At 38.5% G+C, this 144179-nt stretch overlaps 5 protein-coding genes across 8 annotated transcripts in view; 3 read left to right on the top strand and 2 right to left on the bottom strand.

The window, feature by feature from the left end:
- The first annotated feature begins 39570 nt into the window (after positions 1–39570).
- Positions 39571–41484, top strand: cfd (complement factor D (adipsin)). The gene is made up of 5 exons (XM_038304663.1): positions 39571–39723; positions 39834–39993; positions 40158–40299; positions 40718–41008; positions 41131–41484. The coding sequence occupies exons 1-5, from the start codon at positions 39588–39590 to the stop codon at positions 41308–41310; spliced, it is 909 nt and encodes a 302-aa protein (XP_038160591.1). The 5' UTR covers positions 39571–39587; the 3' UTR covers positions 41311–41484.
- A 1818-nt stretch (positions 41485–43302) lies between these two features.
- LOC119796211 lies at positions 43303–50191 on the bottom strand. Its single transcript, XM_038304660.1, has 3 exons — positions 50129–50191; positions 49139–49978; positions 43303–44654 (listed from the first exon to the last, which is right to left on the bottom strand). Exons 1-3 carry the CDS (start codon positions 50136–50138, stop codon positions 43954–43956), a joined length of 1551 nt encoding a protein of 516 aa, XP_038160588.1. The 5' UTR covers positions 50139–50191; the 3' UTR covers positions 43303–43953.
- Positions 50192–51974: 1783 nt separating this feature from the next.
- Positions 51975–104011, top strand: cunh20orf194 (chromosome unknown C20orf194 homolog). 3 transcript variants are annotated; one of them, XM_038304651.1, is made up of 37 exons: positions 51975–52122; positions 53584–53663; positions 53778–53903; positions 53985–54109; positions 57148–57244; positions 68022–68128; positions 68227–68304; positions 68561–68662; positions 75201–75256; positions 75376–75511; positions 75981–76062; positions 77640–77676; positions 78544–78628; positions 78705–78781; positions 78865–78909; positions 79774–79819; positions 79997–80108; positions 80355–80425; positions 80531–80581; positions 80692–80779; positions 80895–80998; positions 82383–82526; positions 82809–82894; positions 82991–83092; positions 84441–84558; positions 84708–84796; positions 84891–85007; positions 85171–85296; positions 90222–90259; positions 90565–90700; positions 92065–92151; positions 92810–92916; positions 93165–93239; positions 95101–95288; positions 95360–95425; positions 97051–97144; positions 97408–104011. In XM_038304651.1, the coding sequence occupies exons 1-37, from the start codon at positions 52067–52069 to the stop codon at positions 97518–97520; spliced, it is 3447 nt and encodes a 1148-aa protein (XP_038160579.1). In that variant the 5' UTR covers positions 51975–52066; the 3' UTR covers positions 97521–104011. The 3 variants fall into 3 exon arrangements, with proteins under 3 accessions (XP_038160579.1, XP_038160578.1, XP_038160577.1); XM_038304650.1 differs by having other exon boundaries at positions 80689–80779; positions 95363–95425; XM_038304649.1 differs by having other exon boundaries at positions 80689–80779.
- A 2324-nt stretch (positions 104012–106335) lies between these two features.
- ky (kyphoscoliosis peptidase) lies at positions 106336–115278 on the bottom strand. The gene is made up of 7 exons (XM_038304659.1): positions 115131–115278; positions 113087–113685; positions 112790–112904; positions 112532–112649; positions 108300–108491; positions 107938–108128; positions 106336–107738 (listed from the first exon to the last, which is right to left on the bottom strand). The coding sequence occupies exons 2-7, from the start codon at positions 113663–113665 to the stop codon at positions 106402–106404; spliced, it is 2532 nt and encodes an 843-aa protein (XP_038160587.1). The 5' UTR covers positions 113666–113685; positions 115131–115278; the 3' UTR covers positions 106336–106401.
- Positions 115279–130469: 15191 nt separating this feature from the next.
- slc4a11 (solute carrier family 4 member 11) overlaps positions 130470–144179 on the top strand; it is a 212185-nt gene continuing 198475 nt past the window's right edge. The window contains exon 1 of one of the 2 annotated variants that reach the window (XM_038304653.1): positions 130470–130748. In XM_038304653.1, coding sequence (XP_038160581.1) covers positions 130685–130748 — 64 coding nt within the window. In that variant the 5' untranslated portion in view covers positions 130470–130684. The remainder of the gene's footprint in view (positions 130749–144179) is intronic. The other variant, XM_038304656.1, reaches the window with a different exon arrangement.

Genomic DNA, 144179 nt, shown 5'->3' with positions numbered 1-144179 from the left:
CTTCAAACTTTTTTAATAAACCTTATTTCATTTTATTTTATTTTTTTAATTATTTGTTTTAGTAGACAAGGGCATGGAATAATTCACTTTGGTGCAGTAAAATCTTAGACATTTCATGAGAAAAATTAATTAAACAGAAAATGATTTCCATAAAACAATTTCTAGTTGGAAATTGTGAAAACAATACACACAAACTAAGACCAAAAGCAAACGGCTACGCTCCTAATCTGTAGCTTTATGCACAAGCATCAGAATAAAATTCAGACATGACAATAATGGCGCAATTTCAACTCCTTTGCTTTATTTAAACTAATGTAACTCTAAACCAAAATCTGGGGGAGTTTCTTTTTTCTTAACAATAGTCTTATATGTATTTAGATCAATACATAAATAAAGCACATTGAAAACAATTTTTACGATAGCATTTTTGACTTTTCATGTTGCAATTTACTCTATCTAAGTGGAAAAAATAGAGCACAGATTCTATGAGAGTCTAGGACATAGAGGGGAGAACAGCGCCCTCCGTAACTACAGGAGGGACCAAACCTTCCATTAGTGCTTATGAACAGGGTGGGTGCCCAGCACTGGCAGAAAGTTAAGACGGTTAAATCTTTATGTCAGAGTTGACGAAAAAGGACAATGTGTTCATTAAAAGTTGTTAGCATTGTTGCTAGTTGCATTTTATGAGGTAAATTGAGGAAAACCTAACAGAAGACAAGTTTGAAGATTTGCTAAATACAGCTATTATTTGAAATTTGTTACAATACATAGCAGGACAACTTCAATTTCATTTTTATTTTTTTCTTAATAAGAAATGCATTTTGTGTTTCCAAAGCCATAATTAAATGTTTTCTTAATGTGTCTTTTTGAAGAAACACAACAGCTTTACATAACATTGGAAAGTTATTTATACAATGGTTTACCAAATCTTGATACTTTGCATCCAATCTTATCTTTAACTACTCCCAAGGCATCGGGGATGATTTTGTTGTTCAACCTCTCTTATTTACGTTAAACTAGTGAGCATGCCGGCACATAGTACACAGGAACCAGGGATAACAGGGGAGTGGAGTCCACTGATAAAAAGGAAAAATCAGGCTGATCAGGCAGGCAAAGGGGCCCTTGGAGTAAAACCAAGCGAAAAACTCAGGCATCGGAGCGGCCACAAGTTTAGCATGCCGGCAGTGGGAGAACCAGGAACCGACGGAAAGCCCTGTCTGGAGGTCCAGCTGAAGACTTTATTCCACAAAGAAAGCGTAAAGAATTGAGACCATTGGGGATTCCTGACTTGAAGTTATGTTTTAAATGTGTCATCAGATGGAAATCTGACTTTTTCAAGTTTAAATGTGTGTTGGTGTTGGGCCCTAGTTAAAACATGCTGGACAATCCGGAGTTTCCAGCTATATTTTTACATAAATCCTTATATATTTAAAATGTAACGGGCCATAAAACTAATGGCCCTCCATTATTAAATTCAAGTAGGTCCACGTTGACCGGTTGAGCAATCCTTGAAACAGACTTTTCCAGCAGTGTCATCAGAACCAATTTTCTAGTTTACTCCTTAAAGTGGAGACGGCAAAAAACTCTTATCATTTTGTTATTTAACAATCAAATTTTACCCTTGTGTAAAAGAGGTGAAATTCTTTAAGTGACTTATCTGTATTTCTTATAGAACCATTAATCAAAAGCTTACAAATGTGCAAAACAATGAAACTTGTGTACAAAATAAAAAATCACTTCAATTAAAATCAGCACAGCAAACACTAAAAAAGAACTGGACTATACAACAGCAACATCCAATTATTGTAACAAGACTGACAATGGTGTGTGTCCACATCTTAACTGAATATTATTAGCAACTGTGTTACTTGAACAGTAACTGTAAATACTGAGGAATATGTGTATCTACTGATGACGTTTAAAAATCATAATCAAACTATCAGAAAAGGAGAACCAGACAGCTACTAATCTGTTACCGCTTGACAGCAGTAAGAGAAAAAAAGCTTCCTTTACCTTCCCTGGCTCACAAACAACTTCCCATTAATATTAAGTGCTATGAGTCATTGTGGGCTTCAGTCTACACACTGTCAGTTATTCAGTCATGACTTGGGCTGAGAAGATGGTGTGTGGCATAGTTTCCAGTAGCTGAAGCCAAAAATCTGTCAATTCACTTTACACTTCATAATAAACCTCTTGTCTGTTTTTGTCTTTATGGATAAAGAATACTGAAAAATATAGTTGGAATTTCACACATTTGAAATTTGTGCTCTGTCAAGTTAAAAAAAAAAAAAAAAAAAGAAAAAGAACTTTTATCTCCCTAGATATTTTATCATCTTTATTATACAGGACATACATGTTTGGATTATTTCACCATGTGATCGTAATTAGTGTAAACATGCCAATATGAAACCATATAAAATTTTGGGAATGTGATGTTTACTTTATTTGTAAAATGAGATGGAAGATGGCACATTAAATGACACTGGAACATTTTCACATGTGTGATGTGTGCTTGGAAAAGGTCAAGCCACATGTTTGGAGTTTAATTTCCAATTAAAGGTAAGCTGTTTACTTGCAACAATAAGGGAAGTAAAATTAACTCCATACATATGTGGAAGATATAGCAAAACTGTTTTAACATTATTAGTTGTACAGCAAGTTAAAGCATGTAAAAAGACATTACATAATAGGCATGATAATGGTTTAACAGCTGACAAAAAGCAGATTGTGTTATATAACTTGGCAAACATGTTTCTCTTTTGAAAATAACTGTTTTTGAAGGCAACAACTGGCATAAAGCAAATCAATTTAAAGCAGGATTTTTGCCATTTTCATCTGGCCATTCCACATAAAATTACTAAAGGATAATCAGTCCGGTCACCAGTGAGGCTTCTGTTTACAAGCCATAGCAAAATGGTTGCAATGACTTGTGACTGTTGCATCAAACATATATTGCAATAAAGTACATATAATTCAAGATGCTAGGTTAGTGTGTGATTTATCACTCAAAGTCCCAAAGTGCAGACTTTAGGCCCCGTCCACACGAAGACGAACCCTGGCCTAAACGCACAAATTTTTCACCAAACCAACCTCTCATCCACACGAAGCCGGCGTTTCGGGGGTCTGTAAACGATCTTCTTTTTATTCAGCCTTCAGAGTGGGAAGATTTCGAAACGCCGTTTTCGCGTTTCCATCTTTAAGCTCTAACCTCATATTTTTTTTACACGCATGCGTCATAGCGTCGCCTCTAAACACGCATGCGCGACCAGTATCACAACAACAATGGCGCCGTTGCTGCTAATGCTACTCACCCTGCTGTCGGGCTTACAACAGAATCTTCTTCTTCTCGAATATCTCCAGGAAGAACAGAGCAATACCGACGACATAGTTCAGCACCTGAATTTGACTTAACCACGAAAATGGACCCGCAGGGCAACCATGTATAAATATTAGTGCGCATGCCCAACATTTCGTCGCTTATTTTTGCTTTGGCACCACAGCGCCACTTACAGGCCTGGCATACATTTTGCAGCGTTTTCATGCATTCGTGTGGACGCTCACATTTATTTTACGTCTCCGTCTTTACGGCAAACGTTTTGGAAAATATCAGCGTTTCGTGTTCGTTTTGACTTCGTGTGGACGGGGCCTTAGTCTGCACCTAGTTTGTATCGATTATCCCCCCAAAGGTGTTAACGGCTCTCCTCTGGTGGAGTGTGCGCCATTTACAAATCAAATGCAAATGTAAGAATGTGGTTTGGTGACTTCAGCTGTGTGCTGGGGTTTCCTTGTTTGAGCTGCCTCCCTTTGTGTTGTAAAGGAGCTTTTTCAAGGAGTTGAGTAATTTACAGAATTTCTGTGGGGATAAATAGAGCAGGCACAGCACACAGACTCAGAATTCACCCGGAATTCACCATGGCACAACCAAGGCGACCAAGAAGGATGAATGCTCAGGAGGCTTTAGCCATGCTTCAGAGCATGTCAGACTATGAATCTGATGGTGGATCTGTTGAAAACTTAGCATTTCAGAATGAAAACAGCGCAACCGATTCTTCAAGTGAAGAGGATGATTCTGATGAGAATGCGACTGCTTTTGCACCAGCAAATCCTCCCCTCCAAAGACGCACCAGGGGCCGAGTGGTCAATTATATGATGGAGCGGGACAGTCCAAACACAGAGGCTACATCAGATGAAGAGGAAGACACAGTGCGCGGGGGGTGGGGGCAGAAATCATATTTGTAATAAAATATAACTAGGTCTATGTCATCAGTGTCGTCAACGGTGGAATGATTTCACACAGCGGGGCCACCAGCGCAGTGATCAGACTATAACTGATCTGTACAATGAAAATATCTCCATCAGCTGACAAGAATATTTATACAACAATGACCATCTGCCCTATTTACTAGACGGCAAACAAGCAAACACCATCCGCTCTCGATTTCCAGCGGAAAGCCGGTTTTGCGCTGGAAACCTGTTTCTAGCCCAAATTCCAATCTGGCGGCAAAGGGGAAATGTAAAGGTTGTGGGTGGGAAGTCTAGCTCCCAGAATAAATAGGCCCAACAGATCGACTCAGGGTTATTGAGATTTCAAGCTTGGCTTGGCTTGGCGTACAAGCTTGGCTGCAACAGACGAGCATGTGTTGTACAAGCCGTGCACAGGGACCAAAGAGAGTCCACCAAAGTTAATTTTGCTACTTGCAAATGAACTTTTTTATGCAAGAAAAGGCAATAAAGGAAGAACACATGAGACAGCATTGTGAGATGAAGAGACTAGGGCTGTTCCTTGTGTGACATAAATGTTACTCCAATACTAAAGGCATACTGTTTGTCATTCTCTAAGATTAAATTTTGAATGACATAAAAAGGCGAGACAAGACAAAATACAATATGAATTGCAATATGAATCAGTCTGTTGGTGAATGGACATTAGAAATAGGCTCTGCCTTGCCTTGTTGGAAAAGCATGGTTATGACTTGTTCTCAGCTCAGGAACTAGGACCTCTATGATATCTGGTTGTTCAATAGGTTTGCCTACTGTAAATAAAAGATTTAGATATGACTTATAAATATATTCCTGCAAAAAGGTATGATGTTGCAGGGCCAGGTACTGAAAAGTGCTTGGAACATGGTCTTGATGCCAGTTTGTTTCAGCCTTTATCCAGTCTCATGTAGAAGGGCTGGTCATATCACAGGTCACTTGCATTACAATAGGGACAGTTAGCAAGGTAGAGTGAATACACAAACTTGCAGAGGGGAGGGGGGCTTGCAGAAAAACTGAAAATCTCTGGGACTTCTAGTGTTATTTGCTTAATTTTTGCAATATGTATTTTAAAATATGCAGCTAGAAATGATCAAGTAATTAATTTAGATTTTGCATACATCATGACATAGGTCATATATGTAATAAGTGACTCACAGTGAGCGTCCCAATATCTACACTTTAAAGCAATCATTTAGACTTAGAACTAAGGTTCTGTGAAGAGATTATCCAGAATAGCTCAATTACTAGTGGATGAGGATTAACCCAGAAAATTTGTAGAAAGGTTTGGAAACACTTAGAGCCATAAGGTTGCTGTTTAAGTAGATTTTTACTTCTTACAGGCTAAATCTATTTATAGTTATATTACAAAAATACATACATACTTTTTTTTTTTGCTGCCAAATGGATACATTTTTCAATAAATATTGTTATATTAGCATAGCATAGCATAATTTACGTTCAAACAACGTCTACATTTGGTTGAAGTAAAAGGTGAAAAGCCATAATTCTCAGATTGGTGAAAATACAATGGAAACTGGGTATGAACAAAAAAATCAGAACTTCCAAACACAGTCCAATTTTCATGAAGGATTTTTGGACTAAATTAAGACTTTGACGGACAAACCAGATTTAGCCTAAAAGCCAACATCTAAATGAAGGCTGGTATTTGGGGGAAAGAGGTTTAGACAGTAGTAGGCAGTGAGCTACAGTATATAATGGGTCTGTTAATTATGCATCAACAGGCATTAAATACAGATCAACTTGGCTGTTTGGTGATTTGAGCAGAGTCCATGAAGATAGTTCAAAAATTTTATCGGTTTTACTTGGCATATTTACATAGAATTATATTGCAGTAATGTGTACTGTTCTTATCAAATAAATAAACTGATAAGATGAATTTCTACATTTGTGCATTAGGCTATAAAGGTTATTACTAGAAAGAAAACTTTGATCAATTTGACTGTATGATCTGGTGAACTGTAAAGTGCCTTGAGATGACATGTGTTGTGAATTTGGCGCTATATAAATAAACTGAATTGAATTGAATTGAATAGTGTTGCGCCGAAGCCATTTTTTGGCCCCGATACGATATCTGTTATCTGGCTAAACAGTATTGGCCGATACCAAAACCATCTGTTTGAAATTGATGGGTGTGTGTATATATGAAGAACTGCATACTACTTGGATGTAAAATAATTGCCATCATGGCTTTATCAAGCTGCTGCCTACCTTTGTAAAGAAGGAAAAAGACTAAAACAAAGTGAATACAGTAGAAATTTGTATTGCCTACCTGGAATCTGTGACAAAAGTTGAATAAACTTTTGGCTCTCAAGATGGTATCGGTGCACTATTTATTGGTACTCACTGATATCGATACCACTATTTCAGTGCAGTATCGGGGCCCTGCCCGATACTGTTATCGGTATTGGTGTAACACTAGTTATTATCCACAGCTAAACAACATCCATGTTACTATACAAAGCTGTAATATTTCCACCACATTTTATGTACATCATGCCTCTTTCCCCGTAACTCCTGAATCCACTCATCGATGATGAAGTTGTCGCAAAGATGGGATTTTACAGTAAACTGTCATTTGTAAAAAAAAAAATAAAAATAAAAAATACCTAAAAACAGAACATTCCAGGTATTTTGGATGGTTAGAACTTATCCTGGTAAATTTAAACATAGTTGATATTGCAGCAGGGCCAACCAATTTTTTAACATGGAAGGTTCCAGGCTGAGATCCCCCCTCAAAAAAAACAACAAGCAAAGTTTAAACGTTAAATATATTATAATTGAGCATTTTGATCCGAGTGTTTTTAGATAGTTATTTTTAGTTGTTTTAGAGTTCATTAAAACAGATTTTGTTTGATAGCCTGATTAGCTGTTAGCCAAACCAGTATTGCACTAATCTGTCATGATCTTGGCACTGATGGTTTGGTTTTTTTCCTTTGCTCCTTGTCTCCCCTGTCTAATTGGTTCTGCGGCTGATTCTCGGCGATCATTTCCACCTGGTTCCTCTACTATTTAAGTTGTGAGTTTGCCTCCCATCAGCGCCCGGTTATTCGTGTGTTTTTCTGATACATTCCCTAGCAATCTGTAGTCTGCCTGTTTTCCTGATATTGACCAGTTTCTGCCCTGAGGATTTCGAGTTTTTGCCTTGCCCCTGTCTGCTTTGTTTGTCCTGTCTGATCCTGGATCCTACCGGCTTCTGAACCTGGAACTGTCTTCTGACTTCGGCCTTGGATTTCCCTTCTGGACTCTGTTGCTGCTCAGCGTCTGCTGCTCGCTCTCTCTGGGGGCGTTGCCCGCCGCAACTGCGGTCAAAGCTCCGCGAACGGACTGAACTTTGAATCAGGTCAGTGACTTTGCTCCAAGTCGTGTTAAGCTCCATATCCAGTCACTGACCTGTATTCTCCCATTTCTGTAGAGATCCTCCCCGCAGCAGACGAGCAGCCCCGCGCACCAGTTTTGTTTAATAAACGCTTTGAACTTTCCCACTGCCTGTCTCGCCTCGAATTCTGGGTCCTACATTCTGAGATCATTACACTAATCAACAAATTTCATGTTTTTGCAAGCTTATGGCAAGATTATGATGTTTTGCTATAATATGGGAATATATAATTTGAAATAACCTTGAAGAACTTAACTTAACATAATCAAACAATTCTTTGGATGATATGCTAGAACAAATTAAATGCTATGATCTCCTGTTCAGCTTTCTCAAGTATCGGAATTTGACTTTCTTAAACTATACTTAAAAATACTGAGATAAAGAAAAAAAAAATGCTGTATTCTTCCAAGCACCTAAGTAATCATATGATATCCGTTTGGCTTTAATTTGAAAAAAGTAATTTAGGAAACCCATGATCAGTGCCTGTTTGAGTCTTTAAGTGTTTCAAGTTATTCATCAGCTCATTTGTGTCTAGAGTTCTCAGAAACAGGTGAGTGACACTTTTTGTCTGCCCTAGAGGGGAAGTGATGCAACATCAAGCCTGGAGAGTTAAAAACAACCCTGAGCTGAAAATCAAAGAGCCCAACTGTTCAGTCAACCAAGTGTCGAGCCCTGCCGACAGACGAGCAGAGTGCTTCACTTTTCAAATCCACCTAACTTTGCTGCCATCTTGTTCCTAGTTCCAACACCCACTAGCTTGAATTTATACATATTACCAAATTGCTAAGGTGTTGATATATTTGTGTTTTGAGGCCAAATGTTCTGGGCAAACGTTAACATGTTTCCAGTTGCTTGCCTGCGTAAGTGTCTGTGTGGGGTGGATTTCCATTTAATGACTCAAACATAAATTATAAATAAAGATGACAAAACACCACTTCATTCAGAGAAACTCTGCAAAAAACACGTGTTCCCGCAGATAAACACAAAATGTCAAGTGTTCGAACAAAAGCACAAGAATATTTTAGCTTGGAGGAGGCCTGTTGTTGTCCCCCAGCTGGGACAAGACAGCTGGGCCCTGTTCTCTGCCATTACATCGGATCCCCTTATTACAGAGAATCCCAGCAGTAATGGAAATAACCTGTTGTCGTGAGCCAGGTAGCTCGACAAGCCCATTAATCAAACCTGTGCTTGGGAAGGGCGGGGGTGGGGGATGGGGGGAAGTAGCATTTCAGGGGATCGAAGAGAAAAAGTACAGTGAAGACAGGATGGGAGGAGGTTCCTGTGCTTGTTGACAAGCTCAAACGAAGCTTGAGCAAACAGGCTCCTCAAGGTGTGAGGACTTGAAGTTAGATATCTGAGGTAGTCTATCAGTATGTAAACAGCCACATAATTTGCCTGCTGCAGAACATTAGCTGTTTACTTGCTGGTAGTCCAAAATTATTACTGCGGGGGGCTCTGTTTTTAAAAGAGTGATTGATAACAATTATTTTACCATTGTTATTGCTTGACAAAATAACAATATCAACTGATCATTCCTACATATGACATGACATCACCTGACAATGGCTTACAAAATGATGCATACCCCTTACCAACATTCAACTGTTTATAACACAATGCAGTGCAGTCATCAAAGTTCTACAAGATTTCATTTGATTTTTTTTTACAGATCAATCAATAAAGTTTTTATCTGTCTGTCTGTCTGTAACAGCTTTACATACAAAAACATTACACTCTGCAAAATATTACTGCAGCTGTTTTTACACCTCCTGTAATTATTTAGACAACATTTAGGATGACTGCTGATGCACATCTGCTTTGGCTTTAGTCTCCTCAATAATTTACATTATTCAAAAGCAGCCAATGGTCTAACAAGCTTCCTTCTAACTGGTTATCTTCTCACTTGTATTAAGACACAGTGTCTCCTGTGATGTCACATTGCAGGAGACACTGTGCCCTCCGGGTTCGATAGGCAAAACACACCGGTCTTCAGCCGACCCAAATTGTGTGGCCACCCCCTTCAGAGAAGAGTGTGCTAACTGGTAAACAGACTGCATTATGCTGAGAGAGCCGAACGTAGTGTCTTTCAACGCGATCCCATCGGCTTTAAAGTAGATGAGAAAAAAAAAATTGTTGTTTTTTTTGCCTTTCTTTCTGCTGCCTCCAAATCTGGGCTGACCAACATCAGTGGAGACAGCCTGAACTGCCATAAGTTTTCAAATTAAAGCCCTGCAGAGTTTTGCATTGGCTCAATTCAAGTCACTCCGAGAACTTACCTTTGGACAGGTGAACTGGGTCTCTGAACCGAATCAGAAATCATCCCCTACAGTTATCTGAAAGAAGCTTTTTCATTTCAACTGCTGATGGTTTATATATACATTAGGCGTCCATCTTAGTAAAAAGTTTTATGTTTCTTTCTCCGCACTCGGGGGCTGCTCATGGGTGAGTAGCACTGCTGCCTTGCAGCAAGAAGGTCCCGGGTTCCATTCTCATCTCGGGGTCTTTCTTAGATGGAGTTTACATATGTGGGTTCTCTACCTGTACCCTGGCTTCCTCCCACAGTTCAAAAACATGACTGTTAGGTTAATTGGCTCCTCTAAATTCTCCTTAGGTGTGAGTGTGTGAGGTGTGAGTGTGTGTGTGAATTGTCGTTTGTCCTGTTTTTTATCTGTGTTGCCCTGTGATGAACTGGCCACCTGTACAGGGTGTACCCGGCCTTTCACCCATAGACAGCTGAAGATGGGCACTAGCAACTCTGGCGACCCCAGCAGGGATTGGATGGATGGATGGATGGATGGATGGATGGATGGATGGATGGATGGATGGATGGATGGATGGATGGATGTCCGTCCTCACTCGGTTTTGCCTTGTAGCTGTTAAGGCTCAGAACAGGGGACCCAGTATTCAAGACAGACAGTCAGATAATTCAAATGCGTTTATTTAAAAACAATGGATCTGCAGTAAGAGCAATAACATCTAAGGCAGGAACCTCTGCAAGGGGAAAACAGGATTGTGATTATGTGTGATTATGAATGTGTGAGTCACTAACCTGGTTTTATAGCTCACTTCATGCCCAGAGGAAGGATCTAGCCGGTGGGATGCCAACAAGACGTGGCGGACGCCGCCCAGAACGCCCCAGATGCCACAGCCCCTGAGGACGAAGACCAAGCAGGAGACCAGATCCTTGCAGATGAAGGAAGGCAGGACAATCCAGAAGATGAAGCCAAAGCCGGGGTCCATGAGGTGCTCAGGATTCAGAACCAGGAAATCAGAAGTACAAAGAGGTTCCAGAGGGAACTCCAGGTTGGTGACAGGAAGCAGTTTCACGTTCAGTTAACAGGCAGAATCCAGCAGGACTCCATAAACAGGTCAGGTAAACAGATCAGACAGGAACAGGCAGGCTCAATGGTTGAGAAGCAGAACAGGTCAGGATCAGGTTATCAGAAACACTAAGGTAACGCTGAATCAAGCGCCAAGATCATGACAGTAGCCTGGCTTCCTATTGTTCCAACTCATTTTGATCCAGTGCGGCCATATTTGAATGCATTTCTGAGTCATTGTTCATTATTCACTGTAAAACTGAATGAAGCTTCACTGTTTTGGTTTCATTTAAGATATCTGCACCAGTTTGTTATTTATGACTTTGCAGTCATTGGGTGCATCAAAGATGGACAAAGAGTTGAGTACAGAGAGAGAGAGAGATTGTTTGAAGGATGACACATAGAAATGATCGGTTTTCCTATTACATGCATACATAATTTCTTACCTTTGTGGTTTCCTTTGAAATAATTTGTCAAATAAAGTCTTGTGGCATAATAATCAGGAGCCAACATTGGATTTGGTTTTCTTAGTTGGGATTCCTGTAATTTGTCTCCACAAGAGGGTTCAAAGACTTCTGACGCTGTTTCTGAACAAGGGTGGTAGTGTTCACCATCCTTTGTTATGACTGATTGAGTGCCTAATTATGATCCTGTAAACAATAAAGGGGGCTGGAAAGTGTGATCCAAAGGCTCAACTTGATCTGTTGTCCTAAGCATTGCTTTTCCGCTGTTTTAATTATAGTCTCAACAGTACAGTATTCTAATGCTGGGATAGAAGGAATACCTTCCTCATTATACAGTCACTTTCAAAGAGTCACTATAAAAGAAGACAGTCTGGTGCTTTTATTACATTTTCTTACTATGAACTGCTTAGAGTACCAAACAGGTGACATTTATTATTATTTAGTACAACAGTTATCATACATGTAGTCACAAAACGGGTTACCCTTAAATATTAGAATTACCTTGTATAAATAAAGATAATGTTTAACTTTCAATTTTTTCACTTTTTTACACCATTTTTCTCAAAGTGGGATGCAAAGTGAAACCATTCCTTCTGGCTCAATAGTAGAAAAAAGTATCTTTTTGTAACAGCGGTTTTGTCAGATTATCTGTGCATAGCTCCAGCTCAGCCAAAAAGGAAAGGGAGTGACTATGAAGAACAAGTTCTAAGTCCTACCACATATTCTAGTTTTAATTTAGGTCTGAGCTTAGATTGGCTTGACATGACATAACGCCTTGTAGTTGTGCAGCCTGTTTACAGTTGTCCTGCTGGAAGATGGGTCTCCGCCCCAGTTTGGATTTTTTTTTTTCAAACGGGTTTTCCTGGAAGGCTGCCTTGCCGTTAGCTTCATCCACTCTTCTTTCAACCCTTATCCAATATATTTGAAAAGATCAAATGTTTATGAAAATTTTTTGGAAGGAACTGCTGGCTCCTTTTGCAAAGTGACAACTTCAAGGGATTACTTTATAACACTTAATAAAGTAGGTACAGAGAGATGAAAATAAACAAGTCACAGGGGGCTATACAAAGCCCGTGTAGCTATTTAATAAATATTTACCAAGGTAATTTGGAGTTTTTCAGAGCAGCAGAGCTTTAGGCTTGCCTGGTTGCAAGGCTGTGCCCACTCCAGAGAAAGAACGCCCATCAAATACATGCAAGAGCATGCATGAGCCCATTTCTCCTCATGCATACTCTATTTAAAAGTTGCTGTTTGCATCGCTCATACATGCTTACTTTCCAAAAGAAGACTTTCAATTTATCCACTATGTCAGACTCACAACCGGTAAGTGAAGTGAGGACGAGCGCGCAAGCCTTATGTAAACATATCACCAGAATGAATGACAATTAGGAGTACCACTTATTTATATGATCCACCTGGAAAAAGAACATCACCACCATACCTTTAAGCTAACCAGCTGATAGCACGGAGATTCCTCATTTATTATGTCAAGTCATTGTTGACTCCACTGTATACAACTATAAGTTAATATACATATTTCCTTATAATTAGGTAGCCAAGTTAAAGTGGAAATCAAACGGTCAATCAAACTAACTCAATTTACGAGACAGAGATCTAAACCCCATCCCTTATGCTTTTGAGCCTATTTGGCGTATGACTGGAGCTGTGGGAGAAGAGGCAGTTTGGAAGCCATTTTCTGCCCTATCTTGTGCTAATGCACAGACTGATAGCACATCAATGGTTACAGATATATGATGCTAGCTGGATGTGCTACTGTAGGAAAATCTGTCACGGGTACATGTCTTTAAGGCAGAGCAGGTCGACAGCACTACCTGGTGCAGGTCTCGCTGCTGTTCAGGAATGCCCAAGGTCATGGAGTCTGTCTGCTGTCAAGAGGCTGACGTGGACAACATATTGTATGGTTAGTTGTCGATTACCAATGTTTGCACATTTAGACTGCTGTGCTTAAAAGTGGACATTTTGGGGATGGCCATGCTGTCTCTGAAGGAGCTACAAATGGAGACATTGGTGCAACCAGTAAAAGTATTTAAAGAATAAAGCCTGTAGAATGGTGAGGGAGAGCATAGAACTTAGGATAACCTGACTGCCTGCCTGGGAAATGGGGATTCACGGTAAGAAATAGACATTTTCTTTGGAGGTTTGGACCTACTGCAGCGACTTCTGGCTAAGAGATTCTGTGCTGAACAATGTTTGTCCTGACTGCTACTATTTGAGCTATAAAAAAGTGGATTTAATAAGGGGCTCAAATAGTGATAATGTCGGTGAACTAAGTTCCAGTGATAGATGTCTGTTTTGGAGTTAAGGGCATAGTTGATGACTTAGTACCAACCATCCTAAATCTGCCTGCCTCTGCTCCCCCTGTTTAGCTCACACCCTGTCATTATGTCAGGTTGATGCCCCCGACCCTCCATCAGAGTTTGTGGTCGGTCAGTAGAACTCAGCTTATAGGCCAAAGCCTGATGTTAAACTCAGAGTAACTTCAGGCTTTGTTCAGTTCGTGCGATGGACCACTACCTTGCCAGACTCAAAAGTCTTCTACTCTACCTAATCTCCTCAACCAGCCCTACAACTGCCTTTTTTCATCCTTTTCACGGCATGACTTACATGCTGAATGGGCTCAAAAGTATAAGCAATGGGATTTAGACACTTTAATGTCCTTTCAACTTCTTCTTCTATTATACCAAATTTCTTGGTATTACCAATGTATTCAAGTAGGCTTATTTGAGCAGTGAAAGCTGTTATTTTTCACTACCAATCACATACACAATGCATATCAATAATGTTTTAAAGATATTTCCAGTCCCTATGGTCCCTGTATGCATCAGCTGGGAATCTGTTGTTGAGCTGCTTTGTTGAGCTGTCCACACTCTTTTGAGTTCGAATTCAACGGCTATTGAATCAGATATATGGCGGATAATGTTTGGTTTATTGAAAGGTTTTATCTGTCCCTTTGCAAATGGGATTGGCTGACATTTGACCACATAGCCCAATATCTCTGCAGTGTGGGGACTATAAATATGATATTTTCGATGACGGTAATGTTGCTGAAGATCCTCGAAAATGTTATTAGCACCCAGAACAGTAGTGAGAAATTTGGTATCCATTCTTTGCATGCTTTGTGTTTCAACTGTCTCGTTTGCTAAGTGACAGAGCTTACTGGCAGGACCTGTTTGAGTCCATGGCCAAAATTCTTCCAGCTTTCTTATTTTTATGGACCTCGAAGGACCCAGTCCAGGTAGACCAGGTCCATGGAATATGCAGCCTCTGAAATCAAACACACCCTCTGTGTGGGGCTTCATCTGAAGCACCGCCCTTCAAAAGTTCAAAAAAATCAGCAAACATGTAAAAATCTGCAAATGCAAATAAAAAAAACTTGAATGTTAAAATTGCTTTAGAATTTTATTTGTTGTTGTTATTTTGATTTTTTTTTTTCAGTTGCAAAACCTTTTCCATTTTTTTTTTTTTTTTTTTTTGATCAAACTTATTTTTTTCAGATGATTTTTTTCTGGTTCAAACTTTGTTGCCCCAATTTAGAATAAGGATTTTTTTTACAATGCCTAAGGCACAAAATTAAAGCTAAATATAGCTCAGAAAAAGCACTGGAGCACAGTTTAGCTTCATGAGAGGATGAGTCTACTGGCACTGAACATGACTTGGGTGAAAAGGATCTTTTGGTCTCGATAAAAAAGGAGCTTTTTTATCGAGCTTTTTGGTCTTTTATCGAGACCAAAAAGTCGATAATATTTAGGATCTCAATAACATTTAGGATCAGTGAGTAATAATGACCAATAAATGAAATATTTTATCACAGTTGTAACTGTCATGATTAGTGGATAATTCTTGAGATGTATTGCCAAATTTTATGAAAACCTAAATATACAGAAGCTATAATCCAGAACCAAGTAACTCAGGAACCAAAAATGGGAGTGTTGACCTAGTGATCAGAGCAATGCATTTGTGCTCTGAGAGGGTTGCAAGTACCCGGTTTGATCCCCACAGCCTCCACTCTGTGTCCCTGAGCAAGACCCTTAACCCAACACTGATCCCTCGGTGCCACACAATGGCTGCCCACTGCTCCCCAAGAGGATGGGTTAAATGCAGAGGTAAATTTATATATATTTATTTAAAAAATTTGAAATTCTGTAAAATAAAATAAACATAATTATTAATTTATATAGGTATATATTTTACTAATCCACAATAGCAAACAGCAATTGACAATTATTACACTTATTATAATGACATCTAGTCTTTATTTATAATTATGCCTTTTTTAGATCTCCATCATTTGCATAGCATGTAAATAGGAAATGAGGGATTACGCTCTGTCATGCCCCATATTGAAGTGTTCTCTAGACATGCACCTTTTTGTTTGCTTAGCAGAGGTTCCTGCCTACATTTCAACACAGTGCATTTGATTTTGTGCTAATTACACAGCAGGCAAAGGCAGATGGGCATTGTTTCTTCCATAGCTCTGTGGGTGTCTATTATTGTCAATCGGGCTGTCTAGCCATAATACGCCAGAGGCAAAGGAATAAACCAATTCCAAAATAAACACTGCAAGTACAAGAACTTCTAATGTGGCATATATCACCTTGACAACTGTTACTATGTTGAACAAATCAGTCTAGGAGTCAATGGGTATGAATATCTCTTCTGAATAAATAAAAAATAATATTTTTTTGTTGCTTTTCACAGTTCAGATTCAGAGTCTTGTTTTTGATGCTGTGGTTATAAGTGAGGATAGAGGATAACCTCCACTTTAAGAAGCCACTCTAAATATCCACTTCTGATGTCTGTGAGTTGTGTTCAAGACTTCTAGAAAAAAAACAGGATCAAAGATCAACGGTTTTAGTCTGTATCTTCCCCTGTTGAGTGATTCTCAATCTTGTGTGAAAATGGTTGGAGGGGTCAGCAGCAGTCTGTGACCCACAACCATCTATTCACTTCTTTAATTGTCTGTCTCTCTCCAAATCTGACTTCAAAGTGTCACATCATCCACATCAAAGTAAAGCCCTCTTGGCATCTTTGTTAGTGGTACTGTACAAACAAGCAAAAATAAATAAAAATGTTTTATGTATTTGTCTGAGATGTTGCAATAGCCAAAATGTATGACAAACTTATCAGCTAAATTGTTTTACCACATATAAAACTGATTTGTGTTATATCAGCTCAATAAAAGCATGTTGACATGAGTTGCACTTTCACCAAAAAGCCACAAAGAATGCACCTTACTAATTAGGTTAATTTTTTTTGTTAGTGGAATTAAAATCTAGAGTGTCTACAGGGAATATAATACAGTACCTTTCAAAAGTATAAATGTGTATTAACATTTTCTGAAGAATCCAAATGTGTCTGCTGGTGTAATTTCTGGTTTTCTACATCTCATTTTTGGTGTTTTGCATTTTGTATAATTTGCTGGGAATTCATGCATGCATACACTGCTCGGCCTTGTACTACAGTGTCCTATTTCCTTAGATAGAAAACTTTGAACCAATCTGGCTTGAGTGCCTTGAGATTGCATGTGTTGTGACCTGGCACCATATAAATAACCTGAATTGGATGTAATTTCCCTGAAATACTTATTTGTAAAGAAAAAGGACCAGGAATTTAAGGCTGTATTTGCAATTCTCAAACAGACACATCACAACACAATGTGCAGATATAACTGCTTGAAAAATGACTTTTTAATTTAATCAGAGGGCCTGAGTGGGAATACTCAGGCCCTGGGATATGACTTGCATATATTTCTTAAAAAGAATGCTCATTGTTCTTCCACTTCACATTTGTCTTCTACTTTTTATCTATGAAATGATATTAAAAACACATTAAAGGCTTTAGTATTATCAAAAAAATGACAGGTAATTTCTTTGTAGAGATATACAACAGAAACACTCTTATTCTGTAATCTGTATCCTCTATTTTTGTTCTTCTTTTCTTAATGGACCAGCGCAAAGTTGAATAAAACTATTTTGGTAGCAAAACGATAAAGGCTCTTTAAAATTGTTCATTTCAAATCCAGCTCCTTCATTTGCATTGAGGTGCCTTTATCCAATCCAATCCACTTTATTTATATAGCACGATTTAAATAAACACAAGGTTTCCAAAGTGCTGCACAAAAAAGATAAAATAACTAAAATAAATAAAAGTAAATAAAATAAAATAAAATAAAAGCACTGCCCGCACAGGATAAAAATATGCATGTGTATTTACCATGATATTCTACTGCAAAAAAAAGTATTCAAGTTTGTAAGGACCAGTTCCAAGATCCTTAAATTAATCAAATAAAAGCAAATCATTTTTTTTTTTATCTCTTTTTTGTACTTTACAAAAAGAGCCTAGGATACATACGCTCTGGAGAGAAAAAACTGTCCAGAAACTCATGAAAGAATCAGACACTTGATCCAGGTAATTATAACACTAACAGTTTATACTTTTAATTAATCTTCCTTAATGCTGACAGCTGCAAAAAAAAAAACTTGAGAACAGCTCCAGGCTGAGAAGCACACGTGTACACCCCAACACACTATAAATGTCAGGCTGTCGCACAAGCTCTTGGGGCTCCCACTGTCCTCAGATCTCATCCTATTGGAAGAATTGTTCTTGCGCTTAGTTCTCATGAGGTTAAAAGTGTCTCACATGAACTGAAGTGCAGGTGGTCCAATATTGTGCCAAAGTGCTGTGAATCTATGTAAATTACAGCGTCTGAAAACCTCACTTTCGCAACATGTTCAGGCGAGGCTCACTTTCATAGATCAGTCTCTCTCTTTCTTTATCTCTCTGTTTTTTCAAGCTCTTTTTTTGCTTCCCGTGTTCTGATATTTTAAAAATTTTAGGATTTTTTTTTTTATAATGTTTTGTTTTTTTTTTACTGTAAATACTTACTACATTAGAGTACCAACAGAAGATTGACAATATTTTCTGCTAACTTTTAACAGCATGAACAGAAAACATGGGTGTAACAAGACTTTGTATCACAAGATCATATGAGATTAAAAACCTATGACGTTTATACCCAAAATGATCTCCCCTGAAGAGAAAATTGCTGGTTAGCTTCATATAGTAAGCAATATTCTCCGGGTATGAAGTGGTGGGCTTTAAGTTTGACACCCTATACCTACCTGAGACTCTTTTTTTTGAATTAAGAAGTAAATAGTTCTGGAATGAGTCTGTTGTGTTGATTGATTTGCTTAATGATTTGTTACAATGCAAGCTGAAAGCACTAGGAAAATGGTAGAAGACATTTTAAATTAATTTCTTGGGAGAATTTTGGCTACCTAAACAAAATAAACTGAGACTGGGACAGAAAGATTTTAAAATTTTTTAAACCCTGCAACAATAACATGATTGCCCAATTCTGCCGTATATCTTCCCATAGGGACAAAACTGAAGGCTGTTTTTAGGGTTGTTTGAGCCCCAAAGATTGTGCACAGTAATGTGTTTTATTGTTTAAAAGAATGAGTTGATGTACAGTATAGTTTTCTGTAGTTTTAGAGTTAATTTGGGAAAGCTAACAATAACAATCTGATAAGACCCTGATTTGAGCATTAATAAGAAGCTCTACAGCTATTCTAACTAACTATATTAGTATTTATACCAATTTATGTTAATGCTTACAAACAATTGATTTAAAAGCAGTAAAGGATCTGCTCCTTTCTAAGTTTTGTGAAGAATTAGTTTAGGTTTTATCAAGTGATAATCTTAGACCTAACTGGTAATAGTTTCATCCCTGATGGGAAAAAAAATCATATCACATATTAGTAAAAGCGCTCAAAGTGGTTTTGTGCCATGTATAAAGCTTATTTCCGATACCTTTTAGCTGACATTAGGAATTTAAAACACCTCAAACTGAGAATATGTATGTCAGCAGATTCTATTAATCTACAATCATATGACATTGTCCTCTGAAACCTCACTTGTAAAAAAAAACCCTAGCTTGTCTGTCAACAAAACAATGCTACCTAAGACACATAAAGAGTACATTGTAAAAATACCAAGCTTAGCTCTCCGTTGGTTGCAGACAAATCTAAAGGCTGCTTTGGCTTAAATTAGACAATAAACCAGGGGTCAACGTTTTCCAGGCCTACAGTAGGACCCCCAAACCGATGGCGAGACATTTTAGATATATTGTATGAAACTGTGTTATATCAAAATGGTTTTAGAGTCACTCTATTACAGATGGTGTAATGTAACGAAAGTAATTTGGCCCTGGGATTATTAAAGTATTTGTGATTCCGATTCCTCGTTGGTGGGACAGGTGTTGTAAATGAAACGGTGCCCAGTTTGAAAGAGCTCCTGTGTGTTCCTGAATGTGTGCATTGATGACTGAAAGACATCTTCTGCCTCCATTTATCTGTTTACTGCACTGTCTTGAATTCATGTTAATGTGGATTTAAAGACATTTCAATTAGAGGAAAAAATTGCAGGGGGAAATATAAAAAAGAGCCTAATCAACTAAAACTTTTGCGACCCTCATACAGTACCTCTGTGGACCTCCTAGGGGTTGCGGACACCCCTGTTGAAGACCTCCACAATAAACTAAAGTGCTTATTTGTAATATTTAAAATCAGTTTATTTATAAAGCGCTGATTCACAACACATGTCATTGCAAGGAACTATATAGAGACACCACAGTCAGATTGTTTAAAGGTTTATATCAAGGAAAGCCAGTTGATTGCATCAAGTCATTGGCTGTGTCCAAACATCCGCTCTAATCCCTATATAGGGAAATATAAAGAGGTTACCTGTCTGACTGCCTAGTGGATGATGAAGTTATGGACTCAAAATGAGCAGTAGTGTGCATCCATGTTCACTAGATGAGCACATATATCCCAAAATGTTTAGCAAGAGCTCTCCTCACAAACCATCATTGGATTTTTTTGGGGGGGCAAGAGAGAACAAAGATGGTGGAGGTGTGAGGAGCAAAAAATAGTGGTCATTTGCCCAAAAAGTCCGTTAACTGAGTTCACTGTTGTCCACTATGTAGTCCCTGCTCCATATACAGGTGCTGGTCATAAAATTAGAATATCATGAAAAAGTAGATTGATTTCAGTAATTCCATTTAAAAAGTGAAACTTGTATATTATATTCATACATTACATACAAACTCATATATTTCAGATGTTTATTTTGTTTAATTTTGATGATTACAAATGACAACAAATGAAAATCTCAAATTCATCATATCAGAAAATTAGAATATTACTGAAGACCAATAAAAACAAAGGATTTATAGAAATGTTGGCCAACTGAAAAGTATGAACATGAAAAGTATGAGCATGTACAGCACTCAGTATTTAGTTGGGCCTCCTTTGGCCTGTATTACTGCAGCAATGCGGCGTGGCATGGAGTCGATCAGTCTGTGGCACTGCTCAGGTGTTATGATAGCCCAGGTTGCTCTAATAGTGGCTTTTAGCTCTTCTGAATTGTTGGGTCTGGTGTATTGCATCTTCTTCTTCACAATACCCCATAGATTTTCTATGGGGTTAAGGTCAGGAGAGTTTGCTGGCCAATTAAGAACAGGGATACCATGGTCCTTCAACCAGGTACTGGTAGCTTTGGCACTGTGTGCAGGTGCCAAGTCCTGTTGGAAAATGAAATCTGCATCTCCAAAAAGTTGGTCAGCTGCAGGAAGCATGAAGTGCTCTAAAACTTCCTGGTATGTGGCTGCGTTGACCCTGGACCTCAGAAAACACAATGGACCAACACCAGCAGATGACATGGCACCCCAAACCATCACTGACTGTGGAAACTTTACACTGGACTTCAAGCAACGTGGATGAAGTGCCTCTCTTCTTTTCCTCCAGACTCTGGGACCTTGATTTCCAAAGGAAATGCAAAATTTACTTTAATCAGAGAACATGACTTTGGACCACTCACCAGCAGTCCAGTCCTGTTTCTCTTTAGCCCAGGCAAGACGCTTCTGACGCTGTCTGTGGTTCAAGAGTGGCTTGACACAAGGAATGCGACAGCAGAAACCCATGTCTTTCATACGTCTGTGTGTGGTGGTTCTTGAAGCACTCACTCCAGCTGCAGTCCACTCTTTGTGAATCTCCCCCACATTTTTGAAGGGGTTTTGTTTCACAATCCTCTCCAGGGTGCGGTTATCTCTCTTGCTTGTACACTTTTTTCGACCACATCTTTTCCTTCCCTTCGCCTCTCTATTAATGTGCTTGGACACTGAGCTCTGTGAACAGCCAGCCTCTTTAGCGATGACCTTTTGTGTCTTGCCCTCCTTGTGCAAGGTGTCGATGGTCGTCTTTTGGACAACTGTCAAGTCAGCAGTCTTCCCCATGATTGTGTAGCCTATAGAACTAGACTGAAAGACCATTTAAAGGCTTTTGCAGGTGGTTTGAGTTAATTAGCTGATTAGAGTGTGGCACCAGGGGCCATCAATTTTGAACCTTTTCACAATATTCTAATTTTCTGATATGATGAATTTGAGATTTTCATTTGTTGTCATTTGTAATCATCAAAATTAAACAAAATAAACATCTGAAATATATGAGTTTGTATGTAATGTATGAATATAATATACAAGTTTCACTTTTTAAATGGAATTACTGAAATCAATCTACTTTTTCATGATATTCTAATTTTATGACCAGCACCTGTAGTGATTGAGGGTTTAGGGCAGACATTACGACACAGCCGCTGACATACATGATATGCTCCTCCTGGATGAGCTGCAGCAACGATGTTTGCATGCATGTTGTTGTTAACTCTTCCGCACTCCCTCACACCAAGAAAACCTGCCGTGACTGTGGAAAGGATAGACAACCTTTTAACAGAAATAAACCTCCAGCAGAACCAGGCTCAGTGTGGGTAGCATTCTGCCGGGGCCGCCTGGGGTTCAAGGAGATGGAAGCAGACATTCAGAAAGAAGCAGATATACAAAAGGTAACTGTTAATTAGCAGCCACAGATGGCCCTGTCCACAAAGTTCAAAATCTAAAACTCTTTTCTTAGTGTTATGGAGTGAATTTTTGTTTATCATTTTATGAAAATTTGGGTAAACATTGAAAAGAGTCTTAGTAAACTGAAAAAAAGTTTAAGAGTAACTTTGCTGCATCTCAAACTACCTTTTTTTCCCCATTCCATCAGGGTCATGATAGGCTGGTGCCTATCTCTAGCACAAAGGCAGGTACACTCTGGACATGCTGCCAGTCCTTCGCAGGACAACACAGAAAATAAAAACAGTCATGCACACACATACACTAATGCTTTAGGACAATTTAGAGACACAACTTAACCTACACATCAGGATGTTGGACTGAAGGAGGAAGCAGCACCTTGCTTGCACGGGGAGAACATGCAAACTTCATGCAGAAAGATGGGCCGAGAATCGAACAGAGGCAACAGTGCTAAAATCTGCACTATTGCATAGCCCCCCCACCCCCTTTTAAATATTTTTTTTTGTATAAAACTTGTTGCCATGGAGACTAGCAGAAATTAATCTTCGCTCCTCCCTCTAGAGGAAAGCCTGCCAAACAGATGTAAAGAGAAGATGATCTATAAAATACAATTTTTTTTATTCTAAAACGAATGTAAAAACTTTACCTGAAAAATAACATTTGAAAATATAAAATCTGTAAAACAAAACATTACAAAATCCATTGAAAAAATAGATTCTTAGACAGCAGCAGACTTACTCTCAAAACCTTCTTTTTAATTAAGAAATTTCAAAGTTTCAGGCTGGATCACTGTGTTTTTTTTTTTTTTTTTTTTTTATTATTTGTTTTTTTTTTTTTGCTTTATACAACAGTGGCAGAAAATTCACTCCTCACTGGTTAGACCTGAAATGTACAGTAGCATTCTGAATAGAAATTATTTTCTAAGCCAAAACATTTTTAGGGAAGAAAATAACTGTCAATAAAAATGTATGAAAAGTTATTTGAATTTTTAAATGTTGATACTTGGAAATAAATTTAAGATTTGTTTTTGTTGTTAACTCATTCCCATATGACTTCAGATATTTGATTTATTTATAAATGAAATTAATTAAAAAGATGCAACTCTGCAAAGCAAGTACAAATAGAAAATGTATGTCTACAAATCACAAATTGACTACAAATTGACTACAAATCACAAAGGTACAAGTCAGAAATTCATGAATTAGAATTTTCCAAAATACGAATCAAACATAGATGGGTCGCAAATTTACGAGAACAAAGCAAGAAACTCAAATTAGCCTGTTAAACTCCTTACTAGTTGGTTCTGATTGCTGTTCACCAACCGCTATTAAAAGATGAAAAGTAAACCATAGATTGAACATTATGTCTGTGCTGAAACGTTGTGTTTAAAGGGGTCATAAAATGATTATAAAGCGTATTTGGTGCTGGTCCTTAAGGTCTCTGAATAGGGTGTGTAACACTGGTTGGGCTGAAAATGGCATATTTGCTGTTCTATGAGCCCTAATGCAAGCCTGGGTAGAAGCCCTAGAATGAAACGACAGGTTTTCTTCTTTCATAGAATTCTCATGTACTGTATATTTAGATGAGCTGTGCGCTGATTGGTTGGTTTACAACGAGCGAAGCTGCTGAGCAAAGACGCATCATAGCAAAAAGCACTCATTCACTGCAGCATCAAAATTGTTGATATGGTAGGGTGACCTCTTTGTCCTACTTTTCATATCTAAAAAAATGTCCGAGGGGAATTTCAAAATTGTCTGGGATTTTGGTTGACTACAGCACGGACTCGAAACACACACCGGGCATCGAACCGAGCAGTCAGCTCCAGGGCTGGTCCAGGAACCCAGACAAAAAGGGGCAGGGATCCAGCAGAGGACGGAGCAACCAAACCCAACCCGTTGATGGTAGCCTGAACAACGGCGGCCCCTTGCTTCCTCCCACCTGCCTTACCGGCTCCCAGCCCCCCTCCCCCGGCTTAGGACAGGCGGCTCCTGGCTCTCTGCTGACGTCCGGTCCAGCCAGCGGCCCAGCAGTCCCCCCACCCCCTAGGTCGTGACAAAAGTACAGGCAAGAACCAAATAAGGCAACATCCTCGAGTTTATGTCAACTCGGGGCTTCTTTTGGATTTCCCAGTTTTATGGTGGAAGTTTAGAATTGTCAGATATGCAGAGATGTTGATGGGGTTCTAACTTTTCTGTATGTCCATTTCACCCACTGAGTTATCGTTATAAATCTATGACAATGTGAACTTGGTTTTGCTTTCTATGACCCCTTTAATGCAGGGGTCTTCAACATTTTCAAAGCCAAGGACCCCCAAACTGATTGCGAGATGGAGCGGGGCCCCCCTAATTATATATATTGTATGAAATTGTGTTATATCAAACTGGTCCTATAGTCACTCTATTACATATGGAGTCATGTAACGAAAGTAGTTTTCCCTGGGATTATTAATGTATTTCTGAATCTGATTCCTGGTTGATGGGACAGGTGTTGTGAATGAAACGGTGCCCAGGTTTGAAAGAGCTCCTGTGTGTCGCTGAATGTGTGCATTGATGACTGAAAGACATCTTCTGCTTTCATTTATCTGTTTACTACAGTGTGTTGAATTCATGTTAATGTGTATTTAAAGACATTTTAATTAGTGCAAAAAATTGCAGGAGGGAATATAAAAAAAATTATTAAACAAAGACTTTCGCGACCCCCATGCAGTACCTCTGTGGACCTCCTAGGGGTTGCGGACACCCCTGTTGAAGACCTCTGCTTTAATGCATACAGAGTATAACGTTCTATTACTTTTTTTGTGGTCTTCTTCCTTTTCTTTTTGTTGAGGAAAAAGAAACTGTAAATTTGTGATTTGTACTTGTACATTTTTTTATTTGTTGACTCCTTTTAGTTTTGAAAAGTTTGAACTTCGTAAAACTTAGATTACAAAGATGTCATGATTCTGTCATTTGTGGATTTTTTGGTTCTGTTTAAGTTTCTTTTTTACTTTTCAGTTGCTTTGTTGGACATACTGTAAGTTTATTTTCCATTTTGCGTAATTCTAGTTATTTTTTATTCAGTTTTGTGTTTTTTTAGTTACTCTCTGTTGCCCCCTTGTGCTTGTCTCCTTTCCCCTAGCTCCCTTCTAGTTACTTCTATCCACACCTGCTCCATATTAGCCCATTCTTTGTTCTGTCCACCATATATACACCTCCTGTACAGTTCCTCATTGCTGGATTCTCTTCATTACTTCACTACTTATTTATGTTTCTCCCTAGTGTCTCCTACTTTTGGTTACCTTTTTATTATTCCTGGATATTCCTAAATTAAATCTGCAAGAAATCATTTCTGCCTCATCATCTCTGCATTTGGGTCCTAAACTAACTTCCACCAAACCTGACAATAGATTAAAAATCTGATGTCACATAAATGGATAAGTTCAAAACAAAGGATAAAAACTAATGTTAAATTTTTATAAGTTTATTGACTTGTATTTACAAATTCAAACATCTATGCCTACATTTTATTAACAGTTATCTATCCCTATAGATTTCATCCTTTCTTTTGTCTTGTTTTTTTATTAAGATAACCAAATTTTTATAAAGTAGAATGACTGTAATAGGCTGGTCAGACCAGCTTGGTTATTCTGGAATAATTAAATGTTCTTTAAAAAGCAGTTTCATTAAAGTTTAATCAAATAAAAGAAGGGCACAAAAGTTGTTTTTAAAAAGCAGGGATATTAGGACTCTTAATTTCTGAAACCACTGATCAACTATCATCTTGTTCTCTAAAACTTTATGCCTTCTTTAGTCTGGTCTTCTGGTGTAAGTATTGTCACCTAATTAACATATAATATGTTTGGCTTTACGTCCACAATGCAAAAAAGGTAGCAAATCTGACAGCTAATTGTTAATTTAAAATAACAAAGTTACAGCAATAACTAATGAGAGTGAATGTGAAACAGCAGAAGGGATTTAGAGCAAAAAATAACACCTTATAGGATAACAAAGAAGAAATTCTCATCAATAATCAAATGTCCCCTTCTGAATATGATTCTTATAACTCATGATTCAAAGTAATTTAATAAAGTTGATATCATTACATATATTGTCAAATAAATCTTTTATTGTATGACAAAGCCAATTAAAGGTTATTCTAAAAAATTATAATCAACATAATATGAGAAAAACACTTCAGCGAATGAGTTGTAAAACTAACTCTGTACAAGAGAAATACTAAAAACCACATTTGAACAAACCTCATTACGTTTAACCAAACATATGATTTTAGCAAATGCTGATCATAGGATTTCACAGATATGTATTCCCAGTTATTTTCTAGGGTAAAATGCTTACTAAGGGATTAATATTAAGTTCTTCAAGGAAATTACACATGTATCTTGTTCTTCTTCAAAGTCTTCTGAGACATGTTTTCTTTCATTGTGGGAATACCAGAATCCTGATTTCCATTTTGCAGCCCATTCTCACCACGTTCGTCTAGATGTTCAAACAAACTGAGGGCTGTGCACAAAGGTAGGCTTATGGGAGAGGCGAGGAGGAGTCAGGTGGATCAAGGAGCAATGTGGGAAAGGTGGAATCTCCCACTGATCCTCCTGGGACCAACACCAGGAATAGTGATGCCAAGATTTGCAGGATTCAGGGTTCTCCTGGGAAAAACGGCACTTTTGACGCACTCACAGATAGTGTAGAGCTTTACTTTCACACACAATTGGACTGAGAAAATGTGATTGTTGATCGAAGGCAAATAACCTCCATACAGTTTACCCTTCCTGAGAAAACAAGCTGGTGGGCTTCACACGTACTACCAGGCATATTGAAACATGTTGGTTCCAACTCGTGGAAGATTTGACCGCTATATGAGCTGCTGTCTGATGGTTTTCTTGGCACAGTAAGAAACACGATTAGACAACCGTATTTATCTAAACATGAAAAATTAGATATGAACACATACTAATGTAATGTAATACTATTACAATACTAATGTAATGTTTATAAAGATGCCTGTTTAAGGCTTCCTGAAAAGCACTCATCAACTTAACCATAATTAGTTGCAGAAATAGACCATATGAGAAAAAATGTATTTTCAATTTAAATGCAGCATGACAAAAATACTGTAAGCTGTTTAGTTTTATTCAATTTAATAACACAGTCACATGGATGTAGCCATATTGTTTACACCACAATGCCTTCTGGGTAAATGACATATGCTAAGTTCTGTAGCGTTTGTCACTACCCGATCCGTCCCTGAAGCACGATAGGTTCTGCACATGCATGAACAGATATACATATGGTTGTCCATAAATAATGTAATATGCTACTAAAACTGCTTATCTCTATTCTTTACTCACTGAAGAATGCTAATACACATCTTTAAAAAATGTTTTATGAGTTCTGCTTCTCTGACGTCATTATTGGATATTCTCAGAGCAGTCCGGCAAAATATGATTAAACTATGTTTAACTGTAATTTAGGGGTTTCCTTCTATAGATTACACACTATATAGCATAAGACTAAAATGAAATCAATACATAAAACTCAAAAAGACTAGTTTTATGTTTAAATCCAAAGCCGAAAAAGTTAGCCACCGGAAGTAGCGTAGTATTGGGCAGAGACGAGTGATAAAACAGAAAAGCATTTAATTTCTCAGGAAATACATTGTTAACCTTTAACACTTATTTTAGTACCTTCACGATCTTTGGGGAGAGAAAATGTAATTTAGATATTTTTAACAAAATAAAATCGGAAACAACCCAGATGTATATCTGGATGCACATGTCCATATGAGCTGATAGCGCATTTGGTTTCAATTTCATGATACTTTCTCCTAATGGCCTTCGTAGGATCCAGATAGAACTAACCGCATCATCAATCCAGCATGCATTGCAAAGGTTAAAAAAAATAGCGAGCTTTATGGGTGAAAAATATACCAAAAGGTTAATAGTTTTGAAATAATCATTTTTCTTCATATTATTTTTTAAAAGTTATTAGGAAATTTTCAACATATGTAGGCAAACTACTCGTGGATCGCTTTAAGCTTGGTTTCCTTTGGTCAAATGATACCATAAACTTAAATGTATATAATTTTTGATTTAAAAAAAATTGAAGTCTTAAGTTTAAGATAAAAAAATGGAATGTGAAATCAGTGGTTTATAGCATGCACAAGTCGAGGATGTGTGCAAATGTGTAATTTGCTACCAAAACAACTTAAAAGAGGGTGTTTTTCCCACTCAGAGTTTATCAGATCATCTGGTTTCTCATATCAGTTATCGGTGTTGCATATGGTTAATGCCAAACCTGACGACAAAGGTCCTTCAGATGGTGTCCTAATACGGAGAACCAGACCATTATCTGGTAACTGGTATGACTTTTCTATTAAACCCCATTAGGAGACCTCCCATGATATGTCGGTTAGGAATGAATGTTTATTTAAGAAAGATTGTAAGTGATCGTCCTTATTTAACTGTATCTATAGGATTACTGATCTTAATAAAAAGAGCAACTTTAAAAATTCAAAATAAAATGTTAGGTGCCGAGCAAGTCTTGTAGCACCAAGCTGCAAAGCGTGACAAGGGAACATCTGTGGGACCCCGGCCTGCAGTAAGTAAAGGGCTTATAGAGATTACAGCTAAAGAGCATCTCATCCTGTGGAGCCTCTTCTAAACACCAGCTCCCATCAAATAGGCCTATGCTGATGGAGGAAACAGTCAAGATTATACCTGTTCAGCAGTAATCCTCTTGTTCTGGAGCTGTGCCAAGAGAGAGTAGAAGACCACCACTCAACCGGAGAGCAACAGAATAACAATTTACAACCATAAAAAAAAAAACAATAGAATTTATGATGACATTTATTTCAATGGTGGTTGAGATGCTAAGTCAGACCATTTTTGGTAAATAATAACGTTAAAAAGGTATAATATTTTTTGTTTTCTTAATCCTTCAATTTATATGATTTTCTTCAATTTGTGATGTGTTTTCCACAATTGGGAAATATCCAGAGATGTGTGATTATTTAATTTTTTTGTGTGTTTTCACTTTTAGTTAATTTATTGTACATTATTTTTATTTAGCAAGGAAAAATGTCAATGTGTCATAAATCCGTTATAAAACAAAGCCTTAGAGTAATAATGTGACTAAAAACCGCCAATGGATATTTGCTGTATCTAATTTAGGATTTATTTTTTACATAGAATAACTTGCTGCAACCAACAATAAACATATAATTAACTAACAGATTATAAACAATCTAACATGAAGGAACACAAGAGGTACCTTTACTCAGGACAAAATCAATCATCTCCTACTAATGTTTGGTTGTAGTACCCCCAACACTGTATAGTTTAATAAAGAAATCTATACCTTATTTATCCCCTGCCCTGTGTAAGACGGCATTTAACACCCTTACACAAGATAGTGCATAATGTTATTTTGATCACTAGCAAGCATCATTTTCCTAAAATTCTTACACATTTTGGAAGACAATTCCAGGTCAGATATTAAATTATACACAGATAGAGTCTATGTAGGTGATCTATGAAGGCTGTTGCAGGGTTTTTGATTAAGTGTAAGGATGTATTGCTGCTGAGGTGGAACCAAAATGAGGTGAACCGTCAGAAGTAGAGTGGTGTATAACATGAAATTAGGGTAAACAGAACCAGCAGTGTAAAAACCAAGAGGTTAAACACAGCGGAGAAATGATTAATGGTGTGGAAACCAGGTGAATTCAATCAGCTGTTTGCACTGGGCAGGGAACCAAAGGAAAGTGACTCAGACTTAAAAAGGGAAACTGAAGCGAAATACAAAAAGGGAAAAGGACGCCTAAAATATACAGAGAATTCAGTAAAAAAAAAAAATAGGAAACAACACAAAAGACTGAATACCACTGAGGTGTCAAAAATAGCAACATGCTGTATTTAAAAGTGCAGTTAGTTGTGTATAAAAAGGCTTGTAAAAGTACAAATTGAACTCATTTACTAAAGTTAAAGGGCAGGTTCTTCACTGTAGTTAAGTACAAAAGTAAAATTAAGTTTTTGCTGGTTGGATAGGGCCCCTGGTACCTGAGGGCCCCGTAAAACTCCTCATGCGCATGTAGACAATACAGTTATTACTTATTTGGCTCATTAATTACAATTTTTAGTAACATCCTTTCTTTATAATGCCATCACAATTTTTATTGTATTATGTGTGTCTTGGGACCAATCCCCTTCAGTCTTATTGTGCAAACAGACAGCAGCGAAAATAAATAGCTAGAAGAGGAGAGAAAAGAAAAAGAACTTTAAAAAAGTTACCCCATCAGAGCTAAAAAGAAGATACAAATGGATAAAATACATAGACAATAGGGAAAAGGGACAAACGAAAAGAAAAGAGAAAACAAGGGCAAGAAGATGTGGAAAAGGGACAGAGGAAGAAGAAGAAAAAAGACAAGGACCAAAGAGAGAGAAATATTTCTGTTTGCATATTGTCTGTAAATATGTGATCAACCTGTTGCTTTGTGTGTTAGTTTTGTATTTTTAGATGACCCTTTGCTTGCCTTTACCCTGCGCTCCAAAATTCTTAAATCTGCCACTAGACAGGATAATACAGATTGAACTGAACAGAAGTCCTGCATAAGTAATGAAATACTTTTAAGTTCTGGTATTCACAGTTGCAAATAGCATTCAAGTTGAAATAGAAACACAAACAAGTAAATTTAAAATCTAATAAACGAATGTTGTCTCTCAGAATCTGATCCATTATCTGCAATGTTTAATTAAGACCTAACAGAGATTCTTGTTGGGATCTGGAGCGGTACCATCCATCTCCAGCAGAGTGCGCCGTGGATCCTCCTGAAGCTGAGCCTCCAACACACCTGAGGCGCATCTCGTCATCAGGAGGACCTGCAGTATATAACCGGCCTTCAGACCTTGCCTCAATGCCGCAGTGTTGATCCAGTTTGGTTAGCACCTAAGCCTAGAACCTCCTGAGAATCTCTAAGTGATCTCCCTAGTGATCAATCAATCTTCTAACCTTCGTTGTCTATGCTTCACAGGAAACCTGTTCCCTTGGAAACTCTGGATGAGCTTAACCTGCCGAGCCTGCCCTCAGAGCCAAACCTGAAGACTCTCCTCTGGATTCCTCTGCAGCTCTTGGCTAAGAGCTGGAAATCAAAACCCAAGGTCTGCATTCAAGTCAGAAGTAAGACGCTGAAGCAGTTATTGAACTCTGCTGAGCAAATCAGTCTCTGGACCCAACAGTTCCTTCCTCAAAGAGAAACCCGGACTCCTCAAGGTAATCTTCTGAAACTTCCCAACGCTAACTCCTCAGTGCCAATGCTAACTAAACTGTCATCCTCACAGACTCCAGTGAACCTGTCCCCGGCCAGAACCAGTTCCTGTTCACATATTCATGTGCTTGTGTTTTAATAAACATTGTAAAACTTTCCATCTGTTTCTGTGGTGTTCTGCATATTGGGCTTCTCTGAGAACCAATCATGACAATTCTTAGTTGAATTTAGGTTTGGACAAACTAAGGTCATTCAAAAACATCATATGTTCTGATAAAGACCTATTCTTCTCTATAGAAAATTAAATGCTTAATCCAGGTTCTTTACACATCTGTGCCCTCAATGTGTCTCTTAACTAACTTCTTAGCCCCTGTTTTGGTGTCTGATATACATCTTCAGTTATGTGATTCAGGTTTGTTGGACCAAAGACAAATCTTAAAAGGATCCATCCATCCATTTTCTTACACGCTTATCTCAAGTGGGGTCGCGAGGGGTGCTGGTGCCTATCTCCAGCAGTCAATGGGCAAGAGGTGAGGTACACCCTGGACAGGTCGTCAGTCCATCGCAGGGCAACACAGAGACAAACAACCGTTCACGCACACAATCCCACCTAAGGGGACTTCTCTAAAGTCCCCTTAGGTGGACTTCTCTAAGGGGACTTCTCTAAAGTCCCCGTAGACTTAGACTTCTCTAAAGTCCCCTTAGAAGAGTACCTGGAGAGAACCCACGCATGCTCAGGGAGAATATGTAAACTCCATGCAGAAAGACCCTGGGCCAGGAATTGAACCCAGAACCTTCTTGCTGCAAGGCAACTGTGCTACCCACTGCTCTACTGAGCAACATAATTTTAAATGAGTCAATGAGTCGATTCAATAAACTGGTTTTCGTTAGAAAATTTTGAATAAATTTGACTGTATGATCTGGTGAACTGTAAAGTGCCTTGAGATGCCATGTGTTGTGAATTGGCGCTATATTAATAAAGTAAATTAAATTGAATTAAATTAGTGTCCAAACGTCTAGTAGATGAAAAAGTAGTGGACTTGAAATTTCCCACATTGAACTTTGAAAAGTATTGATCATCCATGGTCACTAGACGTGCAGATATATCCCAAAAGACTTTGCTAGGAGAGATGTCCTCGCAAAGCATCAAGGGATTTGTTGTCGCAGCGGCCCGCTGGTGCTACCCAAGAGCAGTGACAAATAATAAAGACAGTGCAGGCACTGTGCAGGGAGGCGGAGTCATCTGACCACTTTGGAGCAAAAAGTAGTGACCATCTATCAGAACGGTCAGTTAACTGAGTTCCCTATAAAGTCCACTATATAGTTCCCGCTCTATATAGTGATTGAGGGATTAGGGTGGGTGTTAGGACACAGCCCGGACCTGTCCTTCCAATCCGAACAGGCCACAGCACCGCACTATGACATAATCAGCTGACAAATCTGGCCTTCCAATGAGGCAGCCACCGGATCCGAACTCACCCATTTAGACAGCAGGAGCGGAAGAGGAGAGAATGACATTGTAAAATGAAAATGCAGTTATTTTATTTTATGTGAGATTTTTAACTCTGTCAGTTCAAAAATTGCACATGCATGTTTTATTTGCCATCTGTAGTGAAGTGAAAAGGTTGACTCTCTCTGCTGCAGTACAGATAGCCTGCTCTTTTTGACGACCGGGAAGAGTAAGATGGAGAGACAGGGAGGCGGGCTTAAATATCCACTCGCTGGACAGAGTTCGGTGCTTTTGTGTCACCAATGTCTCCATTAACACAGAAAAAAATAGCTGGATTTGGCGCTAGGCCTTCTTTTAAATAGAGGTGCCAGAGGGGTCTGAAAAGTTTATACAAAAGTGCTCAGTTGGCAACACAGAATGCAAAACAATAATAAACAGTTCTGGAAATAGCCCCATTTACACTACTCTCTGAAAACCAATCTGTGCCGAGCTTGGATCAGTTAACCGTGCCGAGCTTGGTTCCTTACAACTGTTTACACACAATGCCAGCATGGTTTCTTGCCTCCAAGTGGCGATCTATGGTACTACTGCTCTCTGGAGGTAGACAAGCAAATCAACGTTCAGGAAGTTTTCAGGCGAAGAAGGCAGCCTTTGGTGAATTTACTTGACAGAGTCGGCTTTTGGAAAGTGGATACGAGAAACTATAGACTAATCAGGGCTTACATATGCAGGAAACAACGACAGACGTTGAGGCTCATCACACTGCTAAGCAGAATCATCACTGGACTCATTTGTCAAAGTGGGGAAGCTAGTATTTTCATGAATATCTGAAATTTCATTTCGGAGGCTGACTGTAACGACTGCTCATGCGCTCTTTGTTATCTGGGAACCGTGCCAGGACTGAACCGCACTAACATGGTACTAGTTCAGTAGTAGGGCTCTGCGCGGTTTAGTTGTTTCTGGCATGGTCCAGTTCAGTTGTGCATGCCATTTACACTCAACAGTTATCTCGGTTACCATAGAAGTACCGATCTCGGCACGGTTTCAAAAAGGGTAGTGTAAATAGGTCTAATGTTAGCCTTGCTGTTTTTACACTATGGGTTCCAGTTCAGTGAGACCGAAAGGTGTCATAAACCCAGGTTTTTTATATATAACACAAGATTAAAAAAAAAAAATCTACAGTATGAACTAATGTTTCTTTATGTTTCACAGATGGCAAATTCTATGCAGGAAAATTGCAAAATAGGCCAACATGTTGAAGTAGGTTTGGGTCCCTTTAACTTTGCAGGATCATAGACGATTGGAGTTGCGCATTTTATTCAGGGTCTTAGAGTAACGCTTACTAAATGCATTTTTATATTTTATAAAAAAAAACAGTATAAATTAATACACTTCAAAACTATGCATAAAATGTATCTGTCAATGAAAGCAATTTATAGTCTTAGGTTGTAAACAAAAATATGCAAGTTACCGTAACCATGGCTAAGTGTGCCTTTATTCAGATATCACTTATTTTATTGTAGATGATGAAGCGCATGGAAATAAGTTTCTACATGATAAACAACAGTTTTAGACTTTTAAACGTTCAAGCTGTTTAAAGTCATTATCAAGGTAGACTTTTTTTGTCCCACTGGAAACATAAAAAGAAAACTATGTGTCTATGTTGTTTCCTTTTTTTTATTGTTTTCAGGATTTAGGATTTTTATAGTGCTCACGGTGTTCTGTTGAGTTTGAAACCAAACGAGAAGATACCACCGTCTGCTCCACTGAGCCAATAGCGAGGAGAGATCAAAGACGTAAATAGTGGAGCTGAATGAATGACTGACAGACAGAACGAAAAGCTGCCAGACACACTGACAGGCTGCTGACTCAGTGTCTGAGAATGAGAGGAAGAGGTGGTGGAACGAGCGAACAAGGGAGGAGAGAGAGAAAGGGAACGAAAGAGTAATGAAAGCTGCAGGGGGAAAAAAATAAGCAGAAAATGACTTTAACTCATCTCTGATAGCTGGTTCAGTTCCAGACCACACACAAGGATGATCAGATATGGATGTCTGCACAAACACACACGCACGCACAAATGTAACAGATGAACACGCACGCCTGGCTGGGTGGGCTTGGTTGCTCAGGGCTGTAGTTGTAGTTGTAATTCATCTCATGTTGACTACAATGATATTTACCTGACAATGGAAAGTCTAAGCAACGATGTTGCACTAAAGGCCAAGATTTAAAGTGGATGGATGCTTTAATCTAGATATTCTGAGTTTCCCAAAAAAAGAGCAAAACTTCTTGTTGAATATGACGTTTTTAGGTGGTCATCAAAATTGTCATTTGTCGTGCAGATGAGACACCTTTTCTAGATTACATGTAATGTAACATCGTCAGCATCAAGTTGGACCTCTGCAACATCAGGCAATGTAATATTGACTGAATATTTGTGAAACCCAAATTATTTCAAGATTCATGAGGTGTACAGTACATTGCCATAGTATCTAAAGCCTAAAATAAGGAGTTAGCCTTAGAGGTCACCTGTTTGGTTTTTTTCCTTCTATGCATCTAAATGTTCTGCAGTTTGTTACATGATATTACTGAGAAAAGGAGACCAAGAAAAACATCAAATGAGAGGCTGTAGAGAAGTTTACTGCAGGGTAGGTTATAAAATGACCTACCTATCTTTGATCTTCCTCTGGTGCACTGGTCAATAATCATCTGCTGAGGTGGACTGCATGACATCAGACCTCATATAACCAACCCCACTCTGAAGCATGATGGTTGCAGCATCATGCTGTGGGGATGTTTTTCTTCAGCTCTGAATTGATGAAGATATGGATTTGGCTAAAGCATTATCCATATAAAAAGAATCAAAACTAGAGAAGATGATCACTTTCAAAGAGGACCGCATTCCTAAAAGTAAAATTTGTAGCAGAATTCCAGTAGAATGGCTTATGTCAAACATGATGAGTTAGAATGGTCCAGTCAAAGTACAGACACAAGTTTAACTGAAAAATGGTGGCAATGCTCAAGAATTTATGTTAAGAGATGATGTTGAAATAAAATACACCAACAGGGCCTTTTCAGTCAGATGCTTTTCTGAGACTCGTTGGTATCTGCAAAAAAGAAAGTCTTTTTCACTTTGCATAAGCAAGAATATGTTGGTAACTTTCAACTATAAATTGTAAAAGGGATAGCCTATGTCTTACTTTTGCATAGACTGTTTTGGTCTCTGTCCTTAACTAAATGTTGCATGTAGTTTACTGAATTGATAATTGTTACATTTGTTTTGCTGACCAAAATAAAGATAAAGGAACAGAAATTAACTAAAATGCATATTAAGTGTTACAGTTTCATTCAGTTGCTCTTCATTAATTCTGAGTTAAGCTGCTATAGAGATCCACTGAAAGTTTAAACTGTAAACAGGGGTTAAATACAAATGTCTACCTTAGTTTCCAGATTGTTTTATTGAAAAGGTTTAAAAACTGTGTATTATTTTCCCTCCCTCTGTAGAATTTCCCTTGTCTTTGCTTGTCTATCACATAAAAGCTTAATAAAATACATGACTCGTTGCGGTTATAATGTAACATTTCAAACATTTATAGTGGTGTGAAAGCTTTATTAGGATTATTAGTTTTGTTTCAATATTGTAGTACTTCCTTATAACTTAAAATACATAGTAATAAAGATAAATGATACACAGAAACCTCTGAAAGCTTTTTCAATTAAACTATTTTCCACTTGTAGTCCTCCTTTGTACCTACAGAGGGCAGCAAGAGTTCAACAAAGGATAACTCTCTGGTTAAACCTTTCATTGGCTGTAAAAACATTACTGACTCTAGTTTTTGCAGATGTACTCTTTGCTGTTTCACCTGCCACAAACTATTGTATGGCACATTTTTTAATTATATATTCTGCATAATTTGAAAACATATATACAGAAAAATCATTTCGACATTAATTACACATAAAGCCTCTGTGGTTGCATTTTATAAAGCTGGCCAGCTCCCTGTCAACCTGGGTGTTGGGTTTGCATTGGATATGAAGGAAATTCATACTGCAGCTTTTTTTATGCTGCAGGGCATTATGTCCAGAAATAGCAACACAAGAGAGCCCTCTTTGCACATGCAGCTAGTGTTGTTCACACCAAGTGACTGACCCAGCAGTTCTAAGTCTGCACTAAAATGTTCAGTTCCTCATAACCACACGCTCATATTCTTATATTAGAGTTGAAGGGAATATATATTAAGGCCAAATAAAGGAAGACAACCTGTTAGAGTATGCAAAGGACTTGACACAGTGGCGGAGGTATTCCTTCCAGCAGAATAATTGAAAGGGTTAAAACAAATAATATGCATGTTTTAAAACCGCCCAGTCAACATCAAGAAGTAAAAACTTGGTTGAAAAACTGGTCGAAAACATTTCCATCTAATAAGACATCTAATCTGATAGAGTTTGACTTGTTTTGCAAAGAAAAACGGGCAAAAACATGTCAATAGAAATACAAAGCTGGTAGAAACGTACAGTAAAAGACTTGTTGTTATAGTAGGTGGTCCCGAAAAGCATTGAGTCCAGAGGCTGAACATTGTAATGTGACAAAATTTGTTAACAATCAAAGGGTGTGAATGATTTTGCAAGCCACTGTAACTTCTCTTTGTCCTGATTTATAGACATTGATAGCTGCAGCACTTTCATCTTTCTGTTTCTGTGTTTATTCTAATGGAAATCCTGTCCAACTAAAGAGTTGCACAGCTTTTCTAATTTAAATGGTATGGATGCTTCTTTCCCACAGCTTCAACAGTAGTTAGTGTTTTATGTCAAATCTCATTACCATCACCCCATATATCCTCTAGTTTCTCCAAGCGGGCACAGAAAACAGCTTTAGCCTTTTTAGAGTTGAAGATATACAGATATATTCACCAAGTTAGAATATTTCTGAAAATTCACAAAGTAAAACCCATGAAATATATTAGCTCTGTTATACTGATGTTTTGAAATGAAAACATGACATTTAGAATAAGATATTACATACATCAGATCCATAAAAAAATGTTTTTAATGCAGACATTTGAGCTGGCTCTGCTGGTCAATTGCATAACGTTTTAAACCCCTACTGGGTGGAAGGTGTCTCTGTATTCCTTAATTAAATACAGGTGATAACATCAATAGGCCAGCCATCCTTTTCTACCTCTACATTAGAACCATCCAAAAGACCAAACACTTGGGGGAGATTTTTCTGATTTAAAAGAAAATAACAATTGATGAATTAAATGTACATTTGCACTGCTGAAGAATAATATTTTGAAATAAGTAATATGGTGGTAATTTCACTGTGCTGAAAACGTCTTTAACAATAAGCTGATCGGTTTGCTATTCCTACTTGCAAGAAGAAAATCATTTATGGTTTATGAAGATGCTTTTTCTCCTCTAACAGATTTCCTTTATTTTTGCTTTTTTTGTTTTATCAAAATGTTGTAAATTATCAAACAATGTGGAAATAAAGTTTTCCAAGTCCCTTCCTCGTGAGATCCCACCCTGCTAAGGCCCTGTCCACACAGAGAAAAGGTGGTAGGTGTAACAACATAGATGTTTTGTGGTTTAAGCTGCCACCAAAGGGAGCCGCATGTTAACTACAGCATCATCTTTGGTGTTTTGTACGATCGTACAGATGCAACTTTTTTTTTTTGGACTGGGCCTTAGATGCATCCATTCTCGATGCCTTAACTAAATAAACAGTTCATCATCAGGATAATAAGACCATGAAGATGTTGATGTCATATATAACATGAGACTTTATGGGGCTGTGATGGATTGGCGACCTGTCCAGGGTGTACCCCGCCTCTCGCCCATTGACTAACCTGTCATGTCTACAGAGATTCCAGTCAACTAGTCCTAGCTTACGAGATCCAGATCTCAGAGCAATTAATAAAAACTTTTTATAATAACTTCAGTCTGTCTGCCTGAATTCTAGGTCCAACGTTTAGAGTCCTGACACTTACCTGCTGTTTTCTCAAACATGTGTTTGCTAATTTGCAACATTTAAATAAATAAGGAGAGCCAACATTACAGGAGTAAATAGTATTTCACAGAAAATGCTCTTAGATCTAATTACTGACTTCAATGGTGTATTTTTAAAGACATCAAAGAAGAATTTATTGGCAAAACAGAAAAAAAAAAGTTTGGTCCTGCTTTTTTTTCCTCCTGTATTAGGGAGGGTTAGGGAGATGTCAGAACAAAATTCTGTTTTTATTTATCGTTCAGCTTTATCGGTTTCAGAGCGGACCAAATCTAAACATTATGCAATTTCAAGATAACATAATTCTGTTTCTCTTTTCTGTCTCACTGGCAGGATTTATGCAACATTTGTATCTTACACACAAACTTCAATGTGTTCTTGCTGAGAAGAAGCAGGGCTTTTCTTCAGTGTTTTATGTTGTCCTGCCTTTGTTCCAAGAAAACAGAGACAAGAAGGAATTCTGCACCCCCACTTCTCTCTTGCACAACGTCTTCATGATTTATGTTCCCTCTCTTTGGGGAGGAAGGCTTTAAAAGAGACGTTTCTGTTTCGGGGGTTAGTTACAACACCACCATGATGTCGGAGAAACAAATGCTTCTAGGGACTACTGTTTTTTTTATTGCCCTCATTTCACATGGTGAGTCTTTTCAGATGCTTTTTCCTGCAGCATAGTAGGATTTGAGTTTGATTCATTTCATGCATTGAATCATTTTAAAGGGTGTAAAATGTAGCTGTGAATTCCTTCAGGTGAGGGTATAATCGGTGGCAGAGAGGCAGTGTCACACTCTCGACCCTATATGGCCTCCATTCAGGTACCACAGGAGGGAGGCAGGCTGAAGCATGAATGTGGAGGATTTGTAATTGCAGATCAGTGGGTGATGACTGCAGTCCACTGTATGCCAAACGGGTGAGGGAACATTCGTCTAACCTCCAGAGACATCACCCTGAGGGATTTTGTTTTCCACTTGCAAATGAATTTACTTCCCAACCATTGTGATTTTTTTTACAGAGCAGAACTTTTTATGATATCAGATTTTTTTTTCCTTTAATATTTTTGTACTTTTTCACCAGAGCAAATGGAAGAAAGGTAGTGCTGGGTCTCCATTCTTTGAGTGAAGCTGAAGATACGAAGCAAACATTTGACATTTTGGAGCTGCACAATCATCCTGACTTCAGCATAGACAATTATGATAATGACATTGCTCTGATCAAGGTAAGGGGAACATTATGGTCAGGATTGTCTGAAGTAGAGATCCACCAGTTGAGAATTACTGAAATTTCTTAAAAGTATTAAAACTTAGAAGCATGCAAGCATTTCTCTTGATGCACTTTTAGGTGTTCAATAAGATGAGTTGCTTTGCTTATCAAGTTTTTAAATATTACTATTTTAGTTTGATTTGGAACAGCTCTATTAGATAGCCTGCAGCCATATTCTTAAGTGTTATTGCCCTGAAAACTAAAATAATAATAATTTGTAATGCACCTATGAACAAGTCAGAAGATCAGCAAGGGAAGGTTTGCTCAGAATGCCGCTAGTTTCAAATGTTCAATCGATCAATTGGTTGGATTTGAATATATTAATTAGTTAATATAAATATCTACTTCTTGTATTTTGTGTGATCATTTTACAGTTGGATCGGCCATTTATTGCCTCTGACGCTGTTAGAGCTGTAGAATTCCTGCGAACAGGAGGAACAAACCCCGACCCGGGCACAGTGGTTGAAACCGCTGGTTGGGGTTCACTTGACAATCTGGGGTCAAGGCCAGATAAGCTCAATGAGGTGTCCATTGAGGTGATCAGCCCAGCAAAATGCAGGCGCACTGACTACTTTGGAAGAAAGTTTACCAATAACATGATATGTGCCCATAAAGTGTGCCGAGACAGCTGTGGTCACTCTCATGGAGTGGAAGACAGCTGCGATGTAAGTTGTGACCTCTATGTTATTTTTTTCCATAAATTATAAATATTCTTATGTTATAAAATATATTTCCAGTAAAAGTGCTCTTACAGTTCTGCTGTTTTTTGTTGTTCTTTTCCTTTTAGGGGGATTCTGGAGGTCCTCTGCTTTTTAATGGCACTGCTGTTGGTATTACCTCCAATGGAGGGAAAAAGTGTGGCCAACTAAAAAAGCCTGGCGTTTACACCATCATCTCCCACTACACTCAGTGGATAGATGAAACGATGGCCACTCAGACAACTGCAGCTCCAGAGCAAAGCAGTTAAAGGGGGGCTTCACATATATGAGCAAGTTACAGTATAAACAATAAATGTTTCCTTTTTTAATTCAGTCACACATTATAGCGCATGCTGCAAACTCATGTATGATCGGATAGATTTCACACCTGTATCTCACCTTCTTTTAAACCAAAGAATTAAATACCAGTTTTGTTATTATTCTTTCATGTTTCCCTTATTGAGTTCAGTCTCCTTTATCGTGCTTTGTAAATCTATGCCAGTCATTTTCAGTTTCTCTCAAATGTTGTCACATTTCAAACAAAATTTAATTCTGAGATAAAGAAATGTACAGTTTAGGTGCAGAAATCTGTCAACACTTCAGCTATTAGTTATGAGCTTTACAAATCCTGTTATTACAAAAACTACTTAGTTTTGGAAAAGTAGAAGGCAATCCTATATGCTTACATAAAAGACAACTGGACTTTCTTTTTATTTCTTAACGATATTTCACGATATTTATTATCTGCTTCTTTTGTCTAAAATAAGCAAACTGAAGAAAAGATGACAGGATTTGGTTGAGGTTTTGAGGACCCAAATGCAGAGGCAGGGAGGCAGAGGTGAGTTCTTGTAGTATTAATGGAGTGTTCATAGGTAACAGAGGCAGGAATCCAAAAATCCAACTTAAAAATGCAAGACAAACCAGAACCAAAGAGACATCAGGAAAGACATGCACGAGGAGCTGGGGAAATATGAAGAACCAGCACTGAGGAACTGCACAGGGAGAGTATTTATGGGAGACTGAACAAAGACAGGACTAACGAGCTGATCGGGAGCAGGTATGAACAGAGGCTTCTAGAAAGGAGCTAGGGAAAAGGGGACCAACACAAGAGGGCAACAGAGGACAACAAAGAAAAACCTAAGAATTCAAATACATCCAGAGAAAACAACAAAATATGAATTAAACAGATAGAACTAGAAAACAAAGAAAAACATGAATCAACGTGAAACTTAGAACTCAAAGAAAACTTAATAACAAACTTGGATATGTGTTAGGATGTCCTAGTCAAAGTCCAGTATTAAAGCTAATTTAGTTCAGACACTTACTGAGTTCAAGTTATTTTGCAATGAAGAATCAGCAAATATTTCAGGCAAGTGTGCCAAGTTGATAAAGACAAGATAGAAACAATTATATTATAAAAAAAAAAAAAAAAACACTCTTGGTGGCTAAATTCAAACAAATGCTTTCTATTGGTAAAAGAAACCATGCTCCTTTTCCCTCCATAATTATGAACAACCAGAGTTGTTTATATGGTAAACTTTAAATATCATAGGTAAAGTTTTTTCATCAAAACAATGATACACAGAATGTCTGGACTGGTGCACAATAAAAGCAGTAATTCAACAGAAAAATGTGTATGCTCTAAAAAAGAAAATGCTGCTCCAACTTAAATGAATTGCTTAATTTGGTAAAAAAGTAAATAAATCAAGTAAATCCAACTTAATTTATTAAGTTTATAAGTTACAACTTGAACTACTTAAATAAATTACATGGACCAACTTATTTCAATTACCTGTTATCAATTGAGGCTATTCATTTAGGTTGGAGGTGTAGTACGTTTTTTATTTTATTTGATTTTTTTTATCTTTACTGGTCCAAAATATGTAAATAAGGAAGCAAATGGGAAGTCATGCAGAGGTTACTGCTTTCCTTCTGGACAGGTAAGTTTGTTAGCAAATGATAACCACGGCTACCACTACCTCAGTGTTAGCTTTGGACAATCTAAAAAAAACAGCTGGTTAAAACAGTGGCATTAAAGGTTGGAAGGAGTGAAGGCGAGCCCAACGTACCAACTTCCAGCCGGAAGGAGAAAAACTTGTAGCTATCTCTTTTAAAATGAAACGGCACGTTGTAATGAGCCCCATTAAATTAAATAATGCTTAAAATGAAAAGACAAACACAAAAGATTCCCTAAGCCAGAGAAACAAGAATGATACCAGTTAGCTTTGACAAAGGGAAATATGTTAAGTCAAAAAACAGGGTTTGCATTTAAAATTATAACATTTTATTGTAATCTGTGCAGTTGATGGAAAAGCACATTAGGAAAAAAAACAATAAAGGTTACATCTAGCACTGTTTTTTTTAAGAATGTTTTTTAAGTAACAGTCGTATATGTCTCAGGCAACCCCTCAAAAACACAAACTAAGAAACAGGCAGGAAAACTCCATGAACACCAGAAGTAAATACAGAGCAGCTGTACTTCATCACTCTTTCTTGGCTCAGCAGACAAGCATACCGTTAATGTGATTCTGCAGCTTTTATCTGCTTAGGGAAAAAAAACTCTACCACCATAACATGTTTACAACATTCTTTTTACATTACCGAACATTTATTAAAAGTGCATGAAGTTCAGATTATCTTGCTTGGAGAACAAACTTCTCCTTAAAGCTGCAGAAAGCGGCTCTTACAGAGGACCTTCAGACTAGCAAAGGGAAACCTATTCTACACCACCCTATAAGCATAATAAAATAAAGAGATATCAAATAGCTGTGACTTAAGCAAACACCAAATATTAAACACATCTTAATCTAATATATGCATGTCTATCTATATAAGACCCTTTTTATGGAGGTTACTTTACCCTATATTGCTCATGCATGGTGTTTTTACACTTCACCAGTTAGAAAGGAAAATTAATTATCTCCTAATAAATATGCTCCCTCTTTTCTATCTGTCATGGCGTTATTTCTTTCCTGGAGCTCTTGTGAGGAAAATCTCTTCATCGAATAAGCTTGACCTCCATGTGAGGCCACCAGTTTGTCGATTCCCGAAAGCAGCTCCTTCACCTGGGGATAACTCAAACCGTTATGGGACTTCGTCACATTCAACATATAATATCTGCTCCCACACTTCCGAATAAAGTCCTGCAAGGCTGAGTGAGCTCCAGCCACATAGTCATTGATTTTCAGAGGCTTGTGTTGGTTGTTATCAAAATGGACAAACAAAATAATGGAGTGCTCTGCCACGTCTCTTCCAAAGATCCTCTGCACATGTCCAAGCATTTCACTCTCGCCTTGGGTGAAGCGTCCCACCTGGAGCACCAGCAGGAAGAAGTGGGGACCAGGTAGGGCTAAGGCAAGGCAGTCTTTCACCAGCTCTATGTTCTCCACCCCATCTTCATCCCACAGTTCAGGAGTGTCCACCAGGATGAGCCGCTTACTTCCAGTGAAAATCTCCCTTCTCTCACATGACATGGTTGGCAAGGCCTGGTCGTGACAGGAGCTATCAATCGAGTAAAGACTGCCTCCTCTGGTTAAGATCAGATTGAGAGCAGATGACTTCCCACTGCCAGTGAGGCCCAACAGAACACCAGAGATCTTCTTTGTTTCATCACCTTAAAGACCAAAAACAGAATAAAAAGAACTGTTAAAGTCAAAAGAAATACAAAAAAAGCTAAGAAGTGAGAAAAAATAACAGAATAAACGAGAAGAAAATTCTTCTAAAACGAAGTCAGTGGAAAAAGGCAGAAAAGTAATTTAAGTAGCAATGGGAAACCCACAGGAATAGTTTCAGTCATTTTTTATATGAGACCAAAGTTTCTACACTCTTTCCCATTATTAAGGTTTTTTTTTCCTGCTTTCTGTCTTAAAAAAGGAAAAACAAAGAATAAGCGGCTCTCTGGAGGCCTGAGAGATCATCAGCACCTCTAAAATGTCAACTGGACAACATAAAAGCCTAACAGAAAAGTAAAAAAAAAAAACACACACACACAAAACCCCAATTTGGGGTTTTTAGTGTTGGTTCCTCTTGGACCATTAGCATCAGCCTTAAAGTAGAATAATTTTTTAATTTATTATAAAAAAATATTTCTGGAAAATTAATTAGTGCAACTAAGATGCTGCTTATAAACTGATAACAAAGCCTTAAGTCTAAAACACCAATGTTCCATATTGAGGAGATTTAAAGAGATTTTTAAAAGCTGCCCCTTTACTCCATCACTCATGCACCATTCTGAATAGTTCCAGTTCAGCAAAAGATGCTTCTCAAAGTTGTATGAACTCCTTTCCACAAACTAGCAGAATTTAAGGCATTGGCATGAATTTTAATAATGTATTTTAATACAAGATGGATTTTAAGACACACAAGTCAGAAATTGGTCTTTCTAACCGCTCCAACACCTCCTTGCACGTCAGCTGAGCTCATTTCTTAGGTAAAAGGAAGTAATTTGTCTGGAATTCACATTACAGTATGTTTCCTGTTTCTCCTACATTTTTCGGTTCCTATCGAAGATTGTTGGCAAGGACACCCTGTAATTTAGAGTAGATCATTTTGATTAACCAGGCAAAGAAACCCAATATGAGCAACAGAATACAATTTTAAGCTCAAACACATAACCCAACATAAAACTTAGTAAAGTCAATGATACCCTCTTGTGGTTGGGTTATGCAACCTTGAAAAAACTCTAGGTTATTTGCCTGGATGCTCGTCTTAGGACATATTTACAACCTAATTCCTGAGTAGTAATTGCTTCTCTAACAACATGACTAATTTAAACCATTTCAGGATTCTCTCTGTCTGCAACAGATCTTGAGAAACGTATTAAAAAGCTTAAGCAGGTGTTGAAGCCCTTGGGGGGCTCATTGATAGTGTTTCCCAGAGGAGAAATTGTTGCAGGGAGAACAAAAGAGTTAAGCCTTTTGAAAACAAGACCAAAGCGACTACTTTCTGGTTCACGTGAGACTTCGAGAGCCCTGGGGGCTGACTGCTTTTGCAGCTTGGTGACACCGCAATCAAACAGGGAGTTTCCCAAGACAAAGGATTTTGCTTCATGACTTAACTTTTTTATTTCCTTATCTCGGTGTAGAGGACCAATGGAAAACAAGCAAATGTGATTTAGTTTATATCTTTGCCATTTAAACCATTCAAGCCCTGCAGTCTCAAGCTAGCACACATTAATAGTAAAATAGATGGAAAACATCACACTTAACCAGTGTCATTGGATTTAGTGACAATGATAGACTGTGTAGCTTTTAAACATTAAGCATTCAAGGTTTGCTAAATGTGTGTGGTATAAATGTTGCACTAGATCTTTTATAGTTTGTAATTATTAAAGCTGTAAGCTATAATACTTTGCATATCAGCTGAACTTAGTTCAGTATAACTTTAATATGCAGCTTGCTGCATTTCAGGATATCCAAAGTAAAGACTATCTGCTAAAAAGATGCAGATTCACTGAGGGGTGCTAGACTGTGTTTGTCTTGGGAACAAAAAACATCTGTATAACAAGGAAAGGGTTTTATGTAGGGTTTATGTGTGGCCAATTATATAAAATATATATTGATGATGTTGATGAATTCTGTTTCACAGCAAAATAAACCCGAACACTTAAAGCTATAGTGGAGGATTTTTTCGAATTTTTGACAAGACCTGCCCTCTCTACTTTAAAAAAAATGCACATGCGCAACCCTGTACCCCCTCCCAAGAGGGAACACCTATTCAACGTGTGTGAGAGCATGCACCAGCCTATTTCTCCTCGTGCACACTCTGTTTAAAAGTTGTTGTTTGCATTGCTCATACAAGCTTACTTTTCAAAAGAAGATGTGCAATTTTTCCAGTGTGTCAGACTACCACCGGTAAGTGAAAATGGTGGACAAGCATGTAGGATGGTCTAACATAAACACTAGAATGATTGACAATTAGGAGGACCCCTTATTTCTATGATCCACCCAGAAAAAGAACATCCTTCGTTATGCATTTAAAACAATCACACTTTAAAAGAGGCAAACTTGTGATTTAAAGGGAATTGTAGTTCATTTTATTGCAGTACGGTCTAATGCAGTTGACTGTTATTTGTTAAACTTTCAAAAAATTGTTGTAATGCAGGATGTGAAAATTTTCTTTTAAATCAAGGGGGAGCTATGAAGGACCCTAGAGAGTCACTGAAAAAGAAATCCAGACATTTCAAAGTTAACATTTAAATCATGAAATCTTAAAAAAAAATAAATTTTAAAGCGTTTTCTAATTGCACATTTTAATTTAAATTATTGAAGAGAATTTTTACATTAATTTTCAAATCCTATTTCTAAATGTTAATTTAAAAAACAAAATTCATAAATAAATACGTTTACTATTCCCACATTTTAAAAAGTTATTCCTTTTTCCATTTTCTTTTTCAACTTGCATTTTAAAATACTTTTTTTGAAAATGGATTTTATTTTTGCTTTATTTGCTCCTTTTAACATACAGTACAACCCTTCAATCATTACCCATTGAGACCAAACCAGCATTTTGATCTGGTTCTTAAAACTTCTCTCCCTCAGACAGTGGAAACATTCAGACCATGGTTAGAAATTGGCTTTGGTCAGAGACACATTGAGTGTTGCAAATTTGATATGTTTTCTGCAGCAGGAACAAACTTTTGTGCTTTTTCTACTTAAACTGGGATAATTTACAGTAGTCATGTTGGGAGGCTATTGATGCTGTCTGCTCTAGACTCTGCTGACAAGCTCGGGGCACAGGTCACTGTAAAATGGAGCTATATTTAAACAGATAGTTTTTTATACCACAAATAATGAGTAATAAATTCGAGAAATCCCATGCTCCAACAATTCAAGTCCTGTACTTACCAAGCTCTACAGTTGGTTCACCTATTTATGAAATGTATTAATGCAGCTAGACATTGTGAGGTTGAGCATGAAAATTAGTTTAAAAGGGAATTCATGAGACTTTGAACAACAGTTATATTTGTTGGACCCAGACAAGCTGGACACAGTTTCAGTTTATTAGAAACTTCTGGGATATTTATGAGCAACTATACAAAAAATAAATATATATATATATATATATATATATATATATATATATATATATATATATATATATATATATATATATATATATATATATATATATATATATATATATATATATATATATATATATATATATATATACACATAAATATGATACAGTGGGTTCTCTGTCCTCCATGTATTACTAATCTTCCCACCTCTCCTGACAGTATGAAGATGAGGAAGCAGCAGAGGAATTCAAAATCTCCAGCTTTGTGACAATGGTGCAGGATTGCCAGCGGATTGGAGTGGCTTACAGCTGCCAGGGTAGGCCTTTTCACATTTTATTCCCTCAGTAATTACACACAAGAAAGCGTTGGATGATGTCTGCAGATAGGCAGTTCGGATTTTTGATTAAAAAAGAGGCTTCTAATGATTAGCAGCTGAATGGATTAACATGCTTGGTTAAGTCAGAGGTAATAAAGAATGGGTAAAATAATTGAATAAATACAACAGTATCTTAAATAAAAGTACCCCTGTTGGCAGTCAGAGGTCAACACCATATGGCAGTCAACTGCAAATGACTAACCTTTTTGCTTCTTTCCCTTCGGCAATAGTGGACTCATTTTCTAACAGCTACTGTATATCCAGACAGAATAATGCACCATGTCACAAAAGCCAAATCCCCCTCAGCTGCTTTCTCTAAAAGGCAAAGTGATCTATTGCATCTAATCTACCTAATAAAGCAGCAGATACGGGCCAAGTCTGGGCTTCCATACCCAGTCTCAGTGACATTAAATTTCTACTATGATCACAAAGACCACAATGTTTTTTTTTAGTTTTCTTTTTTTGTTCTTTATGAAATAGTGACAGACACAAATTTTCAAAAACTGACTAAACTTTTAAGTTGTACCTTTTTTTTACTATTCATAGTTAACAGCTTAGCATTAAAGAAATCTCAATATTTTGAGGATAAAATAACAACTTTAGGGTGTTCTTCAGATTTAATTATGTATTAGTTATATTTTATTGCTTCGGTTTGTTTTTACAAAACAAAGAAAAACACCATCATAAACTAAAGACTTACCTTGGGGGGCTTTTGCATGGAGCTGTAGCATGGAGCTGTGGCTAATCACTGCCTCCTGGAGACTCTCTCTCTTTGTCTCATATTTCCTTTGCTCCTCAGCTTCCTTCTCTCTCTCCTTGGCATGCTTTGCCCTCAGCTCTTCCATTTCCTGGGTTCTTCTTTCCTCCTCTTTTTTCACCTTCTCCACAAAAACCCGCTCTTTCTCCTCAGCCTCTTGCACCTTTTGTTTAAGCATGTTCATGGCTGAGTCCTCCATGCACCTTCTCTTTGATTCATCCAGCATGGCTTTGGTGTAACCAGAATCACTGTTTTCAGTGAGCACATTATTCACCATCTCAAGCAATGCATGCAGCCCTCCACTTGCAGTGGACATTGTGATGCAACAATATCTCCCATCACATACATTTATCAAATCCAGGAGGGTGTCGTCAAGTGTATCTGTAACTTTTCCGTTTTCCACCGAAAGTATTACAAGGTATTTCAAAGCTTCAGCTCCAAAGTGGGATTGCAGGATCTCAACAATTCTTCTCTCCTTTTGTGTGTAAAAGCCACCTCTGATCAACAGAAGAAATGCACTGATTGCCCCTTTGCAAGACAGGAAGCAGCCCTCAATGTTGTTGCAAAAATCCTCATCTGACATATCTTCTTTTAAATCTGAATAGTGCAAGCTGATCGAATTCCCCTCCATTACCAGTTCACAGACTTGTTTTGATCCAATAGAACTAAAGGTTGTCTGGTACAATGTGTCTCCAGAGTTATTCTGGAACAGAGATGTCAAGGATGACCATTCCTCCGTCATGGCAATGACTGCCATCACATGTTTTGTGCTGCTTAGCCCGTCTGTCAAACGAAGCATAGAAACGGGTTTAGTTTGTGTAAATCTCTTTACTAGACAGCTACATTTTAAAGAGACTTTTTTTTCGTTTCTGAAGTTGGTAAAAAAAAAAAAAAAAAGATTACTAATGCACAAATCATTTAATATCAACTTACCGTGGGACATGTCTTCTGCAGATTGCTTGTCTAAGGTGACACCTGTAACCGAACACTCTGGCTCTGTGATTCCACCTACTTGTTCTGTCAGTATTAAGGAAGTGCATACCAAGCATGCAAACTCCACAGTCAAGGATTCTTCCTCATGCTTGTGAACACAAACAAGCTCCCATCTTAACAGGTTATTTTCCTTGATACATTTGCTCAATTATTCGTTGTGCTTTTATTCACTAATATAGAGCTTTATTGCAACCCCAGAATTCTAGGGATTTGATTGGGATTTCCTGCACAAACCCCAAGTAACACATGGGTTTGAACTTTTTTTAATGAAGAAAAATCTGAAATGTGTGCCCTGCAAATTGCAACTAATTACTGTCAAAATTGATCGAATTGGTAAATTCAGACTGATTTGTGAAATTTTATGTAAGCATTTATGTTGTTGTCTGATCTTTAATGAAGAGAGAACATCATCAACAGCAAGGAAGCACATACTGTACTGTACCAAGAAAAGTGATGTTGACATATAAAAAAATAACAATTTAATATTCATAGTTTTACTGAGTAATGGCATAACTACCAAGAAAAAAGTGACAGAATGGACCAGAGGTGCATTAATCGCAGCAGCAGCCAAAAGGTCTGTCACTTCTCTGAGGGAGCTGCAAAGATCTGAAGCTTACAAGGGGAATTGTCAGCACTAATGTTGATCATTCACTCTATAGATTGTGCCTTTGAATAGTGAGAAGAAAAAATACAGTTGGGATATGGTACCTTTGGAATAAGGTCTCATCTTTGGTCAGATGAGAACAAAATGCAACTTCAAAATTTACCTTCAAAAAGACAAAACCAAGCAAAAAATCTGAATGGAGATAACCTAAGACTAGTAAAACTTTCCAAAAAAACAACAACAACAAAAAAAAAACACTGGACTTTGTTTTCTAAGTTTGAAAACCTTTCACTCCAGACAGCTTTCTCAGTTCAAAAACACTCAAACATGGTGGGCACATCATAATCAAACTGTGGTACATTTCCTGTTAATTCACATAATGTGAAGTTTTTCCAAGTTGTCATTGTAATGCTATAAAATTTAAATCAAAGGAAAAATTAATACTTTTGCAAGCCATGATTGAAAGATGTATTGGATATCTGGGTTCACAGAAGAATATACAGTAGCTCCCAAAAAAGTTTAATGCCAAAAGCAATAACACAGTGTCTTTAAGACAAAGATTATACAGATAAACATTGGCCTCTGATTTATTTTCTTTTCACCCTCTCAGCTTTTTGCTTGCTGGACAGTGGAGATTGCATCAGCATCTGAATTTATTATGTTTCAGTGTTGAAACAGTGAAGCCGCTAAACTTGAATTAAAATCTGAAAAGTGTTTTTTGGAATTTGTGGAATTTTACTTGTCAAAGAAAATCCAGACAAAATTTCTTATAAATCCATTTGTAATTTACACAATGCAAAACAACACTGATTAATATCAGTTGACTAAGTATAAACTTCAATGTTTCCATTATATGATGATTTCCTTTTCTTTTGCAGTGCATCATATCGCCAATTGTTGAATATTACTGAGGGATTGCACCATCACCCGCAGCTGCTATTGCATACAGCTGATAACACTGCCCCTTAAAGGAACATACCACCGAATCACATGGAGGGAGGTTACTTCTTAGTAGATAAATATATGTTTATATCATATTACAGCGAAATTAAATATGTTTATAAAACAATCATGAGGGAGAAGTATTATAATAAATAAACTATTTTTTCAAGGGAAAGTTTTGAAATAGCAAAACCGTTTATTTTTTCCTTACACCCCTGTGTGTCAAATGGTTCGCGCCGTTGCTATGCCATCTTGTGTGGACGTTCTCCAGGGTGATGGAGAGCAATAGCTAAAAGTGTTTGCCTTTTTTGTGCTCTGTGTCTAGCACAGCAATGGCCGGTATACGGAGAGTAAACGCAAAGTTGTCTGGGGTCAACCCCGTGATCAGGTACAGTTTATATCGAGTTCTGGTTATAAAAAAAAAGCCTCACTGCAGCTGTCAAGCTAGCCAGGCTAACATTAGCCCTACCCGCCTGCCAGATCGGTTTGCAGTTATGTTTGTTACTGCTTGTTATTTATGTGTAAAAACATGTTTACGCTTGCTTACTAGTTATTTAACTTATAAGTAAGTTATATTACATTTTAATAAGAAACTTCTACTATTCTTTTTTGAGTAAATTATATAAATGATGGTATTAATCCAAACAACATTGAGAACAGTGCCTTGCAAAATATACATAACCTTTAAACATTTTTGTTTTGTGACGTTGCAAATACAAACTTGGATTTTAATGAAATTTCATGAGATTTACTTAGTCAAATTTGTGTTCATCAATTTCCTAAATTTCCAAGTAGCACATGTGAATTGTGGGTGAAATAACCCAAATTTGGAAAGTGCATTCACAATTATAGATTATGTCAGCTATAAACATGTAATCTTTTACCTATAATTTTACTTTGGAAATATGTCAAGGTCTGAATAGCAGCCACATATAAAGCAGGTTTAAAGTGTTGCCACAAAACTTTTACTAGATTAGTACTTTGTTTAGGACTTTATTTCGCTCAGCCTACACATTTACTATGTCTCATTGCATACCATACAGTAGCATGATGCAGCCTTAACCATGTTTCATAATTGGTCTTTTTTTCTCCGGAAGCCTGTGTGCAGCAGTGCAGGTTAAATAAACTTATTTGGGGGGTGTTATTTGACCAGAGCATCTGGTTTGTGGCAAACAGAAAGTCTCTGTGTCTTCTTTCACCAGTGACATTTCAATTAAGTCTAGATTTATGGAGTACTGGGCTGATCGTTGTCCGGTCAAAAGATTCTCCAACATGAGCTGAGGCAGCTACTTCACCTTAATATTTCAGCTATCTACAGTATATATCATTAATGTTAGCTTACGTTGACTCGTATATATCTGTTTGAATAAAAAATCCATTGAAAAGTCTTGAATAAGAGTTTATTTAGGGGTTTTGGTATAGGGACTGAATAAAAATGCACTGCTCTTTACTTATGTTTAAACAAAAATAGCCATATGTCACTGTCTTTTCACTTCAAAACTATGCGCCACTTTCATTTTGTCTGTCGCATCACATCCTATTATCATATTATGCATGACATTGACATCCCACATCATATTATGACAACCATTAAAAGTGAAATAAGTATCAAAACTCCAATTCATTACATAAAACCTGAACTTATGCTTTAGCAAGTATTTTAAAAAAGTGGTAATGGTGGTGAAAATAAATGTAATAACATTACTTACAAACAAAAAAAACAAATCAATCTAACTTTCTTTGTTTTAATATTAACTTAGGTAAAGATGAAAGAACATAAACTTAACTTCCATATTTTATAGTAATAGTTAAAATTGATGACAAATGCATTCTTTTTTTTTTTTTTTAGTTGCTCTCGCTTGCGTCAAGTTCAAGCCCTGCTCTGTGAAGGAGGCCCTGTCTGTCCAGATGGCATCTTGTGCTCTCTTGGTATGTTTGAATGCACCAGAATTTTTTTAGCAAAACATTAATTTCTGTGCCAAACAATTTTCAAACTTTAATGTTTTTTTTGTTTGTTTGTTTGTTTGTTTTTTACCAAAAAAGGATTAGACAGCAGATTTAATTTGGGATGCAGTGAGCTGGCAAAATACCTTTTCTTCGGACTCTATGAATGGAATCTACCAAACTTGGAGCATGCCCTTGATGATTTACCTGAAGAAATGCAGGATGGTGAGCTTTTTTTTTCAGTCCTGTTCTGCTGGTTCTTGATTTGAATCTGCCTCTGAATCATTCTTTGTTTCAACTTGTCAGATGTGATCATCCTGATAAAGGCAGAGTCTGTCCATCTATACTGCAACCCACTGAACTATAGTTACCTGTTGCCCTATGTTTCACACTGGAGGAACCTGCATCTGTACTGCATGACAGAGGCTGAGGTAAAAACACTTTCCTTCCTCCTCAGATCTATCATTTGTGAGTGTTTCTTTTCCTGCAACTAGAAACCAGACAGGTTTCTAGTTGCAGGAAAAGAATCAGTGAAAAGAATCAATGAATTCCAATAGATTTTGGAATAAAACCTTTCTGAGCCAAATTTTTGCCAGAGGGAATTCATAGTGCAGGAGTCTGTATCGCCATTCCTTAGGGGCCACTGCTCTGTAACTTTTAGCTAAATCCCTTCTCCAACACAGCTCATCAAAGGACTGAATTACCTCCACAACATACCCTCAAGTTTAACAATCATCTTGTTATGATGTGTTGAAGAAGGGACACTTTTAAACGCTGCACAACAGCAGCTCTGAAGGAATGGAGCTGGAGACTTCTGGCTGAAGTGCCTCCTGGACTTAAGAAGCTCAAATCTTAACCTTGATGTTCAACAAATCTATCAGGGTGTATTCAGATCTGCCACACTGGGTCTGCCTTAAATGGACCATACTTGGTGTTCCCACCCTTGCTTCAGACCTTTTGAATAAGTGTGAATAAGTACCAGCGAAGGAAGGAATCCAAACAAGTTTCAGCCCAACACAAATGTCTCTCTGGACTTTGCAAGCCACCATTGTAGTAAAGTAGTATCCAGATCATACCTTACTTGCTATTTGTTGCTTAGCAATGCTGTTGCCAGGAGGTGGTGGATCTTCCGTGGCTTATAGGATACATTTTTTTTTTACATGTAGCAGAATTAAAAATAAAACGTCTCTACATTGAATGAGTGGCTGTAGAAGTTGACAAAGGTTTTGCAGATAAAAAAACAGCTTTAATAGCCAAAACAGAGGGGCTACGTGATGAAATGTAAATGTGTGTAAATCTTTTTATTGCCCCAGACAAGGGGGAAACTCGCTGCATTTAAAGCCGGGCGTACACTGTGCGTTTTTTTTTTTTTTGTTGTTTTTTTTCAGTCGTTGCACGCAGCTACTGCTCACACTGTACAACTAATCGCAGGGTTTAGTTGTACAGTATGAGTTCACAGCTCACGATGTATGTGCAGCACGACGCTCTCATGCGATCTAACTGCTCACACTGTACAACTAAAAACCACGTCGGACTCAGCTCCGCAGTGAGATGGAGCTGCTCTAACTCGTCTATCTAGAAGGCAAACAAATATAAGGGGAATAATAAGCTCACTATAGTGAAACTCGCTGCCTTGGCAATTTGTTCCATTTTGTGCTGAAAGCCCTAAAAAGAAAAGACGACAACGTATTTGGAAAAAAGACAGGGCTGAGCAAAAGTGGCTGCTATGGTCTGTCAATTTTAAAGACACAACATTTCACTCATTGCATCCCTGCCATGCTGCTGTGTCCTTCTTTGCGCATGCGCATTGAGCGATTTGCCCACAACGGTCGGGAGAAAATGAAACATGTTTGATTTTCTCCCGACCTCACGATTGTGGTTGTGAGAGGCTGATCACCCCTCGTAACCCCCTGTACACTACACGACTCATGATGCACGATCAGGCTGAAAGTCTGCCCGAAAATCGCTCAGTATATGCCGGGCTTAAATGATCCATTTGGGGAGCAGCCCGGGAAGCAATGAGGGGTTAAGGGTCTTGCTAAGGGAGCCAGAGTGCAGACTGTGGGGATCAAACCGGGTACTTGCAACCTTCTGAGAGCACAAGTGCACTGCTCTAACTTCCATAGTAGTTTTCTTCTATTTCTGGTCCTCTGCATCGTCACACACTGGGTTAGCAGTGATTTTTATATCCACTTGTAAAAAGTAGGGAATTTTTTTGTGATCAATTAGTCCAGTGGTTCTTCTGGGCCCCCCTTTGGATTACAATAAAATTTCCGCGCCCAAAATGGAGTGAAAACATTGAACAGCTCCCTGAGAGTTTTTTCTTTGTACTTTAATCCTCCCATCTTTTCAGTGGCTGTAGTGAGCCTGCTTTTTGCTGTAGATCTTCTCAAATCTGGGTTGCAGTGTCACAACTGTCCATTATGCTCAGTCAAGCAAGCGCTGTTTTTTTTTTTGTTTTTTTTTTCTTCATTCATCCATACCGCTTCCCGCGCCCCCCCTGCAATGGCATTGCGCCCCCCTTAGGGGGCGCGCCCCACACTTTGGGAACCACTGAATTAGTCTATTTATCTAAAACCTAACTTTTAATAAAAAAGAAATTCTGTAAATAAAAAACCTACACTGTTTATTTTAATGAATTGCATATAAAAAAAAAGATTGCTCTCATTTAGCTCTCCCTCTCGCTCCGTGGTTTTTTATGTATGTATAAATGAAAAAGATTTTCAATAACTGATTAGTAGTTGCAGCATTAAAACGTACCAAAGGAATCTGAGGTGAAATAGTCTAACCCTAAATAAATACTTGAAGGTGTAAAAATTCCACGGGACAAATATCAATCAGAAAAAGACAAAAAGATTATTTTATGTTGAACCACCTTAGCAGGAAAGGAGCAGTGCTGTCATTCTGCACTCCTTATTACCCTCAATAACAGTTAACTTTTCCAAAATGTTTGAAGATGTAATTTATTCCCCTGATAATGGAATATTCATTATCAGACTGTTAAATTACAACAGAGCGTTGTACATGTTAAAGGTTTATCCAGATCCGGTGCCAGATAGACCACTACAAGTGAACCTCAGCTATTAAAAGAAGCAACTTCTGACCGATTTTTATTTACAACATTTAACTACCCTGTGGGACCAATAAAAGGTCTTTGAATTGAAATTAAATCATTGAAAGAACAACTCCTGGGGTGAAAATAAATCAAAAAACAGGGTTTAGACCATGCTGTAAATCTCCACCATAGCTGTTTGCTTACCAAAACATCTGCATATATAAACAAAAAGTATTTAAAGCACCGAAAAGATTTAGCTTAACTGCTGAAACATATCAATTATAGAGGCCACAGAACAAATGCCATCTTCAAAGAGTCTGGACCCTGATAAAGACATGACTAACAGGAAAAGCCTGAAATCTAATTCATTCTCTGTCCTCCATGTATTACTAATCTTCCCATCTCTCCTGACAGTATGAAGATGAGGAAGCAGCAGAGGAATTCAAAATCTCCAGCTTTGTGACAATGGTGCAGGATTGCCAGCGGATTGGAGTGGCTTACAGCTGCCAGGGTAGGCCTTTTCACATTTTATTCCCTCAGTAATTACACACAAGAAAGTGTTGGATGATGTCTGAAGTTTTCATACACCTCTTTAATCTTTTTAAGAAAAACTTATAGGAATTATATTATAGTCTGCTATTTTCCTGACAGAAAGAAACAGATAATTGAAAATGGAAGGAAATTTTCTCAAAAAGAAAATCTAACAGTCTGCGAGTATTACAAAATGTAATGCGTCCTGACGTCTAGTCACAAGCCTTATGTTCTACTCAGATCGGAGCTTAATGGGGGATGGTGACGTCATCAGCGAAAAATTTAAATGATTATATCTTAAAAAGTAAAATAGCACAAATAAATACCTGGCATGTCCTTTTAAGGCTTTCCTTTTTAGGATCAGCCATGTGTTGAATTTCTAATCATTTGACTTTTCCTGTTAGATCAGTCTTCTGTTTTCCTTCTTTTTTCTTGGCACTTGAATAGCCCATATGATCCCATATTGTCCGGACAGCGGCTACAGATTGATTTTAAAATAGAAAGTTTTCAATGAGCTTTTTACCTTTTTCCTTGACTTTTATGAACCTTTTCGATCAGATCCCAGAGGGGTTTGTTTTTTTAATATGGGGGGAACCCGGAGTACCCGGAGAGAACCCACTAAAGGGGGGGCAGACTAAGTAAAAGAGACAAAATCAAATCAGATGGGACAAAAAAAGAAAGAAAAGACCAACTAAAACATGTGGGTGAGAGAGACTAAATTCTAAAGGAGGAATGGTTTCATGTGATTTTGGGGAGGACAACAGGTCTCCCATCTTTGATCCCACGTCTGGGTATCCGAGGGGCACGATGTATGGGTGGCAAAAAACTGGATTTCATTCCAGGCAGCACGCCGCCCCAGTTTTGGACGGCCTGTTTGTATCGGATGAACCGTGTCTCTTCCGTGTCATAGTGCCTGAATTCCTTGATGTAAGGATCCTCAGGAGTGTGACATCTGGACCTTTCCTCTGAATCCTCATGACTTCCTGGGCTCTGAATTTCCCTGCCTTCTGCTTCCAGCCTTTGTTCTTCTTCCTGGTCCAGTTCAGCCATCCAGCGGTGTCTAATCTGAGGCGCATTAACCTCAATATTTTCCTTTTCTTTCTTCTTTAGGATGCGCTTCTCTGCCGCCATAGCCATGTTCTCTGCTTGGCATTTGACGGCATATTGGTATTGCTGTTGCTTCTTTAGTAGCTTTTCGTTGTACATCCTATCCGTGTCGAACTCCCGACGGTCTATCTCCTTCTCTTTCTTCCTTAGCGCATTTCTCACCAGCTCCTTTTCTCTAATTTGCCCGACCAGCGTTTCCTTGTACAATTTCTTCTTTGCCAATTTCTCCTGCTCTTCTCTTATCTGGAGTTGACGAAATTCCTCCAATTGTTCGGCCTGCAATAGCTCGCAGTTTCTATCTAAAAGCGCCTGCTTTTCTTCTTCCTCTTTTCTGAACTTTTCCATAATCTTCCTGGTGGCTTGGATGTTGCTGTTTTCCTGTTTCAGTCTCAGTTTCTCATCAAATTCTCTCTTTCTTCTGTCTAGAACTGCAGCGTAATCGTCGTCTCTAGGGCTCACCTTCTGCGGGTCCTCATCAGCTCTTTTCAGCTTTTCCCTTCCCGGCGTTTTGGGCCTCGGCCTGTCCCAACATTGCCTCTCCCGCCGATGAACCATCTCTTTTTCCTTTTTCATGGCTTTGGCTTTTATTTCCTCTTCCCTCTCAGCCCGTCTCCTTTCCTCTATTTCTATCACCCGTTGGTAATCCCTTTCCACTTCTTTCTGCTGCATCTGTTCGGCCAACTCCTCGGCCCGTTTCTTCTTATTCATTCTCCTCGATTCAATGGCATCTAACTCTTCCTGACGTATTTTGGCCAGAGTTTTCCCGTCGCAGGTTTTATCAGCGAGTCTCTGTTCTTGTTGCCTCTTCTTTTGTTCTTTGGCCATCTCGGCGTTGTATTCCGCCACCTGATCCCTTGTGAGTCGTCTCTTTCGGGCGATCTCGTGCCGGTCTTGCTTCTTGAGGATTGCTCGCTTCTCCTCCAGAATCGCCCGTCTTTTCTGTTCTTTGGCCTTCATCACTTTATCATAACGCCCCTCAATTTCTTTCTCTCTTTCCCGTCTCGCTAGCTCTTTCTCTGCGCGGTGTTTGTCCACTCTCTCTTTAGCAATTTGAATTTCTTCCATGGGTTTTTTGGCAACATTTCGGTAGTTTTCGTCGATAATGTCTTGCCGCGTTGGGACTACCGTGTCCTTGCCCGTTCTTTCCCAATAGCCCCTGGAGGAGAAGTGGGTTCCATTGTTTCCTGCCATTCTAAAACGATGAGGAAATCTTAAGAATTAAACAAAACACAATGAAACCAAATTCACAGAAGAGAATGTCAATAGCAGGTGTTTGTCCAACGATGGTCCGGATCGGAATGATCTAAGTGATGACATCACTCTTAGATCTGTTCTAAGCCCTGCCCATGGATGGGCGTTTCTGGCCCCGCCCATGGGCGGGGCCAAAAAAGAGGAGAAAAAGAGAATCTTTTATGTGGGCGGGGCCAGAAACGTCCGCCCATTGGCGTTTCTGGCCCCGCCCACATAAAAGATTCTCTTTTTCTTTTCTTTTTTCTTTCATGAAAAACTGACTGTTTTTGCCTTTTATTTTTTCACTAAAAGGACATATGGACAAAAAAACAAAAGCAAACATTGTTTGATATTGACTACTGCATAAGTTAATGTTTAAATTAGGTATTTGTTAACAGAAAAAAATGGAAAAGTTAAGTCTAATGTTATTAATTTTCTATTTTTAATGGCCACTTATGCAAATGTTGGTTATAATTCTTGGACATGAATTAGGGGCAGGGATGTTGTGGCCATTTATGCTAAATCTTTGTAATTTGTTATTTCTACCAATTTTATTCTTGTCTTTTGGTATATAACATTTATTTAAGTTAATTTAGAACCAAAATGTGTTATTTATTTTTTTACATTTCGAATTGTTTGGAGTAAGTTCTTAATTGTTAGATACAGACAGTGTCCTGTCTGGCAATGTGGCAATAAGAATAATTGTCTTGATGCCAAAAGGAGCCCAACAGATTTTACTTTCACTTGTTTCATGCATATAAATTGCTTTATTATAATTATGCAGAGAGTTTTACAGTTTATATGGACACTGCAATGTAAATAGAGCAGAAAAACAGAAGAAGAAAAGGAAAAAAGAAAAGATGAAAGAAAGAGGAGATAGAAAGGAGACAATGACAAAACATTTTCAGTCTGCTTCATCACCTGTAACGAGATGAAAAAAGAACAGCACAACCAAAAGACACGGTACGAGATATACAATAAAGCAAACACCTTGAAACTATCGCTAAAGTAATATTATTAAGTCTGACATGTACTCTGTGTTACCTGAAGATATGAATGTGGGGTTTCTGTTTGGAAGTGAATCTCTGAGTACCTGAAGCCTAGCACCTGTAGTTGTTTGTGAGGGTGAACTTGTGCATGTAAAGTTTATCCATAGAAAAAATGCTCAATAGTGGTTGTGGAGAGCCGGAGAGGCACACCCCCCCCCAGAGCACTGAGTCCAGCGCCGGGAGACCCAAAGCCCCAGGCGCCCAAAGGGACCCCAAGAGCAAAGGCACCAAGGAGGGGCCAGCCCCGGAAATCAGATCCCCACCAAGGGAGGAGGAGAGACAGCCCCAAAGAGGCCCCCCAGCCACCGCCATGCCGGCGCCCCGGGGAGCCGCGGGGACGAGTCCGCGGGCCCCGCCGGCAGCTGGCCACCCTGAAGTAGGGCCGGGCACCGAACACCGGCCCGCCCACGGCACCGACCGAAACGCCCCAGCCCCACAGAGCGCCGAAACACGCCCCGCCCCCCGGCACCAAGCCCCGGCGACCGGCCGCAACCCCCAACCGCGACCGCACCACCCAGGAAAAACACACAGGCGGCCCCGCCCACAGCCATGGCCCACGCGTATCCGCCACGAACCGGCCAAGAGCTCCGCGGGACCCCCCCAAAACGCCCCCCAGGCCAAAAGCGCAGCCCCACCCCACCAAGACTGACGCCAACAGCGCGCAACACAACACACCGCGCACAGAATCAACCCGAGAGCAGAAAAGCCGCCCGGCGCCCGACCTCCACCCATTTCACCCTCCACCCAGATAACCCTACATTAAAGATGATCGGTCAGGGATTAGGAAAACTGGCATAATAGTACGCCATGCGCTCAGTGTAAATATTTCTATCATAGGCAGCCTTCTGTTCAGTGATGCAGGTCAGACATTAAAAAATTTTCATTAGATGTTTTTCTCTTAGACATTGGAGAGGTGCATTTAAATGTTATAGAGCTAAACATGTTAGATTGGTGACCTGTTATGTTATTATTATTGTCTTGTTGCTGCATTTATTTTGTCAGGGAAAACTGATCCTGAGTCAGTTAAAAGTCAGGGAATTCTGAAATGATGTCAGACTGTGGAAACCCTGAATAAAATAACGATGTATAATGATTCTCTAGAAAAGTCACATTATATTAATAGTATTATCTTGTATAAACATAGCGTGACTCTAAAATAAAAGTTGTTCATTTATGACATTGACTTCTGTCTTGTGATTTATCTTAAGTTTTTAACCTGTCAAGTGGTTGTTTAGATTTTTAACGTTACAATTTATATTTTTCCAAGCACACAACAGTTTAAAGCAAAGTTTAGTTTGAAAAGAATGTGCAGGAAGGATTGAAAAGCATGTTAACACGGTAATGTAGGCTGGAGTTCATTATCTGACGCATACAGATACACACCAGGAACCTGGAAACTTAAAAAATATTGAATTACAAAAAACATAAAAAAAAAAAAACATGTTTCATTAATATATATATACTAAAATGAATATTAGGAACTATATTTATCAAACATTATACTGGGCAAGTAAAAATAGTTTCTGGGCAAATGAAATGTGAAAGTCACTTGCCCTAAAATCCTTAACTTCAACCCCTGCTCTACGCATTCGCAGATCTCACGCGGCAGAAGTGTAGCAAAGCTCAGGTGTGTAGAGAAATCCCACGGAGAAACCGCTCGACTTCTAACCAATGATTCGTCTGCATTTCTGGGTCTTGAAGCGAAAATCCTTCAGACCAAAGTGTGTCTGTGAGCTTACAGACTTATCTACACATTTGTAGATCTTAGCGCACCTCAAACTAAACATTTAGTTTGCAATATAAACCTTTAGTTTTCAAATAAATATTTGGTTTGTTAAATAAATATTTAGCTCCATGTTAAATATTTAACAAACCAAATATCTAGCTAGCACCAAACTAGCTTAGCATACGCAGTCGATGCAATCAGCTGGTTTTCCTTAGATAGAAAACTTTGAATCAATCTGACTGGATGAGATGACATGATGTGAATTGGAGCTATAGAAATAAACTGAATAAAATTTCTACTGAAATCCTTGTTATATTATTGTACTTAGTTTAAGTGTTCAAAATAACATTGAGCTTAAAAACATTTATATGAATATAACTAATGCATTAAAAAGTCAATTCATACAAAAAAGGGGATTTAAACATTTTTTTTTAAAGAAGAAAGAGTGAATTCAGTATGTAGCTGTTGTGCAGCAATAGCTCCTGCTGGCAGTGAGGTGGTGAAAAGCGCTTGGAACCACAGCAGGAACCTTTTAAGAGCACGAAGCAGACCTGCTGTCAGAAACAGGACAGATGGACGCTGTATTTTTTTTGTGATCAATTTTTTATTGTTTTCCACATTTTTTACATTAGAGGAGGAACATTTGCACCAACCACAGGTAGTCAAACGTTTGTAAAGTGTATAGAAATCTGTGTCATCAATAATAGAACACCTTTCCTCCCCACCCATGTCTACACCCCCCAGCCCCTGCCCTCATTTCCACCCTCCCCACCCTGTGATGTCAAGGCTTTAAAGAAATAGCAACAATAATAATAAAAAATGATAGTAAGAAATAAAAAAAAAAATGTTGGAAATAAAGTAAATAAAATTAATAAAAGACCCCCCTTCCCCCACCATCCAGGAATCACATCCACTCAATAGACCGGCAACAATAATACATCAGAAAGGAAACAAAAAAACGTTCACAGGGATAGCAAGTCATATAGATTCATAGTAGGGATGCACGATATCGGGATTTTGGCCGATATCTGATATTTTAAAACTCATGTAGCCGATAACCGATATCGATACCGATGTTAAAGCTGGACAAAAATAAGTAGTCATTGAAAATAGCAGTTTTGTTATCCATTTCTGACACTTTGAAAAATAATATACTCAAATATATTTTCATACGCTGATATCAAATAGATTTTTAAAAACGCGATATCGATCTATTTTACTTTCTAAATCTGGTGAAATTTCATCGTTCTGTTACAAACTCTGGAGATATTTTGCAAATTCTTGTGAGATTTTGTTAGTAAAATAGATCGATACCGTGTCAATATCTCAACATATAAAAATATGGCAACATTTGGTGAATTTTGGGGGGATTTCGTAGCATAACGATGACATATAGCAATATTTCATTAGTAAAAGAGATTGATATGGTGTTTTTAAATGGCAATATATCAGCATATGAAGATATTGGGATATTTTAATGGATCAATATTTTTTCCCTCGTCTTTAGAAGTTTTTAAGTCTGTAAAAAAGCAGTTTTTGTCCGATATTCAGTTTTAAGGCCGATACCGATAGGGGACCGATTATATCGTGCATCCCTAATTCATATATGAGCACATGGACAAAGTCAATAGGTCAAACAAACATAAAATTAAAAGTAAATATGAATGAGTTTGGAGCATGAACAAAAATTAAATAAGAAATAAATAAAAAAATTATGGCATAAATGCATGTATAAATTAGTGCTGTCAAAATTATCGCGTTATTATCGCGTTAACGCGAGGCCATTTTAACGGCGATAATTTTTTTAACGTGAGATTAACGCTATGTGGTTTTATGGTAAAATTTTCCAAGTACATCCCGCTGCAGCCTGCGGGGAGGCGGGGCTATTTTCCCCCAGTCTATGCATTTCTCATAGGCTTCAAGAGCGGAGCTCCTCAAGGAAAAAAGACGCTCATACACTGGGTGACGCTAGTGCCTTTTCTTTAAGCCCCACCACCAACAAACAAGTTGAGTGTCTGGTAACTAGTAGCAACCTGAAATACGCTGAGAAAACAGATTACTGAGGGGAAATGGAATCTGCTACGGCACTCTTGCTGTCACAGGTCGGTATCGTGTGTGTGTGTGTGGGTGGGTGTGTATGTGTGTGGGTGCTTGTGTGTGTGTTCTCATTTTTGTTAAGAGTCTGAAAAGTAACTTTCATAGACTACCTCCATCTAGTGATGTCGGTCTATTGATTTTCATGTATTGATTGAAAATTGTTCATTATTACCTTGGTTAATTAACATCTAATGTTAACTCTACTACATTTTATAGCAGCAGGGTAAAATGCTTGTCTTTGTTCAAAAGACTGTATTAACTGTAAAGACTGTCTTTTACATCAGCCTGTTTTCAGGGCCTTTTTTTGGCTACATATTTGTTATTTTTTGCTACATGCCTCCCCATCTTCTTGCCATATGTTTCTATGGCATAAATCAGTATCTGTGACCTGTTCTCATTTAAAAAAAAGAACATTGGCACAAACCTAGCCTGTATGTATTTTTTGTATGTCATCGAGAGTATTTAAATGATTTTCAATCAGAAAAAAAATGTGCGATTAAAATGCGATTAATCGCGAGTTAACTCAGGCATTGATGCGATTAATCGCGATTTAAAAAATTTAATCGATTGACAGCACTAGTATAAATATTTACCACAATTCTGAGAGTTTCTTTAATAATTTAAACCAGCAATTAATGTTTGATGATTTAGCACCGTGTGATGGAGCTGAGGAGAGCAGTGTTGCCAACTCAGCGACTTTTCAGACCCCTCCAGCGACTATTTTTCAAAAAAGCGACTAGCGACAAATCTGGCGACTTTTTACTGTGTCACTGGCGGCTTTTGGAGACTCTTACGTGAAAGCATGTATCGTTCCTACTCTGCCGTGGGGCGCCTCCCCCATCCCAACCCCGTTCTCCCGCAGGAGTCCCTCTCAGCGCTGCAGTCAGAGCCGCAGGATGTTTACCCTCAGCGTCCAGACTGCAAATGAAGCGCGCATGCGCCGGGATTGACGGCGCAAATTGATCACAATAATTAAAATAGCCTGCACTTTGTAAAGTGAAAAAAGTCGTAACATGCAACTTTTGTCAAAACAAATGAACATGGCACGGAAGCACCATGTTTGTTTGGTTTTAAAGTGGGGAAACGTAACGTTAGTTTCTCAGGTAGCTCATCTGATGCTTTCCTTACCGTGTTAGTAGGCTACAGACAGTGATAAGGTTGGCTACTTATTTTACTTTTAATTTCATTTGAATTAGCTTAAGCAGCGTTTAGATTTTCTTTATAAATAAATTAACTTGCAAACACCCCTAGTTCTCTCATTTTTATTCCAAATACAATTTATAATTTGAATCACAGGCTATTTTTATCTCTATGGTTCAGTATTTTCTCAAGTAGCAACTTTAACTGCTATACTTTCCTGTCTTAAAAGGCAGAACTCTTCTAGTCTAAAAAAACTCATTTGTTGAAATGGGGGGGCCTATTGTTTGAACCCCTTAGGGGCTTTAAAAACAAAAATGTCTTTTTTTGCGCTTTATGAAACAAAGTAGCTGAATTTGTTATACACTGATACCTGCAGTAATGCAAATGACTAAATATTGTCTAACTATGTTTAATTTACCAAGTTGATTTTGTTGTCTTTTACTTTTTTAAAAATGTAAATAAACAACAGTTTTTGTTTTTTTTTTTATGTAAAGAAGAGTTGGAGTCTGGCTTTTAAGACATGGGCTGAGGGGCGGGGATCACAGCAATATGCACAACAATTGATAAACGGGAAATGGAGAGCTTTCAAAATCAAAATAAACAAATTTAATTTCGATAAGCTGATTATTTCAGATATTTACTGACAAGGGATTATTATATAAGAAAAATTAAAATGGGGCAAATTTAGTAATTAAGGTAATAACAGGTGCTAATAAAGAGAAGATGACTAGAGAGATTTCCACACTGTACCAGGCTCTTTTGAAGAATAGGAGAAATTCATCACTTTAAATAAAAGAAAAACGGGAAGGAGAACTTTAAAATGAGAGAACAGAGAAAGATTGGTATAATATTGGCAGGATGCAACATTCTACCACCGTTTCAAGAGGGTGACGAGAGTTGAAATGGAAAAACATAATTACATTTTTTTTATATAAAGGCTAAAACAAAAGGGAGATTAAAATATTCAACATCGAACGGTTCACATATGTACCTAAGATACAGCAGGGGAATTTTGAAGAAAAAATGTGAAACGTGGATTGAATATAAAATGGGGTAATGACACCATAGGTTAATTAGAATAGAGAATTGATCTGAGACTATTTGATCATATATAATGGATGCCCAAGTCATAACATTGATTTGCGATTGTTGTCTTGATATAAGCTTATGTATGTTTTTTTTTCTTGTTAAATCTTTTTTCCTTAATAAAATTTAATTATCAAAGAAAAGAAGACTTGGAAATCACTACTAAATGACTGAATGTTCAACATCAAGTGTGATGACTCACCCCCCCTTTTTTCCTCTCGCATTATTTTCTTATTTATTTAATTTTTTTTATTGAATGAATTTAATCACTTTTTTGTCAGTTTGAGATGCATTTTTAAAATACTGTTTACATATTTAATTATTCCACCCATTTGTGTCCTATGTTTTGTTTTTTGTTTGTTATATATTTTGTACTGTGTACTTGTTAAGACTTGTTCACCTAGACAACTGTCCTCTGGAGCTGGGTAGGTTGGGAAGGAGGTTTAGAAAATTGAAAATTATAGTTTTGCCTTTTATGTTGAACTGCTATGTCATGGTCTGTAATGCTTTTTCAAATAAAGAAAGTGGATTATAAAAAAAAAAAAAAAAAAAAAACTTAACTGTACAAAATGTTAATAACAGCTTTGCTAAGAGAATAAATGTCTTTACATCCATGATGTGATATAATTAATTTGGAATTGATCAGTCCTGGAAATGCGATCTCTGCCCAAACTATGGTAGCACATTTCTCAGCTTTGGATTTGTAAATAATTGTTTTGGTATTTGTTTTTTTTATTTGGATTTAATTTTACATGTTTAGGATATAGTGCATAATCTAAAGAACGACACTACTATACAGAAAAAAAAAATCAAACATCAGAAAAGCAATAGACTGGGGGAAAAATGTAAAATGCATCCATTCTCTCAGCAAAGTTGTTTGTATCATTTTATACATTGTAGTTTAGCATGCTTTTAAGGATAGAAATAAGTAATGGTGACAACCTGCTGTAATTACCATTATTTAATTTCCACCTGGATCACTTTCTGTTTGCGCGGTTTCAAATGAGCTGATGGTAAAGATCATGCTTCCAGTGCAGATCTCGTACTGACATCCCAATATGACAGATTCAGGGGGAGGAAAGGTCTTAGTCTGTGAGGATAAGGCTACAGTACCCTTTTTTTTTTTTTTACTTTCAGGGGAAATAGCTGCACAAAGTAGGACTAAAGGTGATACGAATGGAAAACAGTTTTTTTTACATAAAATGACATGTCTTAGTGTGATATACCTGTAAATAAAGAATATATACATTCAAAAATACTTTGCAAGTCTTATAAACTAACAGTTTTTTTCACCAAGCAGTATGCTACCTTTTTTATTTTAGGATACATTCAGAAGTTTGATATGTTTATGGTGGAAAAGTGGCCACTGATTCAATCGTTCGCCCTTGAAGGCATAGGTGGAGGAAGCTTTTTCACGCTCAAATACGAGGTATTGCTAAACCAAAGTCAGAAATCCAATGATTTAAAACATCTGAAATAGTTTTGTAATATTCTACTCCCTGTTTTTTTCATATTTTAATCATACAGGTAGTTGATATGAGTGAGAAGCTGTGGCAGGTTTACAACAAACTTGATCCTGTGTCCCTGGATAATCTGTTAACTGAGGTAAGATTAAGTTTGATTTTATAAGATGCAGCCTAATTAACACAAATTAACTGTAGAACAAAAGGACATTTGTTATCCTTGTTCATCTTCAATGTCTCAGTTAAAAAATGATTTTTTTATGCATCCAAGGAAACACAGCACTTTAAGCGCAGCTTTTTGACATTTTTAATTGTTGTGTTAGTGATGTGAAGAAGGTCAAATGAATGATTAAACTATTAAGTGTCAATGGTACAATATGATGCTTTTTGGATTTAAGGGCTTGGCAGGCTTTGAGAAGCAGTGGAGTTTCTTCTTCTCCAGAATCGACCTAGAGAGTCACCTGTCCATCTTGGATCTGTCTGAGGCACAGGCAGGACAGGTATGTTAACCGGCTCTTGGTACCACAAAACCTGTCAATCTTCTAATAATGATTAATTACTTGACTGCCTTTTAACCATTAGTCCACATTCATCAGTAGGACATGTTGATATACTGTACAGTTAAAAAAAAAAAAAATCATAAACCAAGCAGATTTAAGCTCATGGTTATCCATAAGTTTGTGAACTGAATAAATGACCCAGAAATATTATTGATGGCAATAATAATAATAATAATTAACAATATATTTAATGGTATTGTTTATTTCTGTTACACAGTAAAATAAAGTTAAAATAATCACACTGTAGAAGACATTTGGTCCCCCTACCCATTGTCCATTAGCCCTACATACAAAGAGGAATTGGGACACCACTACCCCCATGGGAACAAGCACAATTCAGGGGTAGGGCTAAAAAGTAGGGTTCTCTTTCAACATTCGATTCGGTATCTCACTATCGGACACGCCCCCCAGCGCTGTCTCCAGAAGCACTATAACATTACGCCAGCCCTGACTGGCTCACGGAGGTGACGTCTGCTACTGGGGAGGGACTTATCCCCAGTATAGAAACAGACGTCACGCTGGTGATCCTCAGTCTAAAACCTCTTCTCGCTCCCAGAAGCTTACTCGGACGGCTAATACAGCAAGTATTGAGCTAGCTTAACTGTTCACAGAGCGAGCTAACAACTCGGTCAACGAACGCTACTCAGTACAGTATTCGGCTGTTCCGAGTTCCCTTTCCACTGCTGGCCTGTCACCAAACAGCAGCAGCGGCAACTAGTCACCAAACTAGCTGCTTTCTAATTTTCGGAGCTTACAAGGCAGCTTGAACTTGTTCTCGCCATGGACAAGGGCAAGCCACCTGCTAGAGCCTGCACATGCGGCAGCCTTATAGCTGGGGCAGACACCCATCCTGTCTGCGCTTCGTGCCTGGGGCTGCAACATGCCCGGGACGGCATAACGTCGCCAGCTAGCTGTGAGCACTGTGCTCGGCTCTCCCTCAAATCTCGTCGGCGCAGGCTAGCGCGCCAAGCTAGCCTGTCGGAGGTGGACCCTGTGATGGAGGTAGCCAACCCCCCACCACCAGTGCTCACTGTCACCGAAGAGGGAGAGCCCCTATTCACCGGACCCAGTTGGGCGGACCAGCTCGACGCTGTCGCGCCACTAACTGACCCGGAGGAAGATGAGGCCGCCCTCCCGGATCTTTGCGACCCTGCGGGCGGAGAATCCGACTCGGAGGTGGAATCCGTTAGCCTCGGGTCTGACGACTACGAGCAGGACTGCGGGCCTTTCATCATCCCACTGGCTGCAAAGCCAGTGGAGGTGGGTGACACTCGCAGCGGCTCCCCAAACCCGTCTGCAATGGACCTACACGATGTCTGTAGAAGAGCGGCTGTAAAGCTAGGCATTGAATGGCCTGAGACCTTCACCGAGACCACCACATCCCGGTATGAAGGGAAAAGGCTCCCCAAGGCCAAATCTTCCACCAGGCAGCTTCTGCTGGTTTTTCCGGAGTGCATTGAAGAAGCGACCCGGTCCTGGTCCAAACCTCTCACCGCTAAGAACCCCGTCCTGGGAGGGTCAGCGCTGGATTGGGTTGGCATGGAGGACAGCGGCTTCTCACATTTACCTCCTGTGGAACCGCTGCTTGCTTCTCACCTGCACCCATCACAGAAACCTGCAGTGGCGGCGGCAGGACCCGCTTTCCCTTTCAAAGCAGATTCCTTTCAATCTGCTCTGAATGATAAGAGCTACAAAGCGGTGGCTGCATCGGTGAAGGCGCTTAACGCTTCATCTCTCCTTCTCGCTTACCAAGCAGAGCTACAGGAGCAGATGACGGGGGCACCGAGCGAAAGTCTGTGGGAAGAAGTGTGCGTGGTGACAGACCTATGCCTTCGCCTCCACAGAAGCGCTGTCCAGGCCTCCGGAAGAGCCATGGCCCTGATGGTCACCCAAGAGAGGGCCAGGTGGCTCAACCTGTCCAGCCTGTCACAGAGAGAGAAAAACCATCTCCTCGACACACCGGTGGACCCGAAGGGATTGTTCGGTCCTACCGTTGCGGCCATGCAAAAGCGCTGTGAGGAGAAAAAGAGAGAAGGCGAAGCGCTCAAACTCTGCCTGCCCAGAAGAACGCAGCCTCCTCCGGCAGCGATGCCCCGCCAAGCTTCCGCCCAGGCAGCGGCCCGTCCGGCTTACCGCATTCCAAAGCGAACACCCCAGTCGCAGTCAGCTGACCGCGACCGTGTGAAGCACATCGAGCCTAAAGGATCGTGGGGAAGGAAACCCTTCGTTCCGCCGGCTGCACCGGACAACCAAACTGCCTCTCCCGTCACAACGAGCGCAAAGAAAAAGAGGCGCGCTACCTAGGGAGCTGGCTTTGGGGTCGGGGAGCAGGCACTGCCAGACACCTGCAACCCCACCCAGAAATGTTCTGTTCCAGTTAACGAAGCCTTGTTCAGGGCTACTGAAACGGTCTGCAGAGCCAGAGTTAGAGCTCACAGTTCAGAGCCGGTTGAAGAGGAGGAAGGTGACCCACCCGGAGAGCTCGTTGGAGCCACAGTGGTTTACAAGCACACACCAGTGCCCAAACACTCTTTTTCCCCCCTTCAGAAAATGTTTAATAAAAATATATCCTGGCGCACAACCAGGCCAAGAGCTGAGGGTGCAGCCACAACCAAAAAATATGGGAAACATATTGAAAATGACACAGGAACAGAACACAGCCGTGCGGCTGCACATGAGGCCACAAGGTGGAGCCCTCGCTCCACGTTTGGCACAACCGGCCGCTATCTCTGCAAAAGTGGAAGCGGATTCAGGGCAGCCGCGGATGAACACCACAGCTGTGCTGCAGCTCCCTCAGCTAGTACCGCCAAGAGATCGGTCAGGAGCACACCTTGGCCCACTAGCCGGCAAAAGCCAGCTGTGGCGAGCGTGTGGGGCATCGGACTGGGTAATAAAGACTGTGTCCAGAGGATACAGGCTCCAGTTTGCCGCAGCCCCACCCCGTTTCAGGGGCATAGTACAATCTCATGCTCGGGGGGAACATGCACACATCTTGCAGGAAGAGATAATTTCCCTGCTGAACAAAAACGCAATCCGGCTGCTTTCCCAGGAGGAAAGCGAGGAGGGGTTTTACTCCAGGTACTTCCTCGTCCCGAAAAAGGACAGGGGCCTGCGACCTATATTGGATCTGCGAGCTCTGAACACATATCTGAGAAAGTATACGTTCAGGATGCTGACCCATGCAGCTCTGATACGGTTTGTTCGCCGCGGAGACTGGTTTATCTCCGTCGATTTAAAAGACGCGTACTTTCACATCCCTATATACCCTCCTCACAGAAAATATCTCAGGTTTGCATTTCAGGGAAAGATGTACGAGTATCTCGTACTTCCCTTTGGCCTGTCGCTCAGCCCACGGGTGTTTGTAAAATGCACCGAGGCTGCAGTCGCTCCTCTGAGGGAGAAAGGCGTACGCCTGGCAACTTATATAGACGACTGGCTTATTGCAGCTCAGTCCCCAGCGGAGCTCATGACGCACGCAGAGATACTTACGTCTCATCTGGCGGCTCTAGGTTTCTCGATAAACCGGAAAAAGAGCATTCTAACCCCGGTGCAAACAATCACTTTTATTGGTCTGTCCCTGAACTCCAACGAGTTCAGAGCGCGCCTTTCAGTGGAAAGAGAGGAAGCCTTTCGGGCTTGTCTGGCACTCTTTCGCAGAGGCGCGCATGTGAAACTCAGGCTCTGCCACAGACTGTTGGGTCTGATGGCGTCAGCGCTGGCCGTCATCCAGTTAGGCCGTTTACATATGCGCCCTTTTCAACACTGGGTTGCGTCCCTTCGGCTGAACCCGGTCCGACACGCTCACCGCAAGGTGATGATTTCTCCAACATGCGCACGAGCTTTGAGCCCGTGGAAAAGCCCCACGTTTCTCAATACCGGGGTTACCATGGGGGAACCATCCAAACAAGGAAGGTTATCACCACAGATGCCTCGTTGACAGGCTGGGGTGCCACGCACGAGGGCAGGATGGTGAATGGCACATGGAGCTCTCTGACACAGACAGCTCACATAAATTGTCTGGAGCTTCTGGCCGTGATGCTGGCACTAAGACACTTTCTGCCCTTCATCAGAGGGCACCATGTTTTAGTGAGGACAGACAATACAACGGTGGTCGCTTACATCAACAGACAGGGTGGTCTGCGCTCTCATCAGTTACACACGCTGGCACACAGACTGATAGTCTGGACCAGCTCACGCCTGCTGTCACTGAGAGCGATCCATGTACCAGGAGTCATGAACAGGGGCGCAGACTTGCTATCAAGAGGCAATCCCCGCTACAGGGAGTGGAAACTCCACAGCGAGGTTGTAGCTCAAATTTGGGAGAGATACGGCCATGCGGAGGTCGACCTCTTTGCATCAGAGGAGAATGCTCACTGTCCAAGGTTTTTCTCCCTGACCGGAGAAGGTGCTCCCCTGGGACTGGATGCACTGGCACACAAGTGGCCACAGGCTCTACTGTATGCCTTTCCCCCACTGGAGCTCATTACTCCTACACTCGCCAGAGTACGGGCAGGGAAACATGTACTCATTCTTATAGCCCCCCGTTGGGCGGGGAAACACTGGCTAGCAGAGATCTTCCATTCACTGTACGGCGAGCCATGGCGGCTTCCTCTTCGCAGAGATCTGCTGACGCAGGCTCGTGGAGAGATATTTCATCCTCATCCAGAACGTTTAGCTCTTTGGGCCTGGCCTGTGAGAGGGTGAATCTGACTGCCAATGGGCTCCCTTCGAACGTCATTAAAACTATTCAGAGTGCAAGAGCTGTTTCCACGAACAGCGCATATGAAGGTAAATGGCGTGCATTTGAAAGCTGGTGCACAAAAACCATGGTGAGCGCCATGCAGAGCCCTGTGCCACTCATCCTGACATTCCTGCAGGAGCTGCTGGATAAAGGCCTGGCATTTTCCACTGTGAAGGTGTACCTTGCCGCTATCTCAGCTTGCCATATTGGTTTTGGTGACAAAACAGTAGGGCAGCACCCATTGGTGTGCCAGTTTATGAAGGGCGCCCGACGACTCCGCCCAGTGTCAAGGAGCTTAACTCCCACATGGGACCTACCGGTGGTACTTGAGGCCCTATCATGTGCACCGTTCGAACCGTTGCATCAGGCTGAGCTTAAAATACTGTCGTTTAAGACGGCTCTGTTAATTGCTCTGGTCTCTGCTAAGCGTGTGAGCGACCTCCACGCGCTTTCAGTGAATCCATCCTGTATGCAGTTCTTCAGTGGGGACTCTAAGGTGGTACTGAAACCTAACCCTGCGTTTATACCAAAGGTCATTAACCCCGCACTGTCATGCCGTCCCCTTGAGTTGGTGGCTTTCTACCCTCCACCATTTGCCTCTCAGGAGCCTGAGCGACTCCACTCACTCTGCCCAGTACGAGCTCTGAAGGTGTATGTGGAGAAGACGGCTGGTTTCCGCAAATCGGATCAGCTGTTTGTATCATGGTCCCCGCCACATAAAGGGAAGCCCCTCACTAAACAACGTCTCTCACATTGGATAGTGGGGGCTATTATCATGGCCTATGAGGTTAAGGGCCTCCCACCCCCTGTAGGCCTGCGAGCTCATTCCACTCGTGGGATGGCATCATCCTGGGCAATGTTTCAGGGTACACCTTTGGAGGACATTTGTGGGGCTGCCAGTTGGGCAACTCCTCACACCTTCACTAGGTTCTATAGGTTGGATGTTACTACACCCTCACTGGCCCAGGCGGTTCTGGGTGTAGGATCTTCACCTTTATAAGTTAGGTCCTCGAGTAAGCTTATCTGGCAATACGGGAGTTACAACATCCCATAGTGAGATACCGAAACGAATGTTGAAAGAGAACTTTAGGTTAAGGAATTAACCCCGGTTCTCTGAAACATGAGTGAGGTATCTCACCAGATCACCCTCCTTGCCTGGAGCGAGGAAGAGGTGTGCTTACGAGACTGAGGATCACCAGCGTGACGTCTGTTTCTATACTGGGGATAAGTCCCTCCCCAGTAGCAGACGTCACCTCCGTGAGCCAGTCAGGGCTGGCGTAATGTTATAGTGCTTCTGGAGACAGCGCTGGGGGGCGTGTCCCATAGTGAGATACCTCACTCATGTTTCAGAGAACCGGGGTTAATTCCTTAACCTAAAGTTTGGGATCTTTGGGGATTGGGCCTTGATCTTAGTCCACTGTAGTCTGTTCATGTAAACCTGCTTCCCCTTACTCTCAAAACGCATTTGGTCTGAATGTAGCATCACAGTTTTAGAAACTATTTTAAAGCGAATTGTTTTCTACAAATAAGTCTACTAAAGGAAGCAAAAGATCACAGAAAATATTTGTAGACAGAAACCTTTGCTAAAGCTTTTTACCTCTGTTATGTAACTTTCTGGATTTGAAAATTTGCCTCATTAGCTCTTTGTTATACACTCTGAGGATACATTTTCAGATGTTCAGGGCATCAATAACAGCAGACTTACATGGCATAAAATTCTTTGTCATCCATTCACAGGCTTTCCGTTTGTTCTACTCTCATGGACTGATTTCAAACAACATATCAGATAAAAGGTATCTTTATATAATTTCCTAAAATAAATTCCTGGTTTATCTGGGAATAATGTATAATGTATTAAATAATAGAAATCTTCTGGATCGATCATTTTTATTTTGTTTCCTTTTCATTTCAGCAAAAGTCGGCAGCCTTTTGTGCTGTTTGGAAAGCACTCTTCCTCACATGATCTGGAGAGCATTTCATTTAACTTTCCTTCAGAGAGTCATCAGGTTCGCAACACAGGGCCTCAAGGTTCAACAGCCAAACACATGGTGAGTAGCAGCACGGTAAATCACTGCAAGCTGACACACTACAGTAAATACTCTGGTTTCCTCACCAGCTATTTGTCGTGCTTAGCAGATCAGGCTGAAACTCCATAGCATTTTGCCTCCTCTGCCCATTATCTTCCCACATTTGTAGCAATATGAGTCAGTGAGAAAATGCATTTAATTTGGCTGCATGTGTGACTGTTAGTCATATATTCAATAAACTTGACTACAGTCAACAACAAAAAAAATCTAAACTGTTGATTAATTAAGTTAGAAAAAAAAGGCTCCAGCACCATCTGGTGATATAATCCAGAACAACAAGTGGTGCTGGACAGCAGAGAAATTCTCTTCTGGCATAAAAACTAATGACTGATGCTGTTTTTAAAGCTGCGAATAATCAAAATAATAATCAAAACATTCTTCAGTTTAAACTGTGTCTGGCATGTTTGAAACCAAACTCTGCGTCTATTAGATTCTGCAGTGTGTGGATGCTACAGGACCTTTGGCCTGTTCACGAACATATTTCTTCGGGACTACTCATACTCCATATCTTGGTGAGTTCCTCAGAGTGAAATAACAAAATGCTTTAGTTAGTTTGGATAGAATATGTTTTTCTGTTTGTATTGATTTTTATGCATTAAACAACAAAGTGATTCTTGATTACTTTCATAACAAAGCTTTGATGGGGAACATTTTTCATAAATTTGACACAAGAGTCCTTTATTTGCAGAGTTAAAAGTTCAAAAAAGGATGGACAGTAGGGAAAGCATGCAGCATAGGTTGTATAGATTTTTTTGTAAGCGCCCAAGTATTTCTTTTTTATGTATTACAGTAGTAGCCATTCAAAACTTCCCCACTTTCCTTGATGGACCCTTGGCTGGTCCCCTACAATTCCTTTTTAAACATCAATCTTTGTATTAAAATATTCTTTCTTTCATGATTTGAGGACATTAAGATCTAAAGAGAAGTGCCTTCTACTGGTCAGAGCCTATAAAGCAGTGAAAGGGTGGAGTCGGAGTAAAAAGATTATGCATACCCATAAGAAGGAGGGGCTCACTCCAGTGGCTGGAAGTTGAAGGGGATTTTGCTGGGAGTTGCAAGGAAGTGGGCTGCCATTCGGCTGGCGTTTGACTGGCTGCTACTGTAGCAGCCTATATTTGTAAAGGGGATGAAAAGTAGGGTTTTGAATACACTTTACAAAAATAATTCTAAGGAGTGTAGCATGCTTTTATACTTAGCCCTATTTAGCTGATTCCAGTAAATAAGGTCCTGGGCAGTTAACTGGAGTCCACATGTGGGTAACTTTAGTCCATAGTAATTTCCACACTTCTACAAAGACCCAAGAGGTTTGTTAGTGAAAATTTTCAAAGAAACAGTACCATAGTGACCAAGGAACAATAGCCTAAAGCAGAATTAGAATATTAAATAATATCTCAAGGCTGGATAACATCAATAAGCATTGATCAGTCTCTCATCAGTAAGACTACTAAGCTATAAAACTTTCCAATCCAAGCTTAAAGGTCAGGCAGTTAAAACAGTGATTGGAGAAGCTGCAAAGTGAAGTGCCCCATGGTTACAAGCCAAGAGAGAGAAACTGTGAACAGATTAATTATTAGTTGTTCACTGCACCTTAATGGAAAACTGGGTTTGTCGTTTTGTAAATAAAGCTGTATCCATTCTAGTGTACTGTTATCCAAAATCCCTCTAACATAAACAGCAAACATGAGAAAACATGGCGATCTAATACCGGACATGATTTAACAAACCATTGTATCCGTGAAAGCTGGTAGTGGTAGTATCATGCTGAGGGGAAGCTTTTATTTTGTGCTGATTATGAAAACCAGTGCACATGAATACAGCATGCAGCATGATAGTTGAAGCTGTTGTTGAGTGATGCTACAAGCAGAGCAACGCTACCAGAGCTACAGTGGAATGATTCGACGTTTTGAGATGGTCCAGTGGGGGTCCTGTAGATGTTCTCCATCCACTCTAACACCGCCTGATTACTTTTACAACAAAAACGGGTAAAAATACAAAAGCTGTCATGTAGAAAGCTGACAGAGAGATGCCGCCAAAAGGATCTAAGGTTGCATTTACAGTACTTCTTCACTAAGCTGGATTATTCTTACAGGCATTCAGATGACGGAGCAAAAGAAAACAGAAGTTCTGTAAGTTTTTAATCTGTGTATCATTCGTTCTTTCTATTTTCAATTGCCAATCAAAAAATAAAAAATTTACTGGTTATTTTGTTTTTTATGGTTAAACCAAAAACGAAAAAAGGATTTGTTTTTCATATATCAATTCTAAGCTCAGATCAAGAATACGAAATGGAAAAACGGACAGCAACGCAGAATTTGATTTTAATATTTAATCGGTACAGTTTACGTGACCCGGAAATAGCTCTTTGCGCGGCAGTGGGGTAATAAAGTGGCTACCATGGCGACGCTAGAACCACACACTATGTTGATCGAGAAGCTGTTTGTTGTTGCTAGTTAAAAGTACAGTGCACAGAAAAGTTTCAAGAAAAAAGTTATACCTGGAAAATCCTGCTGATTTTCTCCTGTCCTCCTCCTTAAGAGTCACACGCTTGGATCCTCGAAATAACACGTAACTGTCCATGGCTGATAGGTCCGACTGCCTTATCTTGTGCAGCTTGATCGAACATGGTGGGGTAAGCCAATTGTTTTTTTTAGCTAAAGCTCCACCAAACTTCCGGGTCACGTAAACTGTACCGATTAAATATTAAAATCAAATTCTGCGTTGCTGTCCGTTTTTCCATTTCGTATTCTTGATCGGAGCTTAGAATTAATATATATGAAAAACCCAATCCTTTTTTCGTTTTTGGTTTAACCATAAAAAACAAAAAACAAAATAACCAGTCAATTTTTTATTTTTTGTTTTTTGATTGACAATTGAAAATAGAAAGAACGAATGATACACAGATTGTTTTTGTTTTTTAATGATCCATTTTTCTTGTGTTTATTTAAATATTTCATAATATAAAAAGTGTATTTCGTCTCTTGTGTTGTTTTCAGAGTTACATCACAGGTTTACTCTGCTGCTGTTCAGGGTGTCTTGTCTGGAATAAAATGCTACTCTAGGACCTCTAGTTATACCAAGGTAAGTAGAAAGCACTCTGGTTTTTCATCCTGTGCTAAAACATGAACATTTCTTCTCATCCATCAATATACCTTAGGCTAAAGATGTTGCTGTGAACACGTTTCTTCTATCGTTGGACTACATGAATTTAGGCCACTATCGTAGTCCTCTGGGGTAGGGATTTTCTAACATCGGTACTGAGTATACGACTCAAACCTTCATTCTAAACCTCTTCTCGCATGTTGATGCTCCAACAGGTCCAGATGTGAATTCAGCATTCAAGCTGTGAATAATCGAGGAATGTAGGTTTTGCTCATTTTGTTTTATTCGTCATGTTTGGATATTTATATTGCCAGTTCACTGATCATCCTTCATTTTATGTTTTTTAAATAAAATTTTTATAATACATGTTTAAAGAGTGAATTTTGTTATTTTCTGGTTAGAAGCAATTAACATGTTTAGAAAATAAATATGTTTTAAAAAAATTAGAAATCCAGAAATTATAATCAACAAAAAATTTTGAGAGCAACTTTTTGTTTTTACAAAAAAAATGCACAGATTTTGTATTTTTTCTATATTTGGGTTTTCTGATTGAGTTTTACAAACTGCATTGAAAAGAAAACATTGATTTTACTCTAATTCCAATACAAACGCAGATTGACAAATGCAGTGTTTCAAACATCCAACACACCAATAGAAATGTGTCTTTGCTCCTCGCTCCAGAAGAAAGCCCTCCCCCAGAGGGGAGAAGGATATGATCATAAGATATCATTTAAAAATAATTACATTTGTAAAACTCAATCTGGAAAACAGAATTTTGAATTTATATTAAAATATAAAAATTAAACAATACATTGAAATAATTAAATATCAAATATAAATTTGAAAACATTTAAAAAACAAAATCTGAGAAAGCAGTAAAGTTACTATTCAACACTAGTTTTGTATTAGAAAAAAAAAGAATTATAATTAAACCTACTAAAAAAAAGAAAAATAATTAAAATTAAAATGTTTTTCAAAGTTTCATTTCTGTGTTGCATTTTCTTTCTTTTTCAATGTCCGTTTACCAAACATTTTTTTTTTCTTGCTATAATATAAATGTCACAAAATTCAAATTAAAGATATATTGCTTATAACCTAAAAGGCTTTGTTTTGCTAATTTTCAGTATAATTCCTCTGACTGATGAGGACAGCTGTCATCTAGTCAAAACAGTAAGATTAAACAATCAGTGTGTGTATGTATATGTATATATGTGTGTGTGTGTGTGTGTATGTATGTATATGTATTTTTTATTTTGTTTTTTTTTGCTTTAGGTAGACCTTAGGATCTTAATTAAATTGCATTTGAATTGTACACTCCAGTCCTCTTATTATTTCTACTTTTTAAAGGCTTCCCTGATTGTCAGTGACATCCCAGCCCTAGAGGAAAACAGAGGAGACTTGGGCACTGTGGTCTACTCTGAATCTTTTCTGGAGTCCAGCATCAACATTCAACAGAGAGGTAAAATTAGATTAGATTAGGTTAGAATGAGTGTTATTGGAATAGATTACTGATAGAATCCACTAAGGAAATTGCATTTGTATAATCTGAATTATGAATTCACAGGCCATAGTTAGCAGAAAAAGACAGAAGTCACAGGAACAGCAGACTAGTCTAAAAATAGCTTTGTTTCCTGCATCAAACATCACATTTGTCATTCATCTTTTGCTTTTGTTCTCTGTTGCTTTGCTGATTGTGCTTCTGTAGATGGCACCATGTCCTCAGACAGCTGCTATACCATCCTAACTGCAAATGTTCCTCGCTACGCCTGCTGGCTGGTGTGTGACGATAAAAATCCCTGTTTAACTAAAAATAAAAACAGGCTGCAGTTTGTTTTTCGTTGCTGTGTTTAAGTTATTCTTCCTGTTATCTTTTGTTTATAGATGGAACCTGATGTCAGGCAGTCTGAACAGGCTGTGCTAAGCCTCTCTAAGGTGACTAGTAGCCTCACATTCTGAAGCTACTTCCATTTTTGTCGCAGCTTTACTTCATCATGTAAACAAAAGCACACAAGATGAGCTACTTTCTGCTTCCCAAACAGAAGGAGGGTGATTGTTGTCTAGGAGGTTGTCTGACTGTAGCAGATGCTGCATATCTGTTCTCCAGTGGCCATCTCTGCTCACCTGACGAAGGTGAACCTTTGAATATGTTGCAGAACTTTGGAAGCAGTTTATTCTTCTATTATATTCCTCTAAGTTTTTAGTTTTTTTCAAATGGGCTTATTTCTGTTTCATGATTTAATTGCAGGTAAAATAACTTTCTTCTCTGAGGGACTCCTGTTTATCCACTCTCAGTTTGGGTCCATCACTCTCTCAAAGAATCATATTCGCAAACTCAGCTTTTGTGCTCCGGTATGCATTTTATTCTGATTTCAGTGTAACATTTAGAGTTGGCACTTTTTTACACGTTTTTGTTTTTTTTTAAAGAATGATTATGATTCAGTTTATTTTATTGCCTAGAACAGACTAACATTAATATCGTCTAAATGAAAAAGATATTGATTCACATTTTTACTTGTAAAAAACCAAGAAAAAAAACAGTATTCTGTCACTGTAAGGTGGTTATAAGAAAAAAAGGGTATGAATACTTTAAAGTAAGGTGCTCAGTCATTGTCATATTTAATCCATTTTTGTTCACATCTATTAACCACACCCTTGCCTAATTTCCTAATTTCTTCCAGATAGATACATAAAAAGGGTTGAAAAGTTCAACACATTATCACCCAATCTGAACAAATAAAAGCTTGAAAAATAACATGGCTGACATCTACTAATCTGGAGAGGATTACAGATCCATAAAGGTTTTTTGGTATTCATGAAGACAAAAATAAAGTAACTCTCCCAAAAATGGCCGGGTTTCCACAATCGCTCCAAGAGAACAGAGCAGATCTAATCTAGATGGCCACAAAATAATCCAGAACAATATGTTTTGTTACAGTCAGTGTTCCACATTAGGAAAAAGCTGGCTCTCCAAGACCTAAAGAAATGAATAAGGAACATCTTGAAAAATCACCTCTGGGGAAATATTTCGTTGACTGAAGAGAGAACAGTTGGACCAGTTGGAAACATTAAATTGGGGTTAGATCAGCCTAAAACGAGCATTTCTGAAAAATTACCATCTTACCAATAATTTAACTGGGTGGTAGAAAATAGTTTGGACCTTTCTGCTGCTTCATTGACCTTAAGACCAATCAACAACTCTACCTTTCAATTAATATGAAATGAATTGACCCTGGATTGACCCTCCAATGTGAAAGGAAACCTTTTATGCAAATAAATGCAGAGCAAAATTTCTCCAAACAGTTAGAAAAGAGACTTTGTCTTGCATGGTTGTGCAGTGGTGTGTACAGCTGTTTTTTTACCCACATACCCCCGGCTCACTTCTTGTTCCTCTGGCTTTCCAAAATCCTTTATGTCATGTTGACATCTCCTCTTTCCACACCTCCTGTTCAGTCACTACTGGAGTCAGGCACCAGCCCCCCTTAGACCTTGCAAAGGTTGCCTATAGGTAGCAAAGCTTTCACACATGTTAATCGTGTTGCTGCAGATATAAAAACTGGTTTCTAAGACTAGGTTTTGGGGGAATTTACTCTTTCACAGAGCTAGGTCATTATAGGCGGGGTTTTTTTTTTACCTTTTCACTTTTTATTATTAAAAAAATATAAATAAATAAAATGTTTTCTATGGATTAGTTTATCCTCGATTTCATTAAATGTATGCCTCCTCATTTTACCAGGGACTCTCCAGAGTGGGGTCGCTGTTTGTAGAGTATGAGGCAAGTCTGCTTCCACACCTCCCGTTCCCTCTGCACAGCTCTGACCAGTGTCTGGTCTTTGCTCTTCAGTGCAGATCTAAGAGCTACAAGGCCTTCTATGCTAAGGTAAGAAGTCAAGACACTGTTGTGGGACGCAAAACTGTGGAAGTTCTGACAAAATTTACTTGGGGTCCAGTGTTTCTGTTCATTGGGGCAAATAAAAAAGAATAAAAAAAATAGGGCACAAACGCATTGTTGGGTGTATTAAGTGCCAACGTGGCAGACACCTGATCTAACAGATGGAAACTTTGATCCTATCTTAGTGCCTCTGAAGCGTCAAGCTGACTGCTCACTGTTTCCAGATACAGATATAAATAATTACGATAAACCTTCTTTTCTTTGTTGTAGGTTTTACCAGCCTGGAAAAATCCTGAAACTGGACTCTGTGTGAAACATGTGGACCAAGAGCAGCTGCCCATGAACCAAAGAAAAATGTATGAAGATCTTGTTTTGTTTCCAAATTTACCAATAAAACTATTACTATTTAAACAAAGTATCTCTTTAATTCTATGACTAAATGTTTTATGCAGGCACACCAGACTTCAGGAGCTACACGGCAGTCAAGAGCCACCTGTTGCTAAACGCAAAGATAACCTCAACACTTCTCACTCCAAGCTGCCAGAGTTGGAAATGTTAGTACTATTTGATTACACTGAGATGGGTTCTAGAATTGCTCACTCATGAATAGGTTTTATCTAAAAAAAAAAACATTACAGCTAATTTTTATATGCTCAGAAAGTGTGACTGTGCATTTTTACAACTTGTAGGAATATTTGTAGCTTAGTTATGAACACAGTGAATTATCCTTCATTAATATAACTGATGGCATGCAAGATATTTTGGGCCTAATTCTGGGTTTGGTGCCTTTCATCTGTACGATAAATAATTTAGATTTAGCCACATTACTGCTCCATGGTCAGTGTAATAATAATTAATAGTAATTGAACTGTTGAACTCACATTGGAGAAATTTACCTCCGCATTTAACCCATCCCCTTGGGAAGCAGTGGGCTGCCCCCGTGGGGCGCCCGGGAGCAGTATAGGGTTAAGGGTTTTGCTCAGGGACCCAGAGGTGAGGGGTTTAAACCGGGTACTTGCAACCTTGAGGAAGAGAAAGCATTCATGTTTTCCAAAATCTTTTTAATAACACTCTATTACATATGTCCGTGTATTCACACACTGGATACATATAAAACTTATGGAACAACATTTTTGGTGATTACACATGCAGGTCTTCAAAGCTTTTCCTGACAGTTTGACATCTAGAGACTGAATCTTTGCCATATAACTAAATCAGATTAGATTAATAGTGTCTGAGAAAAAACAACTTTCTTGTCTTGATCACATTCTGAGTTAGATTTAATTACCGTAGAATATGTATGTATTCTCTTTAAATTCATTTGATTGTAGGTGTTGCTACAGGTTTGTGGTTTATATATTTCTGGGAGGAGATTAAAGCGCCAGTCTCAATTATTTTTACTGCACTTCTAAGTTTCCTTCCAATATTCTCTAGTATTTAGCTTCATCCATCTCTGTTAGTTATGAGCAGAAAGAAAAATATCCCCACAGCATGATGCTGCCTCTTCCTTGATTCACATTAGGGAAACAAGGATTTAAGATAGCTATTTAATTGTACACTATGCTGCACTGTTCTGTCTCAGATTCCCCGTTAAATAAGATTACTTTTGCATAATGTAACACCTCACCCAGAGATTTTCACCTGGAATCCCCATATTAGGCAGTGATAAATTAATCAATACGTAGCATTATTCAGCTTTAAACGATCTGAGGTTGTGGTTATAAAAAACTTTATAGTCAACCTTTGTTATTTCATAAGGTTAACAGATCCTTATCTGGTAAAAAGACTTGCTTGTGCAAAATTTATCAGAAATATCTATGTTAACAATGTTTGGCAGCAGCACAGTTTCTCTGCCCCTGAGTTGGTGCTGAGTTTTTTTTTTCTTTTTTTTCCCTCTACTAGGTTTCTTCAACACTTTGCTTTAAGCAGTATTAGTCAGGAGCCTATTCTGTACGACCACCTGGAGGCGCTGTTCCCCTCTGCAGAATTAAGGAACCAGGCCTATCAGAGGGGAGACAAGGTGACAATGCTGACATAATAATTTTATTTTTTATTTTATCAGTGAAAGAAACCTTCCTCATTTTCCTCTCTGACTTTCTGTTTCAGCTTAATTTAGAAACAGAAATGCATCTAAACTCATTTATATATTTTTTATGTTATATTTTACAGGTTATCATTAATATAATCACTGGACTTCCAGGGAGCCATAAGAGCATGCTTTGTAAATTTTTAGTGGATCCAAACAAGAAAGGTGGAAGGTAAGAGATTTCAGGATGAATAAAATCACCACAATAGATATAAAACAGAACAAAAACAAACAGAATCCGAATGTCTTTTTCATTACACACACAGGTGGGTGGTGTATGAACCTGACAGCTTCTCAGCCTCACACTTGCAGCAGTATTTGTCGAGCTTCTTAGAGAGCCACAGAAAACAAGGCAAGACTCGCCTGTTGCTGCTAACACCCGGGTAAGAAGATCTGATGGGATATAAACATTGATCCTTAAAAACATAACAGAAATATTTGTTTCAGATTTTTCACTTTACTAGCTATGAGTTATTTTTATTTTATTTTTTATAATTTGCTCTGAAGGAACTTCTGTAATGGTCGACTCCATTTCCTCTTTTTTAGATACACAGATGTTCTGGATGTTATCCTGGCTGTGCTCTTCCATCCAGATCCAGGTGTCCAAGGCTGTTTCACCATCGGTGCTGTCACTGCCTGTGTGAACCCGCTTGCATCTTTTATGGAACATCGGTGAGGTTTCAGAGACTCAATTCTGCTAATAACTGAAAGTAGCCACTGGTTATTCCCGATTATTACATTCCATCATATTCTAACCACATACAAGCCCCACGTGTTTAATTTGCAGCTTCTACTCTCCACCATACGTCTTGGAACAAATCACTAGAGTTTAATCTTGTTAGGTACTTAAAAGTGTGGGAATTTTTTTTTTTCCATTTGCAAGTCTTGCTAAAGAAACATTCCTTCCAGGACAAAAATTGTCTCAAAGACTTACCTTCATAGCCTCAGGTTATCCATGTTTTGGGGCATTACAACTAAAAACTAATTTTAATTTTATTATAATTTGATATGATAATCTAACTGAAAGGTATGTCTCTTACCTGCTTTGCACATAAAATATAGGCTCAATGGGCTTCATGCAACAACATTTTTGAATTCCTATTGTAAAGTTCCCATACTTTTTCTCCTACCATGGGCTTTTTATGAACGTGACACATCAGATTCAACAAACGCTATTAACTTCAGTAAATTATTTTCACAAACATGAGACATTCCACATGTGCATAAGTGAGTTTGTTTCAGAGAAATGTCAATCTGCATAATTACTAGTTTCATATCATGCTACATTTAAGTGGGAGGGCTACAGCTTCCAGTGCTTGTCAGATGGTTTTCATTCATAGAAATGGCACTGAAGACATGGGAGGAGAACTGTACTGGTTCAGAGGAGAAGTTCTGCTGACTGAGAGCTGAGCAGCAGAATTAAAGGACCAGTAAAAGCCGAGCATTGAAATAAATCACATTAACTCTGTCTATGTCTATGTTTCTCTGTTCTAGAAAAAAAAAAAAAATAGAAATAGTACAAAAAGAAAAACAATATATAAATGTTTAATACATTTAGTTTAATAACAAAGCCAAGATGCTGCTATAAAGCGAAATGTCTTACAGTGTTGCTGAACTTTCTATTTACTCTTCCAGAAGTTATTTCAATAGCCTGATCTCTGATTGTTCTTATTTTGAAAAAATAATAATAAATGAAACCAGTGTCCTCTGGATATCGACATGGCAGCTGCAAGTGTAGTGACCATCGGTGAATCAGAATGTCATTTATAATTTTAGAGTTGCATAATATATAATAATGTACCCTGAAAAAAAAAATGGACAATTGCTTCTAAGTAAATAAAAAGTGGTCATTTAGAAAAAAAATTATTTTGCATAACAGTTGACTGATTGAGTAAGACTCAATCAGTCAACTGATTTACTACATCAAGTCTGGAGCATTCGTAAAATTGTTCATACCCGAGAGAAGAATGAAAATAGGAGAAAAATGTTGAATGCAACATTTTTTCCTAAATTACTCGATCCAAGGATTTAAGAACAAACTTTTTCCTTTGAACGATTCTTGCATGAGGCGACAGAAAATCAATGCAAGTCAACACATGGTCCTCACTACAAAAAGCTAAACAATAAAGTGTGTGCGTGCCCTTCTGTTTTTAATACATTGTGGGGCACATTTTCAGGGAAAATGGTGCAGTGAATTGGTTGAGGTTGGGATTATGGTTAGGTGTGAACCCAAAATAGCTGTAGAAATTGATGGTCAATGGAAAGGCCCTGCTAAGATAGTAAGACAGGTTTGGCTGTGTGTTTGTATTGGGAGGGATGGGCTTAATTTCTGTCAGTGCCACATGCATGCCATTGTTCATCTGCTCTATGTTTTGTTTTTAATACTTGTTGTGAAAGGCAACGGGCACATGGAGCGCCATGAGCCCAGATGTAATATTGTCTCTACTTAGTTAGATGGAAAAGCCTGAGAGTTCAGCCTAATCCCATTTGTCATTTCTATAAATTTTTTAAGTTATAGTTTACAATATCAGTTAAAAGGTAATTAGATTATATTTAAGATAAATATAGAAACAAATAGTCTTTTTGTTTTTGCATAATTCACTGTTATTTTCCCTGAATTTTTCTCAGGCATTCTTGGTGCCCCCTGGTGGCCACAATGAAAAGCACTGATCTAAACCATTCTTTATCAGATATGATTATATGTGTGGGACTGCTGTTGGCCTGAGGCTCAGCAATTTACCAACATCTATTAGGACCATTCTGGATTTATTTCAGTCTATCTTCCCATCAGCTCTGAGCAGCCTCTCTGTCCCTCATAATTAAAAGATTTCCCACAGCATGAAACTGCCATCAGCATATTTCGCTATGGTGTTTTTAGGGTGTGATCACCCTCATCACTGCATTTTAGCAGCTGTTTAAAAAAGTTATATTAAATAAATTTTATTCAGTACGTTTTCTCTGACCTATAAGTCTGCCTTGGGGTCCTGACCAAAATAAGGGTTGCAAGAGGATTTCCGGGGTCCACAAATCATTTTGGAAAAATATAAATCTGCAAAATTTATGCAGCTTCTGAGCAGACATTATAAGGGCAGCAGAGGTTGGTCTCAAACAGGAGTTGTATGACTGAAAACAGTTACTGTTGGCCGCAAATAGGCCTCACCAAAACAACAAATCTGTCCACTAAGGCCACAGCATGAAAGAGAAAGCTGAAATGATGGGCTGTGCCAGTGGATGGGGGAAATGTTGAAATGTTTCCAGAGCTGGAGGTCTTTCTGAAGGGTGACGTCATGACTATTCAAACTATTAAAGGAATTATCTCCTATCACCTCAGGAAAGGTTTCAATAAGTACTTCCTGAATGATGACACGTTGGAAACGTACGACTGGATACACCAGCCTTTCACCTTCTTTACCGCACATCACCTGTCATCCGACCTGCTCAATCGCTCCTCTGATCTCACAATACAGACTGTTAGTTCTCTGCATGCTTGAAGGGAGAGTTCTGGTTGTCAGTAGCAATAGAGTATGCAGCGCTGTCAAAAGCTGTAACTGATGTACTATTACCATTTGCATCCATATATCTGTCCGAAAAGACCTTTTCTGCGGCGACATAAATGAATAACAAATACAGATCACGACTCCTCTGAGTTGAGTGATCTCCATCTGGCTGTCTGTAAAATAAAGAATACAGCTGCTCTGTTCAAACACACCATCACGTAAAATAGTTGCAAAAAAAAGATCTCTGCTTTTTAACAGGAAGTTTTTTTTCATGTGTAAGCTCTCAGTTTTCTAGTGTGTTTTCTTAAAGTTTAGCATCAGCTGGGAGTATTTTCAGATTTGTTGTAATGATAAAGGGTAAACTCCTTTGTGTTGGTCTACAACATTTAATCTTAATTATGATTGTGGTTTAATAAACTGAATATGAACAAAACCTTTGGGGGGAGCGATACCATTTCAAGGATTTTTCTGTACCGTTTTGTTTTTTGTGCGCATTCATAACAGTTAAGCTAACAGGGAACAGTATTTGTGCTTTCAAGTAACATGTGGTTATAAAGAAGATTAAAGTTGGACTGTCTGCTTATACATTTGTGAGATCACAGGATGTTTTTACATCAGGGTTACATGTCACTTTCAGCTATTAAAGCTAAAGGCTGGATCTTTTTATTTTATTTTTTTTAGAGAGGATCATCCCTACATTTAATCTCACTCTGCTTTTGTTGCTGGCTTTTGATTCAGCTTACAGTTATTGTCCTTGTCGTATTTTGACGAAGCCTCTATACATAATATGATGTTGCACTTTACTTATTAGGACCGAGATGAGAAGGCTGCTACAGTATACTTAATATAAAGATTAACATAGGCTCACATGTCCTTTTATTTCTTTTCTCTGTGTCTGTCTTTAAAGATTAAGATGGGCATTACTCTGGTTAGTTTAGGTGTTAGTAGCAGATTTTCTCTGCATATATACGGAAATTCAAAGTTTCTTCCAGTTAAGAGTTGACTCTTATTGAATTATTGTCAATACAACAGTGTCTTGTTCTGGCCACAACATTTGAAGAGAGTGATAGAGGGCAAACAGGGAGAAAAGGGTCAAGAGGATGAATAGGCAATACATTTAAATCCTGTAACTAAGGCTGAAACAAGAACAACAGATGAATCTCGATTAATGGATTATTGAAATCATCATCAACTAATTTACTAATCGATAGTTCCTTGAATGGAGTATAGAGGCTCTAAAACATGCCATTAGATTCAAAAGTAGTAATAAATGAAAAATGTATATATATTTTTTTACTTTTTGGTATTAAGAAGAAAAACCTTATTTGTCCATCAATATGCTCTATCCAGAGCTCTTTAAGTGGCTATCTGATTATTGATCAATTTATATAAATAATAGACAGATTTTTATATTTGCAAAATAACTATGAAAAAGAATATTAGGTTTTTCATATCTCAAGGAGATTTTAAACTTCTTCACTCTGTCTATAGCCATAAGTGTATTGATGCTAATTGGGAGAGTTTAGCTCAGCTTAGGCCTGACCTCACTGTCAACCCTTCAGCGTAGTTCTTTAATCCTCCAGATCCACATTTGTAACCAATGCACCCTTCTGAAAGAGGCTCATCAGGCATACATGATCTCTTACTTTTGATAGATATAAGCGATTCATTACATGGAGACAGGAAAAATAAATGCCTTTCTAATTACTGATCCTTCGGCCTGCATGGTGTCCAAGAGTGTTTTTGTAGCCGTAGCTGGGAAACTTGCTCAAAAAGGTTAACAAAAAAATCTACCTGTGACTCAGATCAGTCTGACAGGCTAAATTCTAATAATAAGATTTGTGATTATGATTAAAGGAAGCTTTTACATTACTCTGTTGTCCATCAAAATATTGATGTCATCCCATAAAAGTGCTTGTGATGGATAATCCCCTCACTAACCAAGGGCAGTAACATGGAACCACTTTGTTGCAGCACCGCTGATCCCTCCATGCCTCAGTCACAGAAATCTATTAGTATGTATAGCAGTCATCTCTTACTTTATTCCCAGTGTCTTTTAAATTTAACTTCTGGTCTTCTGTCTCCTGCCTTTCACTTCAGGTTTGCTTTCCCCAAGCTGTTGGAACAGTGCAGTCAAGGTTAGTCCTGCTGTTTTTGGACAAAGAAAGGGATTATGGTCGACTGCTGTTAAAATACTCCATCGACCCCTTTTTTTTTTACAATTTGTTTGATGTTTGGTTTTTTCCCACCAGCTGAAAGGAATAAAATGCCACATAAGTTTTCTTTCTGAAAAGAAACAAAGCAACAAATACCAGTAAATCAAACCTAGTGTGAAATCAGGTACATCAGCTGTGGCGAAACGGGCACGGCTCTGTATTCGCAGGGAAAAGAGATCCTTATTCTTCTCGAGTTCACATTTTCTCTCTGCTGTGTTGTATGCAAGGTATTGTGAGTACAGTGGTGTTCACTGGGCTGACAGCAGAGAAGAAGCACCCTCTCATGCAGCATGTTCAGCAGTTGGTACGCTCGGCTAACCCCACCGCTGCCTTCATACTGGCAGAAAGAGGAGCTGTCACCAGGTAGGCGCCCACAGAATCGTGATCAATGCTGCAAACAGTCATTTGACATCTTTTATCTTTGCCTAAAATATTCACAGTCTGCTTTGTGCGTCTATTTTTAAATCCAATGGGCCAGAGTGCAGCTCATTTGGCACCAAAACACTATTTAATGAAGACTCTCCAGTTTTCTGCCTACAGTACGTTTCAGAAGCATGTATACCCCATAAAGGTTTTTACATTTTCTGATGTTAAAAACACAACTGAAGTGTGCCTTTTTCTTAACAGTTATCTGTAAGCTCACCCCCTTTACTTTGATTCCCCTTTAACCCAAATTTATAATGGGACTTTTTTTCAATTTAATTTCCATAATGAGAACAGCCAGTAGATCAGTGGAGGCCTGAGAAGAACAATAGTGACCAAACGCCATAATGAAGACTGTAAACACCCAAGATAGAATCATGTTGGTGTTTGGTTATTGAATGACTTTAAATTAAACGTCAAGGTCAAAGTATCTTTATTTGTCCCCTAGCCTGGAGCTGCACTTCAGTTGGCTGAAATCATCCTGACCATTAATTTTGATTTTGAAACCGGAAATCCAAAATCAGTAAACTGTTCATTTTCCGATTCTGGATTTCTCATTACAAAACCCAAAATCAAATGGCCAACAAGACGACCCGAGGTACTCTGTACATTTCTGGTAATATTTACAAGTTAGCTGGTGTGGGGGAGTCCTTGTCATTTATGCCAATATGTTGTACATACAGTAATAATAAAAAGTCAGTTTATCAGTGAGTTTTTATTTTTTTAACTGTACGCGCTATGTTACATCTCTAAGGACTTAGAGGTGGCAGCAATATGCTTTTGGAATGCGCATCTTCAGCAGTGAACTAGTCCTTATCATCTAAATATAGGGAAGTCTTCAAAGAAATACAGAAAAAAAACAAATACTATTGCAGAAGGTAAGCTAACATTAATGTGCAACGATAGCTACAACAGAATGTTTTGGAAACCTCTAGAAGCAAAGAATTTTAATGCCTTTGAATAAAATCTAACGATGAATCTGTTTCTGAGAATTAAAAATGCCTTTTCTTCACATATGAAATTAATCCAAACTGACTGAGCTTGAATTATTCAGCAGTAATAATAATGCAAATGCCTGCCTCCTTTCTTTAGACTTTATTTGGGGGAACGACTCCAACTTCACAGCTTTGCACAAATGTGTGTTTATCTGTCACATAAATACACTGATAAACCTTTAAGCAGTCGAAGGGGTATGGACACCTCTGCAAAGCACTGTGTTTCTTTTTAGGCCTTTGAGGAATTTAGCATAATCATGCATAAAAAATTGTGAGCTGCTGATCTGTCTTTTTTTCCTGCTTGATAAGGAATGAAGACGTGAGCCTGATACTGTCTAAGAGCAGCTTCAGCGAGGCGCAGATGCTGAGAGCGCGTTACGTCCTCTACCCTGGATGGTAAGACATGTTTCCCCGTCACCACGCTCATCATGTTAGCCACTCAGCCACAGTCTGATTCACCAGACCTGCTTCCATTTAGTTTAATTGCCACTCATCTGTCGTGAGGGGGGGATCGGATGCTGATTGCTGGAAAGGCCCTCGGGGCGTCTTGTGTTCTCTCCCCAGTAGCCTGCTGGCTGCACAGTAACAAGTAGTTGGCTGTGCAGTTGCCATGTACACACAGGGGGTCTCTTTTTCTTTGGAGCTGGTCCAGCCAGCCTTCATGCCTCAGTGGTCAGCCTAATATGAACCTCTGCTAAATCCCCCAGTCAGATCATACACACACTATCTGGCTAGAGCTTTTTAATGTGCTTATCTGCAGGCAGTAATTTGTGAGCTCACTTCATGTTTGTGCATGTTGGGGATGAGTCACACCACTACCAAGCTTATAAAGCAATACAGGGAAACTTTGGTGGCAAATAATGAGAAAGTAAGGAAAGATTTACTGTCAAAGGCGGAAGATTTAACCACAAATCATTAACACCATTTTTCTGGAGAGCAACTGCTGCAGTAAACAGCTTTCCATCCAGGGGATAAATTGTAACCCAAACACATGACCTGCTCTAGACTTAGCCTTCTCACCATCTGTGTAATGTGCACACGTTGTGTGTTCCAGGTGCAAAGGACGCTTCTTCTCTGGTTCAGGGTCTGCCATCGTCACCCAGCAGCGTATAGCTTTCAGCCGACCCCTAGAGAGGCCTCTGTTTGTCACCCGCTGCAAAGGTGAAGTGGAAAAAAGCCCCCCCACCCCCTGCTTTTTAAATTCTTACATGTGACAGAAGCTCCAGATATGAGCTGGCAGGGCATTGTTTTTACATAAGCTGCTATTCGTCCATATATGGAAGCACCTGAGGTATACGTTTTATGGCTGCACAATCCTTACCAGTTTAATGTTTAGGCAAACTGTTAATTTATGTTTTTATATATCAATTTAACACATCCATTGTTAAAACTAATGTTTTTTTCTGCAGCAATCAAGTCATCACTAAAGCCAAGTCCGTTCAGAGGAAATGTGTACAACATCTGGGGGAAGGTCAGATTTTCGGGTAGGAGTTTCTAATTTTGTTTACCTTTTTCTATTTGGTTAATGAGAAACACGTCTAGATCAGATTCTGGATTCCAGAGACCTTATTTCATGGAAATCTCATAATATTTGTTTTGAGATGATGCATAAAAAATTACATTTACATTAGAGTATACATATATTTACTATTTATGTCATATTTATTGGATGGATGGATGGATGGATGGATGGATGGATGGATGGATGGATGGATGGATGGATGGATGGATGGATGGATGGATGGATGGATGGATGGATGGATGGATGGATGGATGGATGGAACTATTTTGTGCAGAGATTTTAAATGCAGATGTCTTCAAACATAAATAGACCCCAACTAATACAAAGACAAAACTTGCTGTGGAAGTTGTTGAGAATCCTTCTACTTTGTGTGTCCATGGACATGGCCATGATGTTCTTCTGGATAGATATTTGGTGACTCTTCATGTCAGAATTGGATTATTTTCTTGACCTTTGAAAGATCGCTGAAGTCTGAGCCAATTCAGAGATTAGCCTGCGGTCTCCATTCCAACATTAACACCGGTCATAAAATGGATAAAGCACACTAATGCTGCGTTCGCACCAAACGTGTTTTTAGTTTCGAAAAGGCTTCCAACACATTGACTTGCATTTTAAAGTCAGACACTCTAGATGCTGGATGTTTAACACTCTGCAAGTTGAGCTGCCCTTATTTGAGAAAATGATTTGGCTTTATTTGCTTTGAGTTGGTAAAACGTAGTTTAAATTAATTTAAGGAGGAACATCCACCTGAAAACATCATCTGTTCAGTCAGTACATCAGGATTATTATATTAAAGTGTTTTTTAGGTTTGTGATAAAAAACTGCAAGTGCCAGAACATAAAATTGAATATGTTTGCTGCCAGGTTTTGATATGTTTAGTTAATGTATGTATTCATTAAGGTTTTGCCACAGTTCAGAAGGAAAATATTTTCATGGTGTAATAATGATCTAGGCTCTCTCCTTTATGGAGTTGAACCCTTCTTATTCATGTTTTTTTCTTCATAGTGTTATGCTGACAGCTCTGCAGCAGCAGAGATCACAGCTTGCATGTCTGTCTCCCAGACACCTGCAGGATCAGTTTCTATGATTGGTTGAAACTAAGCATCCAGCTGCCAAAGTTCAGATTTCCAAACTCCAAAACACGCTGCTCTCAATGCAAGACTCGTAGCTCCCAGCATTTAAATCGTGCCTCAGGGCCTCTCAATATTCCTCGATTCCGTTTTTCATAGATTATGCTTCTAAGACTTATGTCCTGATGCTCAAAACACATTTGATGTGAATGCACCATAATGTAGTGCTGCTGCAGTGGCCCCAACCTAAATGCTATTGAAAATGTTAAGAATGTGCCTAAAATGTAATCAAGTCCTTTCCAGGACTTTAATGTAAACAGTGCAGCCCATCGGCAGGAGGTTTTACCGTCTGTATGTGTCCATACAGACCTACTGACCACCGAGAGGCTGAGACCAGAGGATGTGACAAAATTAGTTTCTAAGGAACTTTTTTTTTACAGTTTTCACATTTATTATCTTGTCAGAATGAGAAAAATAATATGCTTGGTATATTTCTCTATGAACATTAAATCTATACAAGTTTAATTTTCTGAAAAGTGAGAAAAATCTTTTTGAACTTTCTCAAAATATTTCATGATAATAGATAATGTTTGGATAATGTTTATCTGTAATTAGAGATTTATATGAATGATGACGCTTTAAAACTCCAGCAATTTTATGCTGATACTGTAGAAAGCTGTGAGCAGGTTTTACATGAAGGACCAACTAAATGTGAGACTTGAATATCAACTCTGTCATCTCTGAAACCTCCAGACTCGAATCGAACCATGGACGTGTTCTATAACACAGTTAGCGAGAGACTGAGTTTGCTCCCAGACGAGAGCACCGCCTGTCTGCCTGCAGCCCCCCCACAGACCAGCACAACCTGCTTCCTGGTCTTTGATGGCGTCGATCTCAGTCAGGAAGAACTGAAAGTCTGGCTAAGACTCTGTACCAAACAGGTTGGTGGTTTTCCTCACAGCAGCTCAGACTGTTACAACTCAGCCTTAAACTGTCTTTTTAATGTTTAAAGCAGCAGGACAAGAAAGCAATGAAAACCAGAGCCACCCTGTCAGAACAAGAAATCAAGAGCATTCATGTGAGTGTACTGTAAAGCTTTGTGATTCCCAGCCTTTTGTCCTTGACCACTTGAATCCAAAAGCTACACCCACCTTCCTGCTCCCAGATAATCAGCAGAGTGTTTTTTACTCCTTTTTTGGAACAATCACATCATTACTTTCATAAAGGGAGAGACCAGTAGAAAACAATAACCCAGATGGGATGTTTGTGGCAGAAAATTACAGGTCTTTGTGTTGCTTAAAGCTTTCTAATAAGAGAGTTGAACAGTCCTGGGGGACAACAGAATGCTTTTTGAAAGTGAATTATGGTGTCAGTAAAAAAGCTAAATAATATCTAACAAATTCTAAAGTGGATTTGAATGTTTTCTCCATTAACATATTGTTAACTGATGCCTTCTGGTTCTTTGGTAGCTTCTTGTTAGACATGCATCCCATCCTTTAAAAACAGAGCAAAAGCAGCAGGGCTATTTGAACAGCTTTCTTTGTTTTGCAGTACATACTGCAAGTCTGGTAGACATTTTTTTTAATAGTCAGGCTTAATGCACCTGAAGGGGGTCCAGATCACTGCTACAAACTTGATCCATTTTGTTGGTATATTCTGCAATAAATAAACACAAGAATTCAAGTGTCTGAAAAATACAAAATCAATATCTCATTTTTTTTTCTCCAATTACAACTACAAGTCTTTAGGGATACGTCTCTGTTGAGGCCTTTAAACCTGTTTTAATATATTTACCTTTTTTTTCCAAAAGTATCTCTAGTTCAGTTTGACTAGCTGGAGATTTCTTTTACGGCTTGCTAGTTTCAGCTAGATTTACACTGCATCAGTGATCTAAAATGTAGTTAAAAAAAAGTTGATTTACTTTAAATATGAGCAGGTAAATAGATGGATCTGCCTATAGAAGGAGTATTTGACTTTCTCACTTTTTTGCCAATAAAGCAAAAATACACACATTTCAAGAAATATTTCCTTCGAAATAGAAACTTTCCAGTGTAGCTATGAAGATTTCTAAGACATGACTATGCTTTGATCAGTACCATTGTAGTGTAGTTCTGAAGTCTATGCTTATAGCTGTTAGATTATAAATGTTCTGTCCCAGATTTTTGCTTTTTTTGGCTCAATCTATCCTCCAGTTAACCCTGAGAAGGTTCCCTGTTTCTGCTGAAAACAAACCTGATTCTGCCACCGACAAACATTTCTAGGTGTTTCTCTACTAGTTATACAAATATAAACACCTGCTTCTAATAGTCTGTCCATTTGTCCTCAGAAGAACAGATTCGATCGTTTTATTTTTTAAACTTCAGTGGAAACTCCTCTGAAAATTGGAGAAAATTACTCTCATCAACAGTAAAATTTTCACACCAACGAGCCAGATTGCAGTTCTGATCATAACAGAAGGCAACATTAAAACTGGTGAAGCATTTAACAAAACACACATGTATTTGTTTTCAAACTGTTGTGGTTTTCTGTTAAGTCACTTTAACTTATCACTGTTCCATAAAGACCATCTGAATGGAGCCTTGTAATAGTTAGCACTTATATTATTGCTGGGGGATTTTTTTGTTTGTTTTTTTTTTTTTTACACTTGCCTTTTTTTCTGGTGTGTAACAATAATAGAATTTGATTTAAAATTTTACCCCTCAGACGGCCCGACACCTGGATCCCCTCCCACCGGGTTATTTCTACAATGGCTATCTATATCAACACATCTACGGAGAAAAAAGAAGCTTCCATCCTAGTATCCTTTTTAATACCCCTGCCTATTCCCAGTTTATCCTGAAATGTCACTCAGGCTTTGTAGAAGCTCATGAGGTTGAAATACAGCTCAAACCAACAGCAGATACCTTAACAGAATTACAGCATCAGCCTGACTTAGTTTAATTACAGTTTGGTGAAAGAAGGCCACAGTTTACCCTCATGAAAAACAACAAACTATTACTAACACTGTAAATGTTTATCCTGTTCTGTGTTCATTTATTCCTTACATTCCTGTTTCTCCAGACATGGAAGAGTTTATTAAAGAATACATTTCTGAGGCCAACAAGGAGATCGAGCAGTTCAACCATCAGCTGGAACTGGAGCTCCAGGGACAGCCAGACATGTTTGATCTGTGATCTGATTGCTTCTAGTATTAGGGACGAGAGCGTTCAATGAGTAATCACACCACATGTCCTCTGAAGGTGCCGTCTATCAACCTCATTCCATTGTCACTTTTCAAATGCAGGAAGATTAGGCTGAGGTGTGTTTTTGAGTCATTCCCAGTCATTAATATCAAACACCGACTGTCTACCCTATTTGTCGTTTCACAAAACTACAGATAAAAAAGGCATTTGAATCAAAATAGGCAGAGCAGATAGATCCAAAAACAAAGCACAACTTTAAGCTGTATATGAATGCAGCACCAAGTCAGCAAGCTGTGGCCCCGTCACAGTCAAGGGGATTTCCAATAACACTCTCTCCCTGCTTGAGCATTTCTGTTTGTCACAGTCGGCGAATTAATGCTTCTATTTCTGGGCTGGCTTGAATAGCTGTGTGATCCTGGTAGGCTCCCTGGTGAGGTTTCTCAAGAATTGCTCCTCTTCTGTTGTCACCCAATCTGTGGTCCACCTGTTGGCTTGTTTGGACGCCACACTGGAGCCGAGGGAGTGCCTGGCCATGAAGCGGTAAACATTAGAAAGCCCCTTGGCTCAATGGTGCCGTTTCTCCGGTTCCCGTTTCTTTGAAAAACCCTGCAGGTGATTCTAATGCTAACAAAGTCTGAATTAATTTAGGATGACCAGACGTCCTCTTTTTCCCGGACATGGCCTACTTTTCAGAACTAAGAAAATGTCCGGGGGGAATTTCAGAATCGTCCGGGATGTTGGTCGACTACAGTGTAGCACGTAGTCAAAACCGGGAGCCAGCAAGGGAAGGAGCGACTGAACCTGACCCGATAATGATAGTCCGGACACCTGCGTCCCCTTGCTTCCCCCCGCCTGCCTTACCGGTCCCCAGTCCCCCTCCTCGGGCTGAGGACGGGCGGCTCATGGCTGTCTGCTGAGGTCCGGTCTAGTCAGCGGACCAGCAGTCCCACCCCCACCCCCCCCGTCCAAATAAAAAATGTCCTTCTTTTCAGAAACCCAAACCCGGTCACCCTAAATTAAGTCCCTGAAGCTGTAAGTTCAAAACCTGTTTGACACAAGGATAACATTTCAACTCTACATTTAACCACTTTAATCGCTTGTTTCAAAGAAAATAATTAAACCAAAATGTTTTTCACAATGTTCCTTGAACAATTGTCTTGGGTGACAAACAGACCTAATCTCACTGCTAAAGGAGTTGCTTTGCTGTTGTTTGCTCTGCGATTCAGTTTATTGTTATACACATCTCTGAAGTTCTACAACTTTCAGTTAAATGTGTTTAATTATCAGTGATTTCTCTGGTAAATACGTGGTAGTATTTGTGACGCTGCATATTAATGTAGTGAGGCCTTTATTTACTAATTAATCCTGGTATGAAATTTTTTTTTTTTTAGATTTGCTTACATATGCAAATGTTGCACTGCAAAAAAGGAACTAAAAATGACTAAAATTTTCTTGGATTTAAACCTGATTTAAGTTGGGGAGTAAAATAATTTGCCATTGGAATAAGACTTTGTGCACTTAAAATAAAACCTCTCCATCGGGGTTCTGAATAGTCTATTTGAGCATAGCAAGCTGCTATGCTGCAAATTTCTCACCATTACACTGAGCTTAGACTGACTGACCATTCGAATGTCATCTGGGCTTCCTCCCTCATGGTTCTTTCCAGCATATTTCAGTGCAACAGCTGCTTACGCTGACAGTTGTCAAAATGACACATAAATGAGGCTGATGCACTGGGTTTTAATGAGCACAACGGTTGCAGAAACTTTGTTTTTAGAAATGTCTATCTCCTTATGTACACATACTTTTCTATGAAAACATGAAATCCACAGCTTTCAGCCTGTAGAATTGAATCAGACACCCTGGGTGCTTGCAGGTGAATGCCTGCGCTACCACCCCACCAGCAGACAGAGTTCTGTTTCTACACAAAAAACGCAGCGTTGCTGCGGCTGCAGGTGGATCAACACGTCTCTCTGGGTTATATCATTTAAGTACAAAATCTAAACCAAAATAAGAAAACATGTCTTAGAACCAGTGTTGTTGCCCTAAATTTTAGGAGGTAAATATGAGGATCTGGCAATGGGATACTGTAATTATTTTTGCTCTTAAATAATTTTGATGTTGTTCACTTGAAATAAGATAATGGATTTTATTTTATTTTTTCTAATTTTTCTTATTCCATGGGCAAATTGTTTTCCAAAGTTTCTAAAAAAAAAAAGAAAATTCTTATTTCAAGAAAGCAATACTTATGTTTCTTTAATAATTGAACGTATTTTAGGGGCCAAAATACTAATTCCGTTTACAGACAATTTAATTTATCTGCTCAGCTAAAGCTAATAGACTTACTTCAAGAGATTTTTCCTTTGTTTTATTATTATTATTTCATATTTAGATTTTTGCAGTGTAAATATTGAAATAAGCTAATCTTTATGTATATCCTGAACTAACACTCAAGCTAATGCTGTTGATCCTGTCTTCTCTTCTTAAAGTCCAGTTAGTGGAACCCACACTTCGACTGTTCCTGTAGACAGTAGTGAAATACCTACAGTTAGAAATTTCACTATTGTTATATTCACACAGAGAGGAGTTTATATAATATTACAAATTCTTCTCTAACTATCCTCTATGTGATTGAAGTCCAATACCTTTGTGTGTTTTCGATATATACACTTATGCCCGCCTCTTATAGGACGGTGCTGAAACACATGAGCTGCTGAACTCTCAGGCTCCCACAGCTGGTCCTCTCTGCCACCTCTGCTCACATAGAAGCTCGAGGGCTTTGTTGCAATTAAATGTTGCTTGGAAAAAAAGAAAGTCTCCCCTCAGCTCTCAAATGATGGGGTAAAATTCAGAGCGATTACATAGCTTTTCAGAAATGGTTCATGATTATATGGAACTTTAATCCTTTGGTGACAAAAGGATAACTTGCGTATAAGCTGAATCCTCTCTTTAACATTTCAGCAATGCACTCTGAGCTGTGTGTTTTCAGCAACAGTTGTCAGAGTTGTGCTCTTATGTAATACGGCGGAGAGTTACCGTGATTGACAGTGAGGCAGATGTATGCCAGACGTTTGAACCCGGCTGTACTGTAGATCAAACGGTAGAGAGCCTGAGACCCTAATCAGCCAGTCGATTAGCAGCAAGACCTTATAGAGACAAAGCTGATGTAAACATGCTTAAACACAATTTCCACTAGCACAATTATATAGAACCATTTATTCACTATCAATATCACAGCTGTCTGTGGTGAGTTGCATGTGTTTAATATAATTATTTGTATATTCTGACAGACAAAATGCCTTTCACCAAACTGCTAAAAAAAAGGAATAATTACTTTTATTGTAGAAATCTGCTTTGATATTTAAATAACCTCTAAGCAGGAAATAGTATTTTTATAAGACTTGAATTGAACAACTGCGATGGAAACAAAATGTTTCCTTGCGCATATGCTTCAACAAACGTAAAAGCAGATGTGATTCTTTTATACAAAAAAAAAAAAAAGACAGATAAACTGAAGAGAATCTGATCAGTTGTGAGATGTCAGGTTTCTCTGATCCAGCAGTGCCTTGGCTACAGCTAAGAAAAGCAGAGATTAAAGCTGCTTCCACTGCTTCATCCCTGTGACAGAGTAGGAGGAGCTGTCAGGCAAGGATCTGTCCTTCAACAGTGTTGGTGAAAGGAGTCCATGGAGTCGTTCTTTTAAAGCTTTCTGTTTTATTTACAAAGCCGGAGGGTGAAGTGGGCGAAGTCACACAGCAAGGCTGTTGGCAGGCTCGGGATAAATCAGGTGTTCTTCACACTGGCAAAACTTGCCAGAAAATACAAAACAAAAAAAATAAGCACAATAGAAATTGGGTGATCCGTTCTTATTGTGAATGGGACTCCAGCTGAGCCCTCCACAAGCCTTCAAAGGTGACTGTTCCACAGCTCTTTGGTGATCTGAACACTCCTTTGTTCTGATCCTGTGTGTTTTAGCTGAAGTTATGGGACAAAAACAAAGTTTGGTGTCAATTGGTTATTTATAATGAAGGAGCTGCTTAAGAAAGGTTGGTATGAGACTTTTATATTGCTTTTTTTAAAGGGAGAAGTTATCAGTATTAGTTTCTTTACCTGATCAGATAAATTAATTATGAATTTTTTAAAAATGGGGCAGCAAACAGAGCAGTAGACGGGTAATGGTTTTTTCAGAAGGACCCCTATGATAAACTTACTTAAGCCATTTAAGAAAACAAAGTATTTTAACATAATAGGATATATTAAAAAATAGAATATGTTGCAGTCTTAAATTAATGATCGTCCTGATTAGCTGAAACTTGTCAGGCCACTTTAAATTCACTAAAGAGGTAAACATTTGGAAGTTTAAAACAATCTGTCATTTCGGGGCTAAGGTAGAACATTCTGCTCATTCCGGTGCTTTTCCAGGTCATAATGTGCACCATCCAAGGGTTCAGCCTGACTGGCCAGTCTGGTTAAAACAGACCAGACCAGACCAATCACAGGCAGGGGTTTACACCAGAATTAACTATAATGCAACTGTACTTTTTTGTTAACATAGCAGCTAAGACTGCTTTAAAATGATTTGCATTTTAAAAGTAGTTTTTAATCTTTTTTATTACTTTTTTCTAATTACATAAATTGATCCAACCTGAGTTCTGTTTTTCTACACTCTATTTTGAATATACAGTAAGATTAATTATTTATCCTTTATTTTTATGCCCTTTGACTGTCATCTAGGCTTCTTCCCTCATGGTTCTGTCCAGTGAATTTCAGTACAACCGTTGGTTACACTGAATGTTGTCAAAATTACACATTAATCAGTTCAACGCACTGAATTTTAATCAGTGTGATGCTTGTGGAAACTTATTTTAAAACACATTTACATTATAATTAAAAAATGCATGTAAGAATAGAGGTATGAAAACTCAAACCTAGTGCCCTTCAGGCTAACTCAGACTAACCCTGAGCTAACATGTTTCCATCCTATTAGCAGACAGACTTAATTTTTTGAAGGCAGAGAGAATGTCTAGGTCAAATAGGATTCCCAAATAACTGGTCTGTCAAGCTGAACCGGGTGATCGTTGGTGTTTTGTTGTTTTCTACAACTGCGTTGCAGTTTGCATATTAAGAGGAGATATGAACATTGCCTCCAACATGGAGGAAATATTAAAAAATCCTGTTAAGAACCCTGTTTAAATTGGGCTTAATATAAAAACCAAGAAAGTGGTCAAACTCAGATGATTATAGAGCCATTAAAATGCATTTAGTAAATGGTCAAAACGTTTTACTCTTTTACTCTTCTAAAGAAAAACAAAACATTTGGTATCATCTTATTATTCAGAGTTGGGCCCAGCTCAATTCCTGCCATAACTAAGTATGAGAACTAAAACTGATAACTTCCGGAAACTTCCTTTCCGAAAATCTGGATTAACTCTTTAATCTTTGAATGAGCCCGTGTTTTTTATCTGCTTGTTAAAGGATGAATATTTTTCTGGTATTTTTGTGCCTATTGAGAAAAGGCAGCTTGATAATTGTTGTTTTTTCTTTTTTTTTTTTTTTCTTTTACTAAGCTGACTTTGATAGCCTGAAAACAACACTAGCTGCGTTTTCATTCATTATTGATTAAAGGTTTTTGGCGTTGGGGTGAGGTGGCTTTACGGTCATATTGAAATTGGTGCATTTCACCAAACTATAATGGAAATACTGGTTTTGGTATCACACGAGTTATAGAATTATCAATCAGAGGTTACTACTTGGCAAAAAGACAAAGATCATTGCAGGGCATGTGTTTAATGATTGATCACATGAACAAGCGTATTTTCATGTGATTTAATTGCAGAAACCACATTGGTGAATCTGGTTTTTTTTTCCACACTAGTAGAATATTGACAATGTTTTGCACACATTTATAATGGAAACGCAGCTATTGATGCTGAACTTTAGTAAGGTTTAAATAAAATCACAAGACTGCCTGTCCTCCCTGGTAACGAGAGGACTGCTTAGGTGAAATGTGATTAACTTATCTGAAAATCCATATCTGCCTTGTGAAATGTGGGCCCTAGTGAAGTATATGTAGCTGAAACCATGCTGAGTATATTCAGTTTGTGAGCATGCAAAGACTGACAGCAAAATAATAATAAAAAGAACATGCTGTAAGTTGAGGAACAGTCATGATTGAAGTCAGCAGTTCAATGTTATGATGATGGAATTAGATTATAAAAGGAAACAAGGGCTCATTTGTTTTTCAACTTGTTACAAGCTGCTAAAAGTAAAAAAAAAAAAATTCTCTGTTGTGATGAGAAGCAAAGAAAAAGGTAATCTGTGCCAAACTGACTTCAGGATTTGGTGGGTTTTCACAGAAAGTGAAACCCACATGCATTTGCACAAAACTACTGTAACTCTGTTTTTCTTCCTGTGACTGATGCTTTTCTAAATTGATGTATTTATTGCACCTTATAACTAATAAAAGATATTTATATCGAAAACCCACTTTTTTCTCGCAACATGAGTTGGATTGAACTTAAAGCCTGCAACTTGCTGCCTGTTTTGCCTGTTGCTCTCCAAGAGCAGCAGCACTCCAGGCAAGTTCATCGTGCAGACGGTTTGTCACCTTGATGAGAAAGTCCTCTCTGCTTTGAAAGCTTGTATCTCCACCATCTGTCTCAGACAGGGATTGGGACAGTTGGGTTAAACAGATCAGCGATGTACGTAAGAGCTTAAATGTGTTTGTGTGTGTTTTTTTTTCATATAGTCATTTATTTAGAAGGGAAAACAGCAGCCAGAATACTACTGAGACAAATGGAGGATCATGCCCAGCATGTCCTTCAATTTCCTAATGCTTAGTGAGCTTTTGCATGTGTGTCTGAAAGGGAAAGGAAGAAGGTTCTTATGTGTGTCCTTGCATTGTTGCCAGGCAGATACAGTCCTCCACATGTCTGACCTATGACAATACCTTTTCCTTGCCCCTCTCCTGCCACCACCGTGCCGCCAGTTACTCCCCAGCGACTAAGCGCGAGACTACCCACCCTTTACATTTTTAGCCTACTTAAAACACTCTCCATATCTGCACCATTCCCCTTTTTTCTTCTGCCCACCCCTCTATTGTTGTATTTTTACCAAGCCACTGAGCTGAGGCTATTTGTGGTCTATTATATGACAGCAGCATGTAAACACTCATCACTTCCCCCAGCTTCTGCAAAAGCTTGCTGAGTGAGCCCAGGGCATTACAACAATGGATCAGTGTACTCCATTTATTCACCTTCACACAGTTGAAGTGAATAAAAGAGATGGAGAAGCCGTTTATATATTTTTTTTATATATATATATATTTTTTTTTTTTTCAATCTACATGTATTGGTGTAATGTTTTGTTTCTACTGATCTGAGAGGACGTACTTGTTAGTGTAAACCATTTGTCCCTTAAATCTAATTTTTTTTGGTTCCACAACTTTTAGTCCTTGATGAGTGATGTTTATGTTGTTGTAGTACATCTAATGTTTTAGCATACCGCTATGGGAGAGACCATTCCAGCTCTTCTTCCCTTTTACAATCTAAGTGGATTTTCAGATCAATATCTCGTTCATGCATTCTTGTCATCATGCCTAAATAAACCCCCCTTTTACAACTCCAAGTCTTTGAACATTTGGTTGCCAAAGAGGGATGCTTATATTTCTCTATTGATCTTCCTCCCATAGGTGATGTGGCTCACTGCCCAGGGCAATGTGGTATTGGGGATGGTGTGAATAATCACCTCATAAACATTTTTTTTTCTATTGCTCATTGTGGGTTTAGTCAGTTGGGATCTTATCGAAAGCTATCAATTAAAAGGCAAATTGATGTTTCTAATTAACCAGGGCTGCATCTCATACACTGTAAGTTTATTGATCAAACCTGAGCTCAATTGTTCTAAAGTAAAAAGTGCATTCAATTTTAGTGTGAGGTTCATGAAACATTTAATTCTGTTTATGGAAGCATATAGAGTAAGCAAGCTGGTTTGGGGTGGGGTGATGCAAAAGAAGGACTCAGACCACAAAATAAAGCTTCATAAAACAGTTATATTCAATTTTCCAAATGCATTTTATTTTTTGCACCTTCTGACAGCAATTTAGCATCACATGTTGTACTGACTACACACAAAATCATTCTTCATTAACATAACTAGATCTCTTAGCACCATTTATCAAGCTTTGAAGTCTTTTTGCATGTTTTGTAAAAAGGTTACACTCATGTTGTAATAAACTGACTCACATTTTTCAATATTACTTTTAAGAGAATTGTATTGACTCTACAATAACTTACAAAAATTCCATATCAACAGTATATTACCCAGCAAGCTGGAGTACTATTTCTATAATACAGATAGGGCTAGTGAGACCCTTTAAACAGATGAGATCAGGTTGAGGTATTTAGTGAACTCTTCAAGAAGCATGACGCGGGAAGCAGCTCATACAGAAAATTGGAAGTCATGATCATCGTTGAGGCCCAGCATGAACCAATGAACACAGACAAGACAAGCTGTGATAGAAAGGTTATCTCTTTTTCTAGCTTGGGAAATTAGTCTCAGTCCTGCTCAGGGCCCATATTTATAATATGTTGCATAGAATCGGTACTAAGTGTACGCATCAAAAAAATGGTATACTCCACAAATATCTCAGATTTTTTTAAATAATTGCATACTTTCCCAGCACTATAGCTCTTATGAAACAAGCCTATTAAAAACTTTAAGTTTAGAAGTTACAGTTTCTTAGGGCTTCAATGTTACATTTTTTTTAAGGTCTTTTTATTTGTAAAAATAAGCTAAACCTTAAAAATAAGTTAAACCTTAAAGTCTACAGCTGACAATATTACTGGGTGCCTCGAACTGCAAATTAATTCTATTAAGTCCTTATAATATCCTCCTTCTGAAGCTGTTTTACATCAAATATCATCAGAACAGACATCTCACTAGAGTCCTCCAAGGAGGCGGCTAGTTTAAGTTGCTGAAGACCTTCCCCACTGAAAACCTTCCCCTCCCACACCCTGCTTTTGTTCAGTTTCAGATCTGTTCGGTCCTCTCCCACCACACTCACCCGTAGGGCTCCAGGGACTCGTACTCTGAATAGGGTCCATGAGAGTGGCTCAAGCGTTCCCATACGAGGTTCAAACAGCACACAGCCTTTCCCCCAGGCCGAATAGACACAAGGGAATGGAGGCATTACCTGATTGGAGAGGTTCCTCACTATAAAATCACACATTGGGCTGAAATCTTCACTGGATGTTATCCGTGCATACAGTCCTAGTCGATACACACCTGCCTCTGGTAGACTGAGACTCAAAGTCACCTTGTGGTCTGTGTAGGTGCAGAATACATAACGTGAAACTGGAAAAGTTGAGCATATGTTCTTTTTGCTGAGTACGTAATGAAGTTCGAGGTCCTGCTGGTTGTGGAAGGTGATGTTGCATTTGCCCTGCTGTGTACTCACCATGGCAGAATTGTGGCTGAACCTAGATAACCCTGCCTTAGCCGTTCGGGTTCCTGGCCCACATGCTGAGCCAAGATTTGGAGGAAACAAATCTTCTAATCCAACAACCTTTCCTTTGCAGTGTAACAGGTAATTCGCAGCATTCTGGAACTTGACCTCTGTATTCTCATAGTCCCGCACAAACAATGAAAGTCTGTAGAAACCATGAAACGGGCACAAGACATGACAGGTGAGGCTCTCTGGTTGAATCTGAGTTGCCAAGCAGCACTTGGCTACAGCAGCTTCCATTTGCGGGTGGACAAGTTCACATAACACCATTAGAGGCCTACAAGTCTTCAACACCAGGTCAAAAACTCCATCTTCCACTTCAACAACCTCACTGCTCTGGGAGCTGCCAATGACACCCAAGGATCCTGCAGCAGGCTGTAGACCCCAAGACAGAAAGGGGTTCTCTGGAATGTCCTCAGTGGCTCTTGGGTTTGGACACTTCACAGTGAAGGAGCAAACCCAAACCAGAGGTGTTGTAGCGTTTTCTGACCTTGCAAACAATTTGACATCATAGGTGTCACTTTCAGGTGGCAGTAGCTGCAACTTCATCCTCCGACTAGAGACTGTTAGAAGGCCAAAGGAGGAATTGCTTGACTCTTTCTGCTCCACAGACCCACAGTGAAGAAGATCTTGATGCTGCGTTATCTCATAGGTGAAAGTTGTTGGCCTGGAGAATCCAAGGGATACAGTTGCCTCCCCATCATCTGAGTAGGAAGTTAAAAGAACATTTTGTTTTAGAAGATAAGAAACATATCAACACCATGAATGATGAGAAAGGCTGAACCTTTATCCTCTTGAATAACTTACATTAGAGTATATTTACCCACAAAACACTAAGCAGATTATGTGTATAAACTGATTTAGAATATACAGCCGTCTTTTGAAATAAAAAAAAATCTTGACCTGTGACTATATAATAGTGAAGAGGACTTATCAGCCTGAGCCCCATCTTGAAGAAAGCAGATGTCTTGAAGACCCTTCGTTCAAATTCCTCGATGGTGATGGGTTTGTCCAGGAGCTGCCATTTCTCCTCGTCTGGAAAGTGTGAATCGATGAATTCCTCCGGGTCAGTTAGGAAATAGAAGTCATCAAAACTTGATTAAAAAAAAAGACAAATTTTAGCTTGAGCCTGAACGCTGCTGTTAATGTGTTTAATTGATATAAACTAAGTATAGACTGGCGAACGTAGGTAATTACTCTAGGGCATTTTAAAACTATTAAAATAAACAATGACATTTAGATTTTTATACATTTTCTTTCAGCACCTTTTGACAAAGCTTTCGTGCTGCATATCCACTTGTCCAGCTCCCCAACAGGCATCCAGAAGGAACCACCCCCCCTCCAGAAGCACAGCGTTCCACAAGTGATCCGACTTCACATGCTTTAGGCTATGACCTTGACGGTAGCCAATCCCCTTACTGTGGCCTGTAACTTCCTGGCACTCTATGCCCACTTCTCTGGAAACACAGACCAAGTAGACATGTTTTCAAATGTTTCATTTGTTTATCATGACACAATATCCATGTGGTTTACAGAGTATTAATGTAGTAACATAGTTTAGTGACATTTTATTTCCTGTTTTGATGAAATAATGGCTAGCATCAGGTGTTGGAGATCCAATAGCAATCAGGATATGCAACAATTTCTAACCTCTTTCCAAGGAATACAAAATTAGTTGTATAATGGATTTTGTTTAAAAGATGTTTATTATTGATGTAAGTAAACTACAATACAAAAACTATGATGTTTAGATTTTATTAATTTAATGTAAATATTGTCACCTAGACATTGCCATGTTGCTTACGCTGAATTGCATTGTGGGTAAATTAGGGATACAGTACTTGATCCTGTAGCACTAGCTCCGTCCTGTCAAAATAGCAAAGAGTATTAGTAAAACTTTTTAGTTTGAACTAGAGTGCATTCAACTTCATGAGAATAAAGAAATTACAAGGGGTAATGAAGATTAGGAGGCCCAAACTGAGGAAGAAGGGAGGGTTGACTGAAGAAGCTTGTGTTTATGCAGCTGCTAACAAAGATGGAGGTATGCTACAAAGAGCTCCAGTTTTTAGCTGAGGCTGTTTACGGTTAGTGTTTGGATTAAAATATTATCTCAGATATGTTAGAATGATATGTGATGACTGACTTCATTGTTTAACAGTGAACAGCCTTTTATGCAGTCTTGATATAATTTTCATTTCATGTAAGCGTTTGCTAACAGTGTTAGCTCAGTTATCTCATGTATAATCGATCATGAAAATGTTGGGGCAGGGATTCAGTTTGGAATTGTCTAAATTTACACCATTAAAATGCAATCCGATTTTTAAAAATGATTAAAAACTAAGGTAAGCCTGGTTTATTCTGAAGGTTGTGGTTCATTAAGAACTCACCATGTCATCAACCCAGCATGCATTGAACAGGTGAAAAAAAATTTTAACCTCCATGTGTAAAAAAAAAATAAATAACAAAAGATGCATAATTTTTTAGGTAATTGAGTTCTTATGTATCCTAAAAGGCAATTTTCATGTTATTGGGGCAATTACAACATATTTAGGCCAACGACATCTTCCTAGCTACAATTTTTTCATTAAAGAGAATCATTTTTCCAAGCAAATAAATCCATAGAGTGTCTAGAGAATAAAAGTTTAATTTCTCTTGAAAAATATTGCATATAAATAATTTTCTATACATTGAGTAGGGTCTAAAATTTATAAATATTTACTTCTGATTGCGATTCCAACATCAACACAACAAAACTCAGATTCTGGGAGCTCTATAATAGAGTTGAGAAATTACTTTTTTCTTGGCATTACTTTTCTCAAATTTTAAGCAAAAAAAAAAAAAGAAAAGCAAAACCAGGGTAAACATCAATTGGTTACTGATACAGAGGCAAAGTGGCTCAGAAGTTAAGGTAAGTTGAGTGTTTGCAAATGCTAACCAAAGCTTAGCTTTAGCAAACCTGGCAACCAGCTTGCAAACAGTACAGAACATGAGTGGGCACATGGGATACCCATTGCCTTAGAGCAGAGCCATTGAATAGATTCATTTCAGAAGCATTTCATCATGCACCATTCTACCTAGCGATAGGAATCGAAAACCGAATCCTGTTCAGAACCGGTTCCATGTGTTCCAATTCCATGGCACCGTTTGGCAGCTCGCTTAACAATTCTCTTAACTGTTCCAGGCAGCACCAAAGCCTAGCGCTGGGCAGCACGACTTACGTCACGTTATTTACGCAAACGGCATTCAGTAAGCAAGTATGTTGTGACCAGGCCTAAGTCAAGAAAAGCAAAAAACAAAAATGGCGTCGCATTGGGTAAAGCGATTGAAAGATTGGCTTCATTTTAAGGAGGAGAAAGATGGCAACAAGGTGCTTTGCAATCATTGCAAAGTGGCAATTACATCTGCGGGAGGAAGTACATCCAACATGCAGAAACCCCTGCACACACAACATGGCATACATTTTAACAAATGCTGTGTTTTTGATGCTTCTGGATAGAAGCTAAAGTTACAACCAGCATGGAAGGAAACTCTGTTAGTAAGTAGCTAGTTTTATATCACTGTGCATAATATGGTTCCTAGTAAATCATATAACATGTCTGGAAATAAACTAATTTCCTACCGCTCTTTGCGGTTATTAAACATGCTAAGAAGTTGCTCCAAAGTTCAGGGAGTGAGAGAAAGGTGACACTTGTTTATTTAAATCAGGGTGAAATGAGTTTATTTCCCGAAATTGTACAGTAATGCCTTTTCATTAAAAGGATGCCTTCTCCATTAGATTTAGATGACTGTGATGAGACGGGTAGCCCAGAGGCTTTCGGCTCCCGTTCACTGCCTTCTGTTTTTGCAGAGACAGACAGAAATAGAATGTCCCAGGCAAAGGTAGACGAATGTCACCGTGCACTTACCAAGTTCATTGTTTCACAGAATCGATAGGAGAATCGATAAGGAATTGAATCGTTTCTCAGAATCAATAAGGGAATCGGAATCGTGAAAATCTTATCAATTCCCAACCCTAAATCTACCTATACCATCTGCCATATTGATACCAAATGTTTAGCTTAGCTGCGGCGCTTCTCCTCTGACCAGAATGGATCATTATCATTTAAATTTGAGGACAGTTAGCCGCTCATGTTAACGTTGCCAAAGACATCAGCAGAGCAGTAGAAAATTATATTTAGGTTGCTCTAATCGTCTTTAATCATGTAAACAAAACTTTAAAAAAATGCAAACATTACATACGAGTAAACTGAAGCAGGTTATAGTTATAAAACAAAAATAAGAAAATAAACACACATTTCACATGCCTAACAACAGAACTATAATATGGAGTACAACTTTATAATCAGTAAGCTTTTTTAAAAAGGTTATGTATTTTCTGAAATAATTACCAAGAGTATGGACGCCCTTACAACCTCGCTTCTTTGGTCTTCCACTGGAAAAATTCTATTCAAAGGCTCTGGCCCAGAGGGATTAACCTGGAGTTATTACCTTCTATACCCACTGATCGATGTTAATTCTCCATTGTAACCAACAGTTACCTCACATATGACCTTTATCCTCACAACATCTCATAGTACAGCAATGATTTGACCACCAATGTCATCCAAGATTGTTACCTGCAACACAAACTTAGGTCCTTCTGCATTTGCAACAAGATGCTACATATCCTCTATAAGTCTGTTGTAGAGTGTGATCATTTCTCCCATCATCTGCTGAGGAAACAGCCTAAGATCAAACAACTAAAAAAGTTCAGCCAACTAATAAAGAAGGCCAGCTCTGTTCTAGAAAATCCTCCAGAACCTCAAGTTGTGATTTCATACAGAAGAATTCTTCATAAAGTGAAGAACATTATGGACAACAGAGATAATCTTCTTCAGAGGATTGTTAAACAGCAACAGAGCATCTTCAGAAAGAGGCTCCTCTAGAAGTGGTGCAAGACAGACCATTACAGAAGATCCTTCCTGCTAACAGCTATTAGCACCAACAAGAACTCATTGAAAAAGTGTCAATGAGTCACTGCAACATTTAATTTTCCTTTGGGATTAATAAAGTATCTTTTAATTGAATTTGAATTAAATTTTGAATCCAGCTGGCATTAGACATGTTGCTATGGAGATAAACATATACAGTGAGCTATTTTTTCTGCTTTTACATGTCATTAATAATTATAATTAGTATTATTTAGGGGAAGGAGATTGAAAAAAAAGGAGCAGTGGATTGTTTCTTGCTCTAAAGACAATATATTGTTTAAGCTTTATTTTGACCCATCAGAGCATACTTTAGCACAGAGCCTTTCCTTTATGCTAAGGTATCTATCAACGTCTAAACATCACAAAAGACTACAGTCACAGAAATGAACAAACCCTTCATCCAAATTCATGGAGTTTCACCCCAAAAAATAATTTAAACAGTGTAGATTTTATGTAAAAATAACAACTGTTATATATGTATTCATTTCTTCAGTGCACTAAAATTGTGAGATTAAACAAGAAGTTACCTGCACATCTCTGTACAAAGATTGGAGTAGCTACAGCAAACACCGCGACCGGCAGCTATCACTTCCTCTGGGGAGCTCAGCTTTTCTGAGCGGCCAAGATACCCGCTCACATCATATTCTGTGAACACATTCCCTTTATTTATTTAAAATGTAATATAAAATTAGGCTGCTGCCTGTAGAACAGGTAATTCTCAATGAAATGAAAGACACCTTACAGAATAATTTAATGGTAGGGTTGTTTATATGAAGCAAACTCACCAATGTTGTTGCACAGCCACACCCAGATGGCACGGAGTTGCTCCAGCTCATTTCTGGTTCCCTGTGTGATGCTTTGTACTATTGTCTTAACATCATACACACACTTTTGTTTCAGCTAAAAAACACAAATACACATTAGTTAAAAACTAAACAAGTTCTGTGGGATAAATTGGATTAACTTTTTACATCTACTTGCAACATTTAACTAATAGCCAGAGGTGAGGATAAAGAACTGGATATAAAGCAGACAGTACAGTATTTGCTCCTGACTGTAATAATACAGTAGGGTATCCTCACCTCTGCTCCTGCTTTGATGACACTGGAGTCCAGCCTATGGAAGACCTCGGAGCTTTTAAAGAGGTCCTTCCTGCGCTTTCTTTGACCTGGCAGAGCAGCTTTTAACTGTCCCCTCTGTCCCAGTTGGGATTTCTGCTGCAGGTGTCTCTGTTCATTTGGCTCCTTCCTCAGTGCACTTTTTTTCACAGCTGTGATGGACTTTGCTGCACTCTCTGAGGACAGCTGCCTCTTTGCTGCTGGGCGTTGATCCTCGCCGTCCACTCTCAGGTTCTCTGCTATGCTCTGCCTGGCAACCGCAGCATTCCGGGAGGCTTCTGCACTAACAGAGAGCTGGATAGCCACCGTATCTCCCGCATCAGGAGATTTTGTGCTCTCAGGGACTTGGTCTTTATATTCCACAGGTGCCTGCACCACTTTAACATGGTTCTGCTCAACTAATCTGGGATTCTCTTTAAGTTTAGAAAGTTCTGGGTCCTTTGCCAGTGATGATCCCTTCTGTGTCGCATTGTCTTGTGAGGAAAGCTTTAATGAGCAGGCAAATGGAAAGGAGAACTTCTGTAATGCAACTTCGGCTGACATTACACTGGATGCATGGTTTTCTGTGGAAAGAAAGAAGAGATGGAGTTTAAAAGAGGTGCTCATCCTTACAATTGTGTACCTCTCAAGCAAATCTTTTTTTTATGTACAAGACAGATCTGTGTATTGTAAGATTTCTTAAACTGAACATGTGGAAATTCATACTGTTCTGATGGACCTTTTTTGCATTGCAGAAACAATCCAAAAAGGGGTTAAAAATATCTATATTTTTTATTTGAGTAGGTAAATATGATGATCTGCAAATGGAATGAGCATTTTTTTTATCCTTAAATGAAAATTGATATTATACCCTTAAATAAGATACTTCAGTTTTTTCTTTCTTAATTTAAATGTAAATAGTCTTATTCCTTTGGCAAAATATCCCCGTTACCTGCTAAAATCAAGACAAAATGCATTTACTTTAAGAACAATTGATTTACTTACATTTATTTTTTTATTTTTTTGCAATTTGTACCTCCGTTAAAACTGGATTTGACTCACACTTCCTATACCGTACAGATAGGCGGCTGTAAGGGTAATTATCTGACTTTAAAGAACTGTAACTAGGTCAGCTGATACCATCAGGAGTCATATTCTTTCATATTATATAGCTGCAAATGAGTATCAGAAACCATAAATTGAAATTGGTGGTAGTGAAACATTACTGATCTCCATAATTTAAGACAAAGAGAGCTACAACAATACAGAACATCTGGGCAATAATTAAGTTCATCAGTATGAAGAGGTTTGTTTGCGGTTAAAATAAAATGTATGTAAAAACATTGTTCCTTAGCATCCTTTCACAAAGCTTTATAACCCTCATTCCTGCAGTTTGCAGATAGATCATTCTTACAGCACATTCCATTAAAGACAGTGATAAATCTTCAATTAGATAAAGTCTATTCATAACCATAAATGAAACCACAGATTAGAGCCATTAGTCAATGTCACGACATCAGCACAAGAAGTCTTGTGACACTTCCCATCGACCGATGAACGTGTTCATTGTGAGATATAAATAAGCTACATATGGGAACGCATTAATCTGCCAAAAAGCAACTTATTATATCAAAGAGAAAGAGACGCTGGCACAGTGACTGTCCTTCTACCATGACCTGGGCTTAAGGCCTGTTCTGGCTAGGATCTGCCCTGCTCAAGTGTCCCTCAGCAGATCATTAAGTGCTTCCACTGTAGCCTATGAACCACAGCTAACCTGACCTCCACATTTCTTGGAGTGCTATACAAAGTCCCAAACTGTGCATCAACCTTCATGTTGGGGTAAATTAAATGCCAGGGGCAAGAAAAATAAAACATATTTTAATCAGAGTAAAAACACCTTTTAAAGTTCAAACTTTATTAGTTTTACTGATGTCTTGCTCTGTCATCTTGGTAACTCTTTAAAGGCTGTATTCATACAGGAGGGCATGCTTTGTTGCTACATCTCTATGTTAGTGAGGCTTTTACTTACCCTTTCAGAGTGTAAACTGTGTGGTGGACGACTGCTGATCTGTCAGGGAAGGATGTTTCCACTGTCTCTTCTCAGTGGTCTCTCATTGTGGGGGGAGGCTTAAATACTGTGCAAGTGGCCTGCCAGGACAGGCCCCAGAATAACAAGCCTAAAAATACTACAAAGCAGTTAAGACCAGCCAATAGAACAAGCCCCGGCCGAGGAGAGTGCCAATGTGTGTATTTACAAGCATGAATGTGCACTTATGATGTACATTGTGATTTGTTGTTGGTATACTTTACATGAAATTGCTGCTCAGTACATCCACAACAGAGTTAGGACTTAAGTGACTGTGAAATAGTATCTATGTGGTTGTCACCGTCATACAAGGTGGTGAGTTAGCCTGTATTGGTAAGAACTCAGAGAGGTTTTTTTTTTCTATTCCTATTTAGAGGCATATAACCAACATATCAGTCAGTGGGAGGTGATTTATCTTTTCTGTTCACTTTGCCGACAAACAGAGTGATCTGCATCTCTCCCCTTCCTACATAATCAATTTAAAGTTAAAATTGCTGACATTGTTACAATGTTTGTAATGTTAACTCATATCAAAAACATTATTCATACAATGTAGCCGCTGTATCAACTACACTGATGTAGACAAATATTTGATATCATAATCAGTCTAATACTCCACCAACATTCTGTCCTCATTGACTGATTGCACATGAAAAGAAGCAATGAGTTTCTGTTTAATATTTCAAATTAACATCAATTTACAGCCAATCAGGTGAAATAGGATATAAGACAAATATAGAAGAGGAAAAAGAGAAGAGAAAGGAGAATCCCTAAGTGGCATAATAAACTGGTCAGAGGAGTTCCTTACACAAGAAAGCACAGAATAAGAGAGTTCCTACTTTGTGGCCCAGATGGTTGTCTATTTTCTTGAAAACTAACTTTCTGTTGCTACTTTTCCACATGGTCATCCCTCTCATCAAGCAGCTTGAGGTCTATCAGGAATTCTCTTTGACTTGAAAGGTCACTTAGACTTAAATGCTGTTGGTTTAAGTATAATATCTTGCATATCCAATAAGATCTGTACTTTTCATTAACAACCAGATTATATGAAGAAAACTGATTTTTAGGTGAATTATTAAGTTGCACTAGACATGTTGGAGGAATGTAAAAATAATGAGACCAAAGCAAAACTCTACAGGAACCTCAAATAAACAAAAGCACAGTTTCACATAGACTTTGCTTGTCAAGACCTTTTCATAATCTTGGCACCTTTAGGCTGGATTTTACTCCTTGTTGTTTTCTTCTGCTTTGCTCCGCCCTGCACTCAATATCTCTCGTCAGGTCCACCTGTTGGTGCCAGATTATTCTTCTAGCTTCTAGCAAAACTAACTCTAGCACTCCCTGTGTTTAGTTCTGCCTGTCCCTTGTTTCTTCCCACAGACTTTTTTTGGGTTTTTGGTTGTTCCTTTTCTTCTCTGTTTGCCTGTTCTCTGTTTCCAGGCTGTTACCTGGATTCCACCTGTTGTCGACCTTGGACCCGTCTTCTAACCACGGCTTGGATTCACCCTCCTGGTTCCTTCGGTTCCTCTGTGTGCTCTGGCTGCTGAAGCACGCTGCTCCTCTTCTCTCCTGGATCTCTGGTACCAGACTAGTAACAAGCAACAGAGTTCTGCTCCTCTGGACTACACTCCATCTTCTGGGCTCCTGCAGAGTTTCTAGTGTGCCCGCAGCAGCAGACAGGCAGCCGCACATTTATTCAATAAACAAGTTTGAATATATCACTGTCTCACCTGAATTCTGGGTCCTATGTTCTGAGCCTTCTAACAGCTTTGTCTGTAGTACTGTGTCTCTCTCCCTTTCAGGATCCATCTGTCTTTGGGATCTAGCAGCTTTCAAGGAAGGACTTGTCATGATTACCCGATTAGCCAAGACTTTGGACAATTCTTTGCAAGAGGCAGAGAAAAAATCCAAAAAAGCGTTTTTTAAATTTTCTTCATACAAGTCACAGTGGAAATGCCATCAATCTATGCTGGTTGTACCTATTTCTTGATTCAGCTCTGAAAATCTAAATTAGTAAGTTTGACTCATTCATATTAGATTTTTTTTCTGCACTATTAACTGCTACCAGACATTCAGATAACAATTCTTTCAAGCATGAAACATCCAGGTCATAAAGGCTTGGTATTGAAAACACTTAGAGCGCAGTTGGTGTGGTTTAAGAGGGAATTTTTGATACATCTATAAGTCTGACATGGGCTTTTTCATTATCCTTGGTAAAAGCTGTTAAATGAATAAATTAGATAAGATACAGTGTTCGGATATGACACATTGTTATTATTTTTTCCCAGCTGCATTTTAGACCTAATTTACAAAAGGGGCCAGTGTGGGGCCAATGGTTTTCATGGGGGGAGCAGAACAAATGAAACAGAGTAATGGTTTATAGTTTAGATATTAAGTAAGCCGAAGAGCCACTTCTGGCTCTGGAACTACCAGTTAGAAACCCCCGATCTAGCCAATGAAAACTTTTATCCTATCTCAGTGCAGTACAAGCTAAAAGTGCAAAAGCTTAATTTGTAAATTAATGTTTTAGAAAACCTGGCAGTAAAAATGCAGTTTGTTCAAGGGACCAATAAACTAGAGAGTCTGTACCAATGCGTGTCATTTGATATTGATTTATGTAGTATTACATGTTCAGTATAGGAGCCATAATAGGGGCTAGGACCAGTTCTACAGTGGCACTGGTCCCTGTTGGTCCCTGTCTACGACCATGGTGGTTCCTAATTAATAAATCAGATCAAAATATTTTAATGTCATACTATGGAGACTTCGACTGGGTTATTATCAAATAGTTGCAGGAATTTGGAATACAAAGTGCAACCTTTTGGTAGACACATTACTTTTCTCTTAAAATTCTATTCTATTCTTTCAGTTTATTTATACGTACAGCACCAGTTCAAAACACATATCATCTCAAGGCATTTTACAGAGACAACTCAAATTGTACAGACAGCAACAATCCCTCACACCGAGCATATATGCAGCAAGCGTGGAGAGGAAAAACTCTTTTAACAGAAAGAAATGCCCGGGAGGACTTCTGGTGATGATGCTGAAGCAATGGCAGCGCAAACATCCCACTTCCAACCGGCTGGATGATTATCCACTGTGAAGAACATTAGGTTTAAAAAACTGTTTTGAAATTTAACATGGAAGGGGCTAAGCAAAAAAAGACCAAAGGCAAACATAAGGAAGACAAGATTCCGGATTTGATAAAGGAGAGTCTGTTAGAAAAAAAAACTACAGCAACAAGGAAAGCTATAATTATAATGACAAGGAAAAAGAAGCTAAACCTGTCATGCAGGCCATCTACGAGATACATTCGCTCCTGTTGGATGTTGAAAGTGAAATGAGTGAATTTTGACTTTCCTTTCGTAACGACATGTAGAAGGAGTTGAACAGATTCAGGGGAGAAATCAACCACTAACTTGAAAGAGATACAAGTCAGCTTCAGACTGCTATGACAAGAGTGGGCTTGGCCGAACAGAGCATATAGGACATTAAACACTCAGACATTGCAACGAAGGAGGCTCTAACTCAGGCACCAGAGAACCAAGAGGCTTTGCAGATTTGGCTAAACGATCTAATCTGCCAGAGTTTGTGAAGAAGCTAATAAAATAAGAAGTCAGCCATGTAGTCAGGGAGATGGACCTCAGAATACAGTAGTGCCACCGGGGGCTCACCCCAAAGCCCCCTGAAGACGCACCACCTAGATCACATTTGATTTCCCTCTTAGAGTTCATAGCAAAAGAACAGGTGCCGTGTACAGCGTAGCGAAAGAAAGGAGTTCATTATTAAGTAAAATGGTCTTTTGATCAGGATTACTCTTTAAGATACTGATGAAAAGAAAGACGCATGTGGGGATACTGAGGAGTTTATAGCCAAAGGAAATTAGCTTCCAAATGCCTTATCCAGTCAAGTTGAAGAAGTTTTATGAAAATAGCACACAGATCTACCAAAAGGCGGCAGAGGCAGCCATAGACCCAAAGAACAGATTCCCTATGGAGAACATCAAGGAGATTGACCTTGCAGCGTTGAAGCAGTGGAGACTGGCACCGTGGGAGAGGGTAGGTGTAGATCACCACAGTCAGGAAGTGGAACAGGAACTGATAAGAGAGAAATTAGAGTTTTTGACGTACTCCACTCCAAGTAACTGCTGATGGCGAGTGATCTTTATATTTAAGAGTTGAATGTTACTGTTGTTTCTAATTAAATTTACCTAAATGGGAACTATATAGCCTATCTAAGAGGATAAAATCTTGGCCCCTGAACCATTAACTTTTGTTTACTAACAGAGAGATCAAGAGATCTTAAGAAATCCACTAAAGGCGGGCATACACTGCACGACATTTTCAATCGTTGTACTCAGCTACAGCTCAAACTGTATAACAAAACCACAGAGTTTAAAAGTTCACAGCTCACAATGTATGTTCTTACAGTGTACGGCCCGAGGCTCTGAGGTAATATAACCGCTCACACTGTACGTCCAAAAACCACATGCCAGACTTAGTGCCGAAAGATGGCACAGGTTGGATTCTTCAATCTGGTAGAAGAAGAAGTGGAATTCCTTTGTTTGCACATGCGCAGTGCGTGAGGTTAACATAAATTGGCTCGTAGTTGCTTGTAGTTCTGCATCAACAGCAGGATTTCCTAATGAACCCCCTTACGAGGGCCATCCTTGTTTGATTTTCTCCCAACCTAACAATTACTGATCAGGAGGTGGTCGTGAGAGGCCAATCTTCCCTCATTACCACCTATACAATACAGGATGCAGGAGGCCCAATGCTGCGGAAAATTGTCCCTAATCCAAAATATCCTTGCAGAACTGAAGAATCAGCCTGAAAAGAGAAAAAACTCATAAAGCACACACATGCACACTTATAATTTACTTCATTTGAATCTTTATAATAAAAAAAGAATGCTTTTAAAACTTGATAGAAATCAGAGATCAGAAAAAATGGTTGAAAAATTAAAACAGAAAATGTCATCCATATGAAGCATTACTGTATACTGTAATATAACTTGCGTTTTTTTTTGTTTTTTTTTAAATACTCATAATATAAAATAGAGCCCTTCTACAAGAAGATAAAGACATTTTTATGGTAAAGAAATTAAAGGCAGGAAAGAGGATTCTGTGGTGGAAGATATGTCCATGTATTTTTTAATTATGCGCATGTGTCAGTGCCCCCTCTTTCGCAAAAGTTCTCTATGCTGGAAACGCCTCCATAAGTGCAAGAATGCCATCCATCAATTAAGTAATTTTACATAAATCCTCCGTCTTACCTTTAAGTTCATTCCTCCTTCTACACACACTCTTGAGGGGTTTCATGTCTTCTGTTCTGTTGTTATCATCAACAATTTATTCAAATATTTGGTATTCTGTGAGATAAAATACAAAATGTAAGCTAATATCCCTATGCTTTACAAATAAATTAATGATTAAAAAAGAAATAAAAACTTTCTGAAAGCACTTTTTCCCAATTTTATTTTAGCATTTTCTGTTGGCTTGCAAAGTGGGGGTCCCCAATCAAATGTTAATACTGTCTGGGGGGAGCTGCAGCATGGGAAAGTTTTGGAACCAGGGTATGCTTCTACAAATCTAGAGACTGAAATTATTGCCCATTCTTCTTCACAGAATAGCTCAGGCTCAGTGAGAGCTAAAGGGTAGAGCATGTAAGCTGGAGGTTTTGAGTGTTGCATATAATCTCTATTAGATCTAGATCAGGGCAAGCTGAGTATCTCTAGTATCTCTTAAGCTTTAGAGGGGAAAAGATGTTTACTTGTTGGAATGGAAGGCAGGGAGAGGTGTCCTGTACGCTCCAGTTCACTTCAGGAACAGTTTGGGCGGCCAATCCGTTCATTCAACAGGTAGCTCTAGAAGAGACTTGAATTACTCTGACAACAGAGGCAGATCTGCAGGGCTTAATTTTATCACTTACAGCCAGAGATGGGAAGAAACGAAGTACAAATACTTCGTTACTGTACTCAAGTAGATTTTTCTGATATTTTTACTTTACTTTACTACTTATTTTTATGGCGACTTTTTACTTCTACTCCTTACATTTTTACACAAATATCTGTACTTTCTACTCCTTACATTTAAAAAAAATTGGCTCGTTACTTTAGTTTTGAATCATTTCAATGGAGTTACCGTTATTATTTTTCACGACATCAATACCAAATTCAATCTAATTGGATGGGAATCTACGTTGCATTTGACGCACCACTACAAGATGAATCGACAGATTCGGCTGTATTCATTCGCGGCAAATCATTGCAACTTGGTGGCGGTGACGTTAGCATAGTAGTATGGACGACGAGATGACTAGAAAATGAACACAACAGAGATCTAGTCCTATTGGCAGACATTCATTTAAAATGTAGGCAACAGCATGAAAAAAGTGGTTTCTACTTTTAATTTTATACTTTAAGTAAATGTACAAGCCTGTACTTTGTTACTTTTACTTGAGTAAAGGAGTTTAATCAGTACTTCCACTTTTACCAGAGTATTTTTTTAACACAAGTATCTGTACTTTTACTCAAGTACGGAAAGTGAGTACTTTTGCCATCTCTGCTTACAGCAGCCTTAGCACAAGCATCCCCTAAAAGCTGATTTATACTCAGAAACCAGGTTGTCTGCGTGTGTGTCGCAGTGAATGCAGACACTCTGGTACACCTCTCCAAAATTGTAGGTGACCGCAGACAGTCCTGCATCTGATTGCTCGAATCTACCATTGAGTTACGGTCAGATGTTTTCACAGTTCAAGGCGGTGGCACCAGAACTGTATAGTTTTCCCATCTTCTACTACAGACACTACATTCATTGACAGAATTAGTCTGATTCAGACAGCAAGCAGAGATCTTCTCCAGAGGGGATTTGGCGGCTACATACACAGCCTTAATAGAAAGCCTGCATATGTGTCCCCTATCAAGACCCGAAAGCCACACACTGTTTTGCTTTTGCAGGGATGTGACGTCAGGGAGAGTCACTCTCGATACTGTACATCATTGACACTTAAACTTCAACAGCTACATTCAGTCAATTACCCTAACGCTGATGTTGAAGTGCTACATCATAGCCACAGATGCCTGGGACTCACTGAGTCGCAAGGTATCAAGCGAGGCTGCCATACACACTGCCCATATGAAAGGCAAGATTTCATAGTTTATTGGTGAAATATTTTGAAAACCATGCATATGTTTCATCAGTTTCAAAATTATGCACAACTTTGTGCTTCTGTCACATCAAATCCTTACATGAAATGGAAATCTTATCTTTCTGCTGCACTCTTTGTTTAAAAAATTTATTTTTTCTTTTCAGATTTCTTGAAAAGATTGTATTAGATATTATAATCTGCTAATATAAGATTGTTATCCACGGGCCTACCCTAAACTCGGAAGCATATATGGATGAAACTCAATTAAGTTATTTAAGTCAATGTATCAAAATAAAAAATAATGACAGAGAAAACAGACATCTCATGCAAAGCTAATCAGCAATACATTGCCCCCTTTGTGTGCCTCCGCCGAAGGAGGAAACCGTTTACTTTTTCAAACATGCAGATTTCATTACTGAGTATGGAGTAATGTGAGCGAAGCACCTTTGCACCAGGACATGTTCTGAAGAAGAAACACTGACACAGTCCTAACAGGGCTATAATCAAAGCTCAGTCCAGCATCAGCTCCAGCATCCACTAGGTTTGCTTTGAACTTTTCAGCTAAACCAATTTTATGCCTTGCGATTATGTCTCCAGGCTGTTTTCGTGCTGAGGGAGATGAGACCATTAAGGTTTCCTCACCTCTGCCTTCAACTCTGCAGTCAGTCATCTGTGGTGCATTTCTGCATGCTAATAAATCCTGCAGAAAGGAAACAGACAATCCTCAATATGGAGCTTGTCAAAAGAAACTGCAAAGAAACAACAACATCACAAGAGAGATCTTTTTGGGTAATCATCGTGAACATGCACCCTGCAAATAAAGTATTACATAACACTGCCATATGCCCATGTTAATGTTGATGTGTGGCCACGGCGGGGGACAACCACCTACTGGTTGTGGATCTTGATCCAGAGCCAGATGAGTGTAAAACCACAGAGGGATGATGCCATCTGGAGCAGCTGTCAGCCAAGGAATCTCTTTCAGGCTTATTAGAGAGCACAGGAACAGGAGGGGTGTTCTCCTCAGCTCAAAGAGAGGTAGACAGAGGACATGAGGTACCAGTGTGGCAGAGGACCAGGAAAAAGGAAATTACTACAGGCTAAAAATGGGGGGACATAATCAGCTTCCGTGCTCTGATGTATTTCCTTAAAAAAGAGAAAATATGGGAATGGAATATGGTTTGGGGATGTGTGAAATGATACTATCATTATGATGATTTTAGAGATGTTTAGAGCATAATTCATATGTAAATGAATTAAATAAAAGGTTTGCAGGGGGAATTAATCAAAGACATGGGGAAAAAATTATTTTGACTTGAAAGTGGCTAAAGCTGTATTTCATCATCAGCAGTTCTGGGTATGTGCAGCACAGAGGCTAATTATTGTACATCCTCATTCCATTTGTGACTAGAGGCACACAAACAACTTTTATGAGTAATAATTCTCTGAACACATCCACAATATTATGTCCTGTATGAGCAGTGGACTGTTTATCAGTAGAAGCCCTTTAAATTATGACAGAGGAGAAACCCAGGCTGGTTAGTTTATGCTATGCTATGTTTATGGCATGAGTTGTCTTCTTTTTCATTTTTTTCTGCCAAGATCAAGAAAAGCAGACCATTGAACCCCACTGGAGATAAAGATGAAATGAGTTCCTCGGATTTTCACAGGGAAAGCAAAGCTCTTTTATAAGCTATTATTGATGATAAAAGCTGTTTTAGTCATAACGAGGTAAACATTCTGGTCTTGTTTTCTGACTTAAAAGTTTAAGATCAATCAAGACAAAAATAGTTTAGTAAAAGAATGATCAACCTTTAACACATTCTGTTTTTTCCAGCTCAATTGAGAATAAATTGTTCTCTCTTATTGTTATTCTAAGCAAAACACTTGAATCTCATGAGATCAGATATGAAGAGTCTGTGAATATCAATGTTTAAATTATGCCATTCATTCGTAATTTCATTTATTTATTACATTTGGCCAAGCTACTCTAAAAATTACTTGGATCGTAACATTATTGTTGTAATGAGTAGACATGAAGACCCGAAAGTTTAACCAGACACAATAATGCCGATTCTATTATTTATTAACAAGGAAACTCAGGAACAGTGGCAAAGGCAGAACCTCTGGAGGAGGATATTAAGGTTAGTGACCAGGCAGGAACTTAAATATGAGAATTTGTTGAAAAATAAAGCCACAGACCACATCAGACTCCGTAGGACAGCAGGGAGACTTTACTTTGGTGCCTCAGTCCAACAAGCTGGTCAAAGCAGGAAGACATCAATGGAAGCTCAACTGGTACAGGGAATCTTTTTTATTGAAATAGCGAGTAACTGCAGGGTAATGGCAGAACATTGCCTGTTTTGAAAGTTTACCAGAAGATTGCGAATTTAAAATTAAGGGTAAAACTAATTATTAATATAGGTAGAAAAATTATAACTGTCATTTTGTTACTGCCCAGAGTTCTTGGTCTCTCACCAATTCTTAACACATTTCATCTCAAGGCACTTACAGAGACAAATCAACCAGATCATATAGTCAAACTAATTCAAAGTTATCAATCTAAAGAAAACCAGTTAAATGCATTGACTCATTGACTCAAAGGCAATCCCTCACACTAAGCATGCTTGTTGCGACAGTGGAGAGGAAAAACTCCCTTTTAACAGAAAGAAACTTCCAGCAGAACCAGGCTCAGTGTGAGCGGCCATCTGCCGAGGCTGACTGGGGTTTGAGGAGACAGACGCAGACATAAAAAAGAAGATATAAAAGGCAACTGTAAAAGGCGGCCCCTACCAGGAAACACAGGCAGTTAGACAAGCTCTGAGCCAGCTCCCATGTTAGAGGATGTAAGGGAACACATACAGTTAGTCACAGTCAGAGAACAAGGAGTGGAAGGGCCATTTTCCACGGTTCGGGTCTTTGCAGGCCCCGTCTTAAGTCCACTCCATTCGTCCAACAGCAGCTTTTATAACGTTTATCATGGTAGCCCGGGACATTACCCTTTAGCTACGGTGGTTAGCTGGTAGCTGCGACCCTCATGTAGCAGCTCCCCGGTGGCTCCTCCCAGGCAGGACCAGTATGGCACAGGTCAGGCTTCTAATGGGTCCTCTGCAAACAGCAATTGGGCCCAGCTGTTGCTCCTTTGGTGGTTAGATTTAGGTTACCAGAGCTGGATTAGCTCTCTCTTTTCTGCAAACGGCAGTTTGACGAAACACTGCGTTCAACTCGGTTTGAATTGCAGGACAAGACAGCCACTACAATCAGCTCCCTCTGAATCGTAGGAAAAGGATGGGCACTATGATCAGGTTGAATGGGAAGTTCTTTTTCTAAACTCCATTGGAGGGGTTTGTCTTCAGAGGGGTGTCGTTCCGGTTACGTCACTGACATTTGATCGTAGTGGAGATGAATCTCTTTCTCAGTGCGAAGCTCAAACGATCTCTTGGGGAAAATGGATCCAAACCTCCTGTTTGAACCCCAGCTCAGTTTGTAGCTCAGTTGATCCTTCCAGGGAGAGAAGGTCCGAAAAAATCCAGTTTGCAGGATGACTTCCTGCCGAGAGGCAAAGACAAAACTCAGGTAGACAAAAACTCAGTTTGACTCAGCAAAACTCAGCTTGTCTAGAGTACCCAAAACTGGCAAACACTCTGGCGTCGAGGTAGTGGCAGTCAGCAGCTTAAGACGCTCCGTTAACGAGGAAACCATCAGCAGGTGTGTGAGGAGGCAGACCAGAGCCAAGCACCTCCTGGTGGGGGAAAGGAGGCAAACACAGAAACACAAACACACAGACAGGAGTCCTGACAGAACCTGGGTTGAAGCGGGCCGAAGAGCAGGCTTGAATTGGTGGCCAAAGCAGCGAAACAAAGTCTGGCAAAGGGAAGCCAAGAAAACCAGGAGACAAACAAAACATATTGGACAGGGAGGCAGGGAAACAACACTGGATATTTATTCTCTCTGAAACTTTAGATTATATGGGAAATCTTGCAGGCCAGAGTATAGAATATCCTCCTGAGACAGAATATTTATTTGTGTCCATTATAGTGAATATCTTGTTCACCCTAATCTTCTTTTACTGTTTAGAATTAACTCATCAAGCCTTACTGTACTCTCTAGAGGACATCTTGGCCTTTCCAGTGATGTATCATTTCAAAGGTGTACATTCTGGAAACCCCCTTTTATGTCAAATAATTTCCCTTTTGTTTTTGTATGCAGGATAATTATACATATACACTTGTTAATTAAAACATCAACAACAGTATTTTGACTTCTTGAAAAATGTTTAAATATTTCGCTATTAAAATAATAGCCCTTTTTTTGTCTACGAACTGTCCGGTGTGTTGTTTGGTCTTCATCTTCTTATTTGCTCACAGATGTTCTCTAACTATTTGAAGGAAAAGTTATGAGGATTTATGCTTCATCGTGGCTGTTTTTATAATAACGAAATGCTTAATAACAGTCTAAGGTAGATGATCGTTGTTAATGTGCTGTGATAGAGTTTCACTAAAAATAGGACATCTACCTGAGGGGATTCCGCGACATCTACTTTGTCTGGCTTTTGAAAAATGGTACAGATAGCAAAAACCACTATACTCTGCACAGTTGGCCTCTTAAAACAGCAATTTTAATGCTCTGGCTATCTGGCTATTTAAAGCATAGAGCTAATGATGAGCATCTTGTATAGTTAAATTATGTTGGGCAGAGCAGATATATTATTTATATAACACATTTGTTGTCCAAAAATCTGGTTTTTGTATAGTAGATCAGAATCCTCATCTTATCCATCGAAGCTGTACAAATAATATACCTATTGTTTCAGTTACCTTGTGGGAAAATCCAAACCATTTAAATGTTAAACTATTAAAACAAGACAACTGTCAAGAGATTTAAATAGAATACTAAATAATTGAAGCATTTCTCAGTACAGGAAAATAATCTTACATGTTCTCTGCTCTGAGTGGCACTTTAAAAATGTATTAAGAACCAGAGGTGAGAGGGGAAGTAAGAATAGCACCACTTGAAGGTTTTTGCTCTCTAGTTGAAGTAAAAATAGTCATAAAAAGTATTACTGAAATAGCAGTAAAAGGTCTGTTAGAACTTTTACTCACCTATTGAGTGTCTGATTAAAACAGGGGTTCCAAAACATTTCACGTAATCTTCAAAAACTATATAATCAACTGGTGAGCCCCTAAATGTACGTAATTGCTTTACTCTATTTTTATTTATACATATCATAGGGACTGGTTTACGCCAGTTGTGTTAAAAGAAGTTTGGTTTTAATTTAAACGTAGGCGTTGGAGTTAAGCATTTTTTTATTTAAACGTATTTCTTTCTCAATTCAGAGAGGGAATAATGTTAGTTAAATCACCATAAGGATATTTCCCTGAAGCAAAAAATTAAAGGTGCTTTTTAGTTGCTTCTTACAGAAGATTATTTTTCCAAAAACTTAAGTAAATATCACTAAATATATGTTAATTATAGTCGCTACTATCGATACCTAATAAAGACACAGCAGTAGCATCATTTTACTTGTAATTGGTTCTATGTGGCTACACAATTCTATGGTGAAGTCCAGTGTAAACTTTCCACAGTTACAAAGGATTTGGAGCCCATGCTGGTGTCAAATGTATACTCTGTAATCCATAGTCAACGTGGGCATCTACCATAAAATTTAGGATGCTTTATGGTTCCTTCTACTAATAAATGTAATGGAGATGATGGTTTTACTTTCTCATAGGATTTGGCACCTGACTACATCTGCCAGTTATTGTACTTTTTTCCTCTTTAAAAGATGCACAGATTTCATGCTAGAAGTTAAAGAAAGCAACAAATTCATTAACTTGTGGCGCAAAATTTATAAAACTAATCTATCAGACTCTCAGGATATTTAGTACAGTTGTAGGGAATGCTTAGGATGCCCTATGATCACCTACAGATAATTACGCATAGCAGTATAAATAGCCATAAAGTTGGCAAATGCCTGAAGGTGGCAAATGTCATTAACTTGGCAGGAGTTAAATTCTGTTTCTTTGCTGAAAGTAAATAAAATTTTGCAATATAATATTAAGTGACATGTCATCATCAACCACAGTGGATATACTGCCTTTTTTCAAGTTGACATTTATTCTCAGATCAAAGGAGAACTGCAGCAGTCAGTTACCTCTGAAATATCAGGTTGCAAAGAACTCCTGCATAGTGAGAGTTTGAACTGGCACCAGCAGCAAGGTTTCTCGTTGTTTTCCTCTTTAGCACCTGGGTCCGGTCCTGTACAGAGCTCCGAATAAGCCCCGTCTAAGCTAGTTATTAAGCCAAGTATCTTCTTGTGCTAGAAGACTTGTACCATTTCTTAAAAATACTCTGAATTTCAACTAGTATACACCACTTGAAAAAAAAACACACAAAAAAAAACAATAATTTACTGCAAAATTATTTCAAATGTGAACTATTTCAAAATGATTTAGCACTGGAAGTGAACACAAAATTAGTTTTAGTTGATTGTTTCAACACCTGGTTTTTGTGTAATATACTTTTCATGTATGAAAGTAAATATGAATATTTTTTTCTATTAAATTTAATTATTGCCAGTTATTCAAGCTGTTCTAATAAATTTGTGGCAACATTTTTTTCATTTGTTTGGAGCATCCCTTTGTCCGTGGTAAAATGCAGTCTTGCCCATGACCTCACATAAAGAGACCTCCAGCTCAGGGGCTCCCAAATATTTTTAGCCCCTGACCCCAAAAGTTATGCAACAGACTGGAACCCCCCCTCCCACCAAATACATGTAATTACAATACTCTATTTGTATTTTTATACATTTAACATAATGTTCTATTCATTTTTTATATTTCATTATTTAATGTATCATTTCAAATGTATTCTAATGATTTACAATGAAATTGATTATATAATGCTGCATTTAGTGGTATAATAGTAATTAAAAAATAATTTATATTTAAAAAGGTATTACAATAAATAAAAAATAAACAAATAAGTTAATAAATACTTTTTCTTAATTCATGGTATATCTATCTTTTTTTTTACAGGAACTTCACATTTTTGTATTTCCTAATATATATTTGTCTCCATATACTTCATGTATATGGTATGTAATATTCCCCTGGGGTCCAAACCTCTACTTTGAAAAGCCCTGGTCTACCTGACGATCTCAATCTAACCAGTCAGAATCAGCTTTTCCTTAAATCTTTAATAGCCATGTTGTGCTTGGTTGCAAATGCAATGTTCCCTATTTACCATGTGTGATTGGTAATTGTTTTTTCAATAATTTTAAACTATCTAATAAGATATTTAGCAAACACTGGAAAATAAACACAATTTCCCCACTGTGGGACAATAAAGGGATTTTCTATTCTATTCTATTCTATTCTATTCTAAAATATCTTATATCCTGCAAGTCCATTTAGAAATTACATATATGAACAGTTCCACCTCATTTCATAGACTTTGCTCACAATACCTTGAGTTGCCAATAGCTCCTAAAGCCAAAGAGGTTCTTTTTTAAAACCTTGAATGGATTTGATCAATCCAGTATCTTTGATTAAAAACCAATTGGTATTGAAACTTATGTTTTTAGTGATGCAGTGGAAACTATTAAACTTTTTTTTAATTGTATGTATATTGAGACACTCAGGGTTGATAATTTTGACTGGTTATTTACTAAAATCCCCTCTTGTAAAAATGTTTTCTGATAGACACATAATTTATGGTCTGATTTTGGATAGCCACAAAAATAAATTCCTTGTAAACACTATCATTATTGTGGGGAAGTTCTTAATCCACAAAACTAAATACCTTAAAGTCCAACATAAGTTTTACTGTGTTTCACAACCGTTTTCTGTGACACTATAAGGCCTTTTACCCAACCTGCAGTCAAAATTGTAGCCTTTTATTTTGCCACTTTTCTCCAGTAATAGTATTTGCCTTTTTAAATATTATATACTTTCTGTGCCCTTTGTTAGCACCCTTTTTTTTTTTGCACACTAATCTTATACTTTTGTATTGTGTTTTGTAGTTTATAAAGGAGGAGCTCGTTTAATAAGAAAAAAAAAAAGAACCAACTTTTCTAGTGTTCAGCAGGCTAAGCAGTCGGCGGGGCGTGGTCTTTGTAGTCCTGGCAGACTACGGGCGCGTGCTGTCAGCCTCACCTGGAGATGACCGGGGTAATTAATTTGACACGCGCCCGTTACTTTCACTTTAATGTACCGACTAGACTAAAGTGGCGCTTCTCAGTTTAGTCAATAAGCTCATTAAAACAACAATAACAAAAAAAAGCAAAGGGACTTTAGACGGGGTGTTTTTTGTTTTGTTTTTTATTTTCTTTTGGAAAAAAACGTAATGAAAACTGCAAAGGACGATGGAGAGGTGAGAGGGATGACGACGATTAATTGTTTTATAGAAGGTAAGTGAGTTTCTTTTTTTCCCAGCTTCATTGTGTGGTCGCTTTGTTTTTGTTTTCTATTTTGCTACGTAAACAGTCGAGACTTTCGGTGTGATTATATGACTTAAAACGGTGCAGAATTCATTCTTAATTACCTCTAACGCTGCTGAGTTATTCGGGTTAAGTCCCAGTTAAAATACATCAATCTTTACATTTTGCAACAAATATTTAATGAAAGGTATTTAGGACAATGCGTATGGTGCTGCTGTTTTAGTTTCATTAAGGAAACCATGATATCAAACTAGGGGCAGAGGCGTATCCAGAAAAAATTTATAAACCCAGGCAATAACCAGTATACACTGAGGGGTGGCCAAAAGCGGATAGGTGCCAGAACCTCAGGCTCAATCTACACTGTTCAAAAAGTAAAATGAACAATCACAACATCCATATTTTCTAAATAAAGACAATCTATACTTTCCTACAGCCTTTGCTAACAAACAGATGCATATATTTAAACATTCATGCTGTCTAAATTAAAGGTGTGAACAAAATTGTTTCAGCTTTAGCTCTGGGGCGAACATCTTATTCATTATCATTACTAACCTACTTTTATTAATAATCTTTCAGCATAAAATTTATATTTACATGTTCTAATATCTACATTAAATGGATAACTTAAATATTTAAGTAGTTCTTTATCTCTGATTTCAGTGAAGATTCATAGATGACTTGCAGAGACATAATTTTCTCTTTACCTCATATAACACAAAATCTAGTTCTGAAAAGGTCATGAAGTCTGTATTTATCTTTAATGTTAGTATATTGATGTGCGTGATTAGCCACTGTTTTTTTTGTTGTCAGGTAATTGTTTACATAAATTAAAATGTTAAATAAGTTAGAACATTCCACTTGAGAGTATTACTGCTGCCACCGACTGTATTAAAGGGAAAAAATGGTAAGGGTGGCCGTGGCCCTCCCTGGCCCCCCATCTAGCTACGCCCCTGACTTACGGTAAATTCTTGCTGGCAGAATTAAAAGAAAAAAAGGTCATAATTAGCTGAAGAGTAGGGTGTGTCCAAAAGAATCGGTACAATTAGATGAGGATCCAATTTACAACTGATTATCCTCCAGTTACACATCTCTAACATCCCATTAATTGTCCAAAGTTTGTGTTTTAATGATTAATTTTTATGTAATTGGGCTTCCTTAACCATATGTTGCTATGTTCGATTGTTTTGTGAAAAAAGGCATGACAAAATACAACAAACATTATAAATACCCATAACTAAACTTTAAAATATAGCAAAGACCAAGAGAGCTCAGAATAACTGCTTTAACAGTTTTATATTCTGCAAAAAAGCTGTGACAATTATCAGAAAATTTATATTTCATTCTAACAAAATGTTTGATAAATAAAGTTTGATGAATGTTAAATCTTTTAAGTAGTCCAAAGAAACGAAATTTCAATCAGGGCAAAATTCTTTACTGCAAATATATTTTCATTTTAGAAAACAGAATATTCTACCTTGAATGTTAAAAATATTTTGCTTGAAATAATTTTTAAAGTTAACTTACAAGTAATTTCTAAAATTCCTGATTGAAGCTCAACCTTCTGACTGATCAAGCATTTGTTCGCATTTGAATGGTGAGATTTTAGGCGTATGGGGTCTGATACTCTGAGAATAAGGTATTTAATCCTGGACAGTAGGAAACTGTTCAAACAAATCAAGCAACTAATTTTACAAGTAAAAGGATTTATTTTTGGAATAGGAAAATTATAAAAAAAAACCTATTATATTACAAACTGTAAGTAAAACATTAGAAAACATTAAAATTTGTTTTGTCAAAGTTCTTAGAAAACAAACACATTTTTAAACCTTTTTTTAGTATAGTTGGTTTTAAGGGGGAAAGCACCTAAATTATACTGGTAATCGCTTTAATAAACTAATCACAAACATCCATGTCTGGGGATCCTAGCAAACTGCAGGAAACATACAGAAAAAATGCTTAACATGGCAGAAATTATCTAGTTGAACCTAAAGAGAGCAGAATGCTGATATTTATGTCCTCACTTAATCAACTGAACCATTATTTAAAAAAAAAATGCAAGATTTCTCTGGAAAGTTGGGAGAAACTGAAACAAAGCAGTCAATTTTTCTGATTAATGTGAATTCTTTTTGCCGTTTTGATGCATTAAGAATTAGATTTTAATATTTGGCTCACTTTGTAAAGACATCGCGAGCTTACATTATACAGGGCCAATCCGGCTAACAACTCTGCAGCAGCTCGCTTACCAACAAGGAGGTCGCTCTGACTGATTTAATGGTTGTGATGGGGCGTTGGATGAAGGAGTTTGCCCCGCAACCGGATGGTTGTTGTTTCGAGCCCCGGCTCCGCCTACAGTGTAGTTGTGTCCTTGGGCAAGACACTTTACCCGCATTGCTTACTGATGGTGGTTGCAGGGACTGCAGCCTAGCTTCTTTCGAGCCCCAGGGCAGCTGTGGCTACAATGTGGCTTGCTACTATCAGTGTGTGATTGAAGGGGTGAATGAATAAATGAATGTAGTGTAGAGCACTTTGGTCAAGTCCTTTGACTTGAAAAAGCCCTATATAAGTAGAGGCCATTTTTTAATGTGTACCGTGTGTTCCCAGCAGGAAAGGAATGGGAGCAAAGATGGTCAATGTTTATAAATGAAATGTCTTACCAGGATATCTTCTTTGACACATCAAATATTATTTTTGTGTACCTTCCAAGACCAAGTGCATAGTAAGGTGCAGACATTTGGTCTAGTTACAAACTAGAGGCTGACACCCAATAAAATCGTTTTAATATCTGGGGTTTTTAAATTTGACATTGGAATATTAAATATTGACTCTAGATCTCAATAAATGGGAATCATGATTCTAATGTTGAAATATTTTTTGTCACATTGCTAAAACCTCTGCCAGCTAGAGTCTTGGAATCCTGATGTATGTATTAGGTGACTCAACTTACACTCAACTCACACTCACCTTGTGTGAGCTAACTCTGGATCTCTACTCCTTTGGTCCAAAGATTATTATCTCAGTTTTGTTTTTATTCAGTTGTAGAAAAACGACCAACCCTTAACAATCATAGACAGGTTTCAGGTATTACAGGAGACAATCCCCCCCTTAACGGCAACCCCCCCCCCCCCCTTTAATGACCGACCTTCAGAATCATAGACAGGTTTCAGATATTACAGGCTAACAATGGAACCAAACGACCCATTCATCGGTTATCATTTGCATGTTTTCAAGCGATACAAGGCTTTGTCTGTATAAGACTCAAACTCACTGCAGATCCAGACATTTGAGTTGAGAAAGCTTCCTGGAGAGGTGGAGAAACGTCTTCAAATCTTGGAAACCAAGTCCAGTGGATATTTTTTGAACTTTTACGGAATCAGTTGTAGAAAATTATGGCAAATCCACACATTGATCTGATCTGAGCATCTAACCAAATCTGATGGGTAACTAGTTACATTTACTTAGTTAAATGTGCTTGAATAATTTTGTGATAAGAATGTACTTTTAGTAGTAGCTTTACAGCATTGTACTTTTGCCTTTTATTTAAGTAAACATATGAGGGAAAAATCACCACTCCTGAGTGAAATTTCTCCAAATTATCTCCACCATTGCGAGTAACTTCACTTAACGAAAACCAGCATGTTTTTAACAAATATGCGCCATTGAGAGACACTTTATTTGTTGCACTCAAGGCTTGTTTGATAAATCTCCCCCCCCCCGTCTGCTGTGGAAGTTGAGTGAAAATGCGGTAAACGGTATAGTGTAATTTAACCTATATTATAACTAATGATTTTGTAAGTTTTATAACTATAATCATGGGTAGTAAGTAGATCAGTAGCCTTTTTACAAAATACTTTTTTACTCTTACTTTAGTAATTTCTTTAAAGGTTACTTTTTAACTTCTAAACGTATGATGAAATAGTGCTACTTTTACTAAAATACAGTTTATGGGTACTCTTATCCCACTCTGTTAAAAATCTCCTGTCCCCACTGGATGATGGAGTATGACCTATATTTGAAGAAGGATCGATATAAATGAATTGTTCTTATTAAGTGCATCTATCAGATTTACTCATGAGGTTGTTTCTTTCTGTCCCATGTGGAACACGAATATAAAACCAAAAGTTTGAGGACATTTAAAACGTGACGCTTAGATAAAGCGTGAAAATCCAATATTTACAGTCCAATACAAGCAGCCAAAATGATCAACTGCAGAAATAGTATTATATTATGTCGAATATAATTAATAAGCTGTTAGGATATTCCTTTTTTGTTTGTCAAAATTTGTGCATTTAAAGTTTAAGATCAAATATATTTCAATAAGGGGAAGAAAAAAAATACGGCAGAGCGAGTCAGCGCCGCAGGTGCAGTGTTGCCAACTCAGCGACTTTTCAGACCCCTCCAGCGACTATTTTTCAAAAAAGCGACTAGCGACAAATCTGGCGACTTTTTACGGTGTCACTGGTGGCTTTTGGAGACTCTTACATGAAAGCATGTAACGTTCCTACTCTGCCGTGAGGCGCCTCCCCCATCCCAACCCCGTTCTCCCGCAGGAGTCCCTCTCAGCACTGCAGTCAGAGCCGCAGGATGTTTACCCTCAGCGTCCTGACTGCAAATGAAGCGCGCATGCGCCGGGATTGACGGCGCAAATTGATCACAATAATTAAAATAGCCTGCGCAGTCGTAACATGCAACTTTTGTCAAAACAAATTAACATGGCACGGAACCACCATGTTTGTTTCGTTTTAAAGTGGGGAAACGTAACGTTAGTTTCTCAGGTAGCTCATCTGATGCTTTCCTTACCGTGTTAGTAGGTTACAGACAGTGATAAGGTTGGCTACTTATTTTACTTTTAATTTCATTTGAATTAGCTTAAGCAGCGTTTATATTTTCTTTATAAATAAATTAACTTGCAAATTATGAGGACAAAGCTTTTAAAGTTTAAATCTTCTGGCAAAGATAAAGTAAAGAAGATCCTGCAATTTATGGAAGTAAAGCAGAATAAAATCCAGCAAGATCAGTAATATGACAATTAATTATATGCCACATTCCCATGTAAATATCTGTCTTTGGAGGATGTGTTTTTTAGCACCCCTACTTCTCTCATTTTTATTCCAAATACAATTTATAATTTGAATCACAGGGCTATTTTTATCTCTATGGTTAAGTATTTTCTTTAACTGCTATACTTTCCTGTCTTAAAAGGCAGAACTCTTCTAGTCAAAAAAAAACTCATTTATTGAAATGGGGGGACCTATTGTTTGAACCCCTTAGGGTCTTTTAAAAACAAAAAATTATTTTTTTGCACTTTATGAAACAAAGTACCCTATATTTTGTGGATGTACAGCTACATTTCTCATGTTAGTTTGCGTAGTTTTAACACAAACATTTATTTTTCATATTGCACCAGTACAGTTAATGAGCAACCTGTACTTGTGTGCTTGTTTGTTCTGTCTAAAATGTTTATTTTGGAATAAAGAGGTTAATATAAAAAATATTTTTTGTCCGATTCATCGATTAATCGAAAAAATAATCGGCCGATTCATCGATTTTTAAAATAATCGTTAGTTGCAGCCCTAATATCAAGCAATTATGCTTGTGCTTCTGTCTGGCTTTGGTGCAAAGGCTGAGAAGAGCAGAAATGTCCTGCACCCGCACAGGTTTTTATCACTGTCGGACTTGTGTTTGGAGATTTAAAGCACAACTCTGATCACGATAGAGCAAATATTTAACATCCAAGGAAAGCAAAACAGGTTATCTGTCAAAAAATTAGAGAAAATGCAGCTTTCAGTTAATGTAGCAGAGTTAATGTTGTCTAGTATTTATGATTTACTCATGTATAGTTTCTCCTTATAGGGGTTGTCTTATATGTATATATACATATATATATATCTTAAACAAATTGAATACACATGCTCTCCTTAACCTAATGACAATTGTAGATTCTATTTATATCTTTTAACATGAATATTATTCAATAAATAATTTTCATTGTAAGAAATTATGATAAAATATTAAATATTTACATATAATATACAGATATAAAATGAACTCGGCTGTACAGGCCTGTCTTTTAAAGCTAGTTAAAGATGGTTTATTAAACTGTTGGCTGCAGTAGCTTTTTTTACTTTTTATATAACATCCATAGTGCTTATATGAACGATTCACTAAGGCTTAAATTATTAGCCTTTTGACCCCCACCCCCCTTTGCTTTAGCTGATCATGTAATACACTAATGTTGCTCCACACTGCTCTTGATCATTTAAGCCTTTTTAAAAATTCTCTTTGCTTTTGACCTTGGGATTTCCTTTTTTTCCTCATCATCCATCACATATTGTGTAACTGCCTGTCTTTGTAGGATTACCACTTTTTTATGCCATTTGGCTGGCACTCTCATCCCGAGCTCTGCATGCAGTTGAGAGTGCATACATGTTGTTTTCCTCCTACTGGGATTTGGACTCTATCTATGATGCTGTTAACATCACGCCGTACATGTTGACCTACTCAAAAGACTGTGGCCATAACCCCATTAAAGCTGTGAATCCTTCAATAAAAAAAAGGTAGGGTCCCAGTATTATCTGTTAGTAATTGAAATGTTCAGCAAAAAATATACCTTTACGTAAAATTATGCCTCCAGTGTGAAAGCTTAATGCTCATTATTTATTTATTTATAAAAAAAATTTAAAGGGAGACATCTACATTGTTTTTTATGGAGCTTTTAATGACTGGATTGCATTATTCCTACAGTAGATATGAACCCATGATCCGCTTTGTGCAATTTCTAGTTAGGTCAACCAGTTTATTATCCAAACACTTTTGATTTTACTAAACTAAAACATGACTAGAAAAAACTAAATGTAATACATTTTGTTCAGTTATTCTTGCAAGCAAAAAAAATAGCTTATTAAATGGAACTTTAAAAAATACATTTTGTAAATTGAAATTTGACAAAAATGCAGAAAAATAATTTAAAAGGTAAAACATAAAGTTTGCTGTTTTCTCTGATTTTATTTAAGTTATTTTTCAGATTCATTTTTATTCAGTTTTCAGAAATGTTAAAGCTACAATGTCTGATTTTCAGAGACATCTAATTGTCAGACTGCAGCGACATTACCTGCCCCCCCAACACTGCCCGTCTCTCCCAAAAATACGTTCATCATGGTACAAAATGGCTTCCTCTACGTCACTTTATCTATCTTGTCAAGTGATAACATGTTTAATTAACATTATATCTCAGCATCAACCTTTTAAAAAAAACTATTTTTATTTAGCCTTAGAAAGAGCCTTTTGTATCCTTCCTCCAGCACAGACATGGACTGTATGCTGGTGAAGATTCTCAGTCATCCAGGTCATAGTCATTCCAAAAAAGTAAAAAAAAAAAAAAAAAACAATCCACTGGACTTTGTTTCCAAGTTTGAAGATGTTTCGCTTCCCAACCAGGAAGCTTTTTCATTTCAAAATGTCAGAATTAGCGTTGAGTTCGAGGCTTTATAGAGTGGACCTAAACAATGCCTTCTTTTGGTTTAAAAAAAACATGCAAACTGAACTAGAAGAAAAGATCCATCCCTTAGGAATGGGTAGTCGTTTGGGTTCTTTGTTAGCATGCAATGCACAATACTGGTCTTTGCTTCTAAAAGGGGGTCGTTAGGGGGAATTGTTGCACCTGCCTGAACAGGCGAGATATCCCCATAGAGGGGATCATTACATCTCGCCTGTTGTGGTCCATTCTATAAAACCTCCAACTTAACACTTATTATGACATTTTGAATTGAAAAAGCTTCCTGGATCCTTAGATACTTAGTGGCCATCTGTCCATCTCTGCAGTTAGCCTCCAGAGCCTAGCCTTGGCCTGCCGTTGTCTCTTCCTGCGCTGTTTCCCTGGCGAGCTTCTCCGATGTCATGCTGTCCACCTCACGCAAAGCTGCAGCCACTCTTCTCTGCCTTCAGACTTCTCCGCGCGGTGGACAAATCCAATCTCCGCCGCTCTTCTTTGAATCTCCGTGGTTAGCTCGGGCCAGCTGTAGCCTCCTCCGGGCCATTAGCGCTCTTTCCCAGCAGACCTCCCCATGCTACTGCTGTTCTCATCAGCATCCTCCTAAGCTAGCAGCGGCAAGCTGCCGCCTCCGGCATAGCTGGCTGGCTCGTTGCTGTAATGGAGCTCTCTCTCCTGGTGTTCGCACACTGATTCCCCGCTGCTTCTGCTTGAGCTCAGGAATATGGTCTCAACTTACCTCTGTTGTCCAGGTCACTTGTCCCCCTCTTCTGGACTCTCTGACCAAAGCAAAACTTAGCTGAGGGCAGAAGAAAGACATGAGTCCACTCATAAAAAAACAAAACATAAACGCAACATCCGGGGATTGAAATCACTCATCCTCATAATAACGGGGTGGTTGCTAGTTGTGGCTGGTGGAAGTCTAGTTTACATAGATCATTTTATACATGGTATTCCATTAGTCTGTGTGGCAATCTCTATAGTCATTAGATTGCCATCTCTGTGCTGCTATAGAGCAAAAGATGTCTGCCTCCACAAATGCAAACTCACTCCTATATAATTATATAGAAGTAGTTTGTTAGTCTGCCTCTAGTAAAAATAAGAAAATTGTTAATGAAGAATTAAAAAAATTATTAAGACGTATTGAACAACCAAAAACAAAAAGGGGAAATGTACAAACAATACCATACAAAATAATGTACTATTAATACAGACTTTAAAACATTCTCAATAATAGACATTTGAAATGAATTGGAAAGAGTTGTAGTACAATATGTACATAGATGGGATAAAGTGCAATAATATACACCATATGTACACAGGAGGAAGATGTAAATTAGGGGAGAATCAGTATTTGTTGTGTTGTTTATGATGTCAGGAGCCAAAAGACCTCTTGTGTTTCTGCAATCTCTGCTGTGGCTTCTGCTGGCAACATGGACTAGTCCCTCACACAATCCAGTCTGCTTTGAAATGCATTGATCTGCTCAGCAATCAACTCCCTAACCGGCCTCTTTGTTCTCACCTTGATCCTGGTACCAGTTTACCTCTCATCAATCCTCTACTCTCCTCCCAAAGCTGTGCCAAGAGTAGGTGCTGCTTCTCTGTCCAGTTCTGTTTTCTCCACTTTTTTTTCTCCTTTATTTAACATTATATAGTTTGACAAATCAAAACGCTTTATACAAGCATCACTTAGTCACACTTAAATACCTAGAGATAAGTGCACATTGTCAAACAGATAAACTTGAAAAACGACCCATATGGTGAGTATTCATGCCAATAACAGGGTTTCTGTGTGGATATAAAAAGAATAAAACATTTTTTGAAAAACTAGTTCTTTAAAAATACAGTTTTTATCACTCTGACACCTTCAATCTTCTAAAGGTTTTTCTAAAATTCGTCATTGTGAGATGTAAACTAAAGAAATTAAGTTAAGAGAATATGTTTGTATTTGTTGCTGCATTTAATAACCTTGACATTAGTTTATCATGGCAATTATTAGTTTATTTTTAAGAAGTAATTTTGGTAGATTTACCATTGTTCTGTTAATTCTTGTATTTTGTAATGAAGAAAGAATAATGTCCACTGGATGGTCCAGTCTTTGTCTCTGAAGAACCATTCTTGACTCCATCCCTGCTAGATGAAATAGAGGAAGTAGATTCAGGTAGCTGTGATGCACTGTGATGATGCAGTGAGGCGAAGATAGGGAGGATTTTCCATTTCTTGTAGTGATTTATCGCAGACTCCTGCCCCTCCCTTAGTCGTGGAGTTGACAGATGTATACAAACTTTGTTGGATTGGAGTTTTAGAGGGAGACAAAAATTTTTCGGCTGTTGTTCATTGGTCTTGCCCACGGTGTTAGAGAACTCAGAAAGGAATAATACCTGAGAATAGGATTATCTGTAGTAGACTAGTATCTGTAGTATTCTGGCTGGCCTTAATGTGATCAAATTCACTTAATGTTAATGTTATTCAATTTAAATTTTTTTTAAAGTTAGTGTTTCCTTAGTATTTCTTTAATAAAGTAGACCTAAATAGACCTAAATAAAATGAAACCTTTTTTCTTTTTTTTATTGAGAAATTAACCAAATTAGATCTGCTGGATGTCTCTGCCAATGTAAATCAGCCTGGGATTTAAGTTTAAAGATGTCTGAAGTGTTCTTTTTATCTAATTTTCTTATTCCACCATGCACCAGCTAGCCACCTCAGTGTGTCTTATATGTTCATGGATTCTTAGATGAGTTTGAAAATCATGTTAATTGTTGTGAGTGTCATTCATTAACAACTGTGTGGGTGAGTGTGAAACTAAGTAGTTTCTATTAAAGTCATTAATCACTCAGTTCTAATGCAGTAATGTTGGCCAGTCAGTTAAGTTCCAGCTAATTTTTCTGCCTTTAGAAACTCTTATCTGCTAAAGTCTGATGAACATGCTTGTTCAGGTTTAATAATGCTATAATTAAAGCATTGTTGTTAAATATTTTACCTTTTTTAACTAGATCTTTCACATGTCTTAACTGATCATATAAAATACTACCACAATTATTCCATTACCTACATCATAAGTTTAGAGGGACGTTTATGATAAAAAATTTACCTTTTACACTACAGAGTTTTCAATTGAAATAAATGATTAGTTGTTATTCAAACTAGGAAGAAAGAAACCTGAGGGACGAGAGAAGCTGCCTCTCGCAGTGTGGTTGCTGCTTATTTCATAACTTTGCTGTATCACTCCACCTTTGGCGAGGCAGCTCCTCTTTATCATTACCTCTGAGACCTCTCCTGACCCCCTAAAAAAAAAAAAGTATTTCCACAATTTGGCAATAGAAACATTTTCTGCCACTGTGCAGATTAGTTGCTTAAAGAGCCCCTTTCTATCACTTCTGATCCAGAGTTGTCATGCTTTGCCTTTATGATATAGAAATCTTCCAGAAACAACCTGAACGTGGAGCAACAACTTCATAACTCAAACATAATAATTCACTTCCCTTTATTTTAACCTCATAAAATCCATAAAAATATTCATTAGAATTGTAACTGATTTAAATGTATGTTCATGTTTTTCTTTGTTCACTGTTAAAGCATTTAACAATTAGTAATGTTTACAGTACAAGGATTTTAAATTACAGTGTAAATAGTGGAGCATTGTTATGATTATCACGCAATCCGACTTGGTCTCTTTCATGAGGCAATGTTCCCGGTCTTCAACATTTAAAATGAAGATGACTGAATTATTTATTTCAACCTATAATCTCCATCACTTCAGTTAGACATTTAAGTTAAATGTAGTTGTTGTTATGCAGTCTGATTAATTTCAGCTATTTTTCTCGGTAAGACTGAAATACAATTACCGCTAGATATTCCCACACTAAATTCTAACTATTTTTAGTAGAGTTGGGCATCGAGAGTGGATAATGGATCTGAACAGGTTCTAACCTTTTAGGTATCATCCCTTATCTGAAAACTTTGTTTAAATTTTAAACTCACCTATAATTACACATTGTGATTCATAATCATTATCAAATGAAAGAGCTCACTTAATGTTTAATTCAGAATTATTCAGTCCATTGTCTAAGAGATGTCAGTAAAAGAAAAATTTCACATTAACCTATTTATACTGGATTTTTTATTATTGCAGTAGATTAATTTTCCTCATATTATGCCAAGAAAGTAAAGAGAAAGACAGGATGACTTAAATATAAGAATAACATTTTTCATACAATGAAAAGCACCACATATGAAACCAGACTGTCACATGCACCCTGAGACTGTATACCAAGCGTAGCGAGGGAGGCCGAGGGCTAGTGAGTGTCAAGACCACTGTCCATGATGAAACAACTAAGATCCAGGAGTACATCAGAAAGATGGCCCCCAAAGACAAATGGCTTGGCGAATACCTCAGGCAGGAGAAAACCGAAAGTGAGGACAAGAAAGATGAAGGAGAACCATCATGGAGGGACAAGCCGCTGCACGGCATGTACCACAGACAAATAGAAGAAGTGGCTGATATAAAACTAGCACTAATCATGGCAGCACAAGAACAGGCACTCAGTACAAGATCAATTGAGGCCGGGGTCTACCAGACCAGGCAGGACCCCCGGTGCAGACTGTGCAAAGATGCCTCTGAAACAATACAGCACATAACAGCAGGGTGTAAAATGTAGGCAGGAAGTGCATACATGGAACGCCTCAACCAGGTAGCTGTCATATTGTACAGGAACATCTGCCATGAGTATGGGCTGGAAGTCCCAAGGTCAAAATGGAAGACACCTCCTAAGGTAGTTGAGAATGACCGAGCTAAGATCCTATGGGACTTCAAGATCCAGACTGACAAACAGGTGATGGCTAACCAACCAGACATCGTGTTGATTGACAAACAGCAGAAGAAGGCAGTACTGATAGATGTGGCAATCCCAAGCGACAGCAACATCAAGAAGAAAGAACACGAGAAGTTTGAGAAATACCAAGGGCTGAAAGAGGAGCTAGAAAAGATGTGGAAAGTAAGAGCAGCAGTGGTGCCAGTGGTAATTTGAGCACTGGGGGAACAGGCACTCAGTTTGTGACCCCCAAACTGGGAGAGTGGCTACAGCAGATTCCAGATAAAAACATCAGAGGACTCTGTCCAGAAGAGTGCAGTCCTAGCAACAGCTAAGATACTGTGCAGAACCCTCAAACTCCCAGGCCTCTGGTAGAGGACCTGATCTTGAGGATGACACATACCACCCCAACCGCAATCCTCTACTCTATAGCCACACATTTACATCATTAGTAAAATTTCAGACTCAATATGCTTCTAAAAACCAGATGAAATGGAACATAAAACATTAAAAAAATTCTGACTACGTGTCGGACGGTCACAAACCCGCACAGACCTCAAGCGGAAGTGTGCAGACAAAAAGCAGCTGTGATTGGTCCTTGGTATGCCTTTCCGGCTGTCTGTGTGGTCGTCCTTCTCGATTTGTTGCCGGGGTGCGCCATTTTAAAAAAAACGAGGAACAACTACAATGAACACCTACGATGAAAGGTTAATCTGTCTTTTTGCTAACTCCATTAACAGAACCTGTTCCTCTTCGATGTCTTGCAACTCTAGATCCATCTCCGTGACCGTAAAATTTTGCAGATGGGCCATTGTTGTTTTGGAAGATAAACAACCCCACCGGCGCCGCCGAAGTTCTCCCGAGTTCTCGAATAGGCTCCCCCGTGCGCTTTGGTGAGAAACTGCTGTGCATCCCAAGAAATTCCAAGCAGACATTGCGGAAGCATACCAGCAAAACTGGATCGCAACCAGACCCAAGCGACATTTGATGTGTGCGGCTAAGATCTGAATGGACAAAAAATATAGCAACCACATAAATGTAATGGAAGCAGCGCCGGCGAGAGAAATGCTACAAAATTAAGAGAATGGAATTTTTTGGTATAAA

This window comes from Cyprinodon tularosa, unplaced genomic scaffold (genome assembly GCF_016077235.1).
Source record: "Cyprinodon tularosa strain WSP-4 unplaced genomic scaffold, ASM1607723v1 ctg54, whole genome shotgun sequence".
NCBI classification, from domain to species: domain Eukaryota; kingdom Metazoa; phylum Chordata; class Actinopteri; order Cyprinodontiformes; family Cyprinodontidae; genus Cyprinodon; species Cyprinodon tularosa.
This window is presented reverse-complemented; position numbering and strand designations above follow the sequence as displayed.

Excerpts from the sequence above, each read along its gene's own strand:
- LOC119796211 (XM_038304660.1), bottom strand. Across the intron at positions 44,655-49,138 it reads CCATGCAAAAGCCCCCCAAG|GTGATGAAACAAAGAAGATC; the intron begins GTAAGTCTTTAG and ends TTGGTCTTTAAG.
- ky (XM_038304659.1), bottom strand. The coding sequence starts at position 113,665 with ATGTCAGCCGAAGTTGCATTACAGAAGTTCTCCTTTCCATTTGCCTGC. Across the intron at positions 112,650-112,789 it reads GTGGCTGTGCAACAACATTG|AATATGATGTGAGCGGGTAT; the intron begins GTGAGTTTGCTT and ends ATGTGTTCACAG. Across the intron at positions 108,492-112,531 it reads CTTTGTACAGAGATGTGCAG|AGAAGTGGGCATAGAGTGCC; the intron begins GTAACTTCTTGT and ends CTGTGTTTCCAG.
- cunh20orf194 (XM_038304649.1), top strand. The coding sequence starts at position 52,067 with ATGGCCGGTATACGGAGAGTAAACGCAAAGTTGTCTGGGGTCAACCCC. Across the intron at positions 80,780-80,894 it reads TCTCTGCTCACCTGACGAAG|GTAAAATAACTTTCTTCTCT; the intron begins GTGAACCTTTGA and ends ATTTAATTGCAG. Across the intron at positions 85,008-85,170 it reads CTGTTGCTGCTAACACCCGG|ATACACAGATGTTCTGGATG; the intron begins GTAAGAAGATCT and ends CCTCTTTTTTAG.
- cfd (XM_038304663.1), top strand. The coding sequence starts at position 39,588 with ATGTTCCCTCTCTTTGGGGAGGAAGGCTTTAAAAGAGACGTTTCTGTT. Across the intron at positions 39,724-39,833 it reads TATTGCCCTCATTTCACATG|GTGAGGGTATAATCGGTGGC; the intron begins GTGAGTCTTTTC and ends GAATTCCTTCAG. Across the intron at positions 41,009-41,130 it reads GAGTGGAAGACAGCTGCGAT|GGGGATTCTGGAGGTCCTCT; the intron begins GTAAGTTGTGAC and ends TTTTCCTTTTAG.